At 41.1% G+C, this 120,560-nt stretch overlaps 7 protein-coding genes and 1 non-coding gene across 24 annotated transcripts; 4 read left to right on the forward strand and 4 right to left on the reverse strand.

Moving 5' to 3' along the window:
* The first annotated feature begins 803 nt into the window (after positions 1 to 803).
* LOC134870008 (elongation factor 2b-like) lies at positions 804 to 8,575 on the forward strand. The gene is made up of 13 exons (XM_063892004.1): positions 804 to 1,028; positions 1,905 to 2,119; positions 2,493 to 2,674; positions 2,899 to 3,107; positions 3,549 to 3,727; positions 3,837 to 3,942; positions 4,187 to 4,439; positions 4,570 to 4,765; positions 4,876 to 5,242; positions 5,323 to 5,676; positions 5,817 to 5,999; positions 6,304 to 6,436; positions 8,203 to 8,575. The coding sequence occupies exons 1-13, from the start codon at positions 1,026 to 1,028 to the stop codon at positions 8,394 to 8,396; spliced, it is 2,574 nt and encodes an 857-aa protein (XP_063748074.1). The 5' UTR covers positions 804 to 1,025; the 3' UTR covers positions 8,397 to 8,575.
* Positions 4,033 to 4,101, forward strand: LOC134870268 (small nucleolar RNA SNORD37). The gene has a single exon (XR_010166538.1). It is a non-coding gene; the product is annotated as a small nucleolar RNA SNORD37 (small nucleolar RNA).
* Positions 8,576 to 11,017: 2,442 nt separating the features above from the next.
* hmg20b (high mobility group 20B) lies at positions 11,018 to 14,892 on the forward strand. 2 transcript variants are annotated; one of them, XM_063890572.1, is made up of 9 exons: positions 11,018 to 11,124; positions 12,176 to 12,261; positions 12,413 to 12,613; positions 12,903 to 13,023; positions 13,165 to 13,217; positions 13,316 to 13,382; positions 13,485 to 13,700; positions 13,996 to 14,128; positions 14,245 to 14,892. In XM_063890572.1, the coding sequence occupies exons 2-9, from the start codon at positions 12,181 to 12,183 to the stop codon at positions 14,255 to 14,257; spliced, it is 885 nt and encodes a 294-aa protein (XP_063746642.1). In that variant the 5' UTR covers positions 11,018 to 11,124; positions 12,176 to 12,180; the 3' UTR covers positions 14,258 to 14,892. The 2 variants fall into 2 exon arrangements, with proteins under 2 accessions (XP_063746642.1, XP_063746643.1); XM_063890573.1 differs by lacking the exon at positions 11,018 to 11,124 and adding an exon at positions 11,988 to 12,011.
* Positions 14,893 to 15,665: 773 nt separating this feature from the next.
* On the forward strand, positions 15,666 to 57,611 carry unc13a (unc-13 homolog A (C. elegans)). Its single transcript, XM_063891708.1, has 43 exons — positions 15,666 to 15,939; positions 20,617 to 20,646; positions 20,740 to 20,839; positions 22,549 to 22,666; positions 22,909 to 23,032; positions 23,312 to 23,382; positions 23,647 to 23,701; positions 24,361 to 24,390; positions 24,949 to 25,144; positions 26,322 to 26,441; positions 27,906 to 28,721; positions 29,137 to 29,230; positions 30,572 to 30,618; positions 30,774 to 30,852; positions 32,741 to 32,815; positions 32,892 to 33,111; positions 34,136 to 34,363; positions 34,613 to 34,754; positions 34,946 to 35,115; positions 35,261 to 35,376; positions 36,098 to 36,261; positions 36,398 to 36,551; positions 36,824 to 36,892; positions 37,259 to 37,348; positions 37,720 to 37,854; positions 39,876 to 40,009; positions 40,202 to 40,287; positions 41,131 to 41,257; positions 41,375 to 41,471; positions 42,266 to 42,409; positions 42,526 to 42,603; positions 42,823 to 42,900; positions 43,109 to 43,197; positions 43,295 to 43,441; positions 43,850 to 43,973; positions 47,661 to 47,690; positions 49,482 to 49,538; positions 49,656 to 49,736; positions 50,420 to 50,567; positions 51,320 to 51,376; positions 55,407 to 55,499; positions 56,164 to 56,323; positions 56,488 to 57,611. Exons 1-43 carry the CDS (start codon positions 15,918 to 15,920, stop codon positions 56,774 to 56,776), a joined length of 5,484 nt encoding a protein of 1,827 aa, XP_063747778.1. The 5' UTR covers positions 15,666 to 15,917; the 3' UTR covers positions 56,777 to 57,611.
* Positions 57,612 to 59,653: 2,042 nt separating this feature from the next.
* si:dkey-110c1.10 (unconventional myosin-Vb) lies at positions 59,654 to 73,372 on the reverse strand. The gene is given in 37 exon segments (XM_063891707.1): positions 59,654 to 60,706; positions 60,785 to 60,865; positions 60,949 to 61,123; positions 61,361 to 61,593; positions 61,595 to 61,659; positions 61,739 to 61,871; positions 62,038 to 62,127; positions 62,588 to 62,739; positions 63,279 to 63,401; positions 63,729 to 63,834; positions 64,113 to 64,227; positions 64,417 to 64,477; positions 64,480 to 64,516; positions 64,752 to 64,937; positions 65,041 to 65,189; positions 65,282 to 65,375; positions 65,540 to 65,749; positions 65,860 to 66,099; positions 66,551 to 66,707; positions 67,052 to 67,372; positions 67,534 to 67,620; positions 67,735 to 67,832; positions 67,928 to 68,044; positions 68,140 to 68,223; positions 68,328 to 68,459; positions 68,591 to 68,731; positions 68,887 to 68,968; positions 69,437 to 69,705; positions 70,273 to 70,385; positions 70,816 to 70,923; positions 71,056 to 71,137; positions 71,261 to 71,404; positions 71,492 to 71,648; positions 71,788 to 71,932; positions 72,320 to 72,488; positions 72,635 to 72,745; positions 73,346 to 73,372. Coding segments are annotated over 37 exon segments (4,956 nt in total). The 3' UTR covers positions 59,654 to 60,544.
* A 510-nt stretch (positions 73,373 to 73,882) lies between these two features.
* On the reverse strand, positions 73,883 to 80,665 carry mbd3b (methyl-CpG binding domain protein 3b). Of its 5 annotated transcripts, none has more exons than XM_063891286.1 (8): positions 80,471 to 80,614; positions 78,123 to 78,191; positions 77,413 to 77,572; positions 76,685 to 76,822; positions 76,371 to 76,461; positions 75,947 to 76,124; positions 75,487 to 75,639; positions 73,883 to 75,192 (listed from the first exon to the last, which is right to left on the reverse strand). In XM_063891286.1, exons 1-7 carry the CDS (start codon positions 80,482 to 80,484, stop codon positions 75,492 to 75,494), a joined length of 798 nt encoding a protein of 265 aa, XP_063747356.1. In that variant the 5' UTR covers positions 80,485 to 80,614; the 3' UTR covers positions 73,883 to 75,192; positions 75,487 to 75,491. The 5 variants fall into 5 exon arrangements, with proteins under 5 accessions (XP_063747356.1, XP_063747357.1, XP_063747359.1 ...); XM_063891287.1 differs by having other exon boundaries at positions 78,123 to 78,188; positions 80,471 to 80,499; XM_063891289.1 differs by lacking the exon at positions 78,123 to 78,191 and having other exon boundaries at positions 80,471 to 80,665.
* A 78-nt stretch (positions 80,666 to 80,743) lies between these two features.
* On the reverse strand, positions 80,744 to 83,105 carry LOC134869569 (cytochrome b-c1 complex subunit 10-like). Its single transcript, XM_063891291.1, has 3 exons — positions 82,981 to 83,105; positions 81,775 to 81,914; positions 80,744 to 81,173 (listed from the first exon to the last, which is right to left on the reverse strand). Exons 1-2 carry the CDS (start codon positions 83,040 to 83,042, stop codon positions 81,794 to 81,796), a joined length of 183 nt encoding a protein of 60 aa, XP_063747361.1. The 5' UTR covers positions 83,043 to 83,105; the 3' UTR covers positions 80,744 to 81,173; positions 81,775 to 81,793.
* Positions 83,106 to 83,908: 803 nt separating this feature from the next.
* tcf3b (transcription factor 3b) lies at positions 83,909 to 112,717 on the reverse strand. Of its 12 annotated transcripts, none has more exons than XM_063891274.1 (23): positions 112,163 to 112,716; positions 109,217 to 109,313; positions 108,918 to 108,965; positions 107,237 to 107,309; positions 101,769 to 101,842; positions 100,572 to 100,644; positions 100,041 to 100,081; positions 99,671 to 99,803; positions 99,456 to 99,497; positions 98,826 to 98,872; positions 93,262 to 93,361; positions 93,072 to 93,172; positions 92,668 to 92,761; positions 92,464 to 92,522; positions 91,759 to 91,834; positions 91,102 to 91,163; positions 90,726 to 90,911; positions 90,036 to 90,147; positions 89,644 to 89,788; positions 89,283 to 89,336; positions 88,545 to 88,783; positions 88,282 to 88,430; positions 83,909 to 87,418 (listed from the first exon to the last, which is right to left on the reverse strand). In XM_063891274.1, exons 2-22 carry the CDS (start codon positions 109,289 to 109,291, stop codon positions 88,288 to 88,290), a joined length of 1,977 nt encoding a protein of 658 aa, XP_063747344.1. In that variant the 5' UTR covers positions 109,292 to 109,313; positions 112,163 to 112,716; the 3' UTR covers positions 83,909 to 87,418; positions 88,282 to 88,287. The 12 variants fall into 12 exon arrangements, with proteins under 12 accessions (XP_063747344.1, XP_063747342.1, XP_063747343.1 ...); XM_063891272.1 differs by having other exon boundaries at positions 90,036 to 90,144; positions 92,668 to 92,791; XM_063891273.1 differs by having other exon boundaries at positions 88,545 to 88,780; positions 92,668 to 92,791.
* Between the last annotated feature and the right edge of the window lie 7,843 nt (positions 112,718 to 120,560).

Raw genomic sequence — 120,560 nt, forward strand, 5'->3', positions numbered from 1 at the left:
ATATCTAGTCCAAAACATCACTTAAATTATCATACATTGAATCACTCTTCTTGCTATGTTAATAGTAGCATCATAAAACAGGTTGATAACTGTTTCTTCAATTGAAATAGTCAATCAGATTTGAGATGGTCCAGTTTGTCCCATGGCAAAAATAATTAGGAGTTTATTTAAGCACACTGCATAAATATGACTCGGCAATTATTTTTCAAATTGATAATAGACCACACTTTTATGTACAAATGTAATTGTCTGATACCAGCACATGAGTTTCTGTGTTTATTTTGACCTAATTCAAGTCTGACTTTATGTTAAAAACTGGATCTGGGATGGGAGAAGTAGCTACACAGATCTTCTACTTGAGTAAAAGTAGAGGTGTAGAAATATTTTGTTACTAGTAAAAGTCCTGCATTCAAAATGTTACTCCAGTAATCATTATGCAGATTGGCCCATTTCAGAATCATATGTTTTGATTATAATTATTGATGCATTAATATGTTTGTCACCGCTGGTAAAGGAGCAGCTAGTCTGAATTACTTTATTTACTGCAGCGTAGTTTGTGAATGTTACTCCAGGTGTAACTAAAGCTTTATAGAGTTGATTATATTTCTAATTATTAATCCAGATGTGCAAAGTAATTGAAGACGAAGTCATTCAGAAAAAGTACACCAGTGGAGTAGAAATGCAAACTAAGTAAAGAACAAGTCCCTCAAATGTGTACCTAGCTACAGTCCTTGAATAAATATACTTAGTAACTTTACACCACTGCCTAAACTTGTAAAATGGCTGACATAATGTTGCCTTACCGGAATGTCACGTCATAAGAACCATGGATGCGATTAGATTAGAACACGCGACCGATCGAGCGTAATTACGGTACGTGACGACGCACAGGCCTGACGCTCGTAGTATAAAGGCCTACTTTCTGACGTCAGCTGTCTCTTTCCTGCCTATGCCCTGGTGAGGTGGGCAGCGTAACATTTCCTGTCTCTTTTCGCCACTAAGCGGATCCAAAACCATCCGTCAAAATGGTGAGTTGATTATTTGTCACAGAGTTATTACTCATATATCGTACATAAACGGTGCCTTCTATGCGATTATTAACGTTTGTTTGGCCGTTTTCACGGATAATATCCTAACTTGCATCTCAACTGAACTGTGGATTGTGCTTTGATCAAAATGGCAGCCATTCTGTCATCGATTCAAAAAGGGCGAAGAAAAATCTAAAAAAGTGTTGAATGGGTATAACAAGTCGTTTGTGTTTATCTGTTTAAGTTAGTGGAGTTTTTTTTTTTTGATCCCATACGGTTTTTTTTTAGCAAAGGCCCCAAATGTCTAAAATAAGATGACGCTACGGTATTTCGCCGGCTAACTTTCCTAGCTTTGCCTCAACGTTAGCCATTCAAGAGAAAATGGCGTTAATGTCTATTTGAGTAGCTGAATAAGGACAAGTGTCTGTTTTTAAATATGATGCGTACGATGGCGCCATGTTTGTTTTTGGATGTTACGGTCAGGGGGGGAAATCATTTACCGGCCCCACCGGCTAGTTTAGCTAGTAAGCTAAAGTTAGCATGTAGCATCATGTCAGTCTGTACACGTGGCCTATTCGTGTCGACATATTATGCCGGTGCTTGCGTGTTTGAATCTTCTTTTACTAAACGTTTGGGGAAAGGTTCATTAAGTAAAATATCACCGGCTATATCATTAAACACAGACAATGGGTTGACATTTAAAATAGGCTGACTGGATATGGCGTTATGTCACAGCTATTATGAACGTGGAAAACGCCCTGGGTGGAAGTACAGGACCGTTATCGTTGCGTCAGCAGGGTTTTTCGATATGCTGCAGAGGCAGTTGCTTTATTTATTTTTTGTGAATGCTCTAATTGTATTTATTTTCTTCCTTAGGTGAACTTTACCGTCGACCAGATCCGTGCGATCATGGACAAGAAGTCCAACATCCGTAACATGTCTGTGATCGCTCACGTCGATCACGGCAAGTCAACTCTGACAGACTCGCTCGTGTCAAAGGCTGGCATCATTGCCTCTGCTCGTGCAGGAGAAACCCGTTTCACTGACACGCGTAAAGATGAACAGGAACGTTGCATCACCATTAAGTCAACGTAAGTATCATGTTATATATTCAACTGTACTTCTACAGTTTATGATTTCGAAACCTCTGCATTCAAAAGTAAAATCTTTACTTGGTGCCCTTGTTTCATCCTGGCAATGAGTAAAACAAAAAAAAATGTTTAATGAAGGAAATGCTTGCTGTTTCTGTCTCCTAAAATCCATCTTGCAGTTAAAACTAGAAACCTTTGTGTTTTGGGAAACAATCTGTTCCCTTTTTTAATATATTCAATGACATGCATGTCAACTTTGCAGGTAAAAACTCAACCTATTACTAATAGTCATATCCAAGTTTTATTATTTGGTAATCTTGAAATTTTGCATTTGGCATCTGACTTTTTTCTAACGTATGTACTTGACTTGCAGCGCCATTTCCCTCTACTACGAACTGGCCGAGAATGATTTGGCCTTCATTAAGCAGACCAAGGATGGCGCTGGCTTCTTGATCAACCTGATTGACTCTCCAGGTCACGTTGACTTCTCTTCTGAAGTAACTGCTGCTCTCCGTGTCACTGACGGAGCCCTGGTTGTTGTGGACTGCGTATCTGGTAAGGCTGAACAATACTAAATAGCCTATGCAAACTCCCATTGTGATAACAAATTATCACTTGCATCTTTATCTTTGCCCACAATGCACAGTTAACAATCACAATCATGCTACAGAAAAGCTCCAGGTGCTGACATGAAATGTCAATAATTAGCCATAGATGAAACTGCACAACAACACAGCTGCTTATTTTGAAATTAACTCAACTCGTTGATTCCCTGCTAGGTGTTTGTGTGCAAACTGAGACCGTGCTCCGTCAGGCCATTGCTGAGCGTATCAAGCCAGTCCTGATGATGAACAAGATGGACCGTGCCTTGTTGGAGTTGCAGCTGCAGCCTGAAGACCTTTACCAGACTTTCCAGCGTATTGTTGAGTCAGTCAACGTCATCATCGCCACATATGGTGAAGAGGATGGGCCTATGGGACATCTCCCGGTAAGTGGCTGCCTAACCCTTTTATATGTAATAAGGGATCCATGTTTCACAGTAATTTTCTGTGTGTTTTCTAACTAAATGGATGTGATTTTGATAAACTACTGTTTCCTGTTTGATGGAATGTGCTGCAACCGTAACAACTTGTTTTATTTAACTACAAAATAAATCTGATTCATGTAACTTATAATTACAAATGTGTGTTTAACATGGTACCAAGTTAATTGGTGCATTGTCACATGTGTGGTTTAGCTTGGTTCTGTAACTACATTTTTAATTAGTAGTTAGGAAATTTGAGCATCCCGTTTCTTAACAGTAGCCGCACAGAAGGTGTCCTTGTAGTACTTTGTCCAATGTATAATCAGCCAGATGAATTTGACATGCATCGAAAACAGTCTTCTCATGCCTGATTTTTTTTTTTTAAATTTATGTCATCTCTTAAAGGTCTCACCAGTGATTGGAACCGTGGGCTTTGGCTCTGGGCTCCATGGCTGGGCTTTCACCTTGAAGCAGTTTGCTGAAATGTATGCAGCCAAGTTTGCTGCCAAGGGCAACACCCAGATGTCTCCAGACGAGCACTGCAAGAAAGTGGAAGACATGATGAAGAAGCTGTGGGGCGACAGGTGAGTCTCTGAAACAGATCTTGATAAACATATCAAGTGCAAGCAATAAAGGAACATGTGCAACTACACTTAACTGTGTTGGTAAATTTTGACACTTTGACTTCTCTAGGTACTTTGATCCTGCCACTGGAAAGTTCTACAAGAGTAGCAATCTACCTGCAGGCTCCAAGCTCCCTCGCACCTTTGTGGCGCTCGTCCTGGACCCCATCTTCAAGGTAACGTGAAACTCGTGTGAAAGAGCTTCTTAAAAGCAGTGCTAAATACATTTGGAATTTGTAAACTTGTGCTAAATATGTAATGTGCCTGCAAGTGATGATTTGAAACATTCTTCACTTTGACCTGATTAACCAGTGATGATAGCTCTCATTCTGAGCAGGACACAGAAACATTTGTTTGCTTTAACATTGTTGTCTTGGTCATGTAACTGCAGCCCCCTAATTAGATTCTTTTATTATTTAGGTGTTCGCTGCTATCATGAATTTCAACAAAGAGGAAACTGCCAAACTTCTCAGTAAGCTGGAGGTCAAGCTGGATACTGAGGACAAGGACAAGGAGGGTAAGCCTCTTCTGAAGGCTGTGATGCGCCGCTGGCTGCCTGCCGGTGAGGCTCTTCTTCAGATGATCACCATCCACCTGCCTTCCCCCGTCACTGCCCAGAAGTACCGTTGCGAAATGCTCTACGAAGGACCTATGGATGATGAGTGTGCCATGGGTATGACGTTTATTTATATAAAATGTTCTCGTATACAGTAATTAGAAGTTTCCTCATGCATATCACATGCACACTTAAGTAATTTCATTGAGACTGAGGCACTAAGCCAGATGTTGCTTTGGTTTTTCAGGTATCAAGAACTGTGACCCCAAGGCACCTTTGATGGTGTACATCTCCAAGATGGTCCCCACCAATGACAAGGGTCGCTTTTATGCATTTGGTCGCGTGTTCTCTGGATCCGTCTCCACTGGCCTGAAGGTACGCATCATGGGCCCAAACTATACCCCTGGAAAGAAAGAGGATCTGTACTTGAAGCCAATCCAGAGGTGAGTTTCATCAGCTATTTGACATGCATCAGTTATGTGATTTAAATGAACCGATATGTCATATCCAAATTGTGTTTTTTTTCCCCTACGCACACAATACTCTTTGGCAGGACCATTTTGATGATGGGTCGTTATGTTGAGCCCATTGAAGACGTGCCTTGTGGTAACATCGTGGGTCTGGTTGGAGTGGATCAGTTCCTTGTCAAGACTGGAACAATCACCACCTTCGAGCATGCGCACAACATGAAAGTGATGAAGTTCAGTGTCAGCCCTGTCGTGAGAGTTGCTGTGGAGGTCAAAAATCCTGCTGACCTGCCCAAGCTGGTGGAGGGTTTGAAGCGTCTGTCCAAGTCTGATCCTATGGTGCAGTGCATCATTGAGGAGTCTGGCGAACACATCGTTGCTGGAGCTGGAGAGCTGCATTTGGAGATCTGCCTGAAGGATCTGGAGGAGGATCATGCTTGTGTTCCACTCAAGGTAATAAGGGAATAAAACCAAACATTACTATTATTGCTAAAGGAAAACTTTTTTTACATTAAATCTCGTTTTCTTTTTAGAAATCTGATCCAGTGGTCTCCTACAGGGAGACAGTCAGTGTGGAATCATCTGTGGTGTGTCTGTCCAAGTCCCCCAACAAGCACAACCGTCTGTTCATGAAGGCTGCTCCCTTTGAGGAGGGCTTGGCAGAGGCCATTGAGAAGGGTGACATCTCCCCTCGTCAGGAGTTGAAGCTGCGTGCCAGATACCTTGCTGATACGCACGATTGGGATGTTGGAGAGGCCAGAAAGATCTGGTGCTTTGGCCCTGATGGAACTGGCCCCAACCTTTTGGTGGATGTCACCAAGGGAGTGCAGTACCTTAATGAGATCAAGGATAGTGTTGTGGCTGGCTTCCAGTGGGCAGTCAAGGAGGTAAGCGGGCCGATATGGACATAAATTCACTGTTCAGCTGTTCTAGTCATGTTCGTATAGCATCTTGTGTCAGGTCATTTCTTAAAGCTATTGTTTGCTGGCTTCGGTTTATCAACAATTTGTCTCATTTTTGTCTTTAGGGTGTCCTCTGTGAAGAGAACATGCGTGCCGTTCGCTTCAACGTCCATGATGTTACCCTGCACACAGATGCTATTCATCGTGGTGGTGGTCAGATTATTCCAACAGCTCGCAGATGCCTGTATGCATGCCAACTCACCGCTGAGCCCAAAATGATGGAGCCAGTCTACCTGGTGGAGATTCAGGTAAGTGTCACCAAAGATGTTTCAAAATAGCCGAATACCTCCATCAATATGAGGATGAAATTTGATGGTGGACAATTGGTGCTTAAAACGTTTACCTCGAAGATCATCTTAACTTACTGTATACCCTTTTTTGAAAATGACTTGGCTTTACTATAATGCAGCCTTTAGCAGAAATGATATCTAAGATCGTATATCAATACTGCAGTGATGCAGTTCCCGGGCCTAGTGTCAACAACGTCAGTTTTCAGTACTTGCCTGTGATTTCTAAAAAATAATATTTTCTGTACGACTTTTTCCTTATTAGTGTCCCGGAAGTGCAGTTGGTGGAATCTACGGTGTGTTGACCAGAAGACGTGGTCACGTCTTTGAAGAGATCGCTGTTGCAGGAACACCCATGCGTGTCACCAAGGCCTTCCTGCCTGTCATGGAGTCCTTTGGTAAGTTGTCTTTTTACAAGGGTGACCTGTTCAGAATAGAGAACAGCAAATGTCTGCATCTGCTGTACACTTATTTATTGTTACTCAGTTAGGATAGGTCTGTCTTATGTGTAGTGCCTGTGCACTTTACCTCTTCACTTTGGGATAGAGAAAAACATTTTTTCAATTCCTTTATGAATGGCACATGTGGAGAGATACACAATAAAGCTGACTTTGGCTAGATCATCAAACCCTTAGTTCCCAACCGACTGTTGCCAGCTGATTTTATTTAAAGATCCCCTGTTATGCAAAATGCACTTTTTAATGTCTTTTATACCTAAATGTCTCCCTGGTGTGTTAGTAGACTTTCAGTGTCAGAAAATAGAACCCGCTCTCTTTTCCTCCCTACCCACATTTCTAAAAACGGCGGCACAAACGAGCTGTTCCAGATTTGCTTCGGTTATGATGTCAGAACAAAATTAATGCCTGATGTGGTTATGAACATAATATGGCGTTTAGTTGCAGCAGTGTATAGCTGAGTATCTTCTGGTAGAAAACATTCAGAGGAGAAAGAGCTGCATGATGCTGCAAATGGGAGTGTTCATCTGAAATGGGATTTCTCCATAGGATTTTGGAAATAGCTCGAAATAAGGTCTGTGGTTGGCACAAATTTAATAGACAGATCAGGTTTTGTTCGACAACATTCAATACATCAGCAGTGACCCCCCCCCCCCCCCCCCATCACTGGTGATTTGACGAGTTTGTGTCTGAAAAGCGATGGTTGTTAACAAGTGGCTGAATAGGACTACAGAAGTTGTCGAGGACGTTGTACGTCGAAAAATTAAAGACTCCCGCTCATCTTTGTAAAACAATATCAGACTGGTAAATAAACGGGGATGACTTCTATTTAAATTCAGTGTGGCTAAAACAAAAATCTGTTGAAATATGCAAGCGCTTGAAAGTCAGTTGAAACGATCTTAAGGGGCTTGACGTTTAAGTCGTGCGACCCGGCTGTACTCGTCTGTAGTTTGTTTATAGCATAACATCAGCATTTTGCTTCTGGCGATTACATTTATGATTCGAAAATTATAGAAGTATGATAGACATGTGGAGATTATCCGGCTGAACAAAAGTTGCATTCATCAAACAGGTTTGTTTTCCACAGACTAACTATATATAATTACAATGTTCCAAAATCCTACGGCGAAATCGCATTGCTTATTTGTCGAGGGAACTCGTGCGCAGCTCACTTCCGGGTCGGTCTAGAAAAATACATCATCCCTGCACCACCTCATGGGTGATCTGTTTGGTATTTTTGAGCAAAGCACTTCCCAGACAAGTTTTGTATAGATGGTGCCCTACAATACATTGTTCAAATGTAGCATAATGGGAGACCTTCTTCTTAATATATTTATTAAAGTGTGGTGTTCTCTCTCTCCTAGCAAATGCATTTATTATTGAGATCTTACTTAAAAACTGAGTGTCCAGGTGTATGTGGCCTGGTGTTTTATTTAATCATGCATCAATGGTAACGTCTCCAAATAAGCGGATTCTAAGGGCAAATTTATTCATCAGTGCCTGTGTTTATCAAATATATCCATTGTACCATTATAAGTCATTGCAGTCTTTAGTACAGATGCATACAATAATAAAGCAAAAGTTTCAGCTCCACACAAACAGCAGTTGGATTTAATTATCAAAGGTTCACTTCCTCATTCGCCGGCTTCGCTATCCCTCGTAATTGTTGGGAAGGTATAACGAGCATGCTTTGCTTTGTCTATTCCCAGGTTTCACAGCTGACCTTCGTTCCCACACTGGTGGCCAGGCCTTCCCACAGTGCGTGTTCGACCATTGGCAGATCCTCCCCGGAGACCCAACGGACCCCGCATCCAAGCCCGGTATCGTTGTCACCGACGCGCGCAAACGCAAGGGGCTCAAGGAAGGTGTCCCACTACTGGAGAACTACCTGGATAAAATGTAATCGCTATGACTACACTTGGCTTTCGCCTCATTCCTCCCTTCCCAAAAGATATGTCTACATTGGGGGACTGGACTATACAGAACAAAGTGAGCACTAATGTTTGCCAAAACAATTGAAAATAATGAATAAACACCCACAAAAATTGTAAACGAAGTAAATAAAATAAAAATAAAAACCAATGATTACGGCGTTCTTGTTTCTTTAACACGTGGAAGCTGACTTTTTTTCTCATGTATTATCTGCCACAAGGGGTGTCTCAGTCAAAAGACATTGTTCTGTCATCAAGTTTCTAGGATCATGGGATGTTCACTGATCTTTCCCTGTGCTTCACCAACTTAGCATTCATAGTTGACACGTTTTTTTTGTCAGAAAGTGAATATCTTGCAAGAGTCTCAAATCAAACGCTCCAGCTGAACAGAATGTCCTCTTGGGGACCGCCTTGAGGAAGTTTCCGTTAACTTGAGGATTAACTGTTTCCTTTGATGCTCAAAGTCTCTGTCTCACTTGGACACATGGCTTTAAACTGCCACTGGAGCTGTTAGCAAAAGCATGCACACGTAATGGAACGTAATATCCAAACATTTTGGTGGTGTTGACAATGTGCAGAGTTGTTATAGATGTCTTATCCGAAACAAATGTAATTAAGAATGAATAAAGTTGTTACTCCGACTGCTCACATTTGCTTGGTTTGTTCTTTTTAATAACTTAAGATCCATATAACCTTACTCCGTGGCCTTCAGGTGACCAAATGCAAGTGTGTCCATGTAGGAAAACTAAACACTTTAGATTACTACACAACATTAAACCAAAGGCAGGTTAAACATTGTAATGCGGCCATAATGCATGTATTACTACTACATTTAAGATAATAGGGTTGAATGAATCTGATATTGTATTTTACAATTTGGGGACTTCCCTAAAATTATGACTTAATTTAGCATCATTTATAATAGCTTGAAGAGTTATGATATATTTGCATGGTTTATGATAATGCCATTATAGCCTGCTTTCTATGATAAGCCCTTTTAAATGTGTGTATGACTTCAAAGTATACGGCCATGGTTTGTGATGAAATTCTTTCTTGATTTTGTACTTATAAATGACTAAACATTACAAGAATATTTGATATAAAATTAAACCTGACATCAAATATGACTGGGATAAAAATACGTATTTCTGTTGTGTTCCAGATGATGAGACCTACAACTAGAAAATAGTATGTCGCTTGTATATTGAATAAAGAGATACATTTTTTTTTCCCAAAAAATATTGAAAATCGACCCGTTTCAAGAAGCTTTTATTAACACCACAGTACTTAAATTCAATAAAATCACAAAAAATCAAACTTATTTTTTGCTAGAATGCTTAGCCATTAACAAATATGGTTAATTTCTGGAAATGTGAAGATACAAGTTAAAGTGTTATGGTAGGTTAATCTATATTTATGTCAAAGAACAGCAGCAGGACATGGTGTGGTGGGCTGGAGTTTTCCCAACTCTAAAGGTAGTCTTTGAAATACTCTAGGTCTCTATGATACAGCATATTGTTTTATACCACATTGAATATGAATTATTGTCATGATAGTTTCTGATTAAGTCATGTACATTATACATGATTAAGTACAAAGTGGAATGAAGAGTAGGGAGTGTTAATAAACTAGTTTAATACCTTATGATCCACGTTAATGAATGAACAAGTAAGATAGAAACAGCATGAACATAGTAACATATTTGGAAGTGCAGGTAGCGTAAATATATAGCGCAGTAATGCTTATGGTAGACATGTACAAATACACAATTTTATGAAGTGTACTACATTTACTACCCTCCACCTACAGACTGCGCCACTGCCTGACTCAGTCTTTGAACTGACCGGTCGCCGGTTCACGTCCCCGGTCGGACTGGAGCGCTGCTTCCCATTGCTCCTTGTACTAGGATGGGTTAAAATGTAAACGTTAAATTGTGTGTGTGTGTGTGTGTGTGTGTGTGTGTGTGTGTGTGTGTGTGTGTGTGTGTGTGTGTGTGTGTGTGTGTGTGTGTGTGTGTGTGTGTGTGTACTCTGTACTGTACATTTATTACAAAAATTAAACTCCAACTGCAGCATACTGTTGATGTATAAACGTATAATTTGTTAGCCCTCCTATATAACCAGCAGCTGTTACTGAATTATTAGTTCAAAATGACTACAACTACAACAGAAGAATCCAAAAGCCTTTACATGAATTCATAGTATGGAAGACAGGGGATATGTTTATAATTTTGAAATGTTTCCTGATTATACCAACATACTTAACTGTTATCGTTTTGAATGCAGGACCTTTAAGATAAGATCATTCTTTATTAGTCCCACAATGTTGACATTAGCAGTGTTACAGCAGCAAGGGGACAGTACAACAGTTTAACCGTAAAAAACAAATATGGTGGCCAGACTTAACATCACATTTAAATGATTGTACAAATGATATTGATAGTGCACATGAACATGTTAAAAAACAACGTAGTGTTTTTTACAGGGTAGAATAAGTATGAAGCACTTTGTAATAGCATCTTCACTGAAAGGACCTTAATACCGCCCCCCCCCCCCCCCCCCCCCCAACCCCCACCACTGCTTGTCTAGTGTGGTTCATGGGAATATGCGGCCAACCAATCATGATTCTCCATGCCGATCCACCGACCAATCACATAGCAGGCAGGGTTCTCTTCCTGTTTGGCCGAGGGAATCATATTCGGTGAGTTTAGAAGACGTTTATCCCCCAAAAAGTATAAATAATGTATTCAATCTGCCTGTTCCTTGAGTGACTTAACGTTATTTTATAAATTACATATATTTCTGTTTTTTACATGTGAAGAGATAGTATTTTAGATTACCTTTTTATCCGTTGTGTAAACAGTTAGCCGCTTTGATGAACAGCTAGCAGCCAGGTTAGCTTAATAATGGTGATGTGTTTTTTGTTTCTTATCTGTTTTACAACTTCCCCTATATTCTCCTGTAGAGACCTTTCCCCCGGACATAACCCTTACGGATAAGGACCCATTTTCACAACTAAATACCTTCATATTTTACCTAAATAAATACATATTTAAATAACATAACAAGCACAAACAGTGCTCGTATAACACCTACAAATGAACACAGACAGAAAAAATACCTTTCATTATACACGTCAACAGTGCCACTAACCAGATCCTAAATGAGCACATAGATCGAATAAAACCTCTGTGACACAATTTGAACAAATACTTAACATTAAAACCTTCATAAGGTGTGATTAATTTACAGGCCTGTTCAATTTGAGTGTATAAACTAGTGCTGGAACAATTCATGGATCAACCTTAAATGAATAATTGCTGATCCTAATAGTCTTCATTCATTGGTTGTAATTTAAATACCTTTGGGTTTTGCAGCGAGGTTAGCTTACTGTATCTGTTTTACAACTTATCCTATGTTATACTGTACAGACTTTTCTCCCTCGGACATAACCCTTACGACTACATACTAACACATTAGTATCTCAAACCTTTATATGTTCACTTACCTATTTAAGATAACATAAATAATAAGATAAGATATTTTTCATTGATCCGATTTGGACTATTTTTCATCACAGCAGCATAGGTAAGACATTGCACATGAATTAGAGGTAAATAGAATACAATACAGCTACTTTATTATCTCTTGCCTTTTATCTGCTATGTCACTATTGCTGTAACACAGTAACTGTCCCCGCTGCGGGACTAATAAAGGAATTTTGTTTCTGATTCTGATTGTCCAATATACAGAGATCATGGGAGGGATCAAACAAGAGCAGAGTGATGCATCGAATCAGTCCAAACCTTCACATTCAGCAGACCAACCACAAGATGAGGTGAGTGCTGTTACGTGTGACGAGTCATCATTGATTGTAATTGAAATACCTCTGGGTCTGGACTTCTGTCAGTGAAAACAAGCTAAATATTGTCTATTTGTTGACATTGAGCATTGAAGATGACCTGCCCGTTGTTTCCCCCCCTCTTCAGCCAAAGAAGAGAGGCTGGCCAAAGGGAAAGAAAAGAAAGAAGGTGCTACCAAATGGTCCCAAGGCACCAGTAACAGGATATGTCCGCTTCCTAAATGAACGTCGAGAACTAATGCGGGCCAGATACCCTGACTTACCTTTCCCAGAAATCACCAAGAGACTTGGAGCAGAGTGGACACGGTTGGCCCTGAATGACAAACAGGTAGTTATGCAATTGTTGCAACAAGTATGCATGTCAGAAGTTTTTTAACAAAGTATATTCAGTACAACCTAATTCTGTGAGCAGTATTAATGATGCTGTATTATTTGGCCAGTTGGACAAAATGTCATAAAGATGTTGAAGACATTGATTTCTGTGGTTTGATTTGATCTTTCTTAAAGATATTTCTCATCAGTGGTGGTTTTATGCTTGATAGTTGTGAAATGCGCATGCTGGAAAAGGTGTTAAATGTTCCCTCATTAAAGCTGTCCAACATTATTTGTAATAACAGCGCTACCTTGACGAGGCAGAACGGGAGAAGATGCAGTATGCTCAGGAACTGAAGGAATATCAGCAGACCGAGGCCTTTCAGATCACCACTGCTAAGATACAAGACAAGAGGATCAAGAAAGGTGACTACTCTGCTCTACTTACTTTATCATACATATCATATAGACAACATCACAAGGGCAAATAGCAAGATACTGCTTAGTTTGTATCTTTTACTCCATGTAACGTGAGCTGTAATATCCACATGCAATGTTATCTTGCAGAGGACACTCCGTCTGTCATCATCAGCACTCGTTCAGAGCCATCTATATCAAAGGTACATGACATCCATTTATTGCCACTGTATATTCTGCAATGTATTTTTACATACATTTTAAACATCCTAGTTTTCCATTTGCTGTTGATGTCCTTTAGGCTTCTGACCTCACAAGCAGATTCGACATTCCTATCTTCACAGAGGAGTTCCTCGATCAGAACAAAGGTAACAGAGATGATCATTCCAGTATATAGTCCAACGTATCATATAACACATAAGCTTGTACTCCCGTCTATTGCTGTACAATTTCTCTCTCTGTGGTTCCAGCTCGAGAGGCTGAGTTGCGTCGGCTTCGTAAGGCCAACATTGAGTTTGAAGAGCAGAATTCAGTGCTTCAGCGACACATTAAGGACATGTACAATGCTAAAGAGCGCCTGGAGGCTGAACTAGGGCTGGACGAGAAGCGGACGCAGGCTCTTCACCAACACTTGCTGGCTATCAAACACACACTGGTCAACAGTCTGTCATCAGTCCCCTTACCAGGTCAGCAGTCAGCTGGCACTATTTGCTCACAGGAGAAATTTAGGAATGAAGAAAGATGAATAATTAATAAAACTTCTTATTATATTTTGATGCTAGAGTTTGTCCTGTAGTATAAATGTATTGGTGTTGTTAGCAATGTTAAACGACAAGTAAACAGCATTTTCATTAATACACACTAATACACTTAAGAAAACTAATTTCCTAAGGATTGGATTGCCAAACTGTGTTGACATTTTATTTTATTTCAACTTGAGTGGATGTTTCGATTTAATTATTTTGTGACTTTTCTGAACAGATACAGGTGAGACAGCATCTCATGGGAACTTGGACTCATACCTGACTCGTCTCAATGGAGTGCTGGAGGGAAACCCTCACAAGCATCATGCACTGCTCTCCCAGCTGTGTGAAGTCCTCTCCCATCTGGACAGGTAACTTATATATCCCTTACTAAACATAGTAGGATTGTAGTGGTAAAAAACAAGTTTGAGAGCTAAAAGCCAGTGCTTTCATATTTAACAACTGTGTGCTTTTTATTCATTTTCAGTGAGAAGTTATGAGGAGACTCCAGCCGGATATATTTCCATTGCTGCATCAGAGGGACACAATAAAGGCTTGCTGGGATTAGGTCAAATCAGTGTCATTCAACAGAGCATGTGGGTATCTCAAGGAGAGTAAAGGCAAGGTTGAAAACACTTCAAAACACCACAGACGCAGGCCCTGTCTACATGCCTCTTCTTTATCAATGTGTCTATTCATGCACATGTGCATTTGTAAATGCAAATCTTTGTGGCGTTGATGAGGGGTTTTATAGTTCAGGAATTTCATTAAATGTTATGTAATTATATCTTTTCAACAGTTTTAATCAAGTCCAATTGGTTTGACCCTTACACTTTTGCGTCGTGTCAGCAGTTACCTACAGGGACATGACCTGTCCAATCCAACAAGCCTAATTATTAGTTTACAATGAATGCCAGTTGGCATTTGACGGGTGGGGAATGTGTACGTAGTGTTATTTAGAATGCATTAAAACAAAACAACTAGAAAGGGTGAAAATAAAATGTTGGGTTTAGAATTTGTGAATTTACATTGATAATATCAGGTTGTTTAATGGACAACTCATGTTGTTCGAACATTATATATTTGTATTTTCTGAAATGTTCATTAAACCAAACTGAAAATGTTTCAAACAAAAGGTGAGTGTGTTCAATTTAACTTTTTTTAAATTGTTGAGACACGTGTTGTTATATTTACAAAAGAACTTGTTTTTTCCCTGTAAAATCAAAGGGCCTTTTTTTTGTGAACTGAGTCTGTATAGATGCAGTAAATGTGTTGCTCCAACAGGGGGAGCTGTGGACCTACACTTTGGTAAAAGTCTCACTGAAAAGGATGTTGGTGGTGTGACCTGCAGTAATTATGCAACAAAAGTAATAATGACTGATTTTGCCAATGGTATACTCGGGCCACAAGAGGACACAGACACTCGTTCATGATCTAATTGTTCATCTACTTCAGTCAACTAATACTAAATAACCCAAGCTGCATAATTAGTGTGCCTCGTTATTACTTTATCACTACTAAAACATATTTGAAAACATAATTTCCTTGTTAAACTCTGCCAAAGGACTCCCTATTTACCCCTATAACTAACACTATTGCTGTCAAGTGTGCAGGAAGATGTATGAGTCATGACAAAATACATTTTCAAAGTAATCTTCTCTGGATACTCTCAAGTTGATATTGTGATATTTTCCAAGGATTCTCTGAGACATTTAGACGTCTGTTACAAAAAGAGGGAGAGGCTATTAATATCAGATGTTTCAGCCCCCCCCTCACCCCCCTCCCTCCACACAGCATCACGCCGCCCTGACGTCACTGCCAGGAGCTGGCCACGCAGCGGCGGTGCTGAAGCTGAACAAGATGGCTGTGTGTTGGGCAGCGGAAAGCTGAGAGGAAAAGGTGGCAAAGAGTCTCAAAATAAGTCAGACAGGCCATAAAAAAGACAGAAAGGATTGCGACGCTGGCGTTCACTCTCGAAGTGTAAAGATTTTTTATTTTTGTCAGGCCGAAGAGTCCTGCCAGGCCCGGTATCTTCCACTGACGGCTGGCTTCTCCATCTCCAGCCCGACGCTTCATTCCAAGGCTCAATTCTGCACAGATTGGCTCAATTACGGAAGCTGGTGAAGAAGCTGGACCCTGCACTAAAAGCGCATTTAAGAAATGTCATTGCTGTGTGTTGGAGGTAAGAGAACTAACGATAACGTCTTGGCACGACTTGTGTTTGCATTTCCTCAACCTGCTGGTGTGAGCAGATCTAAATAGCTCCAGATCTTCTCTGGTTCACTGGTTTTGGGGATTCACCTGTGCACAAAATGATCCGTCCATCGATTTATTTTTTCCGGATTTAAATCTTGAATTACATCTTTTTTTCTTTTTTTGTTGCCACATCTTAAACATTTCGGTCAACAAAATACATTCGAAAATATGTTTCGTTTTGAATAATATTTACCCGGAAAATGTTTAGTCTAGAATTAAAGCCGGGTTTATTTTACAAAACCATCCATCGCTACAGCTGGATCGATTTATAGAGTAGGTGTATGCTTTCCAGCAGTCGCTGTCAAACATAGTAAAACAAGACATCATCCACTCTCCGTTTTCCCCGGAGGACCAGAAGCGTAGGGTGTTTCTTGTTTAATGTCAAAAAAACAACACAAAGCTCTTTCAGGCAAATAACAATAATAATAATAATAATAATAATAATAATAATAATAATAATAATAATAATAATAATAATAATAATCCAAAGTGTAGACATTTTTGCGGAGTGTGGCCTAAAAGGCGTATTCATTATAGCCTATACCGGGTTCATTTAAAGCCGGATATTTCTATAAGCCACGTGATTGGCTGCAGCGTTTTTGTAATTATGTCTTGTATTGATTAAGATCTATAATGACAACTGCAACCTCTTCTCTGTTTAAATAATTCAAGGTAACAGAAAAAGAGAGATTATCTGTGTTAAGTGATAAGCCCTTAAATCTCATCCAGTCACTGTAATTATGAAACCTTTCCAAGCCAACCATATGCGGCTGTCTCTCAATGTAAAACTATCTGGGTGTTCATTGGTGTAGTCATTTGTTTCTAGAATTTTTTCTGACCAGGAGCTCGAAAAAGAAACCAAACTCTCCAATATATTTGGACTTTATTTCATCTTAATTACATAATATGAGCCTTTAGATGTCATATCATTTTAACTGAAATTGCGTTACTGTGCATGATGAAGCTCAATAGATAGTAAATGTCTGGGTAGTGAAATAACTTTATCCTGGAGATATCATGTAACCATAGCAGCATGTTAAATCTAAACTTTCGTAAGGATTAGAAATGCCCCCCCTTTTTAAAGAACATTACATGCTGTTTGCGCATCCTCTAAGTAGGGATATCCATGTCCTAACATAATTATTTCAACACATGGCAGGCTTTTGACTTGATGCAGCACAACAAATTGAATACTATTATCGGCTTTCAACGGTCCTGAAACTCTATTTAATCGTCAATGAGTTTCCTAAGTTTCATTCTCTAACACGGTTAAAAAATATGGTGGCTTACATATCAGGAAACTGAAAGGGAAAGTTTGAAAAGTGATTCCTTGAAGCTTCTTCAGATGCATGTGAGAATTGGAGCCTTTTGAGTGTGTATGAAGAGGATGCCGTGTTGTTGACACCAGAGCTTGAGATGATTGCACAGATGTCAGGATTAAGATTGTTGGGCCTGTTGGGGGGACCCTTTATATCCTGAAGCTTTGTTGGCATAGCAACCCAATGGTATTTTAGATCTCTGCTGGCATTTTATCATTATTGTCTACACACTGTTAGAGGCCTGCAGGTAGATTTATATTGATATTATATGTTTTCACAGTGGCTGAGAGAAAAATGAAGAAATAAGGAGAATGGCGGTTTACCTTGAACTGCACATTAACACGGGTCGGGCTGATAAACGATGCAGTAGCAGTGTGCAGAAGTGCATGTATACTGCACTTTCATGTCTCATGTGCCACGGAAGCTGAATAAGCGTATTCAGATCTGGCAAGGTCTTCTTACTGTCACCCCCTGTAGCGAGATGACAACAGTATACCTTACAACAGGGTTAGCCTTGAGATATTCTCATTAGTGTCACCTCCTCATTAAGGCAACATCTAATAGAGACTTTTTCACATATGTATGCAGATCATTAGGGAGGGTTTTTTGCAACATAAGTCAGAAAGTCCAGCATAAGAAATAGCAACAAACTGTCCTTGGCTAGTTCATTACCACTTCAAACACACTGCTGCCTTACTGGTATAATGAACAGGGCTACTGTAAGTCTGGAAACACGTAGGAGAAAAGATCAGTTGTATGGAAATAACATTATATACTGTACACTTTATTTTAGTATTGTGCTTTTGTGCCAGAAGATATTTTGACTCATGAAGTTTTAAGCTAGGTTTCTACTATTCACTTCGATCTTTGTTGATTTTATTGATCTATTTTAACATTTAGTCATTGGACTTCTGGATGCAATCAAAGAGACAAACCAAGCTAACATTAGCCTGAGTTCATCTACCCCTTCTATCCTGTTCCTACTGGAAAAACACTGATTTGTACGTGAAAGTGTTTTATTAAGTGTATTTACACTTTATTTTCATGGATCCCATTTGTTTTGGAGTGGAGGAGCACTGTGCGGATAATTTGGCTGCTTTATTTACTGCTGCTTTAAGTAACCCCAACTGGGAGACAACAACCCCCATAATCCCCCACTTGTGTCACGAACCTGTCTATTGTTATTGTTTTGAGTGACAGTTCCCTAGTGTTAGAAACATACATATTGTGTATTAATTAGTCAATACGAGAGTCTATAATCAATCAAGGGTGACTACCATTGTGTTATTTTATAATATTCATACTCAAGTCACTGTTGTTGATTTATTCCCCCAAGGTAAACTGCACAGCTGTTTCTCATTTAATTGTTTTTTGGCTATAACCTTTAGGTTTTTCTACTCTGCATTCCCTGTCTTCAGTTTATATTGTCGTTCCTTGCATCAGTATAATTGCTCTGCAGCGTGGGCTCCTCAAAAGCTTCTGATTATAAAAACCTCAGTAAATAAAAACCTCCTTTCAGGTCGTCTGCACCGGGGCATGAGTCAATGTATTTGTCCAATTTTTCACAGTAAAAGAAGAGAAAATCAGACTCTGTAATTGCATGGAGAGGACTCAACGTTTTCTGTTGAGGGTTTGGAGAAAACATGTAACGCACTTTTTTTTCACCTACTCCTCTTCACTCCCTTGTGCTATAACCGCAGGAATGGTGTTTAAGTCTTAAGCCTGAAAGCTGTAAGCACACACCCCTTTCCGGCACCCCCCCCACCCCTGTCACACTGAAGTGGTTATTTTTAGTCTTGGGGATGCAGCTCGCTCTGCCCGCATCCGGCTGCACAGAGAGATTAATGGAGCACAAGAGAAAGAGATAGAAAGGGAGCACACGTGCATGATCGCCTCATGGCTTGGAGCTTGTAGGAGCGAGTGATTGAGTGAGAAGGAGAGAAATGACGGTGATGCTGTGGACAGGGAGAGTGTTGGCAAGGTGCATCTCTAATAAACTCTCTGTTAAATGCAAATGAATTGGAACGCCTCTTTGTGAAATGACTTACAGTACAGTATATCCAGGGCTTCCATGGAAAATCACCCTCCTTAGGTGTGACTGCCTCGTCAGCAGCTTGAGCATCAGGATGTGTATTCGACTGTATTTTGAAGTTGGCACCAAAGCACATGCTCCACCACACCACTTACTCCGCCACCTGCCTCATGAATATCAGACCGATATTTTGGCAATCATCACGCTAGGGTTTGCTGGGTTGATGCTATTTTTAGAAGCCAATTTGTCTACAATGATTACCATGCTTATTCTGTTGTCACTGACTAAGAAAGTGACTCAGAGTGTGCTTCTTCGTCAGCATCACTTTTGTCACCTTAATTTTGGTTAATAACAGGGTGCGCTAAAAATGTACCTATTACTTATTATTTCAATTTAGACTGTGGTCCACATTTATATGTTTTCTGGCAGAAATTCACTCAGATTGTTTAAGTGCTTCCTGTCGAGGTCCAATTAGATTTATTGAGCTTAGTCTCTGTGTTTCTTTCCTGGAATGTAACATCAGTGAAAATAGGCAATCAAAAGGGATTTAAAAAAGAGATGCTCTGAATATTAATACCTCGCTACTGAACATGGGGACGCTGGGCATCGGCAGGGGGTTGGATTGAATAAATAATGAATATGCTGTTGACGTCAGTCGGGTTTAAAAAGTCAGTCTGGTGCCTCCGGAGGTCCCTGCGTGGAGGAGCTGGCAGTGGCACCTCGACAAAGCCTCGTCTGTTGTGTTAGACAAAAAGCAGCACTGCTCTGTCTTTTATCCTCCACCTCCTCTTGTCAACTATGCAGGAATAAATACACATGCATCATTCAAAGAGGACAAGGCATGTGGCCACTCTCTCCTCCCTGGCATCAGCTTCTGGCCCTGTGACTCAGAGATCCTGACATCTCCTACTGAACAGATGCAGTCTTTCATATTGAGATTGTGGCATTCTGATCAAAGCAGATAGAGGAAACCAGGCTGAGAAGAGTAGATCGCCTCCTCTTTTAAAATGCCAGGCTACTGTTATTTACCAGCCAACTAAACTTTTGTTTACATGAGCTAGAGACAGAGGCCTTGCTGCACCGTGGGTTGGATTCACACCATGCATAGGTCTAGAAAAGCTTTTGAGGATTCCCTGAATGTTATAATTAATAAAAATCATCTTCTTTCCAACTGTGACGTTAAATGTGACATTTTAGCTAAATGTTTTCATACTAAGACTAACTTATTGTGTTTTTTTTCAATTCTTTACAGTGAAGAAAGGCAAGCTTGATGGACCCCATGGTGAGTTTTGAACCTTGGAGGTCACCTGGATTGTTAATGAAAGACACACACAGGAACCGGACCAATGGTGTTTGTATTTGGTTTTTTTTACAGAGAAATTTAACACATACGTGACACTGAAGGTGCAGAATGTTAAGAGCACAACCATCGCTGTGCGTGGCAGTCAGCCATGCTGGGAGCAGGACTTCATGTTGTGAGTGCTCTTCTTGCCAACCTTTTATCTCACCATGACTTTCCCTCTTTATTGCCTAATTGGGGGAAAGGCAGTGCTATTTAAACTCTAGTTCTTACTACATTTCCCCTACCCTTCACACCTACCTGTCTTCTCTCACTTCTTCCCCTCACTACCTTCTCCTTTTAAATAGCACATGTGGTGCCTCTCTCTCTTCACAGCTTGGCAAAGCCTTGCTTCCTTTTCATTATGTCCCATTGACATATGGAGGCAGTGAAAGGCTCACAGACTGCACATATATTAAAGTTTATGCGATTTAGAAAGGTGGCATTCAATTAAAAAAGGAGGTGATAGTTGAGCCATGATTTTGACTCAAACGTTAACAGGTTTTGGATAGTACTACTGCGTATCTAAAACAGGTTATACAAACATTTTACTTCCAGATAGATCCTCTGTGAAATCGAAAAAATTGCCTCATGTGATGTCCCTCAAATTAGCGTGAGTCGGGGCTGAAGGCTCGAGGTGTAGAGTTAGAAAGACATTAGCTAAATCTCTGTAGCCCCACCAGTGAACTATTATATATTATATAATACATTTAAATCAGCTCTTAGCTTACTTTCCTCAAGCTCTAACTTTGCTGAACCAGCAGCTTTTAGTTTAAACATCAATAATATCAGTAACTCAAGCAATATTTTTGAGGCTGTAAGTTTGACATACTTCCAGAAAGTCTAATATAAATATAAAAGGAATGAATAATGTCAATTCACACGAATGAAGATGTCACCTTGGGCTCAACTGAGCTTACAGATGTTGTTCAACAACGGAGAGCATGGTCAGCTGTGACATTTATACTTCCAAAAAGGAGTTGTTTTTGCCCCCTTCCTCTTGCTTCCTCTCTTCCTCACTTCCTTTGAAAACTGAGTGGATGACATAACACCTGCTGTAGCAGAGTTCACACACACAGTGTAGAAGGGTTTCTCGAGGCTTAATTTCGCCTCATAACTCCAGAAAGTTGACTGAATTGGAAAAAGAACAGCCAAACACGACAAATACTGCCTCAATGTTTAATGAACTATACAGCCATATTTTACTTTTACTTTTCCTCTTGGTTTCTTTTACCTTTTGGGAAGCAACACACCATTTTGTGTTTTGCCAGATCACCCCTTTGGCCATAAAGAAAACAGAAAAATCTGCTTTCATATCAAAGCTGTTATTATTAGGTTTCACTTAAGACAGCCAGTGGGTTTGGGAAGGCACAGCATGACAGTGAGCGATGCCTACTGATCTGATAATCTGCAAGTCAGATTTGTAATCACTTTACAGAGCCTGTCTTTTGCAGACCTTTGCATGATGGAAAAACGAGGCAGACTTCACTGTTGATTGTCATACAGAAATAAAGATCTCCGCTGTTTTCCTATCTCTGCTCTCTTTTCTATCCTGCCAGCAGCCAGTTGACAATCACCTACTCGTTCCATCTTCATGCAGAATGACTCATTTCCCTCAGCCGATTAAATCATAGTGCACATCCATCACCAGGTTTAAGTGCAGCTTCTGATGCCATAGACTGTATTTCTGTTGAAAGCCCTCTGTGCACTGAGCTGTCTGTACGCAACCCTGTCTCCACTCGGCTTTTTAGAACATTACCTATTATTTACTCTCTTGCCTCTGCTTTCTTCCTAACTCATTTTTCTTTTTTTTTAAATCCGCCTCTTCTTCTACCTGCCGAGCAGTGAGATCAACCGGCTGGATTTGGGCCTGACAGTGGAGGTGTGGAATAAAGGCCTGATCTGGGACACCATGGTGGGCACGTTATGGATCCCCCTGCGCAACATACGGCAGTCCAACGAGGTACACAATCTCTCTCTCTCTCTCTCTCTCTCTCTCTCTCTCTCTCTCTCTCTGGCTCCAAGCATTACGTTTTATTAGCCATACTTACTGTAGATGTACACCACCATGTGCCATTAAATGTTGTTATTAATTAAGTAAGACTTGGAGAGTGACATCTGATAATCACATAGCAACAATATATTCATAATGCAGTGAGTAAATTAGCAGTGATTTTGCTCATCTTCCTCAATCTTTTTTTTCAGGAGGGTCCAGGCCAGTGGCTGACCCTGGATCTGAATGCGATCATGGCAGAAAATGAGATCTGTGGAACCAAAGACCCGACCTTTCACAGGCTGCTGCTCGACACCCGCTTTGAACTGCCACTAGGTTTGACCTTTCACCACAGTCGCAATTATCCCACCTAACAGGTTGTTAGATATGTGTTTCAATATGTCATGTGTTTCATTTATAAATTCAAGATTCCTGAAGTGTGGATATGTTTCAATGAAATGTGTAAGGAAGAAACCGGCTCTAACCGTTGCTAGTATCAGTACTGTCAGTATTACTACACTACTAACACCTCTAGTGCAAACTTGAGATTGCTTTGTAAATCCCTTTACTGCTGCAATGCCATTTAATTGTATCAATTTATATTGTGTGCTGCAGATATTCCTGAGGAAGAAGCAAGATACTGGGCCAAGAAACTTGAACAACTAAATGACATGAGAGGTCAAGATGTGAGAACTTCATTATTTTCGACATTCCCATCACTGTCTCCGTACCATCTGTCGTCTATATTTCCTCATGTATTCATTCTTTCCTTTCTATAGCATTATCTTTCATAATCCCTTTCCTACTCCGTTTCTTATCTGTCTCTTTTCTTCAATTTCCACACTCTGTGTCTCTAATTATATCTATAATAACAGTTGTATGGAAAGAGTCAATGTCTTTTAGTGCTGGATCTTCATTTCTGATTTATGTTGTTGTTGTTTTCCCCTCAGTATGCCGATCAAGAAGAACAGGAGCGACCACTCCATGCACCAACCACGCAGTGCTGTGAGTGTCACAATACACCTCCTCCTGTTCTGTCCCCCGCTGTGTCCTTTTTATGCCTCCTCTTTTTACTCTGCTCGCCCACTCTGCTCCTGAGAAAGGGATAATACAGGAGGTGGGAATGAGAATGATAGATGGAAGGAAGGAGGAAGGGCGGAACGCTGATGTGACAAATCACGGATGCAAGACTGTCTGAGTAGGATGATTTAAAGGTGCTAGATATCGATGAGTGTTGAGTGTAAACTGACAAACGATGGGTTGTCAGACACACACCACCCTGACTGACTGTCTAGTGATGATGATAAAGCGAGGAAGTGTGTGTCCTATACATCTGTAGACAGTGGGGTTGAAGGATGGCATGACGCTTGCGTGTGCAGCGATGATAACTTGTGTATTTTCTGCTCTTAGTTACTAAGCCGCACCAAGGCCGGCAGCATCTGAACAAAAGCTTTTGCACACTGCTGTAAAAACCTTGTGCTTTTCTCTCCTCAGATACATGAACTTGTGAACCCATACACATGAACACATATTGACATTGAAATAATTATATCTGCGAGCTACAGATCTCTACATGTTTGTTTACCTGGCTTTGTCGGCTACTTCTGTGTTTAGTTTGTGTCCCAAACCTAATTTGGTTTCTCCAACCCTTTATCTCCTTGCAGGTAATTGGAGTCTGTGGGGAGAACAGCAGAGTAAGTTTCTTTCATGTGCTTCTGCTAACGACTTCGAGTAATTCTGTATTTATTGTCCATGTCTCACTTAATGTAATGATCTCTCTGTGTAGTTTCCCTTAGAGAACATTAGCTGCCAATAAAATACATATTTTACTTTCTATCCATATTCTCCTGTTAGATTTAAAGTTGAGCTTGTAGAATTCAAAGTAATCTGTGTTGTTTCGTTGAGACACATTCGTTTTTCGATGAGTGTAATTTCCACTGGGGATGGAAACATTCAGGTTGATTTTATCACTCAAGTGTCGTCGTTTGTACCAAAGCCCAGATGATAGAAGGCTTGAATTCATAAAAATGTATACACTTATCTGAGTTGCCTTCAAACGTATGCTTAAACGAGGAAAGACTTTTACGACCTGAATATTTCATCCTTTTTTTCTGGGGTTTGTTTGCAGTATGCAGCCTAAATGAATAATATTTGTTTACACCAAAACACTTTACAAATGCTGTATTAAAGAACTGCCCCATCATCCTCTTATGGTTTCTTATCACTAATTCTCACTGTGTTTGTGTGAACAGATGAGGATCAAGACAGCGCCGTTGATGACAGGGACAGCGACTACCGCAGTGAGACCAGTAACAGCATCCCGCCTCCCTTCTACACCACCTCCCAGCCCAACGCTTCCATGCACCAGTATCCCATGAGAAACCAGCAGTACAGTAACTCGTACGGCGAGGAAATCCATGAGCTGGACTACGACCACAGAGCCATGAGGTAAAGAGCACCCTACAGGCACTAAGGAGACACAACTGAGTGGTTTCCTTTCAAGTTTTAAAATCACACTCTCCATTTTGAGCAAATATTTCTTTCTGGAGTGTAGCATATAGCCCTGAGACAGCTCAGCCCCAGTGGCCTTGTTTTGTTTTACTGTATTGTTCATGGTAACATGTTGTTCCCCCTGTGCTCTCCTCCTCTAGAGAATAACCCTGGCCTCAGTGTATACAAGCATGCTGAGGCGCATAGTTATTGTATACAGGTCCTGTATGAAGAGGGCCTCTGTGGTTATCTTTGTGTGTGTGTGTGTGTGTGTGTGTGTGTGTGTGTGTGTGTGTGTGTGTGTGTGTGTGTGTGTGTGTGTGTGTGTGTGTGTGTGTGTGTGTGTGTGTGTGTGTGTGTGTGTGTGTGTGTGTGTGTGTGTGTGTGTGTGTGCATCTTTGTAGTTCTGTTCCAGTGTGTGAGCATCAAAAACCACAGGAGATCTTCTCTACTTGTGTGCAGAAAAGAAATCTTGAAATTACACTCATTTTTTCAAGGGCGGCAGATGGTCGAATGGCATGCATTGCTCAGAAAAACTGAAAGTTTGACATTTAATTCGTAAAATAAAACTGCAAGTGCTCAACCTCAGTGAGGGGTCTTTGTGCAGACACTTAAAGGATGAGTACACCATTTTCAAGTCTGTCCTTCAACAGTCAGATATGAACATCAAAAGAGGTTTTTCTTGCTTAAATCATTCCTTCTGTTTATAGTGGATCCCTTCCTTTGTGCTTCCAGCTTAAGTGATTAAGTGGGTATATTCCCAAGTCTTTCTAGTGCAGAATTCCCTTTTTGTGTCCTAGTTGAGCTGCAGGGGAAGTACAGCAACACAAAAATGTAATATTGCACTAAAAAGAAAATAGATAAATGAAAGATTTACCCACATGCCATACGTTGCACAGAACAGTGGATTTTCCCCACATCACTTATATTAAGTTCATCAGGAAGGAACATTTTAATTGCCAATATGAACAGAAGGAATAAATGACAGCAAGCAAAAACCTCCATCAATGTTCATATGAAAACCAGAGGCTGAGTTTGGTTGGATCTTTCTTTGAAGGATTTGCTCTGAGCTCTACTGATGCTCCTCTCCCACCTCTCCCCTCTTCCCTACTTCCCTCCTTACTCCTCTTACCAGGCGCAATGATAGTTTAGATTCGGCCACCAACGGGCGCAGCGATATCGACTCAGGCTCAGGGTCGAGCCGACGCACCAGTCGTCAGTATTCTCTAGACAGTAGGCATTCACTGTCCGATAGGTGGGTCTCTGTACCTCCTCTCCAACTCCTCCTCCTCTTCTTTCTCCTGCTCCGGCCTGTGACTCCGTCTCGCTGTGACGTCAGTGGTGGACTTGTCCCGTCCTCCTCGCTCGCTGTGCTTGCATGCATGCGCTCTTACCCTATCTCTTTATATGTATATTCTATGCAAAACTATTTGGTCCTGCATCTACTATATATGTACTTTGTCTGTAGTGAAGAATTGCCGATCAGTTTCACAAATGATGATTCATTCTCATCTTTGCCATCCTTAAACTGCTAGAAGTATTGCGCAGTTGTGTGTTTGTATGTGGGTGAGTAATTGACAAGATGTGTGTATGAGTGTGTTGTTTTTTAACCGTCAGCAACCGACAGGTTAATGGTTGTTTGGAGCCTGTGTGAATCTGTGTGTATGTGTGCAGGAGGGAGGGGGCTCTGTTGTCGAAGCAGCATGTTATTACAGCGTCATCCTTTATGTGAGACATTAAGAAGAGCCCTGTCTTATTCTGGCTGTCCCGTACTTGTAAATTATACACATTTAATTTTCACATGTAAGACAGCAGGAGGCTGTCCGCCCAATAATGGGGCTGCAGAGAGGCCTTGACACCACATTTGGTTTATATTTATTTCATGTCTTCAGGTTTTGTTTTTAATTCTCAAACATCATGCAGGCAGTTGTCCCTATCTGTCTTTGTGTTGTACGAGAGAGAGATTGGGAGATAGCTGATGGATAGAAGGGCACAAGGTGTCATGATTGTGAAAGTGCTTAAGCCATAGGGTAGTCTCTCCTTTACTGCTCCATGCATTATTAAACCAACATGACTGTAATCAATAGAGATGAAATAATAAGTGACAATATGTGTGTGTGTGTGTGTGTGTGTGTGTGTGTGTGTGTGTGTGTGTGTGTGTGTGTGTGTGTGTGTGTGTGTGTGTGTGTTTGCATGTGTTTCAAATCTTTCTCTGACTCATGGTCTCTCTCAATGTGTAATAGCCTCATTCATCATTTTGAAAAATATTATTCACTATTTATTTACAAAAGAGAGACTGTTTTTGTTCTGCAAGGCTGATAAATTACCTTCAACCTCTCCAGGTTCTCAAATAGGATCGGTCTATTTATATAAAGAAATCTGTCCTCATGTCTCTGCTAATCGTCGGCTGTTGTTTGGTGTGTGCTTCTGTATTAACCTGTGTGTGAATTAGTTTCCATAGTAACCTCACCAATTACTAAAAAGATGATTCCCCTTGCAGTCAAATAGATGCATCACTAGTCCAACCCCCCTGCTCTGAGTTTTCTTATTGGTTGGTTTAAAGTCAATCCCTTTTTCCTATTGCTTAGCTGTCTCCTTTCTTGGCCCCAAAACACTTTATTGTTCCAGTCCAACTTTTTATTGTGTGGGAACTAGTTTACCTTTAATCGCATGTTGGTGTGTTTAAGTAACAGGTGTCTTTATCTCCCCCTCCCCTCAGTCCCACAGACAGTCGCTACGCCTCGTCGGGCGAGTTGAGTCGAGGCAGCTCTCAGCTCAGCGAGGAGTTTGTTGCAGAGGACGGCGGGAGCTTGCGAGGTTCGGAGTTCTACGATGAAAACGATTCTTACCACTCCTGCCACTCCTCCGTCAGCTACAGCAAAGAGGGTTCCCCAGTCTGGGATGGGGAGGACCCCCAAGGCACTTACAGTGACGAAGCAGGCTACCTCAAAGATGGAGGGGAAGAGGGGGCGCTGTATGCCGAAGAGGATGGTGAGATATACGCAGAAGAAGGAGAGTACACCTACGAAGATGGGGAGGAGATTCCTTTTGAGGAAGATGAAGATATGTATCCACTTGACGGCACACTCAGTGAAGAACAGGAGCCGCCCTACACCCCCACACCCACAAGCACTGCCCCCACCCTCATTCCCCCTTCTGATAGTCTGTCCTCCCCCAGACCTCCGCTGGAGAAGCAGGCATCGTTGCACCAGCAGCGGCCAGCCCAGGAGTCCCTCCCACCCCCCAGCACAGCGTCCAACCTCCTTCCAGTCACACAGGAAGACACGTTGCCCCCTTTCAGTGTAGAATCCACAAAGCCCCTATTTGCACCCACCCAGCCTGCTCTGTCAACCACCATCCCATCCACCCCCACAACTACATCGCAGTTTCCAGCTCCAGATACCGAGCCGCTGGTGCCTGAACCCGAATCTGAGGAGCTGCTGGAGGAACCTCTACCTCCTGAGAGCCCACCTGTAACAGAGAGCGTCCCTCCTTCGCCTCCTGAACAAAAACCAGAGGAGCCCCCTGTCCCAAGGTGAACACTGTTCATACACTCTAGGCTTCAGAAAGGAAGATAAAATCAAGATATCACTTGCTGCCAATTTCTCACTAACAATTACAACATACAATATACCTATAATAGGAAAAAGAAGCATAGGAAACAGACTCTGGGGAGGTGGTGGAAATTAAAAAGCAGTGCCTGTCCAGAAGAACCAGCACCATTTTAATAAAACAGCAAATTCAAATTGCAAAATGATTATTTACATTTCTAATCATCATGTTTTCTTCTAAGAGGTGTGTAAAATCGACGTGATTTTGCTTGATGCGTTTACTATTATTATTCAATGAAAGTTCTCTCCAAAGTCACTTGTGTTCATCCACTAGCTAATAAAGCACACATACGAATGATGTTTTCTTTAATGTTGTTCCTTCTTTATTCGTTCTTCAAGCTTCCCAAAGAGGGAAGTCCTGGAGCCTGGTCATGCCAGAGCCAAAGCCAACTGGCTCCGACTTTTCAGTAGAGTACGACTACAGCTGCAAGAGGTACCACAGTGTGTGTGTGTGTGTGTGTGTGTGTGTGTGTGTGTGTGTGTGTGTGTGTGTGTGTGTGTGTGTGTGTGTGTGTGTGTGTGTGTGTGTGTGTGTGTGTGTGTGTGTGTGTGTGTGTGTGTGTGTGTGTGTGTGTGTGTGTGTGTGTGTGTGTGTGTGTGTGTGTGTGTGTGTGTGTGTGTGTGTGTGTGTGTGTGTGTGTGTGTGTGTGTGTGTGTGAGAGTGAGTGAGTGAGTGAGTGAGTGAGTGAGTGAGTGAGTGAGTGAGTGAGTGAGTGAGTGAGTGAGTGAGTGAGTGAGTGAGTGAGTGAGTGAGTGAGTGAGTGAGTGAGTGAGTGAGTGAGTGCATGTGTGTGTATCTTTGTTCACATAGCAGTGAATTTAATGCTAGATAAATGAATAGACTCATAGGAGTGGGTAATATGTTTCCTGTTGTTGTTGTTGTCTATGTGAGCTCACTGACTTGTTGCACCAGCCCCTGCATGTTACTGTTACTGTGTTTTTTCCAGCTTTTGTTGACTGTCCCACCTTTCCCCCCAGTTGTTGGTTATTGTTGTGAATTATTTTGTCTTGTGTTTAATAGTTTCTGTTCACCCCTTGTACTGTTTTGCCATATTATTATTTTCTTTTCAGTTGTTTGCCACCCTCGTTTGCATGTAGTCCGGAGCAGATGCTCAGGTGGGTGTGGCCAGTGGTGTGTTGATCAATCTTTGTTATATTTGATGTTTCCTGCGTGGCTCATAGATATTAATGTGAAGCAAAGCAACACATGGGAAGTCACAGTAAGCCTGCTAAGTGTCATTTGTAAGCATTGTGTCACCAATACCAATCATGACTAATTCTGTTCGTCAGTGTGACCTAAGTATCAATTATATGTGACATTTTTTGAGCAGGCAGTCAGACAAACAACATGTCTTTTAATAATACAGCATATAGAATTATAAGAATGATTGCATGGATTGCCATCTGGCTGTAATCCTCTTTCACTTTGATGTTCAAACACAGAGAAGCAACTGCTGATGTCAATAATCACCACACTCGCTCAGGAAGAAACAACTTGGCTTTAACACTCCCTTAACACCCATTTTTTTCTTTCTGTCTCCCAGCTATACCACTGTTTTATTAGTCATCGGCAACATCTACCACTCAAACTTACAATATATAAGGCTTTTCTCTAAGAAACACCAAAGAGTCTCCCCTAAATGTCTTTGTTCTCAGTATATAAAAGCACTATATAGAGTACTATAATATGCTATGCTTCCCTTTCTCCCAGCCACAGCTCTAATGGCACCCTGCTTGCTTCTTTTCCGCTTCTCATCTTTCTCTTTCTCCTCAGGCCCGGGGAGAAAATGTTGGCATTGCCCGTCTGCTTTTATCAGCAGGGTAAGTAACCATGACGCTCTTACTACTACGGTCATTGAAGATATATAATTCACGAAGTGAAAAAGCAGGCTCATGGCTTTAATGTCTGAATACATTTATTGTATAATTGATTTGTTATGTAGCTGAATCCTACTCTGCTCATGTCTTGTGTCCAGGATGGGTGGCGCTCTCTATAGCATTGACAGCATGCCAGACCTCAGGAAGAGGAAAGCTATGCCTCTCGTCCGAGATCTGGTGAGTTTCTGCACTAATCTCTTTATATTCCCCCGACTAAGAGTCTCACATACCCCCATTCCGTCTATCGCTCAGATCGCAGTGAAATCTACTGTTCTCATCTATTCTTCAACTCATTGTTCTTTTCGTTTATTCATTCTTTTTGTTTTTAGTTTTATTTCTCACACTTTTTTTGTCCACTGCACCACATGGACTTTGCCGAAAAAACAATATATCTCCCTGCTGTTGCAGCCTGACAGGGCGAGCTGCAGGGCTAAGGGGCCGCAGGCAGAGGGGCCACAGGCAGAGGTGTGATTGACACTGATGTTTGCTGGATGCTGTCATATAAAAGACCTTTCATGACCAATTTCTGCCATCGTCCCCATGCCTCCCTGACACTGCCTCATTAGGGGTAACACAGAGAGAAATATAAATCCTTTGAGAAAACTGTAACTCATCGAGTCTTTCCCTGAGAGTTTATTGTACTATTACACAGACTGAACACCATTATTCATTTCTGTCTTTAATAAGATGAGAACAGGCTTTCATTTTATGAGAACAATTATGTAGAAAAACACACAGTTTTACGTATTCAGATAGAACAGTGAAAAATAACTTTCAAGTAATAGTTTCACATTTTAGGAAAGCCCCTTTCTGAGAAGAGAAGAGAAGATTAAATGTTCTGCATGTCTTGAAACAGGGGAAACAGCCTTTAACGTGTTGCAGTGTGTCATGTTACACTACACAACATACTAATTGGTGATCTCCAGGGGAGGTGCTGAACATATTTTTATTAACTGCAGACAGGGCAGTAGGCTATAGATTTACATGTAACGTTCAGAAGGGAATGATTTCAATCTTCTCTAACTCTCGTCAGGAAAGCAAATAAGTAATTTGTCAAAATGAAAAAACACGTTCTGTAGTGGAGGCTAGTGAAACAGAAGGCAGTCTAGAAATAGGACAGCAATTTGGCTCTTTATCATGACTGTCAGGCAATGCTCAGTGTGCCATTTTCCCTGACACACCAGATCCAAGCCTTACCACACACAAGTAATTAGCTCTGATGCTGTCTTCATTAATACATCTTGCTGTCACAAGGCAGTGACTACACGGTCAGGTGCACCTATGTTTCTCTTCCTCTCTCTGTCTCATGCTTTCCTGCACGCATGCACACACACACACACACACACACACACACACACACACACACACACACACACACACACACACACACACACACACACACACACACACACACACACACACACACACACACAAACTTGTTATAGTGTCTTTTGTAATTGATCATACAGGGTGTGGTCATATCCTCACGAAATGCAATAGGATGCTTCTCAATATGGTATCAAATTCTCAAGTCTGGTTGAAGCTGCTCTCGCCTTTGAGTCTGCACATCTGGCTCTAGGTTCACCCTGTTTTCCCCTCCCATCCTTTTATTGCATTTTTGTTTAAACATGATAACCACAGCATATGCACAATGAATGCAGCCTTCCTTAACATTATTAACTCCCTATGGAAACACCTCCCCCCTTCCTTCCACTCTTTTTGTCCTTTTTCTAACATCAAATTTCTCCCTTCCCTTCCCTCCCCCCAACCGTCAATGCCAAACCAAAGGCTATGGTGAGTAACTTCAACACCATTTGCTTTCAAAACACTTTTGAAGGTATACTAGTTTTCTCATCACACCTGAAAATGGATCCCTCTTATGAGAGGAAGCACTTTAAATGCTGCAGCAGTCATCTCTAGTTGTCTTGCAGGGGAGCATTGCCAGACAGACAGTAATAAAAACATATTGCCTCACAGGCTGCTCTGAGATGTGTTTTGATAAAGAAAATAAGATATCGAAGTGGGATCTGAGAGAAACTGACCCCTCCTCTCTCCTGTCACTCAGTCATTGGTTCAGAGCTCCAGGAAGGCAGGCATCACCTCAGCCCTGACGTCCAGCACCTTGCACAACGAAGAACTGGTCAGTCTCCATTTTCAATAATGAATCACAGTAGCATCATTTTACTCTGCTGACCATTTACCTTTCCCTCCTGCAGAAGAGTCATGTCTACAAGAAGACCCTCCAGGCCCTCATATATCCAATCTCCTGCACTACCCCGCACAATTTCGAGGTGTGGACAGCCACCACGCCCACCTACTGCTACGAGTGTGAGGGGCTGCTGTGGGGTATCGCTCGCCAAGGCATGCGCTGTACCGAGTGTGGGGTCAAATGCCACGAGAAGTGCCAAGATCTACTCAATGCTGACTGTTTGCAAAGTAAGTGAAGTGTCCAAACACATTAGCCACTAAAACTCTGAAGAAAAGCTAGATAGAAAATGTGATGATGTAGTTTATAGATAGCAACAAACACAAGAAATGTCTCTTGGTGAGCCTAGCTTAACATATAGACTGGAAACAATGGGGTACAGCTATCCAAAGGTAAAAACATGTGTACGTATTAGACAAATTATAAATGAAATGTTGATTTGTGAAGTGTTTCTTGTCAGCAGATGTTACCTTCAGAGCAGGGCTGGCTTCATATTTACAGTATAGAAATAAACGGGAAACCGATATTTCGCGATTATCTCTTAGCAAGAAAGCAAACATGTTTCCCAACATTTATCTATTCCTTTAAATTATTTATTTAGTGCTTGGAATTAAATAGGATTTTCATAGCCAACATAAGAAATATAAGAGCTAAAGCTTTGAGTTCATATTATATTCATAGTACAGTATATGAAAGTACAGTACTCACATGGTTTTATATACCATGAAATATTTACAGGAGCCGAACAACCTTTTGCTGACTATCTGTTTTTTTCGCTGTGTCAGTGCCGCTGTTTTTATATTAATAATAGTAGACTATCTACTCCATCTATTTCCTCTTATCTCTATTTGTCACTGCCAAGCACAGCCCTCATCCTCCTCTTCCCTCACTCCTACTTTCTTATTTTGTCCACTTTCTTGAGAGGATATTAAAAGCCATTTGTCTTTTGTTGTCGTCCGCCTCGCTTTTCCGTCTCTCTTTTACTCAGCGTTTTATAGCTTTTTCAAAAGTGCCCCTCTTTCATTTATAAAATAAACAGAATTTCATCACTTACACATTCTTCCTCTCTGCTTTGTTTTGAAATCACTCTAAATCTTCATCAAAGGGCATAAATGCATCCACCATGCAATTTTCTGCTCTGTTATTCTCCTAACTAATCACGTTTAACATATATCAAACACCTCGCATATGAAACCACTTCTATTTCCTTTAACACGTCTAATCCTTTCCGGTCTTAATCTATATTGTACCCAGGAGCAGCAGAGAAGAGCTCCAAACACGGCGCTGAGGACCGAACGCAGAACATCATCATGGTTCTTAAAGACCGAATGAAGATCCGCGAGAGGAACAAGCCTGAGATCTTTGAACTCATTCAAGAGGTGTTCGCCGCCCCCAAGGCCACCCACGTCACCCACATGAAGCAGATCAAACAGAGCGTGCTCGATGGCACTTCTAAATGGTCGGCCAAGATCTGCATCACAGGTGAGAGGGGAGTCAAATCAGTACGGTACAGTAGCTTTGAACAAAGCCCGCCAACACTGTCTACATCAAAGTCAGAGGGGACGGCACATTTCAGGTGTCTGTCTCTATAAAAAGAGACCAGCTGGCGTTTGAATGAAGAGAGCACAGGTGGCGTTTGTGGGGCAATAGAGCACAAGGTCACATGATTTGCACCCAGACATACACAAAGTGGCTGACCAGCATGGCATTTTTCCCCCTTCTTTTTCCCAGTGTTGTGTGCTCAGGGTCTACAAGCCAAGGATAAAACCGGCTCCAGTGATCCTTACGTCACTGTCCAGGTGGGAAAGACCAAAAAGAGGACCAAGACCATCTATGGCAACCTCAACCCGGTGTGGGAGGAGACATTTAACTTGTGAGTGAAGACCTCTTGCAAACATGTCCCTGCTATAGTCGTCACACTCGTTCTGTAGATTGTATGAAATGTATTTATGTACGGCTATGTGGCGATTGAGTCATGATTCCAGATAGTAGTCCACCTTTTCATCTTGGCCATCTGTCATAGTAATTACTATATTTACCATCTGATTTCTGCGTCTGTTTTAGTGAATGTCACAACTCATCGGACCGCATCAAGGTGCGAGTGTGGGATGAGGACGACGACATTAAGTCTCGCGTGAAGCAGAAGTTCAAGCGGGAGTCAGACGACTTCCTCGGTCAAACTATCATCGAGGTCCGCACTCTGAGCGGAGAGATGGACGTCTGGTACAATCTGGGTCAGTTAATTTGCTTTACATCAGCTAAATTAACCTGTATTGATACCTTTTAAAGTTTACCTGACTTTGCAGTTGACCTAACTTCTCTGATTCAGATGTTTCCAGATCAGTAACCGTGTTGCTGTATGTGTTATGCTCTTCACAGACAAGCGTACAGACAAATCTGCTGTGTCTGGAGCTATCCGCATGCACATTAATGTAGAGATCAAAGGAGAGGAGACGGTGGCCCCCTATCACGTTCAGTACACCTGTTTGCATGAAGTAAGCTCAGTGTGTTGTGTGTTTGTGTGTTTGAACAGACAGTTTCTCATAAAATACATTCAACAGCTTTTCGTAAATACTATTTTGAGGTTTTGAGGTTTTATTTATGCGTTTTTGCTTAACGATCATCAGGAATATTGCCAATTTTATGGCACTTTTACGTCTAATGTTTAGATCCATTTCAAATTAAACTTGAGTTAATACTGCAGGAAGTTTGCTTTGCTCTCATGAGATAAAGATCCACTTGCAACAGCAAAGACATCAGACACATTTCTCCTCGGGCTCTGTGCTGATTGATTGTAGACCGATCACAGCTTTGTGTGGAGTCAATACTCAGCCCATTACTCAACTGAGCATATTAGCTGAACCCTAACAGACAAATGACCACAGTTATTGCTGCACATAAGTGGCCATAAACCACGTAGCTGACTTTTACAGCAGTATAAACGCTTCATGGTTGAGTAGTCAAGACAGCACCTTGTGTTGGCCTTGTAATGTAGTGTAATGGCTATTTATGTAGCTCAGCCATTTAAAGATTAACAAACCAGATTGTAATCTACTCTGTTTGTCCTTGGAAGATTTAGAAGCTTTGATTAAAGATGTGCAAATGCTCTTAAAAGCCATTTACTTTTTGCCTTCTTTTCCAATATTTTTCCCATTCTCTCACCTAGACATTTCCTCCGATTCTCTCTCTAACTCGTTCCTCTGCTCCTCTGTGTAGAACCTCTTCCACTATGTGACAGATATCCAGAACAACGGTGTGGTGAAGATCCCCGATGCCAAAGGGGATGACGCCTGGAAGGTCTACTTTGAGGAGACTCCTCAGGAAATTGTGGATGAGTTTGCCATGCGTTATGGAGTGGAGTCCATTTACCAGGCCATGACGTATGTTGCTACCTGAAAGCCTGACTCGAGAATATGATTATTTGACAACAAACCCTGTTTCTTTGAGTCCTGTTATTTATATGCATGTGGCTCTCCTTTATTTGCTTACATATCCCACTCTTGTTCTCTTTTGCAGTCACTTTGCCTGCCTGTCATCCAAGTACATGTGCCCAGGTGTGCCTGCGGTGATGAGTACCTTACTGGCTAACATCAACGCCTACTACGCTCACACCACCCAGGCAACCAACAACGTCTCTGCCTCCGACCGCTTTGCTGCTTCTAACTTTGGGGTGAGTCACACTAGCCAACAGTTAATTAATAAATCCAACTATTTTATTCATTATAAATCCAACAATAAGACTTCCTTAATGCACTAAAACTCAACTCAAGTGTGGTTTTGCTTTGCAAACAAGAAGGGAAAAGTTAGCTCCTATCATAATTTCCTTTCTTAACATTATGCTCATTTGTTATCCTGTGTTGAATGCATGGGCTCTTAAATATCATTAAGCAGTCTGGTGTATATCTTTGTTAATATTTCCATTTTTTGTTTAATTTCCTGCAGAAAGAGCGATTTGTTAAGCTACTAGACCAGCTTCACAACTCTCTGAGGATTGACCTGTCCATGTACCGCGTAAGATTCCTCTCCATGTTACTGTTTCCGCTTTTATAAATTATCCTTGAAAAGTTTATAATGAATGACAGCTACTAGTGCCTAGGTAGTCAAACTGCATGGTAAAGAATAAACCCCCTCCCCTCTTTTTCTCTACTATATTCTTCTTTCTCCTCATCGTGAAAAACGCTAACACAAAGCAGGCGGATGGGATAATTAGACAGCTCCTCCGAAGCATGCACAGACACATCCAGGAAACACTGCTCACCCACGCAGGAAGAAGTGTTGCCTAAGCTGGATCGTGCCACACAAACACACAGTGGACTTAGATGGATATGATGTCATGTGTTGGGCTTCACTGTATTTCTTCTTTCCATCTGACTGCAGAACAACTTCCCTGCCAGCAGTCCTGAGAGGCTGCAGGACCTCAAGTCCACAGTGGACCTCCTCACCAGTATCACCTTCTTCAGAATGAAGGTACATCAGTCAGAGACTTTGAGAGTTCGATTTACTTCTGTATTTAATGCACTCCTTTCACCAACTTACTCAATGTATACCACATATAGCATTTGAAAAAACAGAACAAAACTAAGCAGAATTTAATATATTATTATTATCAATTGTATAATTATTATAATTATAATTATTTTAATGTTTTATTATTACAATTATTATTTTATTGTTAACAAAATAATTGGGTTCAAATTATGAATCTTAAAATAAAACTAGAATTAAGTTTTAGAGGGAATTTTATTTGTATTTGCATTCAAGACAAACATGAAGACGGTTCTGAAGGGCCGTAATTTGGTGATTTAATTCTCTTTATTTGTTTGTGTGTTTTTTTTCAGGTCCAAGAGCTCCAGTCTCCCCCCAGAGCCAGCCAGGTGGTGAAGGATTGTGTGAAAGCCTGTCTCAACTCCACCTACGAATACATCTTCAATAACTGCCACGAGCTGTACAGCCGCGAGTATCAGACAGACCCGGTAAGAAGCAGCAATTTATTCAATATCTGCGTGGGTGTGAGTGAATCTCCGTCTCTCTTCCTCCCTCTCAAGATGTTCAAATCTCAGTTTGCTGTTTTGGCACGACTGTAATTAGGTGCAGTACTGCCAAAAGTCCTGTAAGGTTGATAGTTCAAGGAAGAGACAACAAATATCTCGCTACATAGACCACTAAAAATAATGTAGGAAAACATTTGTACTAATTTCCCCCTCAGACTAAAATGACATTGTCAGATAAATCTAGATAAACTTGGATCAACATTTTTGTCATTTAAACAAACTCTTCTTGAAGACATTGCTCTGTACCTGCCCACAGACAATGGCCGTGTTTTAGTCACTCAATCTGAATCTAGTTGATGTTTTTCTGAGTTTCTCGTTACTCAAGGTTCTCCAACAATCTGCTGCTTTGTAAAGTCTAGCATTTAGATTTACTTTCAATTTTGTCCTTGTAGACACCCAAGGATTGATGTGCTTTTCTTTTCCCTTGGCTGTAATTTGGCTAATTTTTTGAGAGGAAACTAGCAGGATAAATCAAACTCCAACGCACTGAAAGAGTTACAAATAATTCAAGCAGCAGTTTCTGATCGTTTGTATACCAATATTCCTGGAGCAGTTTTACCATGTTATAATTGTACTTCCTTTGCTTGATGTTTGCATCATCCTCACTGTTATGTAAAATGCACTGTGACACTGCGGTGCGTTCCCATCATCCTCTCAGTTCTGGGGAAACCAGGCTGCCACATCTGTCACTCCTGCATGGGTTTTCAAGAGGGGTTTCTAAAACTTGCTTTAAGTCATCATTAAAGCGCTTATTCGTTTCAGAGTCCCTTGTGAATTTCAAATAAGCATTCTTCCCTTTGAATAAAACATTTCATCCTCAGGGACGATGCTATATATTGTTGAAATCTCTGCAAGATCGTTCTTCACTTCTCAAACCCTGCGGTGCTCGACTGCTTTTTTTTGTCCTCCAGCACATCTTCAGCTACTTCAAAGAAGTCGTCCAGACAGTTGACATTCTCGGTCTGTTCAAAGCAGTTTTAGCAGAAAGCCTTGAATATGTATGAGTTGTTGTTGCTGATTTAACAAACACAGTCAGGATTTCCCCCAGAAGAGGTCTTGTTGTCTCAGACATGAAAAAATTACTAAATTATAACTTATTTTTGGAAGATTCTACCATGATTATTTCATCCATGATAAGAGTAGATGTTTTAATATGACCTGTTTTATTTTGTGATGATAAGGAAATTGTTAGAACAGAAAAATGGAAACGTTTGGACTTGGCAGAATATAATGATCTGACACTCAGCATGTCGCGGCTTCCTTCCTTTGTTTCCTTTAAGATACTGACAGCTTTTAAACAGGCCTTTCTAATGAGTTATGTTTTACTTTATTGGTTTTAACTTGCAGTGATGTTATGTCCCTCTTTGTTAATCAAAATACAATTGAATTTCACGCACATTCAACCAGGACAGCAGGCCTTTAGAATAGTCAAACAAATACAAACAAAAGAGTCGAAACTCAAATGATAAACAAACATAGATCATCTTCCTTTCTAGTATGTTGTACATATTATATAACGTTTAAAATCTGTTTCTCGACGGCATCCTCCACACAGGTTGCCCATATCTGTGTATCTTAAAGGCTGGCACCATGGGAAGTGTAGTCTTTTATAGTTCCTTGACTACAGAGGTCACCATTAGATGAAAATATTTGGACCTTTTTTCAAAAACAGAAAACTTCTGTATGTGTAAATGATACATGATCTATGGAACATGTACATTTATATATACCGTATATTTGTAAAGTATACAAGTCGACTCAAAATGTTTATAATAAGACATTTCTCTATTTAGACATTTGGTATTACAGTATGTATCCCTCAACAAATGTATAACATACAGGCTCTTACACATTCAGATTGGCAACTGTTGCCAAACGTGCCCATCTTCTGATCATACACTGAACAAAGTTACAATTCTGTGGTTTTTTTAACTGTTTTCCAGGCCAAACAGGGTCCTGTGCCACCGGAGGAACAGGGTCCCAGCATCAAGAATCTGGATTTTTGGTCCAAACTCATCACACTTATCGTCTCCATCATCGAGGAGGACAAGAACTCCTACACTCCCTGCCTAAACCAGTGAGACTACACATACCTCCCTTTTCTATTCCCTTCTTTCCAACCAGATCTTTTTTTATATTTGATTACATTTCCTGCGCCATTTCCTCCCTTCAGCTTGTTCTTAAGCTCTTATCTGCTCACTCTGTTTCATAAAGCTTCTCCCTCTAAGTGCATATACAGTAAGCCTCTCTCTTTCTTTCCTCCATCAAGATTTCCCCAGGAGCTCAACGTGGGTAAAATCAGTGCCGAAGTGATGTGGAACCTGTTTGCTCAGGATATGAAGTATGCAATGGAGGGTGAGTGCAGGTCATGATACACTGAGCCTCTGAACTGACTGAGCTTTGTCAAAACACTGAAGATTTGTAAGATAAATGAAGTGGCGATTTTGGGGTTTAGACACTGTTATGGCACTAATGCCCAAGCGGACACACAAAACCATGAAAGGGCTTAGCTGTTCTCTTTTAATGATGTGTACAGAGTCGTTTTTATTTGTTTCAATATGTAAATATTGTAGGAAAAAGGATGATTTAATTGCCATCTGACTGTTCTTTCATCAATTTGGATGAAACTTGTTTTTAAATGAAGATGTAATACTGACTGAGCAATCACAAGTAAAAAAACGTGGATACTAGTGAGTCACATACGCTGAAAGTATTGGAAGACTTATATTATTAAACAGATGTGACATTTAGTGAAATGGATTCTAAATTACACTTTATTTGTCTTACTTATTTCCTTATTGTATCCCCATTAGCTTCCAGTAAAAGTGTTCCTTGTTGGCGCTCACACATGGTGCTTTTTATCCGTGAAGCTTGATGATAGCTCATTGTCATATTTTAAACAAGTTTACCAAGTGCCGTATTATGTATGGATGACAGCCAACAGATTAAAAAAAAAGAATCCAGTGTCCAGTAGCCTTAATGTCTCACATACAAAGTGTTTTAAGAAATGAAAATCTTGTAAAATTGGTTTTTAGTTGAGCTGTGACAACTCAAAAACATGATCCTCTAATCAAAGAATTCATTAGTCTGTGAGCAACGAGGGTTCAGAGCTCTGTATGAACAAAAAAAGTAGTAATTGCTGGAGAGAAATGAACCTTTTATTCAACATGCATTTGATTGCTCTATTCTTTCTCTCAGAACATGAAAAAAATCGCCTGTGCAAGAGTGCGGATTACATGAACCTGCACTTCAAGGTCAAGTGGCTGTTCAACGAGTACTGCAAAGACCTGCCCTTCTTCAAAAGCAGAGTGCCTGAATACCCTGCGTGAGTAGCAACTCCTTGAAGCTTATCCAAAACAGAAAATAAAAAATGGAAATCCTCATCTTGTCAAATATTAGGTTCCTAGTTTGTGAATACCTACATATTTCTTGCTCTCCACAGGTGGTTCGAGCCATTTGTCATTCAGTGGCTGGACGAAAATGAGGAGGTGTCTCGGGACTTTCAACATGGTGCTTTGGAAAGAGACAAAAAAGACGGGGTAAAAGTTTCCAGCTCTCTTTATCTCCCCTTCACTCCTCTGAAAGCGCTGACTTGTTGTTGTTTTTCAGGCAGAATTACTGTAATCCATCCTTTGTACTTCCTCTGTCACACTCAAAGTTATCAGCCAAAGTTTCATCCTCCTCCCTGCCACTCTGCCTCCCACACTTTGCCTGCTCCTCAAAGTGATTTATTGAATTCTTCAAAGGCAATAATTGAAGCATGGATACGGCAGGAAAGACGTGAAATTGAAGTAGAAAGTGTTTTCCGGATAAGAGGATGTTTCAGTCAAAGTGCTCTTTGAAAGTTTATAGAAGCGTGGTCTAGACGTGCATGTACTTAAGGCGGCAGTGAACCTTGTGACAGTAGGATATTGTGAATTAATGGCCTTGTCCTTGAGTTGACTGCAGGAGAGACGTCTCCACCTCATTACCCAGACTCCCCCGACGAGCACCTACACACTCATCTCCAGCCAATTAGGGACACAGAGCTAACCAGTGGCCAATTACAAGGAGACAGACAAGATCTCACACCTGTCACCCAATGGCTGTCTAACCCGCTGGTTGGCTCTAGGAGGTCTACAGCTTTGTTCATGTGATCAAAAATATCAAGGGTTCAGTTTAAATTTGTCTCTAATGGTCCGTCTATTGTGTTAGGGGCCCAGAGGTCACATCTTGCTAGCCTCCCTTGAATGCCATGCCTTTCACCTGCTGCTCATAACTTGTCCCTTTTGCTTCCTCAACATTCATTTCTTCCCAGTTTTTAAACCTCTCGCACACCTTCTCTGCCCCACAGTTCCAGGTCACATCCGAACATGCCCTCTTCTCTTGTTCGGTGGTGGACGTGTTTTCTCAGCTCAACCAGAGCTTTGAGATCATCAGGAAGCTAGAGTGTCCGGATCCACAGATCGTAGGACACTACATGAAGAGATTTGCTAGGGTAAACACAGTTTGCAGTTAAATCCCACTTAACAAAATCAATGGGGGTCTTTGAAAGTTGTTTTCAGATCAGTTTTCCGATGATAACATGTTGCTCTTTCTTGTTTCCCTCTTCAGACCATCAGCAATGTGCTCTTATCTTATGCTGATGTTATTTCCAAGTTGTTTGCCAACTATGTCAGCATGGAGAAAGTGGTGAGTGGTCTAAGACTTTATGAATCTGTGTTGTTTTCACAGAGAAGTCAGCTCGATCAAGTCCCAAAAAACAACATTTGATCCTCAGTTTAAAGAAAGTTGTTTGCTTAAAAACATGTTATTGATGTCTACTTTAAAAGCAGAACAGTCCAGGAGTGGTTGTTGTTTTTTTACACCTGTACCAGCAACATCAAGATCCATTTGTCTTTCTGTCCTCAGCCCTGCATCCTGATCAACAACATCCAACAGCTGAGGGTTCAGCTGGAGAAAATGTTTGAAGCCATGGGTGGAAAAGATGTAAGTCACTCTCTTTTTTTATTGTCCTCTCTGGAGTTCAATATCCCGACAGGTACTATTGGCAGGCGTAGTTTAGTTTTGGTTTTAATGGTATTTGGTCACAATTTCCTTATCCAGACAGTCCCAAATGTTTCCATAAGGGGTATTATTTTTGCAAACCTCTCTGCCCAATCACCTAACCAGCTTTGTTTCCATATTCATACTTTAGCTGTGTGTGGAGGCCAGCGATTTTCTGAAGGACCTGCAGGTGAAGCTCAACAATGTCATGGATGATCTCAGCAGGGTCTTTGCTGTCAGGTAAAAACACACTCACACACAACGTCATTCATGAAAGAGTTTGACATTCATGTGATGAAAGACTTTGTTAATATCTTCTTGTACTTTTCCCTTGTAGTTTCCAGCCTCACATAGAGGAGAATGTGAAGCAGATGGGAGACATCTTGGCTCAGGTGAAGGGAACCTCTAATGTGGGAAATGCCAGCAGCGTGGCCCAGGATGCTGACAACGTCCTGCAGCCTATCATGGAGTTCCTCGACAGCAAGTGAGGCAGTCTGTCATTTTAATTGGAATCTAAATGGGAAAAACTCAGCTATTGACCTACTTAGAAATAGTGATAAGTTATAAAACCAATGTTTGACTCTTAATGCAATTTTAATGTTCTGGTCAATGTCTGATGTTAGGCAATACATTTATACTTTATTTTATAGCCATGTAATGGATTTTGTTATGCTAACATTATTGCTCAAACTGCTCTCAGAGCCATAAGAAGGACTAAGAAAGGCATTGCCTTACTCTAGGTAAGTATAAGCAGGAGATAAATTCCCCAAAATCTGGGCTTCTGGGCTTTTCTGACAAGCCTTCAAGCTCGGGATTTTAAATCCTCGGTTGCCTCCTTCTGCTGCTTATTATTCATCGCTCCTTCCTCTCTCCTGTCTCGCCCTCCTGCCAGCCTGACTCTGTTTGCTAAGATCTGTGAGAAAACGGTACTGAAACGTGTGTTGAAGGAGCTGTGGAAGCTGGTGATGAACACCATGGAGAAGACCATCGTCCTGCCGCCACTGACGGACCAAACGGTGAGAGCGCTCAGACGAACGACCACACACACACACACACACACACACACACACACACACACACACACACACACACACACACACACACACACACACACACACACACACACACACACACACACACACACACACACACACACACACACACACACACAGTACAAATACACACAATAATGCTGCTGAGCCACACATGTTGGCACTCGTTGCACACTGTGCCTGCTGTACATGCAGGAACATTTACACACACACACACACACACACACACACACACACACACACACACACACACACACACACACACACACACACACACACACACACACACACACACACACACACACACACACACACTAATAGGATCTGTTTACTAGAAAGCTGACTGATTATGTTTAGTAGGTGACCACGAATATTTGGTCCGTCGATGACCAGTTAATAAGTTAGATATAAAAAAGGAAATGGACAAAACATGTATCACACATGCTTCCAAGCGTGCACAAATACATACTTACACACAAAAAGGAGGAGGAGAACAAAGGCAGACATTTTGTGTTTGTGGCGAACAAGATGGCCCTCTTATAAACAAATGATCAATCTACGTTTGCTCCACATCCGTATGGTATCCTTTCCACACATTATATATAGCATCACCCCCAGTGCCTTCTTTCCTCCAAACAATCAAGATGAAACCCTTTTTTTTTTGTTAAAAATACAAAAGGAGTGCACCATATCATTCTAACACCAGCTCATGGCTGCTCTCCAGTATGTCACACAACAAATATCTGGAGAGATTTCTGATTTATGAGTAACTCATATCAGAGTGGCAGAAACATTTTGCCCGAAGGATCTGGCCCACTCAAAAAAAAAAGAATGAAACATTTTGGAAAGCAGCCTCTTGTTATCTTTTGTTTTTGGATATATGTGTTCTTATTTGTGTTTGGTTATTAACTAAAGAGCCTCATATCACTGGTAATAAGGTGATTATTGATCTCTCTTCACCATTCACAGCAAAAGCCAGTTAACTACACAACTGGTTAAGCCTCAGTAGCCATTAGTTAGCAATTAGCCCCTGTTCCAATGAGTCCATCCAATTAGACAAAAGAAAGAGGAACGGAAACAGGATAAATTGGACGCAAATGCCACATAACCATCTCTAAAATAAATTAATTTGAAGTTGCTAAGAAAAAGCTATAACTCTTATATCCTCTATTTTTTTGCTAATTTGCTGGGCCCTCTCACTTCTCCACCTGTATTAGTCCAGGCTTTAGACAGGTCCCAATTGGTCCACGTCCCTCCAGCCCTGAGGCCCAAACTTGTGTTTTTTGATTGATGTGGGGCTCTTTGCAGCTTTGACTGACCCTTCTCTCTGGTTGTTGTTGTCGTTGTGATTACAATTACATCCCGCTCCCACCGCTCTTCTTCCACAGATGATTGTAAGTACAGCACTCCTGCGTGTGTGTCTGTCTGTCCGTCCACGGTGGTTGGTTCTCTGCTATATGTGGCTGCGATCTTCCCCTGTTTTTTACCCCACATCACACCCTCTCCCTTCTCACTTTCAAACCTGTCTTCTTCCTCTTCTTGCTCCTCTGCTGCGGTTTCTCCTCCTTCCTTTTTCTTCCTCATCTCTTCTCTTTTCTCCTCTTCTTCTTCTGCTCCCTTTTCTTTTTCCTTCTTCCAATACTGTCTCTTTGAGAAGACAGAAGCATGGTGCATTCCTGACTGGTTTTGATAGGTCCCACACCCCTCTCAATAATCTCTACCAATCAGTGCCCTTCTCCTTTGCTGTCCTCTTCCTGAACGCTCTCCTCAAACAGGAAGTCTTCTCTTGCGCCCGGTGTTGCCTTGTTTCTTCTCATGCATTGTGTTCTTTTACCGGGACTCTGGTGGGGTGATCTCTCGGTGGCTTGGTATCTAGTGTCCTGCCCAACCCTCAGCCCCTTTTCCTCCTTCTGAAAACCTCCACCCTTCCCCTACTGTCCCCACCTGTTTGAAATGTGTCCCCCTTTCCACCGCCCACTGTGGGTTTGTTGCTTGCATCTGATCTATTTCAACACTGCAGTCTTTTCCCAGTATACCGTACAACACTGTACTGTATGTCTCTGCAGACCTGTCATGTTGGTCTGTCCTGGTTTGATTTCATGTTCTGTTGTTACTATGATGATTGAAATGCTGGTATTATGTCACTGGTTTTGATGTACAGAATGGCTTTTCTGACAAAGTTATTGGTTTAAGTTCAAGTTGGTTAAAAAAGGTGCATTCAATTATCTATGATTGAGTATAAAATGCTCTCAATGTGAACAGAATATAGCAAAGTCTCTAGTTTAAAATAAGACTGTGTTGAATGTCTATACTATGTTTTACTTGACAGTGCACGGGAAGCATGCGCGTTACTCTATTCAAATGATCTGCAGCGCTTTTTAATTGGTTATTATAAACTGTAACCATACATTAATTTGGCATAGAAAACATTAGAACATTTGACAGAAATACATATAGTTTATTTACTGTAGTAAAATGAGCTATTTTATATTCTGTTGGGTCCTTAAATCTTTATAATGTTTACTGGGGGGGTAATCACCAGGGTCCTCATGATACGATACTAGCTTTAATGATCTATAGAAGAATACTATAAAATAAAATACAAAATTCTGAATTTCTGAAAATATTCACAAACACCGTGAGGGAATACAATAATAACCAATAGGGGAAGAAATCCCCAGGGTAACCACGATAGTTTGTATAATAAAATACCGATACTTGGCGTCCGTGTATCGATACAATATCGCAAGTAAAGTATCGCGATACTATGCTGTATCGATTATTTCCCCCACCCCTTAGGTTTACACAACAATACAAACTACAACTATAGTTTTATCTCTTCTCCTTTAAAGGAACAGTTTGTTAATTATACTTATATGCTTTCTTGTCAAAAGGAAGATAAGATTACTCATACTACTGTCATATGTTTGCAATAACTGTAGACTGAGAGCCGGCAGTAGATTAGTTTAGGTTAGCTTAGCTTAGCCAAACTAGCCCTTTCCCCCTTGTTTTCAAGCTGTATGCTAAGCTAAGCTATTCATCTAACCCTCACCCTCGGCATTAGTGCTATAAGTGTATTTCTGTCAAATGTTATAATGTTTTCTATGCCAAATGAATGTATCTTTATGTCATTAATAGGATAATTGTTTTCACAATGACATTTGATATTATCATGTGTTTTAAGTTACTTTTGGATTGTAACTCAAGTATATAGCATGTTAACTTATTTCTAGTAACCTGACCCCCATATCTGACTTTATAAGTGTTCTTTTGTAACGTAGCTTTTCATAAAAAAGCACAGTAATGGCTTTCAACACTATGCAGCGAAAGCAAGTTTTGACAGAATCCATTTACTCCTGTCAGCATAAATGCAAACCTCTCTGCTCTGCCAACAGGCAATTCGTTAAACTATGTTGTCTTTGTTTTGCGAGAAACCACAAAATGTGATGCTGATGCTTTGAAGTGAAAGCTTATTAACTACCTGAAAGGATGTGACATCTCCTGGCAGTAAAGAGTATCCTCACATTTTCTACATTTTGCAAAGCAGCATATGCGCTTTTGTTTGCATAGCTTCATGTAGCCAATGAGAGTGAAGACAGTCTGCCGCGACTGGCCTCTGCTTGAAGTATTAACCACATGCTCTCTTTGCAGGGGAGGCTGAAGAATGCTTCTCACAGTGATGTAAGGACTAAACCCCTTTAGATAAATGTGTCTTGTCTCTCTCCTCTATGTCTTCTCTCCGTGTCTTCGTCTCGCTCCCTCAGCTCGCCAGTCAAACAAAGCAGTGGAAATATTGATTTTTCACTTTTGTTTTTACACAACATCCCTCTTTAGTGCTGTTTATATGGTATGAGTAATGCTGTAGCAGTAGCTGCCTGCTCTCCCAGCCTCACCGCAGGTCATACACTCTAAACTACGTGCATCAATTTGCGGCCTGAAACGCACCACAATCCATAGGTCAAACGCCACTTAATTCCACTCAGTTTTCAAAAAACAATCTGCTGTTTTTTTGGAGCAATGCATCACAGAAGGAAAAATAGGTCGTAGTTCAGCTGCAAATTGCATTGCTAGTAAAAGGGGTTGAACTTAATGAACCACATGAAGCAAAGTAAGAGATGGCTGACTTTTTCACCTGTGGCTTATGGTGCATTTAGCCACAAAGGTGTGCTTTCAGTTTGACATAATGTAGCAGTGAAAGGTGGCTATAATGCTTCAATCTAGTATTTGAAACAACTTAAACAAGTTCAACATCACAGTTTCAATTGTGCACACGTTATATTTGATGGTATTTTAAACAATATTTAATATTCAATATGTTTTAGCCTTATGCAGTATAGTATATATATATGCTTAAGGCTGTAACCCAAGATTGAATTTAAAGGCCACAGGGATTATATATGCTCCTACCAGAGTTTTGCATAAAGCTGGACATCCAGTAAATACTCGTGTACACCACAGTGTGTGTGTACACTTGTACGTGTGTGTGTCTGCACGTGTGTCAAGATTGCACTAGTGTGTCTTTTTTCCTACCTCAAGCTGAACCACTTTCCCTTCTCTTCATAATGATATGTTTCTCTGTGTGTGTGTGTGTGTGTGTGTGTGTGTGTGTGTGTGTGTGTGTGTGTGTGTGTGTGTGTGTGTGTGTGTGTGTGTATGTGTGTGTGTGTGTGTGTGTGTGTGTGTGTGTGTGTGTGTGTGTGTGTGTGTGTGTGTGTGTGTGTGTATGTGTGTGTGTGTGTGTGTGTGTGTGTGTGTGTGTGTGTGTGTGTGTGTGTGTGTGTGTGTGTGTGTGTGTGTGTGTGTGTGTGTGTGTGTGTGTGTGTGTGTGTGTGTGTGTCCAGCCCTAAGCACACCCGACCAATTAAAAACAGGCTGAAAAAGGCCTAAAACATTCCAGATATCGGGGCGGAGAACAGAGACAATTGTAATATTTATTTATGGCTCTTTTCCAAATTATATTTATATTTACATAATGCTATATATCATAATATACAATATATGAAGGACATATGAAAAGTTATATACAGGATTAATGGATGGACACGTGGGTCTTGAAGGATTGTCCTCGTCTGTCTTTCTGTCCGTCTACCCGGTAACAGCACACTGCCTGACACCCTCAATGCCTTCTGTCTCGTTGACCCTCGTTTTGTCTGTATGGAGAGATGAATCTGGTGAAAACACGCCTTCAAGCACTGTGATTCATCAGTGTGTGTGTGTGTGTGTGGGTGTGTGTGCATTTGTGTGCAGAGTAAAAATGTTTGCATTAAATGAAACACAGAAAAGTTTGATAAAAGCACTTAAGGGAAAAAGTACTTTTGGCGCCTTAGAGTGACTGTTCATGAATGTGTGTGTCAGGAACGTGGCTGTCCTCTGTGTGACACTGAGCCTTTTACTGCTGCCATGCGTTGTGCTGATAATAACAATATTCCTCTCCTTCTTTCTGTGTACCTTTCTTCCATCTGTCTCTTGCAGGGCACTCAGCTCATCTTTAACGCCGCCAAGGAGCTGGGACAGCTGTCCAAACTGAAGGTGCTTTTTATTTTCTCTGACGATGCTTCAGATCAAGACTACTATCTCATTGCCTAAAAAAAATATATGGACTAATGGATTATTGTGTTCGGTGCTGCTGTTGTTTTTCATCTTCAGGAGCACATGGTCCGAGAGGAGGCCAAAGCTCTCTCCCCTAAGCAGTGTGCTGTAATAGAGCTGGCCCTGGACACCATCAAGGTAGAAATTCACTTCTATATGGGCACTTTCTCTGTTAGGAACCATGTTGAATCTTTTACCGGACAAACCTTATGGAAATTACATTAAATCACAAAACATCCTTTGGTTTTACAACTCAGCCTTGCACTCTAGAAGTTTTCTACAAGGATGCGCTCTATAGAAACCCCATCTGTTAAAGTCTGAGTTTTACTTTTTGTTTTTTTTCTGAGCTGAGTGATTTATCTTTCAGGTGATTCAAACCTCACACGTTTCCTCCTAACTAATGAGCCAATCTGCCAATCTGTTAGAGCATTTTAAGGAGCAAAAGTGTTTAAAATATCTTCAAAGCACTGTATTGTTGGGTTGGGCTTTCAAATATGCAAATAAAACCAATGATGACCACAGAAACGCAATGCCCAGATGATAGCATTATTTAATTTCTTGCAACTTGTGCTACAAAGTTCACACACCATTATCACTTCATAATATAACATTCAAGTATAGGGAAAAATGCCCTTCATAATTTCCTGTGTCATGTCATGGCGTTTTCTTTCTGATTAACAGTCCAAAACCAGATAATATTCAGTGCATATGAACATTAAGATGTAGAAAAGCCTCTTAAATCCCACATTACTATTAGCATCTCATTGATCAATCACCAATCATTGCATTAAATTCCTTTTTTCTGTCTTTGTGTATTTTAGCAATATTTCCATGCTGGTGGCGTGGGTCTGAAGAAGACTTTCCTGGAGAAGAGTCCTGATCTCCTGTCTCTCCACTACGCCCTGTCTCTCTACACACAGGCTACAGACAAACTCATTAAGACCTTTGTTTCCTCACAGAACGCACAAGGTAACGTATCGATCTTTGCTCTCTGACCCGTTTACCTTTCTCCTTTTTTGGAAGACTTTTAATCCTCTTTATTTTCCAAGTGTATAACATTACATAATTCTCTAAAAGAGGTCAGCCAATCCTTCTTTGTGTTAAGCAAGGCTTTCGCAAATGCTGAGCTGTATATCCTGCAAATATCCATCATGCTTTATAGAGCATGAAGTCTAGGCTGTAGCTGCACAACAGTTTCTCTCTGCTCTGAAGTGCTGAGTCTCCTGGAAGCCAGCCTTGGGAAACACAGAGACTATTCTTTACACGATCTGACAGCTATTTGCAATGAAAAAATAAATACCCGCCCCCTCTTTTTCTCTCGCTCTTTGATTGTGTTGCTCAGCCTCCATCCTACCATCAGACGGCTACATAACTGCCATCATCTTTGTGGAAACGCTGTTGCTGACACACTGTCCCCGAGCGGCGCTGGTAGAAATGCCATTTGAGCGGATGATCATTGAAAATTTAATTAGCAAAATGCCATGTGGTTTCAGGGGATAACCTAAGTCCATTTTGCATGTTGCAGGAATTCACAGCGGATCCGAAGAACTAAAATGAGCTGATTTCAGTGTTTTATCAATGTATCAGAATCCCTCCCAACTTTAGGAACAACACTTATAAATGTTGGTCTGTTTTTCTACTCTGTCATTCTAACTTTCAACCTCTGCAAACGTTTCTTCTTTCTCTGTCTACTCCCTCCTTGTGCCCCTTCTGTGGGCCAGTGTTCGGCGGGAAGGGGGTGAGGTTCACCACTAGTGAGGATGTTTACCCAGAAAAGGGTATGTGGCATTCAGGCTTAAGGCTTGAGACATCAAGGATCACCAGAAAGCCTCAAGACCAAAGCCCAATTTCCTCCACCCTCCACCCCATGTGCATCCCAAAAAAACCCTGCCTGCTCAAACTCATCCCAGCAGACAAACACAATGCACAGATCGATCTATCTCTGCGTCCCTGCACACACATACTGTACATGCATCCTCGTAACAATAAGAACATAGACTTTATGCATTCATGCATGTAATGTACACACTGATGTCTGTATGTAAGGAGCTGCACTGAATACATACGCCATGGACTGTATGTATGAGCAGACACTAAAGCATGATTTGCTGACATCAGACCAACAGAATAGAAATGCATCAAAGTGTGAAGGAATCCTGATCCAGCATGATGTCACCCAGAGAGGCCCGAGGGCTGAGCGAGTGTGTGTTTGTGTGTGTGTACACGTGGACGAGAGGAAAAGTGACTGAGCAGAGCCAATGTGACTGAGTGAGACTGTCCTTAAGGATGTTGAAGCAGAAGCACACCGTCTTTCCTAGTGAGGAAAACCGAGAGGAAATCCCCACCCCCCCCCCCCTGACGTTCCCACCCCTGTGTTTAGAGACGCTGATGGAGAGGATTAGGATTATTATGAAGAATGATGATGGCTCATTTTTTGTCTGGGAGGGCTGCCTGTCCTCGCTTGCTCAGTCATCACACTCAAACATACACAGAGACATACACGTTGAAACACACACAAATAACTCCCACGTGCGGCACGATGAGAAGGGGTGCTCAGCTCAACCCCCCCTTGCTACACAGATTTAGCCAATCAGAAATAGTCCCTCAGGTCATGTGGTCTGATTTCGGTCACTTTAGATTAGTATGGAAAGGTTTGACTCTCAAACACTCACACAGAAGGACTTCAGTTGGAGCTGCAAAAGCTCCAGCACACTGTCAGTACTATGCAAAGCGGCGAAGGCTCCAGAAAAATACTTATGAAATATATATTGCATACCACGTTATGTTGTTTCCTCTGGACAGAAGCCGATGAAATATGTATGAAAGTAGGATTTGCAGAAGAATATTACTGAAATCCACACAGTGAAACAGAAAACAACAATCAATCAACTGCATTCATGCTCACTTATAATTCACAAATGTAAGTGTAACAAAGGTTTTTAGTTGGAACCCTAGCTCCTTTTTCTTGGATCATGACGGTCTGACTATAACCTGATGGACCTAGGACTCATCACGTTTTTAAATATTCAATTTCAGTGTCTGATTTCAGAAATGAGCTACTGTTGGTTTTCTTTTCTGACACTTACCTGTAAAATCTAAAGTTATGACATGACCCTCTGGAAGTTTCATAGAGGGGGAGCTCAGTGGCATTACATTCTAACATAACATTGCCAATAGTTTTCCAGTTAGGTATTCATGCTTATGAAATGTCTCTGCCTTCATAGTGGAGGTATAGATTGAGAACAAAGTGTCTACATCCTTCCCGACAGCTGCTAGATGTCCTTGACTGTAAGGATGCATATTAACTTCCTGCCGAACAGCTTTCTCTGGATAGTTTGAATAGATGATCAGAGCAGCATGACTGTCTGAGGCTCAGTGGAGTTTACCCTTTTTATCTCCACCATTGCTGATCTTGGATGACTGTCATCCTTTACATACTGCAGCCTATGAGCTGAGTTATTTGCAATAGCAATAATCAAAGGTAATTCATGATTTTGCAACCGGTTGTCTGATACTTTGACTCACTGATTACAGCTCCAGTTTGAGATTTAATGTCCATTCTGGTGAAGATTTCCAATATGTTGGGGAAATGTGCACGTTTGAATGCAGTGTTTATTGGAAATGAAAAGCCTGCTTACTCCTGGCAACAAATTCCTGCATTCCAGCCAGAAAAGTTTCTTTCTCATCTTTTATGGATGTCATCCATAGAGTAGACGAGCCCAGATGGATGACTGCTGCTCCCTTTGGTCCCATTGGCAGCGAGACCAACAATCCCATAATGCTCCCTGGAGATATGCAGAGAGCTGCATGCCAGGAACATACTGCAGTCTAACTCCCACAGACACCTTGTTTAGTGGGCGGCTGGTTGAAAACACACACACACACACACACACACACACACACACACACACACACACACACACACACACACACACACACACACACACACACACACACACACAGGCTGCTGGTAGCGCCACAGAGATACCGTTGACAAAGTGAAGACACTAATTAAAACATTGAAAATGTATGCCCATCTGTCACGGTGTCCTTGTGGATAGGATATTCTGGACCACTTGCAGCACAAAAACACAAACTAAGGAAATTATTTTCCACCTTCACCCTCCCAGACAAAAGGGTTGGGGTGTGAGTGGAGCCATCACTATCTTCTTTATCCTAAAGTAGTCTTACAGCTAGAAGTGTAGAGCCTAGGAAACCAAGATCCTAATTTGAGCCCGGGTGCCGAGTTGGGTTATCTTGGATCGGGGTGAGCCAACCCAAAGTTATATGTGTTTCAGGCTTTAAGTGCAAGGATATCTCTGACTTTAACCATTTGTTTGAATAATATAAGTAAAATGTAAGTCCTGTCCTTCCAATTTTGTATGTCGAAGAAGAAGAAGACAGAAGACATACTTTTATTAATCCCTTACAGGGAAATTGCTTTCTCTACTCTGTTGTAAGAAAATGTAGAGAAGACTCCTGGAAGGTCTTTACAACCTGTCCTCCATACAACACAAGATCTATCTCGACTTTTATTACACTTACAGGACATTAAATAATGTCATATGTAAAGGAATAACAGGGGAAAACAGCAAGAGAATTACACTATAGACAAACATTATGACCATATTAGTAAAAGAGTACATTTATATTTGGAGGGCAATCAAGAGTGCAGACCTTAGCCTAGGCTATGGCGTAGGTCTGCACTCTTACAAGTTTCATAAAAATGGGATTCTTTTTCTGGATTCCTGCTGACAAGTAGATTAACAACCCAAACTGAAATCATATCCTTCTTAGCGTCGATAGAAGATATTGACCTGGAACTTTATTTTAAGTCCTCCCATATTGGGAAAGATATCAGTGATGCCGTTACTCACTGACAGACCTGAGAGGCTGTGGTGCTTCTCTCTTCGTAAGCTTCTTCTCCTTTCTTCTCCCTCCTCTTTCCATGCTCGGGTAAAAAAATGTTTACCAAGGAATGGGTGTGTCCACCTGTGCAGATCCATCAGAGCATGTCAGGAGAAACCCACAGTGGGTTTACTTTCTCCAGCTTCTTCTCTGCCTCTGAATAACCACCCTGCATCCAAGCAGACAACTTGCGTCTATGAGTGGGCACTAATTACCGTCCTCACAGATCCTAATGAACGCCTTTCAATCGCTGAATCTGTGCAAAGGCTTTTCAGTTGTTGCATAACAGGAAACACTAAAACTGGTGTTTCAGGTCAGTGCAAAAGTATATATAATATGTTGAAAATACAAGGAAGAAAGACATAGCGATATACATACATAGAGTACATAGAAATATCCCAAAATACAGCGTGGTATCATTTGGCAAAAAGGCTTAGTATAGTATGTCAAGAATTTAGTGTAATATAGTGGCTTTATCCAGGAAGCTTCTATAAAACATATATTATTTTCTACTATTTCTCTACTGCACTACAGAGAATTACTTTTTGCCCACTCATAGCAGCTCTGTCTGTCCACTTCCAGACCACAACAGCTGCACCAACAGATCACTATGCCTTAGTTTACGTCCTCCTTTCACACAGTGATTAGTTAATTATAAAAAAAATTAAAATAAAGTTTCCCTATTCCGTATGATTTCCGAAATGTTTAAGTCAAATCCATTTCAATGTTCTCTTTATAAAATTGAAATGGAATTGGTCTGTGACCTTTGGAAGTGAGGAGGACGATCTGGGCACAGTGGTTTGTGTGAGTGTTTGGTCTGAGAGAGAAGCAAAAGGAGTCCATGTTTCCACATTTGAAGGCTGTGAGAGGAATGCCCTGACTCTCTGTCTGCCCCTTCAGGCTCTGGAGTGGACGACGCTGTGGGAGAGGTGTCCATCCATGTGGAGATTTTCACTCATCCGAACACCGGGGAACACAAGGTCACAGTGAAAGGTGAGGGACTTCTTTTCATACTCACAATCAAACAACGACTTAATAACTTTTACCTAAAAGTCCTATGAATGAAATAAAGATGGCTACTGAGGTGCATGTCACCATAGAGCATGTGATAGGATTGACATCTTTAGAATAAGCAGGGCACATGGATTTTGAGCTGGGTGTATCTCTATCAGTTGTATGAAACGTGATCTATGCTTTCTTTTTTTACATTATACAGAATGTAAACAGGTTGTACCATCAAGATATTCCTTACACTCTGCAATATATACAGTGCCTAGTACTCAACCACTGAGGGAAATATCACATCATATGGTTTGAAAACACTGAATCAAACTATATTTGATATGGCTTGATCCACATGTCTGATAAATGACTACAAAAATCAAAACGATTATCAAACACAATACATAATACGGCAAAGGCATAAAAGCCTTTTCAGTATGCAAAGAAATATATTGCTTTAATGAAGTAGAATACATTCTCCCACTTCATTATGAATATGGCACCTGAGGGAGGACCGGCAATTTCTTTTTTTTATTTTCTGTTAACTTGTGTTTTTTTTACCACTCCAAATTTTCACACGTTTTCTCCTCATGAATCTTTCTCTCGCTTTCTCTCACCCACACCTTCCCACTCTCCTCCCCTCTCTCCATCTCAGTGGTGGCTGCCAATGACTTGAGGTGGCAGACGCAGGGAATATTCCGACCATTTGTGGAGATCTATATCATCGGCCCTCACCTCAGCGACAAGAAGAGGAAGTACGCCACCAAGTCGAAGAACAACAGCTGGGCCCCTAAATACAATGAATCCTTCACCTTGTGAGTAAAAATACTGACTGGTTGTGGGTTTTGTTAAGGTGTTATGGTTAGGTTTCATAGTTTAGTTTGTCAAAATATCAGAAATAAAAGTTATAGTATGTCGAAAACATCTGAGAAACATCATGTAGAACTTGTGTGATCGGATGAAATCCTCCCCTCTGCAGCACCCTGAGCAGCGAGGTGGGTCCTGAGTGCTACGAGCTGCAGGTGTGTGTGAAGGATTACTGCTTCGCGCGAGAGGACCGCACCGTGGGCATGGCCGTCCTGCAGCTGAAGGACATGGCCTCCAAAGGCAGCGTGGCCTGCTGGCTGCCGCTGGGCAAACGCATCAACATGGACGAGACGGGCCTCACCGTCCTGCGCATCCTCTCCCAACGCAACAACGACGACGTGGCCAAGGAGTTCGTCAAGCTCAAGTCGGACCAGCGCTCGGCAGAGGAAGGCCGCAGCTAAGAGACACGATTCATTAAAAAATGTTTGAAGCTCAATCAGACGTCAATACCTACTGCCCTGAAGCTCTCCTGAGCCTCTGCTAGCCACTGCCCTGCTGATCCAGTTTTGTAAAAGCACAGATAACAGTCACCACACATCCAGTGCTGTAAATACATCCATGTCAGTAGGTAGAGTTCAGTGCTGAACAAGTCATTGATCACTTTCCTTAAAAGAGCACCTGTGTCTTTATCGGTGCAAATATTATCAGCCATCCTTTTGATGAAAAATGACATAGAGTTTAATCATACAGCCTATATCTACTTTCCTCTGTCCGTAAAGGTGAGTCACGCCATTTACACACATACACCTCAATCGACTGCTTAAGCTATAGTAGCCTTTAATATTTTGGCTTCCAAGTGCCAACAGATAATCGCTGAAGTATAGGCCCAGCCCTAAGCACACCCGACCAATTAAAAACAGGCTGAAAAAGGCCTAAAACATTCCAGATAACGGGGCGGAGAACAGAGATAATTGTAATATTTATTTATGGCTCTTTTCCAAATTATATTTATATTTACATAATGCTATATATCATAATTTACAATATATGAAGGACATATGAAAAGTTATATACAGGATTAATGGATGGACACGTGGGTCTTGAAGGATTGTCCTCGTCTGTCTTTCTGTCCGTCTACCCGGTAACAGAGCACACTGCCTGACACCCTCAATGCCTTCTGTCTCGTTGACCCTCGTTTTGTCTGTATGGAGAGATGAATCTGATGAAAACACGCCTTCAAGCACTGTAATTCATCAGTGTGTGTGTGTGTGTGTGTGTGTGTGTGTGTGTGTGTGTGTGTGTGTGTGTGTGTGTGTGTGTGTGTGAGAGAGAAAATCTGTGTCGTTGAGCATGTGTGGAGCTCATAGTGTGTGTTTGTAAAATGTTCTGCTGTTGACCTCATGTACCGCCCTGTGTTGCCTGTTACCTGTAAATGTAATCACAAAAAGCCATCACAAGCAAAGAACTTCCCACGGTTCATATTCAGATTAGATTTTAGAGGATTTACAAAGTGTCTTTTACTCGGGGGAGGATGCATCTTACATCTTATGACCAAGTATTTCCATTTATTTTTGTGTTAGTGTAAACATTCCCATAGCCCTGTACTGCGAGTGTGAGCGGGTCAGGAAAGAGGAAGAAAAATCTCAACTGCCACTTCCTGTTCTTATAAAATGGAAACCTGAGATCCTACTCTGCGATGGCAACATGCTCTGAGGCAACAAATCTATGTGTGTTATAAAAACCCACACATTGCACCACATGAAGAGCATGAATAAGTGATGATCTACTACCCATGATCCCTCAGCTGCAAGTGCTATAACCCTGATAACAAGAAGTCAGACCTCTGATAAAGGGCTGCAGATCCAGAGCGCACCAGGTCTGGATCTGACATTTAAAAGAGGGCCTACAGCTTAGTTAGAGATGTGAAAATCTAGAAGCACAGGGTCTTAAATGCACCCGTAATAACACCTTTACACTCTGATCAGTTCATTTATTGTCCAGAAATTGCTTTTAAAAGGACATGAGGCTTCAAATCATCCTACAGATAAATTCATCTTAGTCAATTTCATGTGAAACTGTTTTGAATTGAATGTCCAGCATGTCTCTTAATTCTATTTTCATGAATGCCCTTTTTTTAAAAGATTGATTGGTTTATTTATCTATACGAGATGTGTATGTTTGTCGTGAAGAAAAAAAGAAGCATCCAGGCCGTTAAAAAAAAATAATCTACAGGGTGTTAGTTTTTTCTATTTCTGCCTCTTTTTTAAGTTCCCCCCCCCCCCCCAAAGCACTTGTTCGTAAATGAATAATTTAACAGGACCCCTCGTTTGAACAAGGTGTAAGAACTGAACTCTATGCATCTAGTCTATAAAAATGTATGTAGATGAGTAATTTTTGAAGCAGTCTTATAATGTTTACATTGTGGATTATTCTTGTTATATCAGCACAAGTGTTTGTCTGATATGTTGTACACGCTGTCTCTCTTGTAATGGGCCAAATATCGCAGCTGTCGTAGAGCTGATTAGAAACTGAGATTTGTTTGTACAGCTTTTCAGCGCTGAGGAAATTAACCTGGAACGGAGAGATTGATTATTGTCGTTGGGCGTTGTAAATAGCTCGAAACACGTCAGACTATGTGAAGTGAAGTTTGCTGCTCTTTTGTAGACTTGAATATTTGCTCTGGGTGACTGTGCAGTTGACGATTTTGTGTGTGCGGGTGCCCAATTTGGATATGTAGCTATTAATGAACGATATATGAAGACCATGTACACACTGGAGATGAAAAACAAGCCAATTGGACCATTGGCTCGATTAAGAGCCAAATGAACAAACTGCTTGCTTGTAACTTTAAGTAAAACACCCATCTACTTATTTCAGTAAACTAAACAGCAGTGGCTCAGTTAGTAGGGGCTTGGACTGGGAATCGTAGGGTCGCCGGTTCAAGTCCCCGAACAGACTTGAAAAAACATGGAAAGTGGACTGCTACTTGGAGAGGTCCCAGTTCACCTCCTAGGCCCTGCTGTGGTGCCCTTGAGCAAGGCACCAGACACCTCCAATCCCCCCTCCCCATTGCTCCCCGGGCGCTGCACGATAGCTGCCCACTGCTCCTAGTACTAGGATGGGTTAAATGCAGAGGACCAATTTCACTGTGTGTGCTCTGCTGTGTGCATGTATGTGACAAATAAAGAGGGTTTCATCCTCCGATTCTATCTATCTATCTATCTATCTAAACCTAACATGTTGTTCCTTTCCGGTGTGTACAAGGTTTTCAAAAGGACCTCTGCACAGTCTTTTAATAACTTTAAAAAACAGGTACACAACTGTCACATAACTGGAAATGCCAAGAAAAAATACTCTTTATTTATTGCTGTTGACAATGATACTTCAGTCTCCTCCTTCAGAGGCTCGGTTTGCGTGTTGGGGTATTGAACTGGCATGTATGCACACAGAAGTTAAGGACGAGTATAATAGTAGAAGCACAAAGAAAAGCACACAGACAGAGCGCAGACAGACATGCATGATCTGTCCTGTCTAGCTGACCAGGCCACACAGACAGACGGCTGTCCGGTACTTCCAGAAAAAGTGCATGATAGGAACAATAAAGAAAAAAATGTATTGTGCCAGCACGCATAACTTCTTGATGTTAAATTGCCAATCGTTGTCTCCTTTTATTTTGATATTTCATTATTGTTTTCTATTTTTCAAATGTTTGTGAATATATAAATATGTATTACTGATGATGTGTAGTGATACTCGCATGAGAATTTTTTTATACACGAGATGTTTCTAATTTTTTGCGTTTTTTTTATTCTGGTTGTTCTTATCAGGGGTTGAGGTGACTGGGACTGCAGTCTCGTTGTGTTTCTGCTTCCAATAAAATATGAAAAAAGGCTTAATGGCATTGCTTTTGCTTTCAAAATGCAACTACATAATTGCCTCTATTTATCCTAATCTTTATCACATTTTGAAGCAACTCCCCTTCATAGAAATACATATTTTTTCAGTTCTCTAAGATGTACATGTTTGACCTGTGCAAACACTAATCCACTGATAATTACCAGATTAATAAAACATAGTAAGTGCCATCTCATAAAATCTAAAACAGGAATTAAGTTCACAACCCCTCCTGGAAGTTATTTACATTTCAAAGGACCACATCAAATAAGTTGGAAGTTCAAATTAGATAAACAATTACCACATTTTTACTTGACAAGGGCATGCATGCTGTTCTAGGCTCTGCGTAGAAAGGAGATCTTGAGGGAGTCTGGGATGACTAACTGCTCAGCGTGGAGGGCGGGGTGAGGCGAGAAGGGAAATGTGACAGGAAACACTCGTCTCACATCCATGAGGAGCTGTGGAGGCTGGCCGTCAGAAGAGCCTTTCAGAAGCCCCTGGAAGAGACAACTCACATGAGAAACACTGATCTAAATTATTTAAAACATGAAACCTGTGCAGGATTGAGATCGTACCTGGACAGTACGGATGAAATTCAGTGTGACTCTTTCATCGAGGTCACTGTTGGGGGTGTAGAGGGTCAGGATCTTCACAATCTGTCAAATAAAAAAGATACCAGCAGGAAGTTATTCACACCTGCATATTCCTCTTATTGAGCCAACAGTAGTCACAGACCCACCTGCTGGCTGGACAGGGCGGTGCAGGTCTGAACGAGGGCCTTAGCATCCGCCTCGCTCTTTTTCCCAGCCTGCAGCAGCTGAACCGCCTGGATGAGGGGCTCCAGTGTGGCCACAGCGCCCCCTGCCTGCAGCCCTTTGCTCCGCAGCCACTCCTCCAGCAGACTCACATTATAGCTTAGTAGGGAAAAGATAGGCTGGTTAATAAGTGATCTGACATGTTTTCTAAATGACATCCTTTAAATGAGGAATATACAATGACACAAAGCCTTTATATGAAGATTCTTTTAATGAAAAATGAACCTTTTTTACTTTTGAAGACATGTATGATATAACATATCTTCAAAAACATATACTAGTATGATATGAGAGAAATGTTGCGTTTATGTAGATTTCATCTGTGTGCTTCTCTACCGTATTTGCATGCCACGGCTCCAGCAGCACATGTCTTTCCTCAGCAGCAGGGTGTTGAGAGCAGAGGCGGAGATGAGGTAGGTGAGCTGGTGGAAGGCCTGCTCCATCTGTGAGGGGGGCAGAGCCTGATGGGACAGAGCAGTGTGCAGCGCTCCCAGCTCCCTCAGCACCGCCGCCATCGAGGGGGCATCGCCTCTCACAGGCCGGGGGTCTGATCCGGCTCGCTTCCTGGAGCACTCCCAACTTCAATGCAGAGCCCGACAGACCGGGGATGGTCTCGCTCTCCAGCATCGCAGGGACTAAAAAAGAGAGGGAGCAGGAGGTGAGATAAGAGGAGCAGTAGAGGGGAGAGACTTTTAGCATCAGTATTGCCTTTACCTATGATGTTCTGCAGCCGTTTTTCAGTGATAGAGAGGAGCTGCTGATAGGCCTGGATGCAGAGGTCACTGAGGGCACGGATCAAGTCACTCAGATCAACGGTCAGGCGAACGAGGTCGTCTGATTCAAGGGTCTGAAAAGTTATCAATTCACTCGTTAATGTCCAGGTAAACTGGTATCAGTGAATCAGAATCAGGCCTACTGGCAAGTTTACACGTATAAAGAATTGGCTTTAGGGTATAATGTTATAAACATAAATATGGTAGGAGAAATGAAGAACAAAAATATGTTCCTCCTACCTGTTTCGGGGAGTGCTGGTGCAGCAGGTCGTGCAGCAGGCAGGCGTTTTTCAGCCACAGAGCTGTCATGTCTACATCCTTACTGTGTTTCTGCAGAGTCAGATAGGATGAAAAAAAGGTTATATTATCACATGGTGATTGACACTAATGTGAAGAAATGATACAATTCTCAGTGCTAGCGAGAATATCTATGTAAGAGCTATATGGGCTTTGTTGTGATTCATTTTGTATTATATTAGATTTACTTTATTATCCATCTCAGTGGAAACATATCTTTGGCCTCTTAAAGTATAGCAAATGAACCTACAGTACACATCAAAGTAGGTCTATCGTAAAATAATACAAATAATAAAGAAAGCATCATTTTATAAAATAGCAAGTGAAATTCCTCTAAAATATGTTAAATCGACTTCCAGTTCCAGGCAAGATCCTCAAAGAATCTGCAACAATCACTTGAAAGTGGTTCAAAGTCAGTTGTCCTTACTTCTCTGTAAGTGACACGATGTGCTCCACCATATGGTGCCTCAAACAGACTCAGAACTGGGGTTACCTTCAGAGCTGCCTTCATAGCGGTGACAGCAGCACTGCAGAGGGAGCGGGCCTGAGTCTGATCCCCGCTGCAGTCGGCCTGACGGACACACAGGAAGACGACACTGGCAGGCAGGCCAGGAGGCAGAGACAGGGCGCTGTCCACACGGATGTCTGCAGCACAGACAGAGAGAGCAGCAGAGGCAAGGTCATTTTTGTCAGCTGCACAAAAGTTAGTGGAGGTTAAAAGTTTAATCCGGTGCGTCACATCAATGTTTAAAAGTGGTGGTCCTGACATCAACTAGTTGGGTTTCTAAAGCATGTAAGTAATACCGTAAAACTTGCTGTTGATGTAGGACACCATCATTTAATTCCAGAGGACAGTATACAATTTTCTCTGTATGTTTCAAATAGGCAAGTGATTATGGCCAAACTACTTTGGAGTCACTATGATGACAAAAAAAAATATTGCACTTAATTAAATTAGAAAATAAATCTTTAAAATATTCCTGCAAATATTGTGTTTAACTTTTTGATTACAGTTAAATATTTCTAATATATAAGTGTTACTAAGTGCTGTAAGAAAAAATAAACACTTTGTTACATAAGCATGAATAAAAATAGTTTAAGAAACATCCAATTGTAAAAGCTGAATCGCTTCTGTATTAAAACCTAAATACATAGTTGTTTAAGTATATTGTGTACGGTCTCACCAGTGATGAGGTTTTTGATGAGCTTGTTTTCATCTTTCTTTCTGCACTCCAGCAAACCAGTGACTGCTGCTTTTGACCGGGAAGGACAGGAGGACGTCTCTGCCGTGAAAGCTGACGGGAGAACTGGAAAATATCCCAACACAAACCATTTAAACAACAGCACCATCAAAAACTAAAAAGACAGAGAAGAACATTCAATCATTTATACATTAGACTCAAATTCATGCATTACCCTCTTGATATACAAAGAGCAGCATCCTGAAGGCCTTTTATTTATATGAACTTTTGATCTCATGATATCATTAGTGTTTACTCATCTGCTCTTAACTTTGATATTCTATTAATCCCTTTCAGTGATGAATAAAAACCCACCAAACATTACTTATTTGATTCTGAAAGTACAAAGAAAAAATCGAAAGCTCTGAATTTAAGTTTCTGATGAAACCGTACCTTGTGTCAGGAGTCGTCTGAGCGAGACTGTGTTTTTAAGCTCCTTCAGCTCTCTCCTCAGTCGCACACACTCCTGCTCTCTGACCTCTAGTACTTCCTGCAGTTCCTTCAAACACAAACACACACTTGCACTTAGGAATTTTGGCTTGTATCCAATCCTTTAAACCACACTGACTTCAAGAAGAAAAACTGTAGAAAAAGCCTAAACTTTTCAACAGGATTACAAGCAGCCCAAATCCACTACCTCTTACTTTATAGACTGTATGAGATTATGTCAGAGAGTCAGGGATTAGAAAAATGGTAGGAAGAGATTTTTGGGAAGATGGTAGCATAATGACATTTCTTTCTAAAATTACTCTAGTGTCGTTCTTCCTAAGTCACTACCTGTGGCCCTGCAGCAGAGGAAGAGCCAGACCTCGCTGCACTGAGCTGGCCCCTCAGAGCCTCCAGCTCCTCCTCCCTCTGACGGCTCTGACTGCGCAGCTGGCTCTCCAGGAGTCTGACAGACAAGGGGAGAGATAAAACACGATACCAGAGTTCATACAGCAACGTGCAGTAAATGCACTTGCTTTTCTAAACCACTACTTTGCAACACATGTCAGTATTCACACACACTGAATTTACCCTAGAGGATTAATAAAGTATATATATGTATCGATCATATGTTGATACACGATAAGACACTGACTTGTTGGCCACTCGTACGGCATCATAAGCGTGTGCCAGGTCCTCTCCTTTCATCTTCACTGCGGGTCTTTGGCCATGTCCATGCTCACCATCAGCTGATCCTGTCACAGTCAGACATTTTATAACCTCAGTTGATGAGATAAGTTGGGAAAAATGTTCAGTCCTACAATTCAGTGTTACAAATCATTAAGTGTTTTAATTTGATCTTCTTACTTTAATGTCGCTTTATTCTCTGTTTTTATTATGTTTAGTTGCAGCTTAGTAAATGTCTGGGTCATCTCTGGTGAACTAAAGGAAGTTTTTAGTTTTTTTCTTCGTACTCCTACACTCTCTCACCATTGGTGTTTGGAAGCTCCACACTGAGTCTCTCCTCTCCAGGGAGGGAGACGTCACGCTGACCCTGCGGCCCTCCTCTGGGGAGGGTAGTGACGATGAGAAGGGTGACAGCGGGGCGGTAGTGGGAGAAGAAAGCTCTAAGCTCAGACTCTGAGTGGAGTCCGTCCTTCTGTGGCCTTTGGCGCGCTGATGAGAGGAGAAAAAATACTAAGCAACCAAGAGGGAGTTTCAGACCGAAAGAGTATTTCTGTAAGAGTGTTTAACCGTGTCTGTAGGTGTAGTTATGAACCTCGGTGAGCAGACTCATCTCCCGGAGGTTGTCGTATCTCTGCTCCAGTCTGGTGAACTCTCTCAGGAGACCTTGGTACTTTCTCCTCTCCTCATCCAGCTCCGCCCTCAGAGCTGCACTCGCCTGAGACACAGCCTGCTGCACACACTCTACACAGAGAGGAACAAAGGGAGGAAAAAGACCCAGGGTTTACCTTTGAAGTGCTGCAGTGTGTGTCCTGCTGCAAAGACAGACAAACTACCTTCTTGTGCCTGTTCTTGTTCAAACAAGCGAGCAGAGAGATCCTCTTTCTCTTCAAAGAAACTGTCTTTTTCTTTCCGCAGGGCTTGCAACTCCTTAAGGAATAGGGGAGAATGAGAATAATATGTCTATAAATTAAGATTGTAAAACATGTTCAGGAATAAAATGTTTATTCTTTACATGCAACGAGCACACGATCACCAGCACGGTGTAAAATACCGCATGTCTGTAGCAGTAACTCTTGGGTCAGTAGGCCTACTTGTGTGAGTTCCAGGATCTCCTGTGCAGCTTTCTCCTCAGCTCTCCTCCTTTCCTCCACCTCCTTCTCACTGATGACGGGGCAGGGCGGAGGCTTCTCCTGTTTCTGGCTCTGTAGTTTCTGTACCGTCACTTTCAGAGCATCCAGCTCAGCACTGGCGGCCCCCCGCTCTGCATGCAGCGTCTCCCTCAAGGCTGCAGCGTCCCTGGCCTGGAAACAAACAAACTCAACTTTGAATATGAAATACAATGAATACTTGAAAGAGATATTTTAGTTTGAGTTTACAAGGATCAAAACACAGGATCAAACTCCCTTCACACCTCCTGGTCTGCTTTTAGCTGTAGCTGCATCAGTTTGACCTCCATGCCCTTGTTGAGCTCTCTAATCTTCTCCACTGAGCGGGCCTCGGTCTTCAGTTTCATCAGCTCCCTCCTGGCAGCCCTGCGGCGAACGCAGCACTGCATGAACACCACCGCTGCACGAACCCGCCTGTACACCTGCCTCGCCATCCACCCACGCACCCTCGCCTGAAGCAGCACAGCAGCACGCTCCACCACCAACTGAGGAGGAAAGAGTTTAGATTATCAATGCAGGTTATGTCTATATGAATCCAGTGGTGGAATGAAATGAGGTACATGTACTAAAGTACTGTAATTAGGTACTCAAGTGTCATGCTTGTAAAAAAACTTGAAGCTATAAGCTATACTACAGTAACATAATACCTTGAAAAGAGTACTTTTACTTCTAATACTTTAGGTATATTTAGTCTGGTAGTACTTCTATACTTCAACATTTAGAATTTAGGATTTAAAAATTGAATGGAGGATTTTAACACCAAAGTATTTCCACTTTTAATTATATTTGAACTACATTTAACTTCTATTCTAAATATAACATAATACAAGTTTAAAGAAGTGGTGACCAAAACACTTTTAAAATACGCAGATAGAGGTTGCTCTTTAAAGATCTACCAAAGTGTCTAGTGATTAAGGGCTGCAACAAAATGCTGACCTGTTTGTATCTGCGGCGTGCCGTTGTGCCTCTGGTGAAGGCCTGGATGGTGATGGTGGCCTGTCGGATCATGAGGAACAGCTGTCTGACTGCCACCATGCGGTACGTCTTCTGGATCACTAAAGCAGCCTTAGTGTAGCGCAGGGTCAGGGCCAGCCTGCAGCCAGAAGGATGAAGGGGAAAAATTAAGTGCATTATATTTAAGAATGACAAAACTAGAAAATGTGTAATGGTTATTAAACTGAATATTGTGCAGTGTAAAATACATCGTGGCTCACCTGAAATATTTTAACATAATATGTCAGCTTTATTTTTAACCCTTTATAGTAAATGTTTATAAAAATACAGAAAAGAAACATTTTATATCACTGAAAGATAATAGAAAATATATTTTGAGGTTGGAAATACGAGAAAAAGCTAATTTTCCCTAAAGATCTGTCACTCAAAAAATAAAAAGTGGGGTTGACTTTATAAAAACAGATTTTTATTTCCTCTCCTCACCGCCTGGCCAGAGCTCCTCTGCAGTATCTCTGAATGGTGACAGTCGCCCAGCAGATCCTGCTGTATCTGATGCGTGACAGCCATCCTCTGACTCGGCTCTGGATGATCACAGCAGCGACACGCAGCCTCTCCGCTCTCAGCCTCTCCAGGACAGCCACCTGACCGGCCCGGAAAAACACTTTGGTCTTTCCGAAGCAGTACTGGTCCGGGTCCGGGATCAGCTGAGGCAGGGTGAGTCTGCAAGAGGCCTGAGCCTGATCCTGAGTCAGGGGACCGTGAAGCAGAAGACGGTACCGGCAGAAGAACTCCTCGTACGACCATCTGGAGACAAAGATTAGGGATGGAAATCTTACAGAAAACAGCTTTATAGCTATATCCTCAGACCTTGTTTAATATGAATGTATTTGCATCACTTAAAAGACTAAGAACATTAAACTCTCTTTGCAGAGTTTATGATTTGATGTCTAGGAAATTTTCAGTACCTGGATGGAAAACCTGCTGCACTGATACGAATTGTCTCCAGCACCCCGCAGGCTCTCAGCTGCTGGACCGTCCTCCTGGGGTCAAACCTAACAAAGAGCAAAGAGGTTAGGCTGCTCTTTGAACGCATCAGTCTCAGAAAAAACACAAATTAAAATGCATAAATGTGCAATTTTGTGGAGACAGGCAGAACAGAGACATACATGAAGGGTTCTTTGAGGTCGTTGGGTTTAATGCAGCGGACATAGTGAGGAGTGGTGCTGTTCAGAGTGTCCATTAGCATCTGTAAGGACTGACGGAACTGACACCAAAACAATGAACACAAAACAAAGCGTCACAGACAAATTGCTGCAAGAAAAATGAAGTGATTAGAAGAGGAAAGTCGTACCAGCTCACCTGGAAACCCACTGTCAGTTTATGTTCTCTGGTGGCTCTTTTTCCTGAGCGAACACTTCCATTAGCCGCAGAGGAAACGTTTCCCTGCTGCTGGAACAACTCAGCCACCAGCTCAGACTGACACACACATGAACACACATACACAGAGAAAAGTCAGTGATCACAAAGTCAAATAGAAACTAAATTCAATTCAATACATAAAACATATCTACCTGACTCGCTCTGAGAATATTGATGAGCTCCTCAAAGACTGTGTCTCGATTCTTGCCTAAGAAGCCATCACATTCATATTGCACCTGATGAAAAAGGAGAACTGTTTTTATAAGTAACATAAACTTAAAAATCAACCTGAATTACAGTCCAAACATTCCCTAGAGTTTCAGTGTTGACCATCACTCACCGTGTCGGCGAAGTGCAGAACGACGAAGGCGTTGTTAGACATGCGGGGTTTCTGGAAGTGAGGGTGGGGCTGTCTGCTCAGGTGTTGGTCGTACAGCTTCCGTACCCAGCTTTCATCTGACCCTTTGGGCATCTGATTAGAAACATAGACAATGACCACAGAGACTAGAGTTTGGGAGATTATCACTTGTTATGTTTAGTCACACCACTACTCATGTGCCATATATACTGTATATGTATAGAGAGGGAGACAGCACGACTGACCCTGCACTCCTCGTCCAACAGATCGAACAGGCCCAGCTGTCCCTCGATCAGATTGATGCACAGCTGATTGTCACTGAACTCGATCCTGCTCCAGGCCAGCTCCTCTCGGATGTATTCCTCCTGCTCCAAGTGGAACACATGCTGCAGAAAACACACAATAAAAATATAAAACAATTGAAAATTACAAAATTAACAATAACAAATACCATTTTGCTATTGGCATGTGCCGGAATAATTCCTTTAGACACCAAAGCACAGAGGGGGAGAAAGAAATGTTGACCTGTAAAGTGACTCACCCTGTTGAACTGCTGTTGCAGTTTTTCATTTGCATAATTTATGCAGAACTGCTCAAAACTGTTCCGGTCAAAAGTCTCAAACCTGCTCAGAGAGAAAAGACATGTCAGTGCAACTAAGTTATAAAACCCTGAAGACATGAACAACATTCTTCGAAATAAAGGAAGAGTTCTCCTTGAACTCAAAACCACAATTTCTTCCTCTTTCCTGTGGTGCTATTTATCCATTTAGATTGTTTTGGGGTTAGTAACAGAGTGTTAGAGATAAAAGAAATGCCTGCCAGCGATAGCAATGTTTCTTTCCAGAAATCAAAACCCATTTATTCAAGGTGATATTCACACCTTGTTGTGAGCAGTCTCATGTAGGAACTACTTTCTTTCTACCAAACTATACCCGCCAACCGTATCACCGCGCAGAAGGAGGCATCAACTTATTATTATAGTAATTAATTAAGGGGTGAACTTTCACTTTGGCTATACTTAAGCTAACTTTATAAGTGTTAATAGGCCAAAGAAACCCTTTATATCCAGTGTCACAGAGCTCATCACTGACCCGTAGATGTCCAGCACCCCTATGAAGGACTTGGTCTGTCCCTTCTGGCTGCGCACGGCGGAGTTGAGCCTCTGGACAGTCCATGTGAACAGCTGACCATATATATGTTTGGAGAGAGCATCTCGGGCTTCTAAGGCCTGCTGACCAGACACCGGCTTCACCAGCATCTCTCCCCCCACAGCCAGCCTGCGGTGACACAGCCAGTGGGCCATCTGAGGTCCGTCCACTCCCAACAGCTTAGAGAAGACAGCCAGAGGACGGTCGTCTGCCTGAGAAGAAACAAAAGACTCAGAAAGACTCTGATGATGATGTATTTACTGGACTATCTCAAAAAGCATGTGCAATCTTTGTATTTTTTGTTCTTTAAATTGTCTTTGTTTGTAATTTATTAATGAACCTTTAGAGCTGTGATTTTATTTAGATGAATGCAGCTGTGTAGCACAAATATATTTCCACTCAAGTTTCCACAGGTTTTTCTTATCTTATCTTATCCTAGTTTCTTCTAATTTTATTCCAGATTAAAGGCTTTAATTTTTGCTACTGCATTCTCTTAAATCAACTATTCATATGTTTAACTCCAATATAACTTGAATTGTTTTATATGCTAATCATATTTCAGCTTGTTTAAGTTTGGGTTCTTTTCTCTTTGTTGTGTGTTTACTGAAATGTCATTCTGCACTGTGTTTCTGTTTCACTTTATGTTGATGCTTCTAAACGAACACTTTTGAAATGTACTGTATAAATCAACTTGGCTTGGCTTACAGTAGATGCACTGATTGTACTTATAGAAGCTCTAAGTCACTGCAGGTGAGAAGAAACATAAATGCATTTCTTACATCAATATAACTCCTGTCAGAATTTCTCCCACTGGCCTGGATGTTGACATTTCCGAGGTGCAGAACAGCTGACAGGATCCTGAAGAGCTCCATCTGCTGGTCAGACTGCACACCTGCATGTTCAACAAATACACCAATAATTAGGTTTCATCTTTATAATCAACGAAATGAATCAATTCATTTAAAACTTTAACTGATGGCCGTCGTAAAGCTCAGTGGGTAGAGCAGGTGGCCACATACTGAGATTTGATCCCCATGCGGTGGACCCAGGTTCGAACCCTCTGTCTCCCAGTTTCTGAACTGCACTATATTAAAGGCACTGGTAGCCCAAAAAATCAAAACAACAAAAACTTTAACTAATTCTGCATTAGATGCTTGTGTTTGTGGGAGGGTTTGTTTTAATAATGTTGTGGGGACATTAGTTTACAAGTTAGATTAAGGATTAGACAAGTAGAGCTAATGGTTAGTTTTAGGGTCAGTGGTTAGGACATTAATGTCAGTCAATATACCGCGTGTACATTTGTCTGAGTGAAAATACTTTACCCAGGATGGTGAAAGCATTGCGAGTTCGCTCCAGGTCCAACAAGTCATCAGTACCAGGAATCTGCATCTCTCCTCCCTGACTGGTGTAGCGGAAATTCTCAGGTGCGTCTGCAGGAAAATCACAAAGCAGTCAACCTTTATGCGATTGTATACAATATATTGTGGACTCAGTGAATGGAAACGGTATGGACATGGTAATTATTTGAGAACAAGCTGATGGGGTTAGCTGTGATATCTCACCCAGTTTAAAGGATCTCATTTCAGGCAACTCTCTGGAGGCACACAGCTGGTAGAAGATGTGGTAGTTCCTCTCTGCTGATGCCTTACATACACATAAACAGACAATGTTCATTAACATATGCATAATACATAAGTGAGTAACATTTAACCTCCTAAAAATTGAAGGATTCTTCATGTGCAAAAACATTATGGATAAAGAGCTTACTTGGAAGACAACCCTGGACTTCTCCAGGAGATATGTCCTCATGTTCGCCCCGATGATGTCTCCTTTTCTACCAAAGCCGATCTCGATGTACTTTCCAAAACGACTACTGTTGTCATTGCGAGTGGTTTTAGCATTCCCAATAGACTGTAGGTAAAATGGGTTTTAAGAAAAAACATAAATGACCGGAAAAAGCTCCTTTCTAAGCGATAAATGTGTTCAACAGTTCATCACCTCCATGATTGGGTTGGAAGCCAGAACCCTCTCCTCCACGCTGGTCTGCTGGGCCGCCCCTCCCACCACAGCAAAGTATCGCATGGTGAATTTGGCTGAGACTGTTTTCCCCGAGCCAGACTCTCCACTGATGATGATCGACTGGTTTTTCTCCTCCCTGTAAACACAGATACCGTGAATACCAAATCCCATACGGTGAAGATATGCTGAGACCATCACTCTAGTTGTTGCAGTACAAGCAATTTAAGTACTGTAAAGTTTGAAATGTTTCTGGTTGTTGTCTCATGACCTCTGACCTGGTCATGGTGCGGTAGGCTTCCTCAGCTACAGAAAAGATGTGAGGTTCCATGTCGGCCATATCCTGCCCGCTGTAAGCATCGATCACCTCCTCTCCATATATGGGCAGCTGGTCATAGGGATTGATGGCCACTAACACGATACCTGGGAGAACAGGAAGTCCCATCAGTAAGAAACTGTGGATTTTGATAGGATAATAAGGACAATAGAAATACAGTTTTGAAGTAAAGTAAAATGTATTTTGTCTTAATGGGCAGAGTGACTTTAAGAAAACTTTGCATCATCTAAATTACAGAAAATGTAATTGCATCTGTAAACAGTAGCAGCGAGGGAGTTCCCTCCTCAACCTTTGACCTACAATAATAAACTGAACATTATGAGATGCAGTCAGAAGCACACAGGAGCTGAATGTTGCACACATCTCAAACACCTGCTGTGACTTATGTTGTCCCACTTTAAGTAGAGCAATCATCCCTTATTTAGCTCCAATCCCCTCCCTCTGCAGTCTGCATGTGCACATTGAGAGCTCACCACAGTACGTGTAGATGCTGCTATAGTCCAGGAATCGAACCCGCAGATTGTGCAGGACAGCAGGTTCATGGAGGAAGCTGAGAGCTGTCAGGTCATTCTCCCCCTCCAGGATGTCAGGGTTCCCCAGCGGGGGGAGATCAGAGGGGGACCCCAAATGGTAATGTGCCTCCTACCAATGGAGAAAAAAGTTTGGAGGTTTTTTAATGGGAAATGTAAAGTGTTTTGTGAAAGGGCACTGGAGCTTAGCATCTTTTTTATAATTATCATGACATGTTCACATTGATTTGTGGATAATGTAAGTACAACACGTCTCACCTTCCCATCAGAGAGCTGTAGCAGCAGATTATTATCTCCGGGGCTGTAGTCCTTGAGGAGCAGGGCTGAAACCCAAACAGCATCAGGGTCAGGAATCCACACCCTTGCTCCCTAACAAGGGAACACATTTAAAAAAAAATAAAACAGGGAAAGAGATTCTGCAGGTTTGACACCTTTTTCATTTTCTGGACCACTTTTGGAATCCAGAAAGGAGAGTCTTTCTATCACGACACTCTCAAGATACATTAACCACTTCTTGGCCCCACCCAGACAAGACATTTGTCAGCCATCAGCATAAAAGGCTCCTAAACGATGTTAAAAATTAACACTGGTCATCCTACTCTAAATTTGATTATCCATTACCTACTTCTAACATACTGTATGTAATTAGCTTATTATTGTTTCAAAATAACAGGTTGGATCAACAAATTGAAATGTCAAAGTTTATAAATTCACACAGAAAGATTAAAACAACTTTTAACACAAAAACGTATTTACTGTTAACAAATATTAAGAAAGGCCATCATGTCTGCACTGAAACATATTCTATAAATTACGTGAATGGCAAAGATTAACACATAGGAGATATCTCTTGTAAATACATACATACTCAGAAAAGTTGTTTTATATCCTATTCATAACTCCACTTTTAAGGACCTTCAAATTGAAAGACAGAGGGTTTGAAAAATAGCCCATTTAAGTCAGTCTTACCTTGCTGTATAGCTCCAGTGAGGTCATCTTAACGTCTTTAAAGCATGCAGGTTTATATCATTATGCGTTTGAATCCACAGGGGTAACATCCACACGTCCCTCTGAAGGAATAGTCTGTATCTGCCCTGTTCTGCAGAAGAGCCACTTTGTGTCCTGCTGACAGTTATTTGAACTTTGTCCAGGCTCACACCGAGGCATGAGGACTGTCAGGTTAACTGTTAATCTGTGGGAGGATGCAGTGATTGGGCAGAGGGGTTTCTCCAATTAAATGGGCAGAGTTTGCACCATTAAACATGTGGTCATTAAAATGCCTCTTTTAAGGGATTCAGGTGCATTCAAATCCAGGTTTAACTATAGTGTAAACCTGGATTTGTTTGACTCATCCTGTTATAGTTACAACAATTGTGAATGCTGAAAGACACTGATGACAAAAAGTATTTCAGATATGATGATGATATTGCAAATTGGAAAACCATCCCTTACTTAAATGAGGAAACAATCACGTTTACAAAAAGGACACAGTAGCAACAGACTTAATGACATTTCAACTCATTTTAATAATTAATACAATCAAATTCATTCAGCATCAGCCTGCTGATAATAAGAAGGGATTTTCATGATTTCAGCTTGATAGATTATTTAACATCAAACCATGATCGACAGGGATATAAAATACAAAACCATTATTCCTCAGATGATAAATTAAATGAATTAAAACCACATTTCTTTGACACCAATTTTGTGCTGGGTTTACATGGAGGCAGCATGTGTGTGGTAAACATGGTTATATATTCTATGCTGGTAACATTGACACAATAAAAAAACCTGGATTGAGACAGACAGAAACAAAACCTAAACAACCATGATTTACAACATCAGTAAGCATCTATAACAATGAGTTAAACAGTTATTCTACAATGGAATGGGTCTTTAAGTTATATATTTACCATTGTGCTCATCCCACTCTTGTTTTTCTTATATTAATTTTACAACAGCAGAGCCAATATAACTGCTAACGGTAAAAATACCAAGCAGACTTTAGTTACATAAATGTCAAACAACCCTCTTCCAATGACATGTCTCATGTCTTTGGTCAATAACCATTACTCACAGGATGACACAGCTGTCATAAAGTACATCATTTCCTTGAAACTACAACAATAAAAACGTTACTATGCCCTCCGATGGATCAACACAGGATTCAAACTACAACATCTGCATTAGTATCATCAGGAGGACTGCAGGTTGGCACCTATTAGGGCTTAAATAAACTCAGTAATGTTACAGCTAAACTGGTTTCTCTAGAAAACACTGCGTTTGTGTCTCCTGGAGCGCATCGTTCAATTAAAAGAAAAAGAGACATGCCAAAAATACAAAACATTCATTTCCATCTGCCCTAAAAAAAAGGAAAGATATCCAGATAAACATTTAGCTGACGTAAAATGTTTGGATATGACGATTGTCACTAAATTAATACAAACCCATTCAAAGCCTCTCAGTAAAAAATACACTTCTCAAACACTGAATTTGACACACTGTAGATAAGTTATTTTTAATATTTGAAAGTTCAAGGGAGTTTTTAAAAATGTCAGCTCAGAAATAAGTAATTTAATTGTCGTTGAAGTCAAGGATTCCCATCCAGTGGAGTTAATGATGAATAGACGCATCTGAGACTGCCAGGATTTTTTGGCTCAAGGGAAGACAGTTCTTTAGGTGGTTCTTTAGAGGACTGGTGTTAGTCGGGTCAGGTTAGGGTTGGACGCAGACACTCGGGGACAGTTCATGAAGGCAGGACTGCTGTATGCTCCTACCGTGCATGATCATGTGTGCGGGCGTTGAACAAATCCCTACAAGAGGAGAGGATTGACAATTAGAAGAAACAGGTAGTAATGGGAAACTAATAATACATCCTTAGCTGCAACCAGCTAGGTTTTTGCTCTAGAAACAAGTTTTGTTTTTCCTCGACGGCCAAAAACGAGACTGGTCTGCTGCATCGAATAAAATAGGAAGAGCTAGAGCACTTTTAAAAAAAAAGTTTAACCCAAACATTGAATTCCTGAGTGACATTGTTTTCTTTGTGAGCCACAGGTGGAACATAAACTGTTTATATGATTGTCTCACAGTCTAATATTTTAACCAACCTGTGCTATACACTCTCCATATCTTCGCTGCCGTTGCCGTCCTCCTTCAGAGCCTCGCCATCACTGGCAGCCTCCTCGACATGGGCCAACATATCAGCCATCAGGGCCTCCTCCAGCCTTTTCCTCACACTGTACACCAGCTCCTCCTGTTTCCTACACACAAACACAACAGGAAGTGGTTACAGTTGGCAGTTACAGCTGCCTACAATAGCCACTTAATCAGCACACAACAGATGGTGAGTTTTCACAAAGAGCAGGGTCACTGGTGATGAACTGTGGAACAGACTCAACTCAGTCACCTTTGGGAATCAAGGACAACAAAAAGGGAGATGGAACTCTTCAAGTTCATTCAAATCAATCTAAAGAGATTTCTTCATTGTGTCTTTGCGTATCCTAACATTGTAAAACTACAGATCGACAACAGGTGATCCATGAGTGGATATGTTCTGTGAAGGCTCACCTGATGTCCTCATCAGTGACGATGAAGGCCTTGCAGAGCGGCTGTGTGGTGTTGAGCCACACTCCGGGGTTCTTCTCCACGGCTGCAGACAGCTGGCCGGTGATGGGAGCGGCGCTGGTGTGAAGTGCGCTCGCTATCGCGGACAGGAGGGTCTTATCTGTGCAGCCTGGACCCACACCTGAGGAGCAACAGTAAATGAGACATTTAGAAGAGACATCTTGGCTTAATCTCTGCCCAGGATGAGTAGAGTCTGTTCCTTCAGTCTCAATCGTTTAGCTCCTCCGCTATGATGGTGATCTAGACGGCCTTTTCAAGTTATTCATGTGAGGATTTTCTTGATTATCCCAACAATGGAACTTTATTTATCCATTGTTGTTATGTTTTTTTTTGTCTGCAGAGTCGCTGTTTAACTTGTATCTGTTACCTTGCAGGCCCTTAGGCAGTTCCATGGTTTTCACCAGCTCCTCTGCAATATCAAAAGCATTGAGACCACTGAGCTTCTTCTCCCAAAACAGCTGTGAACACAAAATAAAAATTAGCTGCAAGCAGGTTTAACATACCCTTTAAATGTAAACATACAACCACTTCGAGTAATGAAATGATTAAATACACAATACACATTTAAACTCATGTTTGACACGACCAGTTTTATAGCAGCACATATGCATTCAGCATTAGATAACACGCTTCATGTTTGCTTGGGATGGTGTTTAACAGTAACAGGGGACGGATAATCACCTGTCGGGGCTGGTCCACGGCTTTCTGAGGGTCCGTCTTCACTTTGTTGTTTGGGTGGTTGGTAACCTTGGTAACAGGCTGCTTAAAGATGGATGCTGTCTGTCTTACTGGGAGCGACGTGTTCAAGTCAGGTTTACCCTGAAAAAATGAGGCCATGATTGATACAGGAGAATGTAAAAGGATCAAAGAGACAGAACATGCCATGTGGATGAGTAGCTAGTTGTCATAACATGAAGCTTATATGCTTCTCAATCAATGGCACTAAAAATAACTACTTTCACAACACCCAAACGACGAGTATTGTAATTATTGTAAATAACTCCCGACTTCATAGAAAAATAGATCATCATTAGGATGGACTGTGGGAGGAAAGCGTTGGAATATGTTTAATAATAATACAGAATACAGTTTGCTTATACCTGGAAATAATTGCTGAAGATTTCAACAAAAACAGGGACTAAAACTGACTGGTGATTTTAACTTGCAATTTATTTTCAATACAAACCAAACCATCAAGAATCCTGAAAGTACATTAGCTTCAAAAAGTCAACATTTCTTAGGACTACATCACACTTTCCTTTTTGTTTATGTCAAGGTGTAGTAGAAAGAGGGGACTGTCACACTGCAGTTTGTTTTCTCATGCATGACACAGGGTCAAGGTCACCATCAGTCATATACGTTTGTTGTGGATGGTCTTCTACATGGTCACATGAGTCCATTTGTCTCACCTTGTTCTGGTTGTTGTTATCGTAGCGCAGTCTCTGGCGGTTCTTGTTCAGCTTGCTCATCAGCATCTTCCCCGTGCGGAAATCGAAGGAGCTGAGGTCCATCTGGTTTCCAAGGTAACGGGCCAGCTGAGGCTTGCTCCGAAACTTCTTCCCTGATGGACTGGCGAGGAGGCAGAGGCATGAGAAACCAATATACTCACATATCATCTCTTTACAAAAACAGAGACGGTATTAAAAAAAAACTTTAAAAAAACAGAGACGACGGCAGGGAGAACAGACAGGTCACACTTAAAAAACACACAGCAGACAGAAAAACTACAAACAATGAGCACCACATGCAACAAGTCAGAAGCAAACAGAAGCAGAGCACATCCAAATGAGCAATGACACTAAAAATCACCTTAAGTTGTGAAATGGATGCAATCTTTGATGAACACTTTACCCCAAGCCATGTTATGTATCATATATATTTTAGTATAATACGACTAATACATATTCAACAACATTGTATATAACTTTAAGAACCACTTAACACAATGTCACAAATGTTTCAAAATGAATTCATTGTAGCTCCACTTGAGGGAGAACAATATCTTTACAAATTCTGAGAAATGACCAACACAACTGTGGGTGGATTCGTGCTAGTAACTCATGCAAATCTAACATCACACACCACAGTAAACACCAGTATGAGTGTACAGTTAGCCTACCACAAACTATACAACCGACCCGCCTCCCCCCTTTCTTGCCTCTGTTCCTCATCTTGCTCTTCTCCTCTGCTAAATAAAAACAAATCTGGCGTTGTTGATTCACTTCAGTGGGAAATAAAGAGTATTAACTGAGATGACACTGAGTGTAATGCATCATAAGGCCTGCTGCAGCTACTACTAGCCTGCACACACTCCTTCTTATCTGACATTGGTGGCCTTGTTACCCGGCTGCGAACAGTCTCCCCCCCCTCCCCTTCCCATCCCAACCCAAACTTTACACAGACGCCCCCCCTCCAAATTATCGTACTCCTGTGTTGTTTCCGCAAACTCTGTGTCCTGTGCCGCTAAAAGTTTTTGCAAGCCCTCGTTCGTTTAGTACCTAAAATAATAGACATCGCTTTTTCCAGCTGACAAACCCGACTTTCTGGTCACTTCTTCCATTTTCCAGCCCTTGGGGAGAGCAGTGCAATCACACCTTTTCTTCTCCATTTCCCACGCGAGTAGCCTATAAATCCACTAAAAGTTACTGCGATTGGATTTTGAGGCTAATTTTTGTAGAAGGCCTACCGCTTCTTACGCTTTTGTTTCGACCATATTACAACATGCGTCCTCTGTAATGGGATCTCCCTGCTAACAACATCTCGTCTTTGTCGTCGCGCAGATCGCTCCGCCGCGGACCTCGGAACGTATCACTACCTGTCTGTCTGGTTGGGGCACTAGGGCTACATCCGCAAAGTAAAACATAGGACAGCGCGGGCAGAACGAAACAGGAAGTTAGCAGAAATTTGTCACGGAATAATCGCATTAAACTTTATATAACTTTACTATTATTTGTGTTGATACTGGAGTACAATTGGCTTTTGTTCAAATCATCGGGTTTTTTGTTCATTACATTGAACTTGACTTTACCGTAATTTTAAAATAGTTTCGGACCCTGAAGTGAAATTGAGTGTCTGATTATTGTAGGGAGCTGTTCTTGTCTGTATCTTTTAGTGGTGTCCTGTTTATTCTGTAATCTAATGCTATGTTATACCCTTAAGTGTTTTAGAATATATCTGTTTTATTTTGTAATGTTATGTTTATGTTATCTCAGTGTGTGTGTGTGTTTTAGTCTGGACCTAGCCTACTTTATTCTGTAATGTTATGGTACAATGTTAGTTTGTTTTGTTGTATTGCCTCTATGTAAAGTTTGTTTTATGGATCCTAGAAAGAAAACCCTTAAAGGACTCCTGTAATGCCCCAAAATTAAATTCAGTACAATCCATTTTCAGGCTTGTATGCCAAAAACATTCAAAGATTCAACATGTAATGGTCAAATAGTTTTTCGACATAGTAATAGAAAGTTTAACACCTTGCTTTTTAACTTTCTATTACTTTCTGAGTCCATCACATACTTGTTTCAATTACTCTTAGGTATCATTTAAAAAAAAATAGGCCTGTTGTTGTTGTCTAAATATTCAAATGTTTCAGTAAGTCTTTGAAGATAGTTTTAATTATTGTTTTGTGTTCTGAAAACCTTTGGGTATCAAATATTACAAAAGAAAGAGGTCATGTGAAGGTTGCGCATTTATAAGTTCCCTAAAAAAAAACACGTTTTGACCGTTATGCTTTTGTTTTGAAAGGTTTACCGGAAGTGATCTACACTATGTTGACGCTGAAGGCTGTTACAATGTTAACCTAAGGGAAACATAAATTTGGCTACAGCTACAAAATAGACCGTTAATACATTTTACGCATATGCAATGACAACAATAATGGACGCCTGGGAAGTAATAAATATTCAAGATCTAGAAACATGTCGTCCCTCACTTGTGGCTTTGCACGCCAACACAAAATGCGAAAGTTTCATGTTCGTGAAATAAGAGAGCCGTTTCAACACGACAATGCCCACCGTTGTCATTCAGACGTGAAGCCGGCTTTTCTGAATGAACAAAGTAGATCTTATTGATAATACACAGACACCATTTTAAAAAGCATATCATGCATTTAAGGTGGCTTTGTGCAACGATGCCGACACAATATATGCTCTGTTTTTTAAGGTTGGAATCCATGTCGAAATGGCACACTGTCGACGCAGTGTACCGCCTCCATGCTCAATTCAACATTTGCTGTAAATATCAAGACAGTTAAGGCATTTTAGAGTGACGCTTCGGAAAAAGACCGACATCCTAGCTGGATACCACAGCATTGTTATTTGCAAATGCGAGACCACAGAGTGCATCTGTCTGATCGATGATAAACATACTTTCTTCTTACATTATGAAACGACATTAAAGGCGCACAAAACGCTTCAATTACAATCAATATAGTTGTCGGTGGTTTCAAAACCCATCAGATCAGGTACTTACTCGTTTTTATCCATCTTGAAGACACTATCTCGTTTTCTCCCTCTCGCTATGTTAAATCCCTTCTCCTCTCTCCTCTTTCAGTCCCCTCCCCCTTCGGTGGGAGAAATGAAAGACATTATCCACGCAAATTTCGCAGTCTGGCTGATAAAAAGGGAATAATGTCTGGGCAAACCTGGCGTTTTCCCAGTGTGCAACTAGGCCCATAAGAACTCGGTTGATATGTGTGATTCAGCATGCATAAGGAGAAATAATTAAACATACTTTACATAAGCATTGTCTTCAATATATTTTTTATTTCACATTGCTTTTACTGTACAAGTAGACATCAAGAGTTGGCAAATATAAGGTTTTTCGGATCCAACTGACTGTCTTTTAAAACTGCCCCATGAAAAATTAAATTACAGTATATCCATTTTTATTCAGCATTGAACAAATCGATTTTTTAAAACCAATTTTACCAGTAAATTCAAGCAAACACATTTAATTGGTTGGCTTTTTGCAGAATAACTGGACAAATCGTGGCAGATTAAAGATTTATTCACATTAAATAAAACTGGATCGAAACCCACACGTATATAGAGTGCATCTTGTAGTCCCAACTACTGGCGAGCCCTCATTGACTGATTTTCGAGCCAGGGCATCCTAAAGCTTGCGTTGCGTTATCAACCCATCCATGTGCCCATTCCCAGATCTGGTCCTGTAGCTGTAGGCAAAAACACAAATCCCACTTGTTAGCAAAATGTGCATGATAAGATCTGTTTTAATGTGTAAAGAAGCACAACCTTCCTTTCTTTCATGTTGGATTTCTCACCAAAAGTCTTATAAATATCAACAAAAACTAAAATAAAATTGAACAATCCCAATAAAATTGCTACAACTGAAATCTGTTGGGTGTGGTCAAATGAATGCATCATTATTTTAAACTTGAATTTTGTCCTTAGACTGTTTCTTGAACCCCCGGCCCATACACTTTATTTTGTCAGCCTAGGGCTTTTCCTTGTTGTTGAGCACTACAGAAGTATTAAAACAAATATAGTTGTCCTCATTGTGGGGTTGCCAGTGCAGATCCATTAGTAGAGTTCAAACAAACTGCCAGGTGTAAGCAAGGGGACAGCAACTTTAACTATTACTCAAGGAGTGTTTATTTGAATATTCAGTTTAACACCTGGCATGGCCTACACCTGCCAGCATCTTATCATGATGGGTGGGGTTAAAGCTAATGAGCAATCCAACGGAACATAGCAAACAAAGTGTGTGAACATATCCTATTACACTAGCATAAGTCAAACTAACAATAAACTCACAATTTAGTTGTGTGGGACTTTATTCATCCTTTTTGAACTTCTGATTAACATATGGCACATAGTCCAGAATTAATCGCCAGTCTGTGAAGTGAACGAGCAGCACTCCACCGACTGTTCCCCAGGCAGCCATGTTTGGTATCCTACATGGAAGAAAACAATGGGGTTTATAAATTAAGACATTCACTCAACTGACTGTTATACACAAATCAAGAAGAGCTTGGATAGTTGAACTTGTGATTCAGATGGCATGATGGTTGGCAAGAGATATAATTGTCAGGGTCATATTTCAAGGTTTGGCATGCACACCTCCCTAATTAAATGCATCAACTGACATAGTATTGGTGTCTCTGGGAATCCCCAAACATTTTCAAATGTATCTTCCAAATATGTCCACTGTAGCGACTTGAACCTCCAAAACGTTTTTTTTTACAACTCAGTCAGTATTTGCTATTCTCGCAATTTAAGTATCATAATTAATATAACTATACTTCATAAATGAACCAAGTATTCTAAGTTGAACTGCCCTGGCTTAAGTTGTTGTGCAAATTAAATAAAAAGGTTAAAATAGGTGGTATATAATAGGGGTTTGATTATGAGATAATCAACATATAAATGTGTTATATATAATATGAATCCTAAAAAACAACTGTTCAGCAAAGGCTATTTCCTTTTCTGTGCACTTTGCAGGGTCATTCATGCATGGCCATATGTCCCACCCAGCTCTCACTATGTTGATACTGAAACAAACAGCTGTCCTTTATTATTAAAATAAACTCTTATGAGCAAGTCAAAATTAAATTCAAGAGAGAAAAGAATAATAAGTTTTATACAAAAACATGTATCTTCATTTCATTAATACACATTAATTCATTATATTAAAATTATAATAAAACGGTGACTTTTATATGGTAAGCTAGCAATGACATCTCCTAAACATTAAAGACATCATTCATTTTAATAAAGATCTCTAGTGTCATATAAACATTGGTACGTGCCTCTTTCACTAACCTTGCTATTCAGTTATGCTAGCATTATGCTAACTAGACGGCTAGCTAAACCAGTAGGTAATAAACAAGAAGGCTAAGCTAAAGTTAGCAAGTTAGCCAAACGGGTCAGAGAAGGACAAAGACGCGTTGATAGCATTTTAAACAACTAAAACAATATCATTTCCGGTTAACCACTCCACCTCTGGATGATTTAACTTACCACGTCTTTAGAATAGTGACATACTTCGCACCGACGAATTTATTTAGTATTTTCTGAACCATCCTGACCTTCTGTTTGTTGTAGTTCTCTGCTTCTTTTCACGCTGATGGCCGTTAAGGACCCTGGGCTGCCTTTTCATATGCCTGTTTAAAAACAACCAACGTGCTACGTGCAACATCCGTGCGTGACACTGCTACGGGTCATTTCAGGAAACTATGTCAAAGGTCTCTGTTTACAACACATTTGGTTTTAAAAAAAGACTATTGGGCATGAAGAATGGATTGCAACCGCTGATCGCACCATAAATTGATACCCGACTCATCAGGCATGCCCCTATGTTAAGCTCCGATTCTCAAAATCATATTTGCTAATAATATTAACATTACAGCGCAAAAATACTGATAAGGTTTCCCTTTTTTGTGGATGGAAATGGAAGAAATGCTTTGTTTGTATAGCCTAAAAACCTTATTTTTATGCCGTTAAGAGACATGGCTTATAATTAATTTTTCATCGCACAACAGTCATTGCGTCCCAAAATGCATGTGTTGTAATGAAGCAGGCTTTCACTTCTGCCATCAATAATACCACTGATAATGACATTGAAACTGCGTGTGTGTATTGGCACTGATTTGCATAGAGGCTCATTAGCATCCTAATGGGGCAGTTTTGCGCGAAATGTATGCATATTACCATCATAGCACAGAATCAGCAAATACAACTTTTTTGGGGTAAATTCGCCTCTCAATAAGCCCCGATAGAGGCAGTATGTAATTAATATTAATATCCCTCTCCTGTATTTACTTCATGAAATCAACTGGTTTGAATTTATTGAGGTGCCTCGGTTGCATAATCATCAGGCTCTCATATGCATTTCATCCCTAACAGACTATTGACAATGGCAAATATATGAACAAATTCATTTCCGAACTACAATAAACCCTTTATTACAATGTTTTCCTTTATTTTCCTTTTTATGTATACAATATTCAAAAGCCAGACATTGGAAAAGGTATAATCTGTTATTAAAAATGGCACATTTATTGCTACATTACTGTTATATACAGGACAGTTCTCAACTATATATATTTATATATATATATAAAAACAAAGAGAGAGATTGAGTGAGGCACTCTGAGGACCCTGCAGGAGTCCAAAGTGTCCTCACCCCCAAGATGTCAGGCTCTGTACCTGTGAATGTATTTTTAACATTCAAGTCATCAATAGTCTCCCCCTTTTAAATTCAACAAAGATATGACAAAAACTGTTGAAAGCAAGTGTTTTATTACTGCTTTCTTATACCAAAACAATTTCAAGCCCGTCAACTTCACATTTTCCATCATAATATTGTGATTTTCTGTTGACATCATGTGCTCCTGCAGTGGTTGGCTTGCTTTTCTGCAGATTTCAAAATGTGTCTTATGTCAAGACTCAGGTTAAGAAATAAAGTTGTCCCGAACTAATCATTTGAGTGTTTAGCTTGTAAGCTAATGGGATGCTCACTGAATACTAACTGATATTAAGTCAGATTCCCCCCCTTGGAACAAATCGGCAATATTTAGTACAATTATTGATCTTGTAATATTAAAAATAAAAAATAAACTTCAAATACAACTTTTTGATAGAAGTGATTAAAACTTCCCACAAAAAGTCACTGTCAAGGGCATCAAAGAGCTGGAAGAGTGAAAGGTCAAAGGTGAAAATATTTAATGGAGACTGAATATACTGAAAGTCGCTGCAGCAAAGGGCTTACACTCCGATGTACAGAAATGTTAAATGCTCCAAGTCATAAGAGGTTCCAGCTACGACGGAAAAATAAAACTCAGTCCCTACGTTGAAATTGAAGCAACACATACACTGAAACATGTCAATGTGCATCAAAAGCAGACAATCAGAGCCAAACGCAGCATCTATTGCACCCTGTATGTCAACTGATATAGAGAGATATAGGGCGGATAGAAAGAAAACTTGTGACCTGGACCCATGACCTTAACTAAAACAGCAGTTTGGACAATATAATCCAGTTGAATAATTAGAAAAAAAGGGAATAAAAACTAAACAAGATCTACGTAACATTTATTTATTTAACTAGATACACTGAAAGAAAATCTCTTTATACCATTTAAACTTCTTCCTGAAAATTGAAAAAAGCATTAGGAGAAGGGAGGGTGGGGGAATGAACAAGTACCTCTTTAATCTCTATGATAAATGAAATGATATGGTTCACAAAATAAAACGGTCTTAAATGAAAATACAAGTTTAGGCACTGATAAGGTATCACTCTCCCATCATGTCATCTTAAGTCTTGATAATGAAAAGGCCACACTATTGATTTGTATAGGTCTTTTTCTTCATCTCTTTTTGTAGAAATTAAACACACAAAATGCTCTACCTCCCATATGTGATTACATGTTGGTAAAAACCATTCACAACATCACATGACATGGGTATAACATCACAATAACACTGTTTTGTTCGCCTTTTTATCCTTTACGTTACACCCAAATACTCCTGTCTGCCTCCAGAATGAATGTGCAGGTTACTCAAAGTGATCTGCAAATAGAGAGCCACTTAGTTGGGGGCAAACATTATAAAAATGTGAAATGAAAACTAATTTTCCCTACTGACAAAACCCAGGAACACAACTTTGACAATGAAGGTGATCCACATTTGTATGGTAGCTACATTCAAAAACCAGTTGCATAATTACTGTTGGAGACAAAATTCTTCCCACATTTTTCCTCAGTGCCTCACCGATAAAGTAAGACCACTTCAACAGGACAAACTCTGTCCACATACCCCCAAAAGGAAAGAAAAAAAAACCCTCATCTGCGTAGCTGATGATACGCCTTTCAACTAAAACTGGATTCAAGGATTAAACCAAACGCCTTTTCATTCACAATTTGTTGCCCTTTTTGCCAAACCGTTCAAATTTGAATTTATTTTTTGAACAATTCCATTTAAAATGTCAATATTTCCCCTTGTTCAGCTCATCTACAATACACTCTAAACTTCAAATTAATATTGCCATTTATGTAAAAAATCTACAATGTATAGACTAACAAAAAATATATATTTTTATATATATTTAACTTTTGAAAAATGAAACATCAGAGTAATGTATGAAGTGAATTGACACGCCACACTTCTCTAAGAAACGCGAGAACAATTGTACTCCGGAGGAAGGTGAGGGGCTTCAGTGGGAATGCTCATTTAGGGAAAGGAAGCCTCCGTTAGACAGAGGATTGTCTGCTTCAAACAACTGTACTGATGAGATCCCGGCAAAGGAACCCAGAATTTTGTGTTTTTTACAGAACATTAATTAAAGGGGGGAGAAAACTTGAGCTGTAAAGTCTGCTGGCATTGTCAGTAAACCATTCTAAGTAAGTAAGAGCACTAAGTGGTGCTGATCACTTAGCAAGCGTCTCAAATGACTTTTTATAAAAAGATGTTCAGGGACTGAAATGCACAACAGGTGGACACTTAATTTTCAGCCTAAACTTATAACTGTGCTTTGTCTTCTTTAAGTATGCTTTAGTATATAAAGCAGTACAAAAACCTGAACCTGTGACAAGGGATAAGTGGAGTAACACTAGAATTTGTGGTCAACGAATAGAAAGAACAGTTTTGTAGCTGACAGACTCTACCGATTGGATAATTAATAACCCTCAAGGATTATTTTTACTCCAAGGCTTATTGTGCCCCAAGGGATGAGGCGGGGCTTCAGTCTGAGACTTTCTCTACGTCAGAGTTTTCGTCTTTTTTAAGCTGCTTTTGAACTGTCAAGACATTGACCTTTCCATTTCCTTCCCCCCAAACATTTGCTGATAAGATCAAGGAAAAGTCACTGAATTTAGACAATTCAACTTCAACTATGGGCTTGGTTACATAACATATGTAAGACTGTACCATCACGCTGGGAATGACATACATTAAAAATAATTGCTCATACACTTAAGCAATCCCTCACAATAAATGTTCCTCAGATGTAAAGCAATTTGCTTAAATGTCAAATAGAAAACATGTAACAATTAGGCACAAATCCTCGATTCAATTTGTGTTTGTTTAGGTCTCCGCTCTCTCTCACAAGAGCACCTCTCGGCAGTGTGTCAAGTCCCAATTTGTGGCAGGACAAAAAGTTCTCTGGTGTTCCATCATCTTGTGGAAACCAAGAAGAAGATTTTTTTTACATGTATAAAACAAAGCAAAAACTAAAAAAAGTTCTTCACATTTGAGCTTGTAGTCATGGTTGGGAGTGCGACAAACAGGCTGTGTCAGTTTTGGCAGTATGCATGTGTGTACGAGTGTGTGAATGTGCATCTTGAAACTTGAACGGACAATACACAGACATGTCCACATATACACACACACACTGAGAATAATGGGTGGAAGAAATCTGTTAAGGCCACATCCTCTGACAGCCAGGGAAACACCACCGGATCTGTGGAAAGGAAAGACATAGTGTTGTAGTTTTCCTCTACCATAAAGACATCGAGAACAAGGGTTATCCTATTTAGAGTTATGATCCTTAAGATTTTCCCTGGGATAAAACCCCACTTTTGAAAGCATTGTAGCTCAAGGTAAGTACATTTTCAATTGTCAGTTTTCAAAGTTTGTGGCAGTCTGCCTTACAATGCTGTATTCAAGTAGCACTTTACACACTAGGGATTCAAGACAAAAGACTACTAAAACGATTTACTCCTACATTTAAATCCAACTAGTGGAACACGGATTGGTTTTAATGTGAAGCAGTCAGTTAGTGTTCAGAACAACAGAAATATGAAGTCCTTTTTAGCATTGTGGGACACAACACTTCAACTCTTTATCAAGGTACTAACTTGTTGCTGCAGCTGTGCGGATAACTACATATGAAAATGAGCATCATTAAATGACATCGAGACGGCTCATGGCATGATTAAAAAAGGAACAATTATTGGTGATCTTTTTTTATTAAACAATGTTTGTTTAGCTACTCTAGAAGTTTTTTGTAAAAATCAGCTGTTCATGGCACAGGAATTAGGCTGGCTGTGTCAGTGGCTTATTTAAAGTACCTGGCCAGAAACCTTGTCCCACAGCTTTATCTGATTTAATTTGCCTCTTTCCAAATTTTAGTCATTTAAAAAAACAACGTTCTAGTTAGTTTAGTATTTCTATATTTTAGTTTTGATGTATGTGGTCTTACTTTTATGGAATCGCACTTGTTCCTACCAGTAACTTTGTTGCCAAATCAATCAGGACTGAACTCTTAAGAATTCTAACTTTATGGAACTGTGGGTAATAGGAGCCTATATGTTCATGGCCTACCTGGTGTTACATGTGGCCCACTGGGTTGTGGCCGTCTCCTCCCATACTAGGATGGCCTCCTGAGAGCTGCATGGCTGCCTCCCCGACCCCGGACACCTTCTCCTCCTCACGGCGTTTTAAACACGCTGCCTTGGGGTTCAGGTTACGCTCTGACAGAGGAAGGGGAAACAGAAACAGGCCTTCAGTATAACAGAATAACTGTGTATATAACAGAAGTAAACATGCCGTGCTTCCCATCCTCGATGCGCAGCCTGCAGACTGACCTCTGACTTGCTGTTCTAAATTGAGGATGACGTTGACAGCTTGGTGCAGTATGAGGAGTTTGGTCTGAGGTTTGTCATGGCTTAGGTGTAACTGGCACATCCTCCCAAGCTCCTTAAATGCCTCGTTGATGTCCCGTACTCTGAGGCGCTCGCGGGCGTTGTTGGCAACTCGCCGCTCCTTCTCACGCTCTATCTTCACCTCAGGGGGAAGGTCCTCATCATCCTCCTCGTCCATACTACTCATAAAACCAAATGCACAAAACATTTTTTAAAATCATCTTAACCTCAAGTGTTCATGTGACCTGATGGCGAACATTCTGCTACTTCAAGTTTAGCATCAATAGCATGGACAGTACATCCACAGTTTTGCACTGCATGCATAGACAGAACTGGAAATCGATAATTTGATCAAAAATATCCATCCTACAAATGTTGGATGAGTGCATGGAAGTATGCTGTGATGCATTGTGCTTACAAACTGTGTATTTTAGGAAGGAATGAGCACCTTTTTGATCCTCAAACAAAAATGGTTCTCTCTTAAGGTTTCTGTTCCGTTAGCGGTAAATGGTTTTTTTCACTTTTGACATAACCTCATCGCTCCTTTGCATCATTAAAACATATTGAAGGTCAGTGATGGATAACAAAGTTTGACAATAGCTTCATGAACATGTGCTTCAATTGACGTTTGGCAAGAGCCCACAAAGCACAACAACTTGCCCCTCTTTCGGTAAAACTTACTCATCTTTCGGGTCTGTAAGGCTAGAGAGCATCTGGAGGGTCAACGCCTCCTTTCTGAAAACGTGAAATGAAGGGAGGGGGGTTTCAACATTATTAAATACCTAACATGGTCTGGGCATACAGTGGGGCGCACAGCACAGAGGAGACGACTGAGATTAATTACATTGTCTGAATCATTTAACAGCTGACATGTGGAACCTTGCAGATTTTGTCAATATCAAACGGGTTCCTTCATATTTTCATCAATCTCCACCTTTCGGGGATACATTTTTTTTGTCATGCTGTTAAATTCAAATGCTGTTTTATTAAAGGCTTTGGTCTACACACACATCCACAATATAAACAGTAAGGTCGTCCTTACCGTCGATTGCGGGCTGCCTTGGATTCCTTCTTTTCGTCGTCGGATTTGTCTGCAACAGATGAGTTTTCATCATCCTCTTTATCTTCTCTTTTGATGTCTGAGCTGCTGGAGGAGTGCGTGGAGCGGGCCAAACCACCAGGGAGACCTAGGGACAAACGCATGGATATTAGGATGGTTACAAACCTCTCCTGAGAGGGAATATACAACAAGAGAAGAGCTTAGAAAGCTTAACAGAGATCACAGAAGAATTCTCAAATGTAGGCACACTAGCATTTCCACAAAACCAAAAGTTTGATTTAAACACCCAATAGACAATCATTATGACTAAATTAAAGACGTTGTGCCTTGTCACTGAAACTCTACTGGAAGTAACAATATCTAGTGGGACTTACCAGTGAAGCCTTCTGGTTGGCCGCCGGGCGGTGTGGGTCCTGATGCGTGATGGCCGTGCAGAAGAGTGCTGCTGGGAGGAAGGCCTGTGGGCTCGTCTTGTTTCCCTCCCTGCTGATGAAGGTGGAGAACCATGAGGTGAAACTCACAAATACAGACATATCACAACTTCACTGCTGGGAAACAGACTGCAACAGTACACCAAAACAAAATGTGTTAGTGTAACTTTTAGACAAAGTAGAGACAGAACATCTACAGGGGAAGATAGACAGTTACAGTTTCAAATATTCACTTTAGATGTAGCCAATAAAAAGGGTATAATTGTTGATGTTGACATCTGTGTACCAAAGTAAATTTAACCCATTAAATTACTCTAGCATGCAATGTTTTATTTGGCCAGTAGATGGCACAAATGGTCCCATGTTGGACTTTTCTTCCTCATGAAAAGTAACCTCTATGTAGCGCCAATTTGGTGTTTTTCTCCCAATCATTAAAAAAAACAAGTTCCTTCAGAGGCAATTTATTGTGCGAAACATTAAATCAAGCTACGCTGTCAGTTAACAAATCATGCATTGCACATATTAAGTTCAGAGGTAAATAAATAGTTCGGTTTGCTTCATTCACTGTTAATGGTCCCAGTTCTCTTCCAAACACATACAAATGAAACAGTTTTAGCAGAGCAGGTGACTCACCATAGCAGGATGTCTGTTGCTGAGGGCAAGGCTAGCATTGGGGAAAGCTGGAGAGAGGCCCCCGAGGCCGTTGTGTACCGAGGACAGCAGGCTGTGAATGTCTGGGGCGCCCTCTAAGCCCTGGCCCACAGCGTGGCTGCGCAGAACATGGATGGCCTCCTCCAAACGATCCTCCAATTTACTTTGCTATATAAAACACAGCAATGCATTTACAAAGTTTGACAAAATATAACAGCTCCATCAATGCATGGTGTGTCTTTGAGAAATAACCTCAAAATGACCTGTGCACTTTACTCAAATAGGAACTCAAAAGGCAATAAGTACATTATAGCAACTTCTTTTATAACTTTGATGTGACAGAAATGTTTTCACTTACCAGTGTGTGTGTTTGTGCTTCATAGTTGGGTGTGGTTGGTCTTTGCCACTGAGACTGAGCTCCTGCAGGGAGAAATATTGGGAAAGTGTTCATTCCTAACCCAACCTAACAGCAGATGGAGCTGCAGACACATTTCTGTACTGAAGAACACTAAACATGCAGAGGATCATTTTTTCTCCAAGAATTTTAACGGATTCATTTTTTGTGTGCGCCAAAAACAAGGTTGCAATCAAACTGAAGTTAAATCAATTCGACTGATGCAGGTATTCTGTGGCTGAAATTGAAATATTATCCCAATTTACGGTTGCATGAATGAGAATAAAGCGCAGGGTGAAACCACCTGAACTCAGTTTACCAACCTTCTGATTGACAACATTTACTCAGCTTTTAGGTTGATATGAATCTTACATCAAAACAAGATAGTGCCTAGATGATGATGGTGTAATAAAGTCAGTCTTTTAAAAGACTAAATCATGTTTTACGAAAATGCTAATTTCTTCATATTGTGTTTAAAACCACACGTTGCAGGTTTATAGGACAATAAATGCATCCAAGTGCCTCAACATAACATGATGAAATCTAAAAAATGTTGATCACAAACAAAACAGTAAAATTATTAGTTTTTTTATGATTTAAAATGTGAGAATCCAACTGTACCTGCAATAGCCTGAGGAGATCCAGGAGTAGACGGAGCTGAGGGGAAGTTATTACTGTTGTGGTCCGACGGGTAAATCTGAAAGAATTAATAACCAGAACATTATGAAACAAAACATATCATTGATTTCCTCTGCAATTAAATCAAACAGTGATGTAGTTATGGGCAATGTGTAACCACAACTGATATTGCTACACAATAAAATGTCTTAATGCCCGTTCATAAAATGAGAAGGAGAAAAACGGGGGGATTTTTATCCAATAATCATTTTTATAGAACAAATTCTACTCTGTTGGCATTTGTATTTTTATTCCCTCCCGAATAAATGGATTAAAGAATTACGCATTACATTTCCACAGTTAAACAATGCATCACATTTATAAATTCAACAATATCTTTATTAAATTATCCCTTTCAATAACAAGATCTTGAATTAAACTGTTCTGTTCTTATTTGAATGTCTCTGCAATATATTAACCAATGGACATGTTTTAAATGAACAACCAAAATAAAGCCGACCCACTGAAGGGAGGTATTTGTCAGCGTCACCCTTCTTCGTAAAATATACGCTTGTTTCTTTAGTCACACAAATTGCCCGACTTCACATATTTTTCACTTCAGAGAAAATAAAACAAAATCACTCTAATTGTTTCATTGCCCAGCACTAATTTAAAAAAAAATACAATAACAAACGGAAAATAACTCACTGAGGCAAGAGCCTTCCCAATTTCGTCTCCTGAACTGCCAGCTGTGGTGCCTCGGTTGGCTGCGGAGACAAAATAAATAATGTTAGTCGGATGACCCATTAATTAGTTTTTGAGAAAAGACAAAAAAAACAAATGACCATGGTGCAGATGCTACCAACGTACTTGTGTGGAAAAACCTCATTTGAAAAAGTTTTGTTTCTTTACCCATGATGCCTTCCCCGTTGATGGTGGGTGTGTGGTTGTAGGTGGTGGGGGCCGAGTGGAAGCCGTTGACTTCGCTGCCGTGAAGAGGATAGTTCTGTGGGGACAGAGGCAGGGGTTGACGCTTCTGGAAAGAAGATACAAGTAGCTTCATAAGGCACAGACCCCTCACAGGAAAACATACAATTGAGACATCATGCAAGAACATTAAGATGTAATTATTCAACCTTAAAGATAATTTAAAATCATGCATCTCATCTGATAGCAATTTTTATTCATGAAAAGGAAACACTATTGTAGAAAATGTAACATCTTGGCCTACAATGACCACATACACCCCTATTTGTTGGCAGATATAAAGCATTATACATTTAAAAAACGCATTGATTGAGTCTATTCGTACACACCATCCTGTCCTGTGGGTTGATTGCAGAGAATGATCCTGGCTGTCCGATGTGAGGAGAGTTACTCAGCATGGCAGAGTAGCCAGAAGACGACCAGGGGTCTTCTAAAAAAACAAAACAGACAAAATTGCAAATTTGAAAACACTTTCGGAAATACGATCACAAAACCAATTGATATTCTATGAAAGGTTACCTTGCATATAGAAAGAGCCGGGGTACACGGCTCCAGGCTTAGCACCGGGATATCCTCCATTGTCTCTTGCATACTCATCACCAGATGTGGAAGCATACACCTAAACAAACAGTGATCAGTTAGTGGGATTTCTCAAAAAATAACCAAATTTACTCAAACGTGGATGTTTGATGATGGATCTTTTTAAAGATAGTGTTCTTAATGTGTAGCCCTAGGGATTGTTCGCTTACTAAATTCTCTGAAACATATGTATTTATTTGATTTTGACATATTTTACTTCATCTGCATTACTTGCACATAGGTCTTGCAGGAAAATCTTGCACTATTTCATTGTTTAATGTCTTATATATATCTATGTTGCATTGTTGGAGGAGCCGGAGATAATAAATCCTGTGAGTCTTGAATGTGTAAAAGACAAGGTAGTAAGAAATTGATCCACCCCATCCCAAAACATGTAATCCCACTAGCTTCAAGTGGCCACAAGATGGCAAGAGGGAGATTGCCGGCGGTGGAGGCAGGCCGGCTTCTCGCCCGTGGAGGAGAACGCAGCGGCCATGCCATGCTGGGCACAGCGACGGCTTGAATCCCAGAGCACAGTGAGCACTTCCTCTAGCTCCCAGGACCCCAGTGACATCGCCCTGCCTAGCCTGCAGCCCCTCCCTGTAACACACTCAGTATCAGCTCGCACACATACCATGCATTCAGTACACACACACACACACACATACACACACATTCCCCTAAAACTAGCACTATCACATTCTATATGGCATGAGCGGTGGAACGGATGCCAGAAAACATGAAGATGGACAGCTCTGACATTTTATATAAGCGCCATAAAGACTCCAATCACACTCCCTTTGTAAATATTGCCAACGAAAATGGATGCTGGGCCTTAAGTGACACACACTCCAGAGCAACATACTGAAGACGGACATGAGAAGCCCTCAGTTTCCCCAACGCCATCAGCCACCACTCAGTCCGTCTTTTCCTCTCCTCCTCTGTAGTGCATGGCACATGGCACATGGAGGAAGAGAGGAAGAGAATGGAGGCTATGCTGCAAAGAATGCTAATCCAGAGAAGGGATTTTTTCTGTAATTTGATTTAACAGGGAGAAGTGGAAAGGGAATGGAGAGATGCACTTCTAATTACAGAGCCATCTGCCTGTTCCTGGACCACATCCAACTCCACAGGCAGCTGGGCTGAGGAGAGGGAGCGAAGAGAGGGAGAGAGATGGGGGCTGGGATCCAGTCAGCGAGAGAGAGAGAGAGAGAGAGGAAGAGAGGGAGATTGCAGTGGATAGGGGGTGGCAAAGGGGCAAGGGGGAGGAATGAGGGGAAAAAATGAAGGCCCTGATGATTTATGAAATGGTTAGAGAGATAAGGGGCGTTGAGGGGGGACAGGAGAAGGTAATCTAAATGACTTAAACAAAGCTTGATATGGCCAGGGGAGTGTGAAGGAAGCAGGGGATTTAAAATGATCACGGTTAATTCAGGGGAAAACATGATGGAGATGGCTTCATTTAACAATAGGCTTTGAGTTGTTCTTTCATAGGGAACAATGTCGAGTGAATCCTGCTGCTCTAGATGGGAACAGAGAACCACACAATGACTGGTGCTGCTGGATAATTGTATCCTCAGGAAGAAAGGGGATTGCTAGGGTAAAATCCTCAACTAATAGGGGTTTAATGTAATTCAGGTTATGACCGTGTAAAGGTCTCTACACCAGAACAACATTGGTTGTGGGAAGGGGCGGGGAGAAGCTGAAGATTAACATCAACCTAACCTCAAAACCGCTTTATTTAACCGGGATGGTTTTTGTGATTAGTCTAGTGGACAACTAGGGGGCAGGAGAGAAGTTCCTCCATGGTTTTGGTTGTTGCAGATAAGAGGTGGTGTTGGTTCGTGGTTAAAGGGAGGGTTTTGTGTCTGTCTATTAGTGGGTACAGAAGTCAGGGTGCTTCAGATGATAGCCCATTTTCTGATTTACAGCAACATGATTTAAGTAATAAAAGTAGATGAAGAGAAGAAAGAGTGTGTCTATAGGGTGGTGGAGAGGAGCAGGAAGGGAGGGAGTGTGGGAGGGACGAAAGACCACAGGATCATCACTGGCAGTCATTAATCTGGGCTCAGACACGGGGCTAAGAGGCCTCGCAAGCACCGCGCCTCACAACTGGGTCACTCACAGGGGGAGGCCCACCCAGGCCATCATGTGGTGAAGCGCAGGCAGAGGGCTGGGTGAGGTGGGGGAGGGGGGTTCACACACACACACACACAGACATGTCATCATTCGCACTAAAACCACGAGTGGCCGTCGTTCACACTGCAGGAAATGACTGAGGTTCAGACGGGGAAAAAGAGGGAGCCCTCGGCCAGACAGCGTTCACACTTGATCTCTGTGGTGCAGTCACCGCGGCAAAGTGTGTGTAGACGTTGAGGTTTCAGCAGCCACTTCAACACGACAACACCCACAGGTGCAGGATAGCACGATGTCTTTTTAAAAACAAAAAATAAGACTTCTTTGATGGATCTAGAAAAGAGCTAAGCAGCAGCTTCCCCAGATCCCTCTTGGATCCATCTCCTTAATGACCAATGGTCGATTTGACATGAAAATATCAAAATGTTGAATCTGTTGCAGCTTCATCTCAAACTAAGATGAACTCTGAATGCAACACTGTTAACGCTTCACCTCTTTTCCTGCCAGATTACACATTCATGGCTCCCTGATTTGGACCTAGTCAGCCATAAAGCTCCTTTGAATTCCCTTCATCCATGCGTTGAAAAACATCAGTATAGGCATGAGTCAATTTTCATTTATACCTTTGAAAGTAAATACTGCACTCATTTTGGAAAAGGCCAAGACAGCGTTAACGTGCAGGTGACATTTCACTTATTTAAGAACCTCTTTAAATCTTTTTCTCCTCTGCTTGTGTAATTCCTTAAAGAGACCCTATTAAGCTTCCTGGAGTTTTCCCTTTCTTGTAGTGTGCTATATAGGTTTTAGTACATGTAAATGGTGTGCAAAGGCAAAAATATTAAAGTTCTGACTGAAAAGCCTCCATTGGACTCATTTGTTTAGTTCTGTAACATAATGACATCACTGTGCAACACTTGCACTTCTATTGGCTAGATCTCCAATACAGTGTACATGATAGGCTTAGGGGCGGGACATCTCTAAGCTGTTGACCAATCACAACAGAAACGGCCAGCAGTGTGAACATAATAATATACATAAACTATTTGAACATTAAAGCATGTAAAAGTGACACAAAATACAAATATGAACCTTAAAATTAGCAGAATAGGGCCCCTTTCAAGACACTCTGCTAAAACACAGATGCCATAAGTGAGTAGACGCAAAGTTTCCAGATCGCCTTTGAGGCTCTTGTCATCTGAGAACTACAGGAGCAAGAGGACTGGCTGACAGAACTTTTTGTCTCATGGCAGTATTTCAGATTGATGATGCAGTGCAGCTTAAGCAGCGAGATTGGGTTTCTACAGAAGGTTCCTTTAAACTTAAAATATCATATTCACCAGCACAGCATTTGTTGGTTGCATGGGCATAAAGACCTTTCATGTATCTGCAGGGTAAAATATTAAGAGGAGCTATGTGGTATGGAGCAAATGGCCTCTGAATCATCTATGATGTTCAGCAGCAGTGGGATCTAAAAATGGGAATGATGTGGGCAACTGCTGCCTGATTCAAGTCTTTGTCAAGTCACTTGGAACCTACAGCACGATTCATTCAGAATATATTCAAACATGTCCCAGTGACTTGTGTTTCCAGCTATGTGTGGTCGCCATCATCCACACATCAGCTGCTGGGAATTCTGGGCCCTCTGACAAAATGTGACACTTGGTGCAGTAAATGAATGCGCTATATGTTACTGTGTCGCGCTCATACACAGCACTGGGATTCGTAAGCCCCGCTTAATCAAATCTCCCTTTCAAAATAAGACCAAATATATGGGGCTTAACATTCTTATTTATAAAGAAGCAAACAGGTATACAACTGAATATTTAGAAAGTAAAACTACATAGGAGTCACCAAAGTGAGTTACACTGCAGTGACAGTAGTAAAGAACAGATGAAGATATGGTAAACAAATTCCATCAGACAGTCCTTTTCAGTGGGGAACTGAAACCATTATTTATGCTCTTCAAATCCACTTTGACAAAAACAGTAATTTTATGAACATAAAAGTTGCTGGTCTACCACCGGCTCCATGAGTACGTTTTGACTGTTGTTTTAGAAAGGGCAAAAGTCTCATAAAAATGCAAACAAACTAACCAATGGAGGCAGTGGTACCATTTCATCTCTCGTGTTCTGCAAGGTCAAATTATTGTTTTCATATTAATCTGGTGCCTTAACACATGGCATGGACTGATATAACTTCAGTTCCTTATCAGAAAGGGCTGTCTAAAGGTAAACCCTGGAAAATACTTTAAAAGAAAAAGGGCCCTATTATGCTTTTTTCCTGTCATAAGGTTATTTAGGTATTTGAGCATGTAATGAAAGAGTTTCTCTTCGCCCCTGCCTGAAACGCCTCCATTGGAATCCTTTGTTCACTCCCTAACATACTCCAACACATTTTACGTAATAGGCTAAGGGGCGGACATCTCTAAGCGGTTCACAACAGAGCCGGCCAGCTAACCAATCAGAGCAGACAGGGCTCTGGTTTCAGACAGAGGGTGAAAAGAGGTGCTGCAGCACAAGCAGTATGAGAGAAATGAAGAGCTTTCTGAACATTAAAGCATGTAACAACGTGACAGTAAAAGGTGAACATACAAATATGAACATGAAAATCTGAATAATCATAGCCTGTTCTCTTTGAATGTACGTCATGTAAAATACCTATTTCTTCAGGTGGGCCATCATCCACAGCACTACATGGCTTTGCCTTCATTCAGTAACTCCTGTCTGCTTCTCCAAACCAGGGTCTTGCCAACTCCCATCTACTGTTGGTAAAACACTCACTACACAGTGTACCAGTAAATCCTATAACCCCACTTCAAAAACATCTGAATAACCCTAAAACAGATCCTTTAGAGTTAATTATTACACATTTTGATCTGGATCCTAAATAATCCCAGCCACCAGGACACTGTGCACTTAAAACCGTCATGCATCAGTAGAATATGTTCCTTCATTACCCAAATCTAGGACCTCAGTGTTCTTACAAGACATATATTCACATTGAGCCGGCACTGAAGGTGAGTTACCAGACTCGACAAAGTCCCTTAAATCCTCTAAAAATACTCGTCTACATGACAAACAGACCTTGAAGACCACTTGAAACCACTTGAGTGTAGTGTAAAGACAACCGCAGTGATGATGTTTATTGGGGCCTGAGTTGCCTGACTGTCGCCTCACAGAGTCTGACTGAGCAGAGGGTCTTTACCCCCGTCTGTCACAGAGCTGCTCAAGCAGAGTGGGGAGAGCAGTGTGTATGTGTGTTTGTCTGTGTGTCTGCGTATGGGTGTGTAGTAGAAATAAGAAAGTGTGTGCAAGAGAGAGAGAGAAAAGGACTGTGAGCTGTGAAGGCGAGCAGAAATAAGCTCTCACCGAAGATGGCAGGCCAGGGGGTTTCCGAATCTTCTTTGGCTGGGTTTCTACATACAGGCAGGTAGAGAAAAGGTGAAAGAGAAACAAAAACACAAATAAGGACTTAGTAAAGACACATTTACCAATGTTATGTCACTTCAGGTACAGTGTGTGCAGTCTGTTTTCTGCAGAATGGAAAACCTGCATATAGGTGTGTGTGTGTGTGTGTGTGTGTGTGTGTGTGTGTGTGTGTGTGTGTGTGTGTGTGTGTGTGCACGCACATGTCTGTCAGTGTGGATGAATGGTGGTGTGCATTCATCTGCAAAAGCTTTGTTTACTTTACATTTTGTCTCCATTCACAAAGCTTTTTAAAACTAAGAAACAAACAATTTGTTCAAAACTGAATACAGAAAATAAGAAAAGCTAAACACCTTTATTAAGTTGTAAGTATTCATTTTGGAATAAGAGTTGACAGTATAGCTGAGTTTATTCGTCAGTAAGTCAAATGGTAAACAGTTTTTATTTATTAAATCGATTAAGCCAATTCTAAAGCAATCCCTGCTTAAGATCTACACCTTTGCACATATGTAATGCCATTGTTTTGTGGTCTTTTTATTTTGTGGTCTCTGGAAATTTAAAAAAAGACATCACCTTTGATTCTCGGAATTTGTAATGTAATATTTTCACCATTTCCTAAGATAAACAAACAAACAGCAAACAAGTAATCAAGAAAAATCAGAATGTGAAGAAATAGGGAACATGAAAATATAGTAGTTACAGTGCTGGGTTAACACATTCAATTAAGAAGTATATCAATATATAGGAAGTACCTGCAACATGCACCCTTCTTTTTCTAGTTCTCTTACCTATGCCTCCGTCAGGCGGCCTTCTCCTGGGGTTGTTGGGGTATGACGGGTAAAACTGGGAGCCGGATTTCAGGCCAGAAGGGGACATGGCATCTGGGCTGGGCATCGCTATGTCGCTGGGAAGAAAACCAGGCTGGATCGAAAAAAGAGCGAAAGGGAGAAAAGGTTTTACTAATAATACCTACAGGGGCGTGGGGTAACGCGGCATAAACTGCTTCTATTCTTAGAAATGAAGACTGTTCATTCAAATCGTTTTACATGAAAAGAGAAGTGAGAAAACTGGGCGTCCTTTACATGACGCACAACATGAATTTAGCTCTAACGCATAACCTTGTGGGGAGATGAGAGAGAAGAGCTAAATGAAACATACCTGACTTCCAAAGGGAGGGTATGGTGGCCGCTCATTTTTACCTGTAGGATAAAAGTAAAGGCGGTTTAAACGAATGTGACCATGATCTGCATATGCATATTATGAAGCAATGATGTGTGCCAAAACAAATGAAAAGTAGCTTTTTCTAAAGTACAAAAAGTCCAGGGATGCCCTCCCTTTTTCAGTACGCTCAGCTGCATGAAAGCCGCCTGCCAGACAAAACCCTAGGGAAGGTTTCTGCTTCAGTGCCCTAACATCCCCAACACTCAACGAATGAACACAGGCACACACAAACACACAGACATGCATGTAGACACACACACATTTGGCCAACCACAAAACAAAGTACACACAACAGTCAAATCGGCCATGATCAACATGATTATTTAAAAGACTGCAGTGTGACAAGACAACACGTCCTCCATTGAGGATCAAATGTATACACTCATTTCACTTAAGTCTAGTAAAAATCAACAAGCTTTTTTACAAAGGAAACCACAGTCCTATGTGAAAGATTATTCTGAAACATACCTGCAACCCCTGCACTGATGAACGGAGAGGACAAGCCTTCATGCTCACTGTAGTTGGGACCTTCCCCGTAACCCTGTGGGAACAATGAGAAAAGCAAAACATGACTTACATTAAAGTAAATAAAAACAATAGTGCACGCTTTAAAATGTAACAGACAAACTAAAAGGACCAACAGGTCAACATCATTTCTTTACTCATCAATGGAGTCTCTACTATGATATTCCCCCCCCCCGGTAAAACCAAATATGTGAGCTGTGTAGAGATACAAGAGGAGCACAAACTAAACCATTTACATTAGATCCTGCTGCTGATTGGTCAAATTGGGTTAAATAACTGCCATGAACACAAGTGATATTGTTTTCACAGAAAGACCAGTAGTTTAACAACCGGGCTGAAGATGAGACAAAATACGCATACAAAAATGACTGTTTTCTGTAAGGTTCAGTTACGTAAGGAAACTCAATTATGTGTGCAGTCAGCTCTCAGTGTGTGAACATGTACAAGAAAATCAAAGATCAAAAAACTGGGATTTGATGCAAGAATTATGAACAAATGAATTGTTTTTCTGGCATAAAATGTTAAACAAGTGCACAAAATAGTAGATGGGATTTTTTTTAAAGGCATATTTGATTTCACTCGAACTTTATGGCCTTGCCCATTTAGTTTGCACACCTACAGTATTTTGCTTGGTGGTTACCCCCTTCTACTTTTCTGTCTAACTAACAGGATCCATGCCAAACAAATCTGCATCAGCTCGGGGGATTCAAACCGACTTTCTTAATTATCAACTTGTGGTAATCAAAGCCTGCTGCATCTATTTCACCCCCTGTTCCTTGTATTTACACAGAGTTGTGCCAAGACAGTTACAGCGGATGTGAAGCTGCAATTACCGGTGGGCTTCCACAGAGGTTCTGGGCTACTGCAGAGCTTGCCAATGCAGGATCCTGAGCCAAGGTTATTAGGTAGAGAGTAAAACTACCACTTCAAATCAAACATGGCACACGGCAGGAAAAAGTACTAAGCTGTTGTGGCGGTGGGGGGGGGAGAGAGAGAGGGGATGTGTGTGTTTGTTCATTTATGGCAGTGTGATTAACCGAACGTGTGTGACAAATATCATGGCATCTGGTGTTAATGCTTAGATCTCCAAACTTAAAATTGTGTGTGATTTAAGAGTGCGAGTGTGTGTTCAGATCTTACCCGTCCTTGGCTGAAAGCGGGGCTGTTCTGTTCTGCCGAGCCCCAAGACCCAGAGCCGCTGCGCTCGTCTATCGCTGCAAGAAGAAGAGGACACAATGTTAGGATTGACAGGTAGGGAGACGAGCAAGTTAGTCAGGAGCACAGATGAAAGAGTGAAAAGGCAGGTTGGATTAATGCTGTGAACGATTTTAGAAAACCCCAAATGACAGTATTTAAACATCATCCAATGTGTCACTGCAGTCAACATAAAAAAAAAATCACTCCTGCCCGGATGTTGGAGTCGTATCAAGGGAACCTGTCACCATGTCTAAACATTCAACGTCCTTAAGTGGTCACAATGGGCTTTCACAAGCCAGCAGAGAGCATCACTATTGATCAAAGATGCTGCTTTCAAGACGCGATGCAATGTTACACCATTTGTGAGAACAGGAAAAAAAAAACATATGAAAGCTGCTCAGTGTACCCATTAGTGTTTTTTACGGTCACTGAATAGCAGAAAATGAACCATTTAGATCCCTAATGTAATCCAAGAGGATAACATGTCAATTTTAACCACATTTGAATTCCACTCCAACAAATTGACACACATAAAATACGCAAAACAAAACGGGTGAAACTAAAACATGAACACACAATGTTTTAGGTAAAGAAAGGACCGATGTGTGGCACAAAGGAAAAACCCAGCCAAAAGACTGGTGGAGCAGAAAACTCCAAAATACCCCCATCATCCCCTTCTCCCTGTCTTATGCACTAATGCTATCCAGGCTCTCTGGAGACACAAGCCTTAATTGCATGCTGATTTGCATAATTGTGCATATTAATGCAGTTTCCTTATGAATATTCATATTTCCACTTTGATTTTTGCCTAATTAAAAAAATGTGTGTGAGAAAGCAAAAGAGAGCGAGCGGGTGGAAGGAGAAAGCAAGGAGAGAGAGAGGGAGCGAGGGAGGGAGGAACAGCAGAGTGAGTGAGAGGGGTCTGAGTGAGATCAGCAGCCTGGCTGACGAGTGAGAATGAGTGATGAGACTAACAGAGCGGTGCAAGCACCTACACACACTGCGACAGCCGTGATCTATGGAGCTGATGCCAGTGGCATGGAGAATCAAGCGAGCAGGGAGGAGAGCAGACCTCAAAAGATCCGCCTCGCTCACTGTCACACCGGCCCCGCTGAAGGGCCACAGCACTAATAAAGAGAACCACCACCGTCAAGCATGTCCAATGGCACAGGACACCGGTGACGGGCTCGCTGCTAAATAAAGATGACAGACTTTGTGGGGAGATGCTCCGGCCAAAGCCAGGTGCCAGGAGCTGTAACACCGAATGAGTGAGATAAAAATCTATTTCAACAATGAGCAATGAAAACATCTCAGCTCAAACACCTTTCTTGTTCCAAACAATTCAAAATTACCACTGGACATCACATGTACTACACACAAGTAACCCACACCATTACACATCATCATCAGGGTCAACAACCTGCACCGAGTTGCATCGAGTCAACAAAGAGAGTAACTACTTAATCTTCACAGTTGTTTTCTATACAACACTCATTCGCTTATAAAGCCTGCATTTGGCCAGCGGGGGTGTAGAGGGGTAGAGCGAAAGCACTGCTGTGCAGGAGAAGTCTGACAACATTGTTTCACACTTGCTGGAGTAATTAACTCTGAGGCAATTAAAACAAGGTGGAGAGCTGCTGAGGTGACACTGACGCTCAGCCAGCCTAGGAGAGCCCCACTATGCCAGAGGCATATTATTATTGGTGTTTCTAAAACTGAACATGACATCACAGACAAAATAAAGCTAAATTAAAAAGATACCACCAAGCTTCACATGCCATTTAACAACAACAACAACAACAACAACATCATCAAATGCTACAGACAAGGTTCCCACACTTTTTAAGAATCAAATACGATGACTTTTCAAGGACTTTCCAGGCCCAAATGTACACAAATTCAAGGACCCAACACCTGCATAGTTTAAGCCACATATCAATTTGAATCACTGTGACAACCCTGACAATTTTCATGATGGCATGTTTTAAAGAAAACTATTTGAAAAAAGGCGACCCTTGAATGTGTAATGATTTTCTCAAATCATGCTATCTCACAGGGATGGCATTGACTTTCTATACCCCTCAAAATATAACAATGAAAGCACTTAATGATTCATTTATATGTGCAAGAACTTTCAAAAGGTTTGGTTTTCTTTCCTTTAGATGTGTAAAGTGTCATGGATTTTAAAGACCATGCACACTGGCCACAGTTTGAAGTATAATTGCATCATGGTAAATTGCTCTTACACAAGCAAGTAAGCAAGTTTGAAAGTCGAATTGTACAAACAAGACTTGTTTTGTACCATTCAAAGTAGGTCAGAGATGTACTCCTACATCAATTATTTTGGCCAGTAAAATATATTTAGTACTTTGTTTCAAACCAACCCTTTGCCTGTGACCTAAAAATGTTGCAGTGGACACTTTTAAGAGTCTGCAAACACAGATCTGCCTAATCAGGGCTATTTCTTGTCCTTATTTCATCAGATTTGTGTTCCTCCTCTACGTAGTACTGCTGTCTCCATTCCTCATTAAGAACATACATATAATATAATATCCTATTTGAAATACAATACAATAAAACCCCATCATTTCAATCATTACTTTATATACACTTAATGTCTTTGTGAAAATAACTGATCTGAACAATCTATATTCCTTTTGCCCAGGGATGATGGGCTGAATCAAGGGTAAGTAGATATATGATAATCTGCAAAATATATGAAATTGAACTGATGATCAAACTGGGAAAATAACATTAAAGAAGAAATCCCTGATTTGTCTTCTAATAAGACATGCACATAAGAAATGAAGAGGACATGGGGTTGGCAATAAAAACAACAGGTTCTCTGGACGTATATCACATCCATCCAGACTTTGGCATGCTAGTGTGTGAATGTACTTCCAGAGAAAATCCCATGGCAAGACAAATACTTACACACCACCAGAAAAAATATTTGTTTTCTGCCACAAAGCTTTCACGCGGCTGCAGGCTCCGAAAACATCTAATTTAGTCGGAAGAGGAAGCCACTCTCCTTTGAGATTTTCCTCTTTTTTGGAGGGCTTATATTTTCCCAACTAAAACCCACCATGGCACAGAGAGACACATGACACAATACTGCGCGCGTGGGCATCAAAAGTCGAACCACGAGAGACCACATGTGGAAATTCACAATGTCATTTGTTTTGATCTTAGGGAAGCGAGCCCGTTTTGTCCCGTGAATGTGTGTGACGGGGGTTGGAGACGTTGCCAGCAGCTGCAAAGGTGACGGAGGGGACGCCTGCCTGAAGGCTTGGCCGGCTCCCACCACCACACTCCAGCTCCCCTACTTCTCAAACATCCTCCACACTTCTTGCCAATCCCCTCTTCTTTCCTCAACCCGACACACCCTTCTCCGCGCACACACACGCACTCTGGCCACTGAGGAAGAGAGGAGGACGCCTAATGCAATTAGCACCCCTCTGAGCACTTTTGTGTTGATGAATAGAGGAGGTCTGGTGGGCCACTGGGCCGCTCGCAGCCGTTCCCGCGCTGCTGCCTGCCTGAATATACAAGCCGCCTGAGTGACGTCATGGACATTGTTCTTTATTGGTCATCAGTTCTGTGATAAACAGGTTTCCTGGCTCCAAGCCATATTGATTTTAGAAACAAATAAGCTATCTGTTTGAGTTTAAAGGAAGATGGTCATATTGGCAGACACACCAATCACATTAAAAACTAAAATCAATTACTTTATAAAAGAAATCATGTCCAAATCAAAATGTTTCTAATAAAAACACAAAGCTGAATGACATAAGGGAAGTTTGAGATAACACTGTTGAATATAGAAACAACAATATAACTTAGACATTGTTGTGTAATAGCTTCTGTCTTTCAGCTGCTTTGCAAGTAACTTGTTGTTAACTTGAAATGAATTCATTAGCAACATGTGTACGGCAAATGAATGGAGCGATGGTAGAGATGCATTTACTTCTTATACTGTTGTGAAAATCTCTGACTGCAATACCACAATTATGATGCGTTTATCATGCACTTGATATCGTGATGGCAATAAAAAACATATATTTTATTTAGCCCTAACTAAGAGTCTGTCTATATTTCTACCATCTGCCTATACATTTAGGTCTCTTTCTCATATTTACACACGTTATAATATATATGGTTAGATATTGTAATACGACAAATCTACGAGAAAATCCGGTGCCTTAATTCCCAGTCGTGAGCATTTTGACTCCCAAGGGCTTTTATTTCACAGATCTCCCAAAGTTAAATGGGAAAGCTTGAAGTACTGCATTAAAATAGGTGTCAATGACCGAGGGCCACACTTTGGGACATGAGGAGGGGGGGAAGGAATTAACTCCTCACTGCTTAGTAATTGCCTGCTGTAATAGAAACAAACAGAATCCTGCCTTCGACAGGCTGATCCCTCTATTCAGCGCGCTCTCTCTTCCACTCCGACCACTCACTGCATGCTGGGCCAGTTTAAGAGGCTGCGAGCGAGGGGTGAGGGACATTGTCTCGGACTCGAGCCATTTCCTGCAGATCAGTGGGGGTAAGAGCCCTGTGCTGTGTTGGGGGAGGAGTGTTTTACACTTCAGGGTGGGGGAGTCGTTTCAAGTCCATAAGCCCCCTTTTTTGCCTTTGTTCCTCAGTGGCCAAGTTCTCACTCTGGGGAACACTGAGGAGTGTGACTCGATTTCGCACGCCAGGTTGGGAGGGTGACAGGGAACGAAAGTAACACGACTTACTAATAACATTCAGGAAGAGAGAAAGGCTTATTCAAAAAGGCTCAGGTGCTTGAGGGGGTTACAGCTACTTCACACTTTTAAAATAGTGATACAAGGACTAGAGAAATGAGGGGGAAATGATCAGACGTGCTAAATTAAAACTTGAAGATATTTAAAAAGAATATGCAGTTTTAATCCTTGGTTCTAAAACTACTTAAAATACATGCTCTTTACAAAGCATTAAATAAACAAATACAAGCACAGCCAATGACACGTTTCCTTTCTTAGAAAACTGTTTCAATGAAATCTGGACTGTGGAATCTATTGATTCGCCCACATAATGTTAATGTTGTTTTCTGGGAACTTCAAGCACCAGAAATTCACCTCTATACCCACTGAGGCCGTGATCACAAAACTGGGGCAGACAAAACTGAAACCGCCTGCATGCAAAAATACCAAAAGAGTTTTGTGAGAAAATAATTTTTGGGGTGATTTTGGAGCAGAAACTCTAGATTTAATTTGCATATAATGTCAAAGACTTAACATTAGACGAGTATATGGTTGCTTTGCCAAAACACAGATGCAAACACAGCCTTGTTAGTTAAAACCAAATCGGAATCCAAGAGTATTTACATCGCCAAAGTGATAAAAATGTAAAAAAGAAATCCAAATGTTTTGAACGCTTACCTGATCCCCCGAACTGACTGCTGGCGAGCGTCATCGTCCTGTTCTTCCCATTGGCTACTGGAGGCGCGAACATCTACGAGACAAAAGAGGAAATAAAACGTAACTAACAAAGCAAAGGACGGCACACTTCACACATCCTATGTCCACTAATAAAAGGACATCACATACACATGTCGTTCAGTTTGTGGGTTTTTTAAAGGGAGATTAAATGGACCTTTGTTAAGACGACTTCTAGTGAATAAAGCATGCTGATAAAATCTACGTAGTTATAAACATGCTTAGTCTTGCAAAATACCACATTTCAACACTAATTTCTTTGGATTTGTAATAAAAATAAAAGGAGGTTTCCCCCAAAATGAACATAGAGGATTTTAACATAAGTTGATCTGCAGCATCAACGATAGTTTTTAACTCTCATGAGGCCGAGGGATCTTTTTTTTAGCCGAGCCACTGTGGGTTTAACCATGAGGCTATGGTGTGGTCTCAGTATCTTCTATGTGGCATCAGTCAGTGATGTGGCAAAACTGTACTGTACAAACCTTTTCTAAAGCAGGACACCAAAACCCAATCTGCCACCACCACATATGATCTCGTCTAATTTTTTTGTAACAGTTTAGGTCTACGCGGTCCAACAACCTATATGGACACCATCTTTGTTTCCATTACATTTTTGGTCGCTGCTATCTCAAACATGTTTTTCTTTAGTCCGTGTCCAATCTAGCATGCATTTCCGTGACTAGCCAGCAGATAAACAAAAAGGAGGAAATGTGTTTGTACAATTTTCGACAGTTTCTCACCCAATTATCGATGTCGTATTTAAACGGAACATCTGCTGATACAAATTGGCAGCTGATCAATCTGAGCGTCTCTAACACAAAACCTAACTGTCTAATGGGAACCTCCCACAAAGCCCCTTCACAAACAGGAGTGTTTTTCTTTCATGGGGTAAGGTTTCCCTTAAATACTGACAGGGTGGCAGAGAATAGGACATTAACAAAGCAGACTGACTGAATCATGCAAGTCACTATAATGAAAATCTGTCAGAAAAAAACATGCACAACAACAACGCTTAAATAAAGATTTTACTCTTCATAAAATGTCAACAATTCCTGCAATTGGATAAACAATTCTGTATTAATTAACTGTACTGTGAAATAAATATCATGGGTCATTAGATCTGCTGGAAAATATTACAGGTCAGTTTTAAATTACCTGTTGTGCTCCATATATTGTAAATGATCCAGATCTGACCATTTAGCCAGTGTTTCAATGTTTTTAAAAAGGAGAAAATGTAACAGCTCCATTGGGCCTAAGAGATGTTTATGTCAGAGTAAAGCTCAAAAAAGGCCTCGCAACAGAATGAAACACAGAAAAATAATACAGTGATACCTCCATGCACTTTGCAGGTAATGTCCAGAGGATACCTAATGACAGCATCTCTGTGAAAATGCCTAAAAATATGACAAAGAATTGCAGAAGCTGTCTGCTCAACCCAGTTCATATAGATCAGTATTTCCCCCTCAGATGCTGTTAATAAAAAGACAAACAGGGGTAACATTATTCACGCAGTTTTCTGCAATTGTTCCTTTTTCCCTTTTTCCATTTTACAGTGGATACCAACTCATCACCCTGAGGCACAACATTATTTTAATCGACATGCTTTTGATGTAATCAGTAATACCTTTGCATGCCAAGAATGAAGGATGGAATTATCTTGGGCTGACACAACCTGATGTTAAAACAAAACAAAAAAAAAAATCAAATTGTGATATTACAGACTTTTAGAAATTAGGCATCCCAATGAATGATTTTTCCTGACTCACCCCTTCCCCGCCTCCCCCACTTCTCTCATGTAGACCTGCAGCTCTCCTCTGCTCAAACCCAGACCTGTATCGCTCTCTCTTTAGCCCTTTTTCTCCCAATGCCACCCACCTACCACTGCCACCCAGAACCACCCAGCCTGCTCTCCCACTCTCTTACCGCGCTGAAATCCAGGAGGTCGTTGAGTTCCTTGTCAGTTCCCACTGCAGCCATTCTTTGCTGCTGTTCGTTCATACCCTTCAGTCTCTAATAAACCCTATGAGAGAAATTTGCAGATACAGGATTTTAATGGCACTAGCAAGCACAAAGAGAATTTACATTTGGCTCTTTTAAAAAAAAAATAACAGAGGGTGATGGTAATGAATGATTCAAACTACTCTATCTTTGCTTTATCACAACCCCAGAGATCACTCATATCGGCAGGTTGTTAGGCTCCCTTAAGACACCAATGCAAGGCTATGTCAGCATTTTTCTTGGGGGAAAAAATGTGTTATTGCAAATGCATCAAATTTGTGTTTTGGGATTTTCATGAACTAAATATTAGAATGAAAGGAAAGATCTGAGTCTGAGAATTAAACAAAAAACAATCGTTCATTGAGGCTCAGCTGGCCAAAACATACGGCTCAAATTACTAACTCTATCACACGGAACAATGAGGGAAAACAGAAAACATTAAGCTACTTAACACTATTCACTTTAGCCGGGGATACTTAATAATGTCAGTCAAAACCTGCCTTCCCATCCAAGCAGAAGAAGACATACCGCCCTCACTCAAATCACTACCAAGTAATGACTTTAAAAAATTGTCTTTCATACTAGGCAACCCTGGCGAATAACACAGCCATATGTCGATCATTGCTACATGAAAGAGAATGTAATACATTTACAATTACAGACATAATTGGGACTATTGTCAGCCCAGGGAAATAGGGGTGAAAGGCAGAGCTAATGACTGTATGCAAACACGTCATTACCAAATTACCATATGTCAACTCAGAAAGAAACCTTGTCAAATGACACAGTGAGCATGAATGCGGATTTACCCTGTGTTTTGCATTCCAACGCAAGCCTTAGGCCGCTCTCTGATGCTGAGCGCCTGAACGCCTCACAGGGAAGCAGTGGTGAGAGGAGCGAGCCGAGGAATAGAGGCACTTGGACACCAACAGGTGGTGTGCTTTTACAGCCTCATTTGTAATACAGCACTCACAAAAAAAATGGATGCAATCCGGAAAATAAAAGAAAAAAGATGGATGTTTTGGAGGATATGCAAGTTGTAAATGGTAAACAAAGGGGGTTTGCATTATTGAAATGTGTAAATGAATACAAATTAAAATGCAAACAAAAGTATAAAATGTCACAAGTAATTTTTCTGCATGTATGAAAAAGAACACAAGTCACTTCAGGGGAGACAAACAGTGCTCTCCAAGTGAAGTGAACTCAGGCGAGCAGAACTAATTTAACCTTGAGACAGGAAAGGAAGTAAACACACACACACACACACACACACACACACACAATGCCCCAAGTGTAAAGAAAAGCTAGGAACATGGCTGTCACTGCTTTCCCAAACTTTTGGATAAGATGGCAAATCCATGAGAAAATAGGCCACACACACACCTAACATAAACTTCAATATTATTTAACCGCCGGGTTAAATGCAGTGGAGCTCACCGAGGGGCTTAATGTAACAAAATGGCATCTTTTGCTTCTGCTGGATCAATATTTGAAGCACGCTGATTAGGGGTCTTTGTCACCCCACACAAGGCAGAGAAGGCAGGTCATTCTCCACAAAAGAGCCTGGACTTCAAGTGTAACAAACCACAGAGCTAAACAGATGCTTCACTCTATCAAAATCTGTTTCAAATTCATTCATAACACGACTTAAAAAGCATGTGTCTACCACAGTTTTTTTTTTCTCCTATGCCTCTCAAACAATAATGGGCTAATTGAAGCTTGTTGTACTTGTCTTAACAATCCTGTTACTACTGTTGTTGTCAGTAAAATATGTGTAATTAAAAATTACATTTCCGCCCGCATAGGTGGTACATGTTTTTGTTGTCGTCAGTCCTGTCAAATGGGGAAATAAAAGCAAAGTAATTAACATAACATGTGTTTATGTCAATGCTATTACTTCGGGAACAACAGGGGCCGCCGTGCTGAACAGAAAACGCAAATTCAACTGTTGATTCAAAAGAAAAACGGATGTGAATGTTTTGTGCCCGAAATAAATAATATCCACTTTGTGTGAAATAGTCTAACAATGACAGTAAACATCCAGGGCTCCACAGGATGTTGGCTGTACATTATTTGATCATCTCCGCTAGGCCAACATCCAGGGGCTGACAACTAAACCCATTCAGCATTTATCTTGAAGCATGTTGACATCATCCCGAAGTCTAACTAAAAAGCATAATTCGCAGTTGTGGCTGCCTGGGGAAAACAAATGATGTGTAAGACAAGTGCAACGGTCGTGACCCTGGAGAATAAGAGCTCCAAACTTCATGCAACAAATAGTGACTTCTTTCTCTCACATATTAGGGTTCAAGTCGTGCATTATGAGGGGAGTGAAGTGGAGGAGGCAGTGGTGGGGGTGGGTGCATGAGGAATTTCCTGCCAAATGTGCAATAAAATAAAGTCTAGCTGGTGGCCAGACACTTCCATAAAGGAATGTTTAAAGGGCTGCCAAAAGGGGGTTTTATGGAAAGTTAGTTCGTGGCTTTTATGGAAAATACATGTAGGCCTGCTACACAAAGTTTAGCTAAAATCCGCCGGAACATTACAGAAGGTTTTACATTTCATATTTGCACATTTTGGCGGATACACACGATGAAAAACAAAATGAGGCTTGTTAGGCAGGAGTTAACGTTATAGGGGTCTTTTTTCTGAACAAAGGAGTAATTTCCTCCTCTCCGTGGTCGATGCGGAGACCATCACACACTTGGCTCGCCACCTCAAACCAGACAAAAACTTAACATCCCCCCCGCTTTAACCACACATTCCCAAAAACTTTTCGAAAAATTGCAGGCGTCAAAATAGGTGTCAGTGAAACCCATCGAATTCATGCAACTTCCCCCCGAAACATGAAGTGAAAGAAGGTGTTTTTACCTCTCCTCTGCAAGTGTCTGATATCCAACAGTAAAAAGAAAAGCGGAGACTGCCGAGGAGAAAAACATAAAACTTCAAGAGAATTTCGACCTCAGTGCATGAAACGCATTGGAGCACCGTAGATGTCTTTCCTTTTGTCCCGGTAAGCCTGCTTTTCAACACAGCGCCCACGTGTTTGCTACAATGTTACAAGTCTGGGTGCAAACAAATCTATTATAGGAACTAATCTCGCGTCTTCCTTTTTTGTTGTTACAACTGAGATGATTTCATTCTTCTCGTAGACATCTTCACCACCTCCGTCCACATTGTCAGACGCAACAACGTATCCCTCCGCACAAAAGTGAGGGCCTCAATGCCAGCGGTGTCCGATTTCAAACGCCTTTGAGAGACGGGGTCTTTTCACAGAGGGAAAAATACAGCTTTAACGTGTAACAACCGCCAAAACGACGGAAATGTCTAATGTCGAAACTCAGTGTTGTGTGTCGTATCTGCAATCCTTAAAATGCAAGAGCGCTACGAGCACTATGTCGTACTGCGGAAGGCTATCGTAAGAAAGTTACCTGCGATTACACAGCAGCAGCTTGACGAGATGGCACGATAAATGTGAACGAGCTCAGCCAATGGGGGAGCGTATACGCTTGATCGGCAGCGACGGCAGCCAATGAACGGCTGAAAATGCACGTAAAGCCCGCCTTCTTCTTGACGCTCACTTTCCCTGTGTGCTCAGGGAAGCTGGCTGAGGGGGGCTCCTCCAACATGCCCGCTGACATCATTTTATTACTTTGGTTGGTGTGACCTCTTTGGCTGTTTTTAAAACAAACAATATATTTAACCGGATGATTTATTATTTGGTTATCCAAATGCAACTGTAAACTAAACGTTATTGTTATGCCTAGCTATTGTCATTTGTTGCCTCGACATTTAAAACAGGCTACTTGAAAAACTGTCATTACTTTTTTTTCTAAATCAACATGCAATTAGATGAATGTTATTTAAATATATAGAATTGTGTGATGTAGGCTCTGGATGGATATAAGAAAACTAATCAAGCGTTACTTAACCTAGCATTTGAATGAACATATGACGAATATGTTTAACACATATTTCCAAACATTGTCTGGTTCCAGAATAATATTTCACATAGCTGACTATACTTATAAATACTATATGTTACATTAAATTGTTACGTAATATACACTAATACTCCTCCCGCTAAGTCGATTAATCAGAAATGTATATTTCATGCTGCATGAATTACTTCAAGAAACTTTTGACCACATTTTTGGGAAAAACAAGATTTTAAGTAACAATTTCCTATGAATCTTTGTGGATAAATTCAGTTTTACAGATCTGTTAATTAAATTACTAATTTGTCAACAAATTCCATGAGTGTAAGACGACTAAGCACTTCTTAAGTCGAGGATAGTCCTAATTTTCATTATGCCTGCAAGCAACAATTATTATTATTTATTTTTATTTGTCTTCTGTTTATGGTAATAGAGTATGTTTTGTCTAAAATAATCAGAAAATAGCAACAAAAAATAAATGCCCATTATTATTCCCCAGAGACCAAGCTGATGTATTGAGACTGCTTGTTTTATTTAATCAATATTAAGTTTGCTGTTAGAAAAACTAATATAGAGAAATGGATAAGATCATTAAGAAGCTTGAACAATTAAACATCGTTCTTTTTTAGTAGCTGATTTTCTGTCATTCAACTCATATATTTATGGTTTCTGCCCCAATTTCTATGTCTATGCAGCCAGTCTGTTTGTGAATGAGCTGACAAACATAAAACTAACACAGCCTTAGTAACTGCCTGCTCCAGAGCAGAGTGGAGAGGAGGGAGAGCAGAGTATAGGATCACAGAGGAAGGGGAGGGGGGGGGGGGAGAAATAGTTCAGAGAAAACAGTTCAAACAGGGAGGGCACACCGGATGATCTACGCAAAATGTGTCTGTAATGTTAAAATGCTGCTCTTACAAGAAAACAAGAGCAAATGATAGATATTTGAATTTAACTGCAGGTCTTTTACCATTATGATAAACAACCACAAACAATGGAATAACTTTAGATGACCCTGATATGTTACTAATTTGTTTCCTGCCTGTATTGTACAGAAAATCCCTCACACAAAGACACACACTCCTTTGAAAAGTGTACGTAGGTGTTCACCAGCTGTTGTTCTTAGCCTGAGGGCAAACCCGTCAAAGAAGAGGGAAGTTAGGATGACCCCGCTTTGTTTCTGCTCCAAGAGTTACCATGTTTTATATATACATACAGTCTAGCCATGTTATTTTATAAAGAAACAAAACAAAAAACAACAGAAGCCTTCAGAAATATATCTTAGCACACAGTAGACCAGAACAAAGGCCAAAGTATCTGTGCAGTCACAGTGTGGGCGGGATGCTAACACCGTTTAATAAAATATAACACATGGCAGATGCAAACATATAGCTGACTATCCTAATGCTGTGTATTTGCATAGAGGTCACTAATGGGAAGGGGGATTTGCTGTCAATAGGACATATAGGTAAATAATCCATTGGGAGTCCCCTGGGTGAAGGAAAAGCCTCGGCACAGAACATTAATTAGTCTCACGGACCGACTTAGGAATGTAATGGGGTTACTGCTCGGAACAAGCGCACATATGGGCCATAAATACCTTCACAAACATACCATGCACACATTCACATTTGGTCACACACACACAGGTACTCACAAAAAAACAAACATCCAACAACAGCCAGAAAATAATCACAGCTATCAAAGAAAGAGCATCTTGAGTTATTTATCTAACACCTATTTGGAATCCTTTCATATTAATCAAAAGATTAGATTTGAGCAGATGGAAACATCTGTTTGGGGAAATAAAGTTTTAGTGCAGCCAGAGAAAATCTTTCATATTCTCGCTTTTTTTCCAGAAGACGTTAAGGCCTTGAGTAAGAATAGTGCTGTTGTCAGTATTAGCAATGAGGCTTGTAAGCCCTCCAAGTAGTTTGTAGTAACAGCTGGGTCTGACATGGAGAGCATGTACAAGGGCAGCCAGGCTGAAGAGAGGGAGGGGGCGGAAGAAGAAGAATTAAGAAAACATATATAGTGAGAATCTTCACCTTAATGAACACAGAGTATATGTGAGGGGGACACGAGGTTAACAGAAATCGGTTGTATAACAGAAAGACAGAAGAGAATTGATTTAGGCATTATCGTCTCTTGAGCTATATTTCCATCTTGTCTATAATTTGTATTTACAAGGGAATTAGGGCGGTACCCCCTTTCATTTGAGCGCAGGGCACTAGCTGGTTAGATATGTTATTCCTGATATTGAGCGATGCAATTATATTCAGCTGTTAGAAAAGAATCCGTGCAGCCTGTAACATATAAGTAATAAAATGTGGCTGTCGACTGTTTTGTTTGTTTCACAATCAACTCCGACTTTTAAATAAACAACAGATATTGACCTCTAAAAGCTCAATTCGTATGCTAAAATGATGTTGCATTATCCAACTATGGGTAATGTACCGCATGGTGAAAGCTCACAGTGTCATTATAGAGAAAGGAGCAAACAAAAACACAAACATGCCATGTATAATCTGAAAATGTATTCACAGTACAATGGACGGTTAAAGGCAGGATGGGGAGGGATGCTGTCACACATGCCCTCGATGATTCCTTCCAGCCATTCCCGGCTTTATATGTGTAATTAACAACAGATGCACATGAGAAATTAGCATATGTTTGGCACATTGGTGCTAATCTCACATATATTTGTGCATATTCATGAAATATATATGTACACATATTTCGATTCAAATACATTCTCACAGGAAAAAAATGATAAGGTTTAATAAGTGTACTTAATTCTCTTTTGTTTTGCATCAATAATGCTTTGTGGAGGACAGAAAAAAGGAGGGCAACCCTGCATAATAGTATAGATGCCTCACATAGGTCACCTTTATTTCTAGCTGCTTTAACCTCCAATCAAAAAGCAATGCATTGTTTCCACAGCTGTGTTTATTTCTGGCTACCTGCCTCAGCACTCTCACGTGAAATACACCTTTAACGCTCATTGCCATCTTGCTCTGCTCATAGGAAGCCAGCCATGCAAGCCGAACCACATCACCGGGTTATATCACACACTATGATAAGCCCGTAAACATACAGTATAGGCAGCACGCATAATGCACACAGAGCTTGGTGGTGAGGCAAGCTGCTCACCTCGTTCCACACTGAGCCCCTCACAGCCTGTAATAGTAGAGGCTTAGGGTTGGGTGGGGGAAGGGCAGAGGTGCACAGGTTTCTGATCAGACAAGAAAACTAGGCCAAGACCAACAATCCCTCTCCCCGAACAACCTCGACCCCTCCTAAATGCTACAACTTTGTTACAGGGCTGTGACAATCACTTGGCGAGATTGTCATTAATGGCGAAGCAAACAGAGTGATTTTGAGCCACAACACATGTATTTAGAGGCATAACAGCTTCTCATAGCCGGGCTATGATTCATGCTTCCTTGCCCCTTTGGAAGCTGTCCTCCAATAAGAGTTAGAGGCTGGGGGTAGGAGCGGATAGATTGATAGTGTTGGCTGAGTGCCCATGCTCTGAGTCTATCTGTGCTGAAGGGGAGGAGACAGGGGGAATCTATCTGTTGTGCTCTCTATGCTCATGATAAACTGACTCCCGTCAAGCTTCTTCCCCCTATTACAGCTTGCCTGGCAGAAAACACCCAAACTCGCCCCGACTTCCAACAGAAAAACAATGAAATGTGGGGAGTGAGTGATTTAAACAGCAAGGGCAACAGTCTGCAAGGTTATGCTATCCCCTTTCAGCGATAGATCAGAAACAAAAGCCAAGCAGGGCAGTTGTTTTGGAACAAGTGAGGGCAGCGTATCTTCTCAAATTCAAACAAAGTATCCAAACTCAAAGGGACACAGCCAAAACCAGATTTCAACTTCATCTCTGATGGGACCATCGCCAGCAGTAAAAAGCATTGTCCCTCTCCATTATCCTGAAACTGTAATTCCCACAGAGCTCCACAGTGAGAACGAAAATGAGTTTGAGGGATTGTCCATGACATTAATCCTCCCAAACACAACAGTTCCAGACAGGATCCAATATAGAGACAGACAAACACAACGTAAATCAACAATCTATTTACTAAAGTAAAAACTAAATCAACAATCATTTTGACTTGGCTATGCTTTCATTTGACAATGGCTTTTTTTTCTGGATGCAGCTTCCTCTGTTCTCTCTGCTGATTTTATGGGACCCCTCCCTGCCTTCTTGAAATCCCATTACTGTGCAGTTGTATGGATGCCCTGTTCTGCCACCCTCGCTCCAGGTATAGAGAACAGAAGACCAGTTTCCTGTTTACAAAGCCAGTCAATTAAAAAGCCCAACAACCATACAATATGGCTAAGGGGAAGGAGCAGATAGGAAGCTGTTGTGAGGGGTTGAATTTAAGCGATGAAGAATGGGAATGTGATAGAGGAACTGAGAGTGGCAGATAGAGAAAGTGCAAAGTGAAGGGGAGCTACCTGAGCCAAAAAATATCTCTTCCCCAATCTGAAAATAATACAGTAGTCATATATATATCGAGGGGGGAGGTGTGCGAAAAATCACATGATAACAATCAGATCAGAAGCTGAATTGACTCTAAATCAATTGAAGTAGGCATGTCAGGGCTGCCCAGGACAGGAGGGGGGGGGGGGGGGGGAGAGAGGGAGTGAAAGGGAGATAGATGTGAGCCCGTGTGGGGGAGGGAAGCAGAGATTGTTGGTGTCGTGGGAGCACTGCAACAACAATAACAGCAGTGTGTGTGTGTGTGTGTGTGTGTGAGTGACAGAGTGAATGAGTTAGAGTGGAAGTGGGGATGTGTTATGGCTCACAAAAGTGATGAAATGACATCTCCTTTACTCCGGCACACAGCTGCTGGAGCAGCAGAGAACACACTGTTAAGATTATCTGACCTTCTATTTTCTTTGCTAGCCGCCGGTCAGAAGTGTCTGCCCGCCTGTCATGTTCGCCTCTAATTAGCTTTATCTACACAATGACTGCACTGTGTCCATTACAAACACATTCCTGCCCATTGATGCTCACATCGTTAATATAACCTGCATGATTTCTTAAATTCACCGGCGTTTACTGAGAAAAAAGTATCACAAATAAACTTGATTTAAATGTGTTTTGAAGGTTCTTCATTTTACATTTACACTCCCAAAAATACTCTCTGCTTTGATACAAATCAAGTCCTTGTCTCAAAGAGCTAAGCTAATGATTACAGCTTCCAGGTAAAAAAAATCCAATCGGCATGAAAACTTATGGATATGACAAATTTGGGGTTGATGCTTCTCTTTTTTGTTGTTTTCTCTTTTTCTTTCATCTCTTTTTCTCCTCCCCTCCCCCCTTTCTTTGCAGATTAGAATTCATTAGCAATCAAAGAGCCTCCAGAGAGCTCCAGCTCTTAATTACCTACTCATTTGCATTTTTGCATATTAATGACTGCAGGGTTTTGGTAGGGTTTTTGCCGCAGTGGTTTAAAGGCACCTCAGTCCTCTTGTTCTCTGGGGAGGAGGAGAGATGGCCAGAGGCAAAGCTCCAAGCCTGTCCAATCCCCCCCTATCCTGCCTGATGGGAGCTGGACAGAGCAAGAAGAGAGGGGGTGTTGGCCGGGGACATATGGGACCGGTGGGGTACGTGGTGACGGGGGGGGGATTCAGGGCTGCACAGGTTAAAGGTCAATGTCCCTTATCAACATAAGAAAGAACACATGTCTCCGGCGCTGCCTAATTATTGTCATATTGAGCAGTTTAAACACCTGATCTGAAAAAATATACCCTCAGAGAACTGGAAATCTATACTGCAGAGATTGCTCACGTGGCTTTTATTGAGGGCGGCAGCTAGTTTGGATGAAACTCATGTCCCACGGTGTGCAGAGGCAGGGGCATTTTATATCCCTGGAGAAAGGTGTGTACCGGTGAAAATGAGGGTACTGGTGTGTAGCTGTTTTGCTTTACATTACAGCCTGTCTCAAAGTGTTCATCGTGAGGGCAGTAAGAGGCTAATTTACTGTGAGCCTTAATGATGCCAGTATGCATGCATATGTGCACAAGCATGTACAATTATAAAACCCCACCTATGCGCAAAAGCATATAGACAAACATGTAAACAGTTGCAGGACACACACATCCATACACATGCGCATGCACATTCACATGCACATGACTGAGGGAATAATACCACTAGAGACGGCAGACAACAGCTCCCAGGCATCTCCCAGCCCCTGAAGTGCTGCTGTTCCTCTTATCCAATATGTTTTGACTGAAACAATGATGTCTGAACATGGAAAATAACACCATATCCCACTGTGCTTTCAGATACCTTACAAACACAACAATTAATGACTTGGAGCCGTGAGACATCTGGCCAACAGGTTCAAGATGATTGAATAAAACATGGCATACTATAACATATTACTCAGTATGGATTTTTATCATACTAGGTTTGGAAAAGGGGCTTTTAAAAAAAAGAAAAACTTGGTATTTTCTTCACGCAAACAAGTGCCACATGTATGAGGAAACGTTGAAATGTGGTGACGCTTCACTAGATGCAAGACACATACATGTCTCATGCTGCATCCCTGAAAGCATACTGCTTACAGAGGGGGCTTAAGTCGACTTAAGTGCTATTAGTGGAGCATTATAAAATGTGTGTGTGTTTGAGTGTGTGTCTGTTCAGCCAGGGCCTGAGGACTGCAGCAATGTGTGGGCTGTCGGGGTGGGGTTAATGAGCTGTTCTGTGACCTCTGTCACCCCACAGGACCGCCTCAGGGAGACAGACCGAGACAAACAGGAAGACAGGGTGACAACAAGCCCAGGGTCGCAGTCTGCTGCTGGACTTCTGGGACGCATCAGATATAAAACTCTATAGGTGGCATAACCTCTATATCAATATCTTCAAACAAGACCTCTGTTAGTAAATATCCTTTTGAATCAGGTCACTACAATATTTCTTAATGAAAGTCAGGTGAAAAACACAACGTCTGCACCTGGATAGGGAGGCTTTTTTGTGTCACTTAAATGCATGTTTATGCATCAGATAAAATGATACTCGGTGCTGTCATGGTAAGTAGAGAGGGTGAGTAAGAGAGTAAAAGAAAGATTTCAAAGAGAGAGGGAAGCAGAGCAGTGATGTGGCTGCACTATGAAGATCACTGCATCCGCTCAACATGATAACAGAGATACTACTGCCACCTGCTGGTTGGTGTGGAGAACTGACCTGTCAGAATAAGTTGCATTATGCACAGAAAACCATAATATGTCAACGTGATTCAATCCTAAGAGATTCCTGCTATTATAAAAAGATAATGTTGAGATGTTAAAAACAACGATTATAAAAAAAG

The sequence above is a fragment of the Eleginops maclovinus genome, chromosome 9, assembly GCF_036324505.1.
Source record: "Eleginops maclovinus isolate JMC-PN-2008 ecotype Puerto Natales chromosome 9, JC_Emac_rtc_rv5, whole genome shotgun sequence".
NCBI lineage: Eukaryota > Metazoa > Chordata > Actinopteri > Perciformes > Eleginopidae > Eleginops > Eleginops maclovinus.

Coding starts and splice junctions, on each gene's coding strand:
- LOC134869569 (XM_063891291.1), bottom strand. CDS start 83,042: ATGGTTCAGAAAATACTAAATAAATTCGTCGGTGCGAAGTATGTCACT. Junction 81,915..82,980: donor GTCACTATTCTAAAGACGTG/GTAAGTTAAATC, acceptor TCTTCCATGTAG/GATACCAAACATGGCTGCCT.
- unc13a (XM_063891708.1), top strand. CDS start 15,918: ATGTCATTGCTGTGTGTTGGAG. Junction 23,702..24,360: donor TGCACCAACCACGCAGTGCT/GTGAGTGTCACA, acceptor ATCTCCTTGCAG/GTAATTGGAGTCTGTGGGGA. Junction 42,410..42,525: donor ACATGAAGAGATTTGCTAGG/GTAAACACAGTT, acceptor TTCCCTCTTCAG/ACCATCAGCAATGTGCTCTT.
- mbd3b (XM_063891285.1), bottom strand. CDS start 78,611: ATGGAGAAGAAAAGGTGTGATTGCACTGCTCTCCCCAAGGGCTGGAAA. Junction 76,823..77,412: donor ATAACAACAACCAGAACAAG/GTGAGACAAATG, acceptor TCATTTTTTCAG/GGTAAACCTGACTTGAACAC. Junction 76,125..76,370: donor ACTGCCTAAGGGCCTGCAAG/GTAACAGATACA, acceptor GTTGCTCCTCAG/GTGTGGGTCCAGGCTGCACA.
- LOC134870008 (XM_063892004.1), top strand. Junction 2,120..2,492: donor TGCATCACCATTAAGTCAAC/GTAAGTATCATG, acceptor CTTGACTTGCAG/CGCCATTTCCCTCTACTACG. Junction 6,000..6,303: donor TCTACCTGGTGGAGATTCAG/GTAAGTGTCACC, acceptor TTTCCTTATTAG/TGTCCCGGAAGTGCAGTTGG.
- tcf3b (XM_063891272.1), bottom strand. CDS start 109,291: ATGAACGAACAGCAGCAAAGAATGGCTGCAGTGGGAACTGACAAGGAA. Junction 99,498..99,670: donor GCCGCCTGACGGAGGCATAG/GTAAGAGAACTA, acceptor TGTTTATCTTAG/GAAATGGTGAAAATATTACA. Junction 91,164..91,758: donor ATCTCCTCAGGCTATTGCAG/GTACAGTTGGAT, acceptor TTCTCCCTGCAG/GAGCTCAGTCTCAGTGGCAA.
- hmg20b (XM_063890572.1), top strand. CDS start 12,181: ATGGGAGGGATCAAACAAGAGCAGAGTGATGCATCGAATCAGTCCAAA. Junction 13,024..13,164: donor AGACAAGAGGATCAAGAAAG/GTGACTACTCTG, acceptor GTTATCTTGCAG/AGGACACTCCGTCTGTCATC. Junction 13,218..13,315: donor CAGAGCCATCTATATCAAAG/GTACATGACATC, acceptor GATGTCCTTTAG/GCTTCTGACCTCACAAGCAG.